Here is a 120774-nt window from a genome sequence, read left to right on the forward strand (position 1 = left end):
ATCTCACTGTCTAAAAAATCAACATGCATATGTATGACTTTAGTCAATGTCCATGTACCAACTTTGAATAAAATCAGTTGAGACTTGCCAGAGTTATGGCTCTCGACATGAAAAAAAACATAACAAAGTGGCCACCATGTGGCCACATTAGATCATATTGTGAAACAAATTGACGTACATATGTATATCATAAGTTAATGTCCTTGTACCAACTTTGAATAAATTCGCTTGATACCTGTCTGAGTTATGGTTCCGGACATGAAAAAATCGTAACAAAATGGTCACCATGCAGCCATATTCAATCTTATCGTAAAACAAATAAATGTGCATATGCATGACATAGGTCAATGTCCTTGTACCAACTTTGAATAAATTAATTGAGACGTGCCTGAGTTATGGCTCGGACATGAAAAAATTGTAACAAAATGGCCGCCAGGCGGCAATATTAAATCATATCGTGAAACACATTGACGTGCATATGTATGACATAGGTCAATGTCCTTTTATCAACTTTGAATAAAATCGGTTGAAACATGTCTGAATTAAGGCTCCATACATGAAAAAATTGTAACAAAATGGCCGCAGGGCGGCCATATTGGATCATATCACAAAACAAATCAATGTGCATGTACGACATAGGTCAATGTCCTTATACCAAGTTTGAATAAAATCAGTCAAGACGTGCCTGAGGTTTGGCTAAGGACATGAAAAAATTGTAACAAAATGGCTGCCATGCAGCCATATTGGGTCATATCATGAAATAAATTGACATGCATGTGTATAACATAGGTTAATGTCCTTGTACCAACTTTGAATAAAATCGGTTGAGATATGCCTGAGTTATGGCTCCGTACATGAAAAAATTGTAACAAAATGGCCACACGGCAGCCATATTGGATCGTATCACAAAACAAATTGACGTGCATATGTATGATATAGGTTAATGTCCTTGTACCAACTTTGAATAAAATCGGTTGAAACATGTCTGAGTTATGGCTCTCGACATGAAATATCGTAATAAAATGGCCGCATGGCGGCCATATTAGATTGTATCAAAAAACAAATCGACGTTCATATGTATGACATAGGTTAGTGTCCTTGTACCAACTTTGAATAAAATCGGTTGAGATATGAGTTATGACTCCGTACATGAAAAATCGTAACAAAATGGCAACACGGCAGCTATATTGGATCGTATCACAAATTGACGTGCATATGTACGACATAGGTCAACGTCCTTGACCCAACTTTGAATAAAATCGGTAGAAACATGTCTGAGTTATGCTCTCGACATGAAAAAATCGTAACAAAATGGCCACATGGCGGCCATATTGGATCGTATCACAAAACAAATCGAAATGCATATGTATGACATATGAAGTAATCCTTGTACCAAGTTTGAATTAAATCGCTCCAGGCATCTCTGAGACATCTGCGTGAACGAACGGACGGACGCACGCACACACGGACGGACGGACGCACGCCCGCATGGACATGACCAAACCTATAAGTCCCCACGGACACCTAAAAAACAAAGGTCACGCAAGGGACGCTTGAGTATAAAACTGTGCCAATCTTAAAACGCGGGAAACTTCCAGCAACATATCATAGATAATTGTTTTCCGTTCCGTTACATCAAGATTTTTCCTCGGCCGTTTCAACAAATTCTGTACTTAATGAATGTCTATGACGATATATGGGTAATAGAAGAATTGTTCTCTTCTCGCTTTTCGTTATCTGTATACGCGATGCAATTATAAAATATATGCGTGATAAAACCTTGCAGTGCGGCACTTCACTGAATAATTGAGTCAGTATTGTACATATGTCATTTTATGTATGCAACGTCGACTTATCGAAGTTTGAATAATTTAAATTTTCGTGAAAGTGCATCAATCAGTAATGTCTTTTTTCCACTAGCCTTGTTTTACACAGGGTTACCATCGACACTGCCATTGTCCTTCGCTAATATACTTCCTTACAGGGTCTGACAAATGGCAGAAGGGTAGTACCGGTAGCGGTAATCTCTCTTCGTTTCAATTCTTTCAGACAGGTTTGTTGTCTATACTGTTGTCGTGAGTTTGCTAAATCCTGATTCTTTGGTCATAAATTATCCAAGAGACTCAAAGACAGAATATAAAGAAATATGAAATATTTTACCTTCAGGTCGAAAACAACTTTGTTTCTTTGCTTTATTAATCTTTGTTGTCCATTATATTGCAAACTCCCAAAGATTGCATGGGATGGCTGACAAACGTGTGATGACGCGTGACGTTTGGCTGCCTGCGAATGGTGTGGATGAAAATACGTATGGTTCGTAGGGCTTCATCGTTGAGGGCGCCCCACACACCACGATAGCTTGTTCTTCTCAAGCGTCCAGCTTCTTCAGCGCGCATATCTACTGTGATTGGTGTGATTTTTCACGCAGTTCTTCAACTTGCGTATTTTTTCAATTTTAGTAATAATCACTTCAACTTTTTCTGCTTAGAGTATTACTCAATCCTGCGATTTCAATCAAATAATAATAATTGGCGTGAGAAAAAGGGAATATGTATTAGCAGAGAGATGGATGGATATGAAAAAAATCAAGATGATGGTTTGCACTGAAAGCTTAGAATGACCGGGCAGTTTGTTATTTGATGTCCTTGATTCTGATGGTTTGGATAACAAGTCAATGATTTCCTCTATAACCTCCATCATTCATTCCGTCTGATCATCAGTCTTGTTATTTTTTCCCCCAACAGCTGATCGCCAGATGGACCCCCAATTCAAAGTCACAACATTACAACTTGACCTTACTAACTTTACATGGTGAATTTCATTTTCAAATAAACAAACGTGAAGTTGTCGACAAGAAACAACCGAAGTCTTGACTGGCTGGCTGATGTCTAAGGAACGAGGCAAAACAACGCTGTACGATAACTCCTTTTATTGAGTCCGAGTGAAAATGTACAGTCATGTAGAGAATGGCAAAATCAAACTATCAGCATTGTTCACACTTACTGAGAACAAACAACATAGATAATAATTATATATACATATGTGGAAAAAATAAACTATTATTAAAAGTATCAGTGAGACATCTACTGTTAAAAATTACACTCTGATAGTAATCAGGAAGCACATGAGTACAGAGTCAAAACAGAATGACTTCATTCATTCATTTATAAGAGACTGAAAAAAGTGAATTAAAAGAAGATTTGTCATATCAAGACAGGGAAATAAAGGGTTGAATGATGATATAACAATCATTCTGTTCGCATATATGTATGTTCTTCATGTTGTGTGTGTATTTGTATGTATGTATGTACGTATGAATGTATGTATGTATGTATTTATGTATGTACATGTATGTATGTATGTATGTATGTATGTATGTATGTATGTATGTGTGCCAGCCAGTAGGACTTGTGCTACATAACTGATTTACACACAGCTTTAGGCATTGAAATATTGCAACATTGATACAAAGAAACACGAAATTGGTCAAACACTTCAGTGAATAAAATTGGATTTTGGCAGCAGTTTGTGGTAGCAATGATGAGATATATTTAAACTGGCAAATTTTACTCATGACTGCCAGGCACCTATGCTAAATTACATAAAAACTAAGCACAGGAAATTAGTCATAAAGCATAAGAAAGCATCAATGCATTTTCCATACCAGATCACTTGCAATTACAAAAATTGTAAACTTCATTTTGCTAGAATTGAAGATCGTATAGTTTGGGAATTTGTGAAATTACTGCTACTTGTCCTTAAAAATGATTGTTTTTACACCCAAACTGGTCAAAGTCTGTTAAACCCGTGTATACGTACTTGCTCACTGCCCTGAACAAATACACTGAAATTGATGAAGAGTAGTCCACAGTAAACTTGGATGTACAAATGCGAACAAAAATCCACTACAGAAAAAAAACACAGGATAAACATGCTGACTACCATCAGTGACTATCTTTGCTATGCGATTCTTTTTTCCAGAAGTCACCTGGTGGCAGTATTCATGAATTCGAACAAAAGAGTTGATTTCTCAAACATCGAAAATTCACACCACAAAACGAAAGCTGAGTATATCACTGTGAATGTATTAACATTGTTGACATCTTCTTTGAAGTGTTTTGTGATGTGAACCAGAAAAGAACACTGACTGAGGTCAAAAAATGTCAAGGTACTGTACATTGAAAGCACAGAATATCTACGATGACTTTTTTACAAGTACACTTTCCTAGACTCGCTTCTTCTATAAAATTACCACAAAATCAATATTTTCAAAGAACAGATACCCATTCGATATTATTGATATTGTCAAGTTCAAAGTGAGGATACCACAGCTGTTCAAGTCAGTTTACATAACTTTACAATGCCTGGGTTAAAACCAAAATGAGGATGAAACCACAAGCACATACAATATGAAAATTTACTCTGGATTAAAAATATAATCGTTCTGATTTCCTGCACGCTGATAAAGAGAATCACCCAGCAGTTAAATCTGAATTGTTGTACGAAATCACTCTGAACTATTGTCATATGAGTGTGACTGTATACACTTAAAGCCAACTCTGAAAGATATCAATTTGGAAATTCCCTCTCATTTTATTGTGGGTGATGTTGTCAGCATAGGAAAATAACATTATTGTGGAACCCTGTCAGTTACTGATTTTTTATTGTAGGAAAGAGGTATTGTGTAAGAACACCAGTAAAATTATGAATTTCTATTGAGTGATTTATGATAATGTAATTTTACTGATATTTGACAGATGTGATGAATTTTCAGTCTGAACAATCACATGTACTGTCTTCTAAGAATGTCCATGAGATGTCAGGTGACAAAACTGAGCTATGCATCTGTCTATGTCATCATAAATCACCGTCATTTTAGATTACTGTTCAAGACGACACAGAATCTACATGATGTGATACAACAGTTGGCGACAAACCAAATCTTTACAACGATTAATCGGTAAGTTTTAATATTTTGGATCTCAGTCTAGGTTCTATGTCTTCACTGACTATGCATATACAGGGCCTCTCAAGTCTAGGACCTGGCGCAAGATCAAGTGGTGCATGAAGGGCGCCACCAAGCAGCACTGTGCCACATACTCTTCTGATAGTCTACGTCTATCAGCCAATGAAAATCAAGAAAAAATATACAGTGCCAAGCTTTGCATTTATTTCCATAACTATTTTCATACTCAGAAACTATCCCGCATAAACAAGAAAGATGTGTGAACTTTGACCTCACAGATCACATGATCCCTTGAGGTGATGCTCAGCTGTCATATAGCATAACTTTTCTCTCTGCCAGGGTGATAATTAGGGAAACTAAATACCCACAAAAGTTCATTACATTAGAAAGACAAATCTCACAGTTTGTTCCTTTAATAAACTTTTTTAAATTTCAAAAAATATACACTTTCAAAGTTTACAGATGGTTTTCTGTGAGCACAAAAAATTGAAAACAGAATAAAAAGTATAGAGGCTGGAAGGGACCTGGAGTGACGTGAATCAGGAGGGAGACTTTCAACTTTCTCCAAAGACAAAACAAAAGGTCATCTCTTTTAATAATGAGAGTCTCTGAGATTATCAGATGATAAACTGCTGAATATATTTGAACTTGTCGCTTCTCTTACATGTTAAAAATATGTGTTACAAACAGCTGTTCAGTCAGTGGATGTTACAGCAAGCATGTATAATGTATATGCTGAATGTATATCCACATATTGTCCTGTATTACTTGTAATATGTGCGCAAACCAAACTATAATATGGTCTAGAGTCTTTTCTAATGTTGGATTAGCACACTCAAAGAGCAATCTTTTTTTCAGCCATTTCTTCTTTTGGGTAGCTTTGTCTCCATGCATTGGAAAGGTGGGTGTTACAGAATGTGTAAAAGATCTATGTGACTGATGGAACTTCTCACTGGCATGACTCCGTATTGAGATCTACTGCATTAAACTTAACTACAAAGTGGAAAGCTGTAGAGTAAATTTGGATTGAAAATTACATCAGACTCTTTTAAAATTGTCAGTACTGAAAAATTATAATGAAAAAAAATTTATTAGAGCGGGGCATTGTAATCCACGACTTTTAACGTTGAGTCTATGTAAGGCATGGCATGGCACTCTGAATAGTATACAATACTAAAACACCAGTACTTCACGCTTGACTGTAAATATCGCCCTCTAGAGACCAACACGCACTCACTACCTTAAAACTGCCTATGGGAATATAAATGAACATGCTGAAAGGTTAATTTTGCAACAAAGAAAAATTTTAATTGGCAGAAACATTCTTTCATTACAGCTTTTCTATATATATATATATAAACTGCATCACTGTCTATAAGGAATACAGGTATCTGGTTCTATAGAGCGGAGATAGCATTTTCACAATCATCGTCACTACCACTTCAGTGGTGGTACAGGTACGTTTCAGATTATTCAAATAAATACTTTGAAGTATCAACTCTACAAAATATGTGATAAATTTGCTATACATAATTATTTACAGCTACATGTCAAGTCCACATTATGTCAGCCAGACATGCAGAACACACAAGAAATGAATTTCACTACTAGTCTACTGTCTTAGGCCTGGGTATAAATGTAGATAAATAAATAGGTTTTTTAATTTCAAGCTTCTTGAAACTTTAATAGCAAAATCTTTTCAATATTTGGTAAGCACAGGACAAAATATAGAAAGCAATTACTAATGAAACAACTTAATCAAATATAATTATCTTCTTTCAGCCTACGGCTCTAAAAAAAATCTTAAGAAAGACAGGTATTACAGTAACTAGGCACTCATATTCATACTAAGCTGTGTGGTTGATTCAAAAGGTTGTTTAAATCAAAGAATATTTGAACTGGTTTATTTATGTGGTATTGCGGAGATAATGGGTAAAACATTATTTAGGAAGAGTATTGCAAATACTAAAAGTAAACACAATATGTGCTTTCACATTTCTGATACAAAGTATAACGGTGTAGGTACTATGTGTGTGTGTGTGTGTGTGTGTGTTAAAATATAAATAAAACAAGACAATTATAAAACAAAACTAGCTCAGAGAGTCCTCTTTCTACAATACCTACAATAAAGTACATGTACATCGTCAAGGAAGGAATTAAACCAAAGGCTTCATCAATAAGAGTCAAAACAAAGTCAAATGACAATGTAAACTTTGACGCAAACTTCGTCAATAGTGCTAAGACCATCGCGAGTACAGCATCTACTGGAACTCATTACTTATTACCCACTTTCATGATAACCTGACGACGAAACATACTACCTCAATTTCTGTTCTACGTTCATCAAATGGAATGCTGACAATTAACAAGCTGTTCTTATAAAGTCTTGTATAGAAACAATGAATCGTGATATATTATAACATAATGACTTACATCTATTAAAAAATGTTATAGGCCAATTGTAATAAATACTTGCAAACTTCCATTGACTCTTACATTCACCACGAGCGATCAAAATTTTCTTTTTGAAATCATGTATACCACAGAGAGGTTGATTAAATATCTCAAGCAGTTTAAGAACTTATCTTTTTAGGCAATGGAGCCTAAAAGAGGGTGCATACAGACATGTATCAATGGGTTTGTGCATCTTGAGTCACCTCACTATGCAGTCCCTCCCCATTCCAATGCACATGGATTCATCCCAACAAAGAATAGCAATATGGAAAGACCAAACCACAGGTAAGTATGGGGGGTTAAAGTTAAAGCTGAAAAGACCCAGTATATGAACTCCCTGCATAGTCAATTGCAAAACATTTTCACACGAATCTTCTTCCTCTCTTTAAACTCAGCTCTAATCCCATCAGTACCACAAACAGACAGCAGAAACGGACAATCATCTGACCTTTGTTCGCTACATCAACATGAAAAGAACACAGTCACATATGCCATGTGCTGTAACTGGGGGTCTACCTCATTTTGCTTAAGGTTCCCCTTGATAATCCAGAGTTCTAATCGTAGGTACATGTAGAGAGTAAAATGTTACAGTATTTTTCTGATCTGTGTACACTGTATTGTTGTCTGCCTAATTTTAGCAAAACCACAGTAAAGACACTGTTATCCCTCTTATCAAATTTCAACTCAAGGTAGGCAAAAAACTCCACAAAGTCATCCCTAAAGAGACAATCTCAATTAACTGCTACAGCCAGAATGTCTTCTCTGGCAACAAACATCCTTATGTACATGTGAGTGCAATAAAGTATGACAGCTTTGTTCTTTTTTATAAACTGTTCCGTACAAAATATAAAACTCGGGAATAAAAGTCGGACGCTATCTGGGATACAATACAGAATTACTCGAATGGGAAATTCCACTTGCAGGAATCACTCATGATTTTGATCAAGTCCATGTTCATGCAGTGTATTCAGTCAGTTAAAATGTCAGCTACACACTTCAAAGTGAAGTGTCAATGCCATTTTCCCAAGGTTAAGATAAGATGACAATAAGAATACTGCCCATATATATGACTGAGTTTGATGACAGTGAGTTTGATGACAGTGAGTTTGATGACTGTGTATAACCTGACATCCGCAGCCAGATATTATCAATTTATGGGAGAGTTGGTGAAGAAATGATGAATTTAATGCAGAGTAGTTCTAGGTCTACCAAAAGTCATTTCAATGTTCTGTGAATTTTGCCACCACATTGCCAATTATATAGCCTACATTGTCAATAAACAGTCCAAAATGTGTGAAATGTCTTTTCATCAAAACATTAGGGATTCCTTTCTGGTGCAACTACAGCACATTCTGACACAGTTTGCATGTCTATCTGATTTATTTATGATTCTGTGAGTGTTGGAGATGGCTTACTTTCTTCTTGATGGCTTTCACACTCCGACTCCTCCTGCTTCACATGTAAGGTCAGCTCTCCATTGGTGCTCTCAGCGGGAATCCTTCCTTCAGCCTTCACATGGTTCTCCGAGTCTTCAATTTCAACCTTGGGCTTGGCACTTTCCTCCTTGCACGGCGATGCCGGCTGTGCTGCCGTCACCGATGACGGTGGCGGCGGCGGCACATCGCTGTCCGTCGTCACTGCCATTTCCTCCTCCGATGTCAACTCCTCCTGCTTGTATTCCGGATAGTACTGTTTCAACCTGATGTGCCAGGCCACACTGGTGCAGGCAGACGTCGTCTGGAACTGATGAATGATGTTCCTCGGGATGAAGTAGACGTCATTGTCTCTGAGTTTGATCTTTGCATATTTGACACCTTCTCGTCGAAGCTGGTTTAATTTGGCAGTTTCTACCCACTGAACACACTGTAATAGATACAAATAACAGGAAAATTAACGACAGTCCTCAACTTTTTGTGGATTCTCTCTTTTTAAGGTTGTTTTGACAAAAACTGTCTTATTCCGCAAAAAGTGAAGTCATTCAGCTGATGAATAAAACTGATTGTACACATGATAATTAGACCAATTATTTTTACCATCCTGTGACAATACACTCATATGAATATGTAATCAGGGAGTAGAAAGTTGTATGTTAATTTCCAAAAAAGGCATTTGCAACAAAAGAGCTTTACTAATAAAGAGTTTTCTTAGTAAAGTATCACAGTTACTTTAATTATTTTTGTCTCTTCTCAATGGATATTCTGCTACGGAACAGTTGGGTAATTTTTTCATAAAGAATTTGGTACTTATTTGGATTTGAATAAAATACTTGAACACTTCAGAATAAAGCACGCTGCCAAACATTTTAAAGTACAGACTGCAACTGCACTGAGCTTGAAATTTTGCTGGAGTGTTTGTTCATTACTTATTATTGGGTCACTGCTATTAGATTTCTCTCCTTCCTGCAATTCATTACAGCTGAAAAGTTGATGGCGCCCTCACAGGTGACTTTAAAATAACGCAAAATATGCATTCAATGACCAAAAGGAAACTGTATTATCAGTTCCTCATAAAGCACAATAATTGACATGTAAATCACTGTGCAACAAACATACTGGGTTAGACAGTGTTCCGTATTTGTGTATGATTGTTAGCAGTTTGAGGGGGATGAGTATTTTAGAAAGAGGAGTTTTGAATACAGTACCTGTGATACTGGTGGCTCGTGTAGATCAAGCTGTAACTCCTCTGTGACGGTATGAAAATTGGCAGCATCAAAGCATATCACATCTTTCACAACTCTGTCTGTGGTGTATCTGCAATTGACAGAAATGGACAATACATGTACATATCTGAATTACTGCAGGAATACCCAATCACATCAAAGGAGGTGATGATATGCCGACATGGACAATAAATGGAATTACAGCAGCAAAATCAATTTCAACATATAGGAAGCCATAGTAATCAGACATAGTTGAATACGCCTTCGCATCATCAATACTCAAGTCCGGGGTACTGAATTTCTGTTTGCTGAAAATCACTCAATAGAACTTATTCCAAATACATTTGCTCAGGGGCATACATTTTGATCTATCTGTAAGCTTTCACTCCTCGTTTGTACATTAAAGCTCCATAAGCTGTATCTTTTGGCTATTTTTTCAGAACTTTTGTTTGTGGTTTCCCTACACTTTCTGCATTGAATCCCTAAACTGTAATTTAATGCCAAGTATTTAGCATATCAACACAACCTTTATGAGTATATTCTCCATTGTTCCTGTTGAAAATTGTATTCAAGTCCGGACTAGAATTCATTTGTAAACAATAAACAATAAACACTACAAACATACAAGCTGCGTTGACAAAAAGAATACTCGAAATTTCAGCATGACAAACTGAATAGGTACCTGATGTGCACAGTAGTTGATATACAGAAGCAGAATACTGAAAAACTTGCCACAAGTTACAGCTTATGTCCCTTTAACTAACTCTTCAAAAGTTCCACGTTTAAACTTTTTGAAAAACATCCCTCAAGGCACAAAGAATGGAGATTCTCAAAAATATACAGAAATGGAATATAAATCCCTACTGAGGGCTGAAGCTACCGGGACCAAGTATTAAATCAGCGCAAAGAAATTTCTTTACCATTGTTTCTGACTTGCATACTTCAAGGAATTTAAAATCTCTTCTTGTCACTTTCAACTTATGGTAATTACAGACTTCTCACTGCTTTCGATTGCAGTATTCTAAAGCCCTAGCTCACGCACTTAAAGGAGCAGGTTCTCTTTGAACAAAATGACTAACTGTACACAACTTTCAAAGGAGAACAAAGGGACTAACTGTACACAACTTTCAAAGGAGAACAAAGGCTTATTAACATAAACAGTCAATGTCAATAAGCACTAATGCCAGAACCAGGGATTTAGGACTGCCCCTTAAAGTTTATTTACAAAAATATATGACAAAGCTAGTTTGCAGCATTACCGGTAGCAAACAAACCCATGTGTGCAAATGCGCATAGAGGTACGTGTATTTCCATACGTGTTTGTACACATGTGGGTTTGTTTGTACCACCATTAAATGATGTCTTGGGCAACTGAGTGTGTAGAACACATCAGATCCTTTTTATTCCAGAGTAGAACCGTTGACAATTTCTATACAACTGGCCACTTTAATGAACTTGTAACACAACAGACAGAATTAGTTACTCACTCTTGACCACAGTGTACTGCTTTGAGTACACCGACAGCTGCTGTCGTACGTCTGTCAAAACCTTGACCAACATGATCAGCGTGACACCTTGTGCGGTCTTCTGCAAGAATCTCTCTGGGTTCTGATGCCCTTGGTAAGTATTGCAGGTTCCTAAGTTCATTCACGCCAGTTCTGAAAAGACAGGAATGGTACACCTACTGGTTACGGGGTTCATAGAATAAAAGTAAACAAGGGTAGATGAAAGATTGTTGGACAGAGCTGGACAGGAGCGGACTGGTAACAGGCAGATTAGGAGACATGAAGGCTAAATGGGCATGTAAAACTCATCTCAACATACAGTGTTTCCCCTGGGTGCTACAATCTTCTCGCAAATTTGGCTAGAAGCCCTAGAAAATTATTCGCCAAGCTAACTATTCAATTAGCCAAACCGATAATATAACTGAACGGAATAGTGCTGATCGCAAATGACGTCTTTTCTCTCTTATAATATGCAAATATAAACTTTAGTCTGCATTTTCCGCAAGAATGAAAGAAACAAAACCTGCTGGTGCAACTAAGGATATAAAAAGTCACACTGACTGGCTCAGACTACAAGCTGCAACAACAGCCACGCATGAAGCATTTGCCGAATTTCAAGCAGTCATGTCGCGCCCATGTAGCTATACATATATTTAGTAACAAGCTCGAAATTACAATCAGCACTATAGATAACGCATGTTGGTGATTTAAATGCAGAAACCTGGTTCAGTGTGGTTTTCCAATCAAATCAGAAATCCAATCTCTTAGCAGTTCAACAGCACAACACTCTCAGACATGGGAAATACATGTATGTGCTTATTTAAGACTTTTGATTTTGAAGTTGAATATGGTTGACTTTTTTAAAACATACATTTGACACTTGAATTTAGCTGTGTATGTGAACACAAGCGGTGCTTAGGCAGCGTACCGATCGTGCTTGGGTCAGGGGTCATAGACCCAAGTGCGTATTTACGGACAGCTTGAATCATGCCATCACCAATCATAAATCCAAATGTTCACGTCAATTATGTAAAGAGAACCATAACATATCACATACACCCTTTTGATATAGAGAAACAACTTTATGTTTCACTGATGAACCAGTTAAATGCTCATAGCTCGAAATATCGTGACAAGGGTTGCATATTTGCATGATATGTAGGCGGAAGTACACCGACTCGATCAGATGAGCACCTTCTCTGTTGAGTCTGTTGATGATGTCACGTCTCAATAAACTGAAAGCTATCACAAATTTTACTGTAAGGAGGCCCAAGGTTCTCCCCACGCTGGACGGCGCTGGACAGTCCTGTCTGGCACTCAAATAAAACAGCCGGCAGAAACACTGTCTGTCCGGCTCCTATTGTTTTCATTTTTCTGACGTTCTACTTTGTTTGACACAAAGCAACCACCATTTTCCCATGATTGGTTCACTCATAAGTCTATTTTAAATGGATATAATAAGAAACATTGGGTGTGAAGTTTCGAAATGTGCGAAAAGCATAAGTAATGGGCCGAGTGGTGATCAAAGTGGGCGCCACATTTTATTCCAGCCCGCTACGGGAGCCATGCCTCCATGCGTTGTGTCTGTCGGCAATAGTAAGACAGAGGCCGCTATATGTGTCTATAAAGAGTGTAAAATGGGTGACGTTCTTGAATGGTCGAAAGAAGTTTTCTACCTCGAAAAGAAAGACTTGAAATTGTTATCACAGTATGGGGTGCGAATCTGATAAATAAAAACCTTTGATATAAAAACTCAAACATCCTACTGCTCAATACCATTTCTATCTCGAGATACACATAGTACACATCAAGTGAGAAAGCTCCGTAACCATGTCACTTGTGAAGTACATGACGTCTGGTAAACGTAAGCAGTCAGCCGATGCTGAAAATCAACCACCAGCAGAGAATGACGTTAAGAAAGCCAAGCTAGATGATGCAAAGTCCGTGCAGCCGATCAAGCAGTCAACAGTTTTCCGGTCCGAGTTGCTAAGAAGTCGAGAGACCTGGCTGTACTACTGTCAAGGCGAGGGTATGTTTTGATGCCTGAGCCAAAAATTCAACCTGCATCCCTACGACCGAAGTACATGGAATGACACTCCGTGTAAGCAACTCCAACTGAGCAGCGCAAAAGAACACGAACAGACTGTAGCCCACCGAGATGCTGTTCAACGCAAGTTGGCCTCCAAGTCCAGTCAAAACATCGCCGAAGTTATTCAACCCGATGTACATGTAAACTCCGATGCCATTATCTCTGCTTTCACCTTCCTCTATTTTCTCGCTAAGCGTCGAATACCACACACAAGGAACTTTGAGCCGACTCTCCATCTTCTAAGCCAGCTTGGCTTGTCGGTTAAGCAAGATTTAAACGTCAGCAAGAACGTCACCTACTGCAGCGAAAGATTGAGGCAAGAAATGTTGCACATCTTATCGTCCGTCATCGAAGACAAAACAATCAACGAACTGAAGAGCTCTGAGTTTTATTTGGTTATGCTGGATGAAACTACAGATGTTAGTGTTAGCGAACAACTGACTCTGAACTCAGGGCTCGACATAAGCGCTAGCCCACTAGCCCGAGGCTAGTAAATTTTCAAGAGGACTAGTAAAAATGTCTTCGGAGGTAGTCCTGCGGACTAGTGCAATTTTCAAGTTCCGTAGCTGTCCAGGAAAGTTTATCGCTACGGTAACTGGTCGTTTCGGCACCAAGTCGTTTCGGCCCAAGTCGTTTCGGCCTCGCAATTTCCGTCCCAAAGTCATTTCGGCACCGCAACCCAAGACGTTTCGGCATCCCTGTTTCGATTTGTTTTCAAACTATTTAGTAATTGACTGACCAGTCATATTCGTAAGCGTTACCTTTGCGTTCTGACCAGTACTTTTCTGTGCATTTGTGTGACATTTGCCGTGCTGTTTTGGCACCGCTTTCAAACATTTGCCGTGTCGGCGGCTATTGCTATCGATAAACTTGTGTCACAGATTTAAAAACGATATGAAGTTTTTTTCTTACGGTCTCTTACTATGTTCTCACGAAGTGAAGCATGATGTACATGTACATTGATGTTATTTGACACTTACTTTTTTAGTGCTTTTATTTGCAACATTACGCTCCAGCACTAGTTCCCTCAGATAGCCCTGAGCAGTGCCGAAACGTCTTGGGTCCTGAAATCGGGAGGCCGAAACGTCTTGGGCCGAAACGACTTGGTGCCGAAACGTCTAGAACCCATCGCTACAAAACTAATGGGACGCCGGGCCACTCATTCGATAAGAATGAACCAAGCCTCGATCATTTTATATAAAAATAAACTAACTTTTACCCAAACAAATTGGACAGTGAAACAGTGAAGCAAACTTTATTGATCACCAACTTAAAATGAAACAGTTTACCTGCTACGGAGAATCAAATTGTACTGTACATGCCAGTAACATGGCCCCGGGAAACATGGCTCAATGCAACGCTGAGCATCAAACGGAATTGTCTGCACGTCGTGTATTTTGGTTTGCTTGAAGCTCATCACTTCGCCTAAAAACATGAGCAACCCCACAATTTCGTTCAAACACTGTATCCTTGCCTTTCAAAGAAGATTTTTCTCAAGATTTCTTCAGGGGCATTCCCAAACAACACCTCCGATAGTTCGTAGCCAGCTTGACCCTGCTTTAGAATGCCTCCACATGCTGACCTCCATATATAGTCAAGACCCCCTAGCTTGATTGAAGCTGATCTTAAAAAGAGCCATCTAGCTTGCCAAAACAGTGCTATGGCAAGTTGCTACTGCTTGTACAGGTGAGGGAATTCCTCACAGATAATAACTTGGTGCTAGCAACTTATTGTTTTGCCATTTTAGTGGAAAAGTGTAAATTATTGGGGCAATAATAGTGAAGTGACCCTTAAAACAGTAGTGAATAAACAACGTATGAAATGGGTGTATCAAACTGTTGTATCCAATCACTTCTGGGAGTCATTGGTTATTTTTGTGCTAATCACATTTTGTTACCAGTAACTGGCAAAAACTCATAAAAGACACAAGCACATGAAATGGTAAAATGCAACATTTTTACTATTAAAAACAAAATTTTTCACAAACCATTATTACAAATGAGAGGTCCTCCCCACAAGCTGGTCAATTTTAAAATGTGATATATGTCAAAAATATGAAGGCACTCCACAGGAACATTTGTGAATGGCTGTCAGTTCTGGAGAAACAAATCTGTCCCCAGCATGAACAAACATGTTCTTTGCAAATTAATGGCGCACTACCTGAGCTATGAAGGATTTTCCAACAAATTCATCTCTACCTCTGATTTTATTCTTGATGGCAATAGGCTATTTTCATGACCTCTCCTCCTACACAGGACATTTCATTCAGGTTATTTTTGTGGTTTATATATGATTCAAAGTTAAACATTTTGCAGTAAGCAAATGTGCTAGTCTTGCATGAAAGTTAGTTATTGGGTTTAAAAACCTTTGCGACAAAAAATATGAGAATGGTCATATATACACCTCTTTACAACATGACAGCAACATTTGGCTTTGCTTGAGCAGGACTAGTAGATTTCATTTAGGACTACTAAAAATGAACTGCTACTAGTCCTTCGGGCTAGTGGATGATTTGACCTTACGTCGAGCCCTGAAAAAATCAGTAACATACATGAACAATGTACAGGAGTTGCGCTTACCTTCGCCTCTGTTTGTACGGTGACTTTGGGAGATCCGCGGTTGGTATGACCTGTTCTCCTGGCCTGACCCACAAGATTGGTCCGTCATTGCTTCGATTCCTGGGCATTTGCACGATGGAAAGTTCACTCCATGGCACTGTTCTCCGCAGGAATGGATTCTGTTCCATGCTGTCCAGGAATTCTGGGAAGTAGTCTCCCACTTCTTCACTGACTGTCCCTACTAAACTGACTTGCAACATAGGCCCTGAGCGGAAGGTGCCGTTGCTATAAGTCCTGTGAACTTCCCTCTGAAAATCCGCCATGTCCGTGGAGACAATGTCTGATTTCTTGCCGAGGATTTCAGTTTTTACTTTGGTGTGGGGATAGTGGTAAGCAAAGTGCTCCACTAGGTCGGGAAGATACGCCGCTGAGCCATGTATAATACTCATCACAAACCTTGACACGCTTTCAGAATGTTCGGCAAAGGACACCCTCACGTATTCATCTGCGAATTCCTCAAGCTCTGCTCCCTGTAAATGTGCAATTTCATCGGAGAATGCATGCAGGACCAGCGCACCTCCATTTGGGTCTTCTTCAATGTGCATATATTGGCCATACTTGGATTCTGATTTTAAGTCACTTAGTTTGATTGAACGATCAGTTGTACCACTCATGTGATTGTTCCTCTTAGCTTCCACTATTGTGACAGCAGAGCTCTTGACAGTTTGCGTCTCTTTGTGATTGGTGAGCACATCCTTCCGTTTGACTCGGGGCTTCTTTGCTTTTTCTTTGGGTATCCTAGATTTCTTGATGACCAGCTTGGGCACATGTAGACCGTTGTTATTCAGCATACCTTCATTCTCATGTGGATCTGCTTCACCTACAAGATACACAGAACATCAACTTACACTCTGATGCTTGGAATCATTTTGAAACCATGATGACCTACACATACATGGATCACCATGAAACAATTTTCATAAATCATCATAAATCAAGTGTATGGGAATGATAGAACAATAATAAGCTGATATCTACATATGAGGTGTTTCCGCGTTTAACATACAGCTTTTATGAGAATACATGTATGCTGATTTTTCAATGCTATTCAATATTGTACAATAATTGAAAACTATACACATGTGCAGCATGTAAATACAGGTGTATCAGTCAGTGACATGTTTGCATTTAGAAACTGGCTAATAAGAGATAAACCTTTTGCTGCCAAGTCCATATTTCACCACCAGGTCAAGATGGTTAAAATTAATTAAACACAACATATTCAATATGATGTATTGTAACATAATACTGTACATTTGAAGGCTGTTGAAAACATAATACTGTAAAGTTGATTTTTTGGGACAAAAGATGCTATAATATACCAAGCCAAGTGGGTGAAAATATGTCATGTTTTGGCTCATTACCGCTTTTTACTGACTTGGCTGATGGGGAAGTGATACAGTTATTACTGTCTGGCAGGAAAAGGGTTAAATGTTTTTAAGTTATTGTGTATTCCAGGAAAAATTCAGATGAGACTATTTGAAAATAGCTTTCAACAGCCTGTGGACTTTAAAATCTTATCAACCTAGAAATTTTTGACAACCTTAGTATAGCAATAAAATACAGAATGGCACACAGACGTCATTTTGTGAAGGGTAGACCCCTGGTAAATTTTACCATGGTTTCAAAGCTATGTTATGGGGGTTCCTCTGAGTATATAAAAGGCACACGCTCTGTATTTATTGTGGATTTTTTGTTCCAAAATACCTTCCCATTTTCCTCCAACATTATTTTTATTTCTTCCATTAAGTCAGTTTATATGTAAATGGTCATATATGATTGTCATTCTATGACAGAATTTCAGTCAAGTTAAAGTTTTTCCATCTTGAGCAGTCAATTCCGCTATGTTTGAATGCAACCTTACACAGCAGAACAGCATCACTACTTATGCAGATGACAACACTAAGCGCAGTCCAACACCAGCAACTACATACAGCAAAACCTATCTAAACAAAACTGTTCAGGGACTGAGAAATCATTCAGTTTGGAGAGGTGTTTGGTTTATAGAGGTTCTTTTAACATAGAGTTCTATTGGAATGGCATTGGGAAGAGGATTCGGTTTAGAGAGGTTTCAAGTTTAGACAGGGTTTGGTTTAGACCGGTTTCACTGGATTTCCCAATTAAGGGCATCTCCATCAAGAAAACTGTCGAAAATTTTGATTGCATGTAGTGTCTGTATATCTTTGTCTAAGTGATGAAAAGTATAAAGCCTAACATACATGTAGCAAAGGAGGGGTAACTTGCAGTTCTCGTCCCAGAGTACCAGGACTCGAGTATTTCAATGCAGAACAGCATGCTGTAAGTGGGAAGTTATGAAAAACTTGTAGCCAATACTAATTTTGCCTTTAACACTTTTGTGAGATATGAAAACAGTTATCACTTCGATTTTTGCTTGTTTTAACCCTTTTCCTGCCAAGTCGGTGAAAATCCGCTTGAAATTCGGTGTAGCTAGAAGCTGAGCAGCCACGGCCGTTATCCTCCTAAGGCGGTGGAAATCAGGCTCCTTTTTGGTACCCCCTTTCCTGCCTAGTCGACGGAACTACGTGTAGCAAACCCTTGCTCACGCTAGGGGTCGTTCGAGGACAGGTTTTGGGCGAGGAACGGTGTTTGCTCTCGAAATGGGTTCACAGGGAGTCCAAGGACAGGGAAAGGTGCAGAAACCTGTCCGCCAGTCCCCCACACCCGAGGGGGGCTGGGTTTTTTTTACCGCTTTTTAGCGGACTTGGCAGGATAGCATGGTGACGTTTTCTGGCGGAGTTGGACGTACTTGGCTGCCTGGCACTATAGAGATTGCTGCCGAACTTGACCAACTCGGCAATGCTAATCTAGAAGGCTACCTCTTGCAAACGACTTGGCAGATATGCCGATGGTGCGAGACGAAAGTCACTTATTCAGTTGTGCGTGACTGAAAATGAGAACGTATTTTTGACGGGACGGCTCGACTTGTTCCTCCCATGGAACGGATATGAACGACTCCCATTACAAACTGGTGTCCGACGTACTAAGCTGGGCTTCAGCTCTGCAAGTTCAAGCCAGGCAACGTCCTTCACTGCCTTGGCCGTGCCATTCAATGGACGTAGCTTTGGATTTTTTATTTATTCCACCGTCCGAAGTACTGGCTCTGGTTTGCAGGCAAACGTATCCTCTTGCCGACGCATTGGTAACTACGTACGCTGTTTGCGTACAGAGAATTCAAAAGGGCACATGAGGTCAATATGCTACATGTACGGGGATACCGCCTGCATTTAGCAGGGACTGCTTTTGTTATGCAAACCAGCTAGCAGTACAATATGGCTGCCAGCATGTGGACACGTCGATGGCTAGAACAATGGAAGCATATTGCGTTGCACCCGTGCATCGCAAAAGTGAACTGAAGACTTGGGGTAGTGACTGGTTATCACTGGTTAGCTGCAGCCCAAGCCATGTCGGTACAAACCCGTACCTGACTGAGGACCACTCGATTAAGTCAGTAATGAACGGTAACACTCGTAAGCCAACTCCCAACTGAGCTGGCAAAACTACGTAAAGCTGTGCTTCAATGGCTCAGCCATGTCGTTAATACAACGGCAAAAACGTAGTTTTTGTGCTACACTGCCAAGTCGTTGGAGGTACGTATTCAATTGACCCTACCCTGGGGAAACAGGACAGGTTTGACGGTGCTGCTGCACCCCTAGCACGACCCTCAGGGTCTCTGACTAACAGACGAGTGAGGTGATGTTTGTGCCTAGCGGACGTACGTAATACTGAAGGAGTTTATTTCCGAAAAAATAAACATGAAACGGCAATAAAATGACGCACTCCCAGGGGCAAACAAAGCCGGTGACCTCAATTTTTTTCTGCAGCAACCCTTGAGCTCCTTCCCCTGTCTACGGGCATGTAGAAATTATCGAAGTCTAACACGTATAAGTACGGCTAAAACTACCCTGAAAATGGGCGATTTCTGCCAAAATGCCTGGCAGGATAACATGCAGGAGAGCCAATCTTTTGCAGGCACATATTATGGGGCGGTTTTCTACTGACTTGGGAGAATAACGGACAAGGGCGCTCGGCAGGAAAAGGGTTAAAGGCTACAATGATTACGTTACTGGACAGCCATAGCATTACAACGTAGAGAAAGTTCTTCATGTGGTCTTTGGTTATGGGCATATCAGGCATTACTATTGTGTAAGAAACAGTAAATCTGTGTAATTTCATATCAAAAAATTTTTAAAAACTAAGAGCTTGTCCCTTTAATTAACCCTTTTCCTGCCAAGTCCATATTTCACCCCCAGGTCAAGATGGTTAAAATTAATGAAACACAATGTATTCCATATGATGTATTTTAACATAATACTGGAGATTTGAAGGCTGTTGAAAAGATAATAATGTAAACTTGATTTTTTTCGTACAAAAGATGCTATAACATACCAAGCCAAGTGGGTGAAAATACGTCATGTTTTGGCTCAATACCGCTTTTTACTGACTCGGCTGATGGGGAAGTGATACAGTTATTACTGTCTGGCAGGAAAAGGGTTAAAAGAGAAATGGTACTGTTATTCCAAATCCGTGTGTACCAACATTTTGTTCCCAAATCTTCACAAACACTCTATTTGAAGGTTTTTGGTTGAAATTACCTAAAGACCTACGATTTGTGTTATCCTTCATAAATCTGTAGCTGCATGCCTTACAATATGGTTTGTTCTGAAAATGCTTATAAAAGCCATACAGGGTTTTTTTGTTTGAAAGATATTAGCAAAATGCTACATACCACTACCGTGTAATACAATATGGTATTTGATTGGGTTTTCAGGTTATAATAATTACAGAAATTTATTTTGAAAAAAGGCAGCAAAATACATGTTGAACTTGGGCACCTGGTGCTAATGGATAGCAATTAACTGTTTCAGTAATTATATGTCAGGAGAAAAAAAGAAGAAAAACAAGCCATCTCTTGGAGCAGTTTCATCATGCTCTAATTATGAATGTGGGAACCACTTTCTGGTGTTAGTAAAAACAGAATATAACGATATTTTGAAAAAAAATTGAGTTTGAAAGCTGTAAAATACACATACAATATTGTCGCAATATCAGTTTATATCCTCTTTATCCCTTCCCATTTCTCAGTATTGCCACTGACCTACATTTCACTCCAAATTTTTATTTTTATACATTATTGTTACATTTGTGAACGAAGAGTACGATTTCCACACATTACAGGTGCTCAGACAAAATGGCCAGGGTTAATTAACGAAGCTGCATTTTGTAGAACAGGTATCTGAGGCAACTGAAATAACCAGAATATGAATTTTGTTTAATTTTACCAGCCTACGTGCAAAACCACACGTGTAACAACAACAAAAGCTGTATTTCATAAACGACCATGCGTGCGTACGTGTGTTGTTGTGGGTAGAAGTTGTTTTTGCAAAGCATGGCCTGGTCGTCGACTCCTGCAGTGAACAAGTGAGACTTTATTATAATTCTAGCAAGACGTACCTTCCTCTACATAATCAGGCTTTTCGGGATCCCTGAGAATTGTGCGCCTAGATTTTGACTTAGGTGGCGAGGGTGACAACTCGGACTCGCTGGCGGTACTGGAGAACCGTCGTCGCCTGTCGGCGTAAACTTCGTCAAGGTACCCAGAGCTCGATAGTCGCTTGTAATCGTGCTGAATGCGCTTCCTTTTGCCCGTATCCGGGCTAAACGATAAGTTTTCATTTGAAAGCTCGCAGCTTTGAAAAACTTCCCCGGGACCTTGCAGTTCTGGCCCAGGAATCGAGCTTTCATGTAATACGACAGCTTCTCCGCTTACCTCATCGGCGGTCGCCATTTTGATTTTGACAGATACATTCTCGAAATACCCGGATGAATTGTTCCAGGAGAAAAATTTGAAGACATATTGTCCTTAGCGTTGTGTGCACGAAATTCATCTATACGTTTACGTAATAATTTATACCGCTTGTTATAACAAATTGGAACAGGAAATGGAAGCATTGCTGAGCCTTAAGGTGGATTAAGTGTTTGTTATTTTGTATACCGCGTACGAGGACACCGATGTTTACTTTTTATACATTTAATCGTCAGGTCGGTAAACACGGCGTAGTACAGGTAGTATGCGTTTTGAGGGACTAGGAGGAGGATCTCTGCTCGAGCAAAAAACACCCTTGGCTAGCGAAGTTGCATTTATCCTATAGCGTCATTTTTTATGATATCACAAGATGCTTTGCAGAATCCTGCTGAATGAAATAGTTCCCGATTATGTGGCAGCATAGACAGTTGCAGCAGTGTTTGTGTAGGAGATAAGGGACGATTCAGAATTTACTTCCGGGGGGGTGGAGGATTTTCTATTTTCTGGGTGATTTTTTTCCATGGCCCCCCCTAGTAAATTATAGAAAAAATCTATGGCCCCCCCTCATCTTTGCTGTTTTTTTTCCATGCCCCCCCCCCCTAATATATACATGCATGCTCATACACTATAGACATATCCAGTCTAACAAGTTGCAGGAACTGTAGTGAACATTTAATCGATGATATAACAAATCATGTCAGGGTATGTGACTATAAAAAGAATGATTTGCAGGGACTGCAAGTTGCACACTTTTGGAAAGGGTAGCAATAAACATATCTGGTTGTAAATTTCTGAAGAAAAGTTAATTACTAAATATGAATACTTTTTTCGTTATGTCTCACTGATACATATGATGCACACAAAGACAAGCAAAGATGTCAGTTAGAAATGGTGAACAGAAAATCAGAGGAGCAGATAATTGCAAAGTGATATATATCTTGAAGTTTAATGATACATCATTTGCAGATATCCAGATATTTCTGGAAAGTGAGATGTACATGCACAAGTTCAGCATACATTTTCATTTGATGATGCTGAATATTTGCAGACTCACGGTGAAAGTTTTAAACATTAGGAATTAAAATTGGTGAAAGCCAACTTGTTTTTACTTTTCTCTTTTTTTCTAATTTAGTTGTCATAAAACCAAGTAGCTGCCACTGAAAGCAACAATGCTGAGGAATATTTTAGAACATTTCTTGAACAAAACACCTTATCAAAAACATGAATTCACATGTTATTCTGCTCATTCCATTAACAATCCAATGTTCATATTAAAATGCAGATAACCCTGTGTAAGTCAAAGTTCACATTTTGTCAGCAGTATTTTTCAAAATTGACAGAGCATTCATATTTCAAATTTTTTTAACAAACTTTAATTTTAAAATAGTCATGATGCGCATGTTTTCAGATGACACGAAACAATACATGCTAATTTGTTTTTTTGCCTTTTCTGCCAGCCGCCACTGAGAAATATTTAATTATACATATCAGAATGAATGGGACACAAAAGTATTAGCATCTATACACAATGTGTAAGCCTATCCACATTTCTCCTAGCCTCATACACACTGAGATCACTTCTTGGACTACAGCAAATTTCTTGTGTACACAATATTTCAACAATCCGACACCATAGCATTGATGCAGTGCCACATGATCTTCTGGATGCACATACAGGATTATTGGAATATCAACCCTTTTGTAAATTTTTCACCATATATTTTTGACAGTAATACATAATATTTTTAAGGAAAGGGAACAAGTTCCATCTGTTTTGGGCAACGAAAGGATATTTGTTTTTATGAATGACCATGACAAAGACAATTTACATGATAGACAGATGGTATGTTTTGACCATCTCAGTTGCTGATGGCTTTGATTTGAAGTGTAGAATTTGTAGAACTTCTTCAACTGTTGAAAATTTTTCAATACACAGAACACCATTGTAAAAACATGGTTGAAACTTCTGACACCATAATATTAAAGTCCCAATAGCTGCAAATGTTTAATAAACCGATCTCAAAATATCCTTAGTTTTCCAAGAGTTTTCTTTGAATAAGACCCATTAGAGACTGAAAAAGTGTATAACGCTGCCATGAGTGTCGAGAGTGGCGTGTGAATTCAAAAGTTTTAACGTCATTTTAGATTTCACGCCATTTTCAAAAACTAATCATATGACAAAGAAAATCAAGATTACAACAACAAAATGATAGCCATCGTGTGTTGTGCATTCAAGTAAATGGCATCATGCTTGTTTCTGTTATGATCACGATGTATATGTGCAGAAAATACTGTTTTTTCTATTTTCCCACGGGGGCGCCATTTTATGGGTGCAGCACCCGTTTATTATTAAACCTGTTAAAAACGTGTAGGTATGGTCCAAATCAGCGAGCAGTGATACTTCAATACACATCCTTCAGTAAGTACATTTAAATGAACCAACTCTGGTGTAAAAATAAAATCATGAAAATAATGCATAAAATTAGCAGCTATTGCGGCTTTAATGTATGCTACTTTCTGAATGCTCACAGATTTTTCAAAGCTATATTTCTCATCAAAGATGACAAGGAAACCCCCTCATACCATATATTTTCAAAAAGTAGAGAATCTAAAGTTTAGTATGGTAGCAGTAGTGTACTCAAAGGATGAAGTGGGCGTATATTTAGGGTAAAAAACCTCAATTTTGGTATTAATGATAAAAATTAAGTCATAAACTAGACAGTTTTCTGAAATGTAATATTTCACTTGAAAGGAGAGTATATGTAGAAAAAAAACAACTATTTTATTTGGCATTATCCATCCTCATTTTAAAATTGTAGGGTTTAAAGACTGACACTCTAATAATTGATTTAAATCATGATCAGCAAAATTAAAATGCCTCTTATTAAAATGTAAGAGCTTTATTGCCGAACAAACCAATTGATAGTTGTTTTGTTACATAGCATTTAAAAAACATAATGTGAAAATTTCAGTAAATTTGACCCAGCCGGAGTGGAGTTAAATTCTTTGGAAATTTTCAAATTGGGAGGCAAAAGAAGCCAAGAAATCGGGTGATTTGCAACATTTGCATAATTAACACTTCTTTATCACACAACTTTCAACTGCTTTACAAGCTACAAGGTAAACCCAACCTTAAAAAGACATTTGCTGTAATTTTTAGCATTTGTTCAATGTTCATCTCTGTGTATCAGCATTTGTTTGTTATTCTATCACTACATAGAACACCAAATGCTGTATTTAGCAACATACCAATGTGAACATAAATGACCATTGTTATTGTTGACAAATGAATTCTAGTCTGGACTTGATCCAAGATCTCTTTTCGTCAAAAACAACCCTGACTGTTCACTGTATGGTTTGTGTCGACATGCTATTAAAATACTGGACATTTCATGACGGTTCAGGGAGGAGAACAAGATAGTACAGTAGATGCATAAAACAAACCACTGTGAATATTACCGAATTTAGCAGCTAAAGGAGTCAAACTAAACATGTTGAGTTTATCTGTCACCCAGGTAGCGTCTATGGTTCTCTTTTGTAGAGATCAGAAATTCTGGGCAAATATTGAATTGATGTTTTTTTTCCTTGCCCCCCCCCTAAAAGATTGTGGTATTTTTGTCTGGCCCCCCCTAAATTTTCTTGGGAAAAATGGGTGCCCCCCCCCCCGAAAATCCTCCACCCCCCCCTGGAAGTAAATTCTGAATCGTCCCTAACCTTGAAGTGCATGATATGATCATGGAGGCAGGAAGAACTAGGCCTACCTCCGTGATATGATACTTGTACAGTCGGGAATATTCACATCTGACCGTCAGTGAGGCAGCGTCATACACTCAGAATCCATACCTGCCCTGCTGTGACGAAGCAAAGGGAGTATATGCCAATTTTACACGCACTCGCAAGTGGTTATCTCGCCTGCAATATAGGCCCTACAGCAAGTTGACTACAAAGTTGCAAGTTCCCAAAAGATCAATTAGGGTAAACTGGTTTACAGAATTAGTTTGGAGACCATGCCATGATTAAGCCCTCAATTGTTTTTACAGTTAGGCTATCTGTTTTTGATGTGCACAAAGAGTTTTGGATTTTAGAATTACCACTCAATCCCTTCCACGGTGATCTTTAATTATTTGTCCGAAAATGAAGGAGAGTCGTGAAAAATGATCAAATAAATCAAATTCTGATTCCCGGTATCTTGTGTCTAATGTATCTCGTCGGTCATTGGTGGAGCTCAGATAACTCTTGGCTAAAAGGGTTAGATGTAGGTGGGTGAGATTCTTGAATCTCCAGGTGAATATATGATGTTGTAGCTGAGGGACAAAGTTTGAAATAGGGTGCTTTATAGATCTAGGGCTTTCTGATTTTCACCTTGGTTATATTATTCCAAACTCGAGCCCGTAACCATAATGTGGTATATTCACAGCTACACGAAATCATACTAAACTGTCACCTTGACTTTCATTCATTCATCATTCATTCTGCATCAGTTTTGTGAAAAGCATACCAGGCAATAAATAATGTTTTTTTTCCAATATTTATTCCTAGGCCCCCAAAAAATTCAAGTAGATGCCAAACTTATTTCATACTATATTTGTATCTCTCTCTCTCTCTCTCTCTCTCTCTCTCTCTCTCTCTCTCTCTCTCTCTCTCTCTCTCTCTCTCTCTCTCTCTCTCTCTCAAACACGGACACACGCAAACAACAAACAATACAAGTTCAATTTTTAAATACTGGGATCTAGAGTAGGCCTACTATGCATGTCAGAATTACTATTATTAATTGATAGTAATTTATCGCTTATTGTCATTATTTTATATGATTCACAAAAGGATAAAAACCTGCTCAGGCTGCATTTTATCTTGAAAATTCGTTACCTAAAATATATCAAAATCAAACGGCCGCGAATGTAGCCGATCAGTCCTTCTTGCAAATACAACTGGAGGTACAGGCTTTCGACAACATTGATTTACATGTTGTCATGGCATGCAGTGAAAATAGCCACGTGCCAGTCTCCAATACATGCAGCCGTAGAAGAGTGATGGTCTCACTTTTGTGAAATGTGAGACCTCGACCGTGGAGTCTTTGGCGCCGCTTTAGCCAATGGCGCCTGGAAGTCAACATTCTTCGATGGATCGTTTGAGTTCATTTGACTGGGCCTGGACGATTTCGGGGGAAAGTTAAGTCTTAATTTCCTCTCGCATATGCCTTTTGTACCACTTTTAATTTTTTGGAAATCATTTCCCATCGTTCAAGCCAGTCGTTTCTAACGTCATCCAAGATATCTTACTCTGTGGCCATTTTCATAAATGACGACACTTCCTTCCGTCTTTATTTGTCCCACAAAATTTCACTTCAAGAACATCGTGTTTGATGTTAGTAAGGTCTCTTTTAAGTTCAGTGACTTCCAGTTATTCAACATATCCCAATACATCATTTGGATTCGGTTGTTGCTGATTATTAACTTAAGATAAAGATAGTGATAATCAATATTCAGTTTATTGTCACAATTCGCGATGAAATACGTTGATAAGCTGGTCCATTTAGGGGTCTCCTTATTTGGATTTTCCATGAACTATAAATTTATTCCTCCCCCCCCCCCAAAAAAAAAAATTGACTAAATTTTCTATTAAACTGCAACTACGATGTTAAACCTATGTCTTTCAAAATACCAAAATTTCATTCCGACATTCTAAAATATTTTGCAGAGCTTAAGAATTTAGATATCTACACAGCTCAAGATGTAGCCTAACAAATACTAGGGAATAATAAATTCATAACTGTTGGTGGAAGTATTTAAGATGGTTTCAACATGGAGTCAAGTATGTTAGTGAATTTTTTTATGGCAATGGAACCTCACTTTCTTGGCATGTCCTTCAAGAAAAGTTAGTTTCTAGAGGGAAAAAATCTTGCTCATCGAATTTTTGGACCAAGGTTCAGGAGCGGCGAGCGAAATTTTTTTACATTTATTTTGCCGGGATGCAGACAAAGCCAAATAATCTTTTCCGCTATTAGGCTAACCAGAAATATTCTGAGTATTTCAACATAGTGAATTTAAACATGCTGTACTGAACTTGACAAACGGAGAAATTTCAGCCAAAAATTGACCCAATTTGTGTCGTGATTTACAAAATCCAGACGTCGCAACAACGTGTTGACAGAGCTCAGTGCAGACACGTCGGAAGTCTCGTTCAATTCAGAATCCAACATGCCTGCGAAAAACCCGACGAAAGTGTAGGGCGCCGCCAGCGGCAGCACTAAAGTATTTGCAATGAAATAATGAGTGACAGTATACCAAATTTTGACTCACAAAAGTAATTTGGTGAATTCACCAATTAACAATGGATTTGTCGCTTTGGGTCAATCTTGACGGGTGCGGCTAGCTGGCAGGGTACGCTTACCCATTCCGGACACCTGGTACCACCACTATTTTGTGGTTCAAGATGACCCCATTGCCTTTGTCATTTTCAATATTTTCCTTGGACCTGGTAACTTTCTTAGTTACCTTGAATGATAACGATTATTGGACCTGATTTGATGTCTATTGCAATGCAGAAGTATGAGTTTAGCGACATCAAAAAAAAATCCAAAGCGAGCAAAGTAGAAGCGGCGATTCCGATGAACAATTTATTTTTTTTCTTTCTGGCCTAAAGGTTAATTATCTGACTTACAACAGTATTTTAATGTCAATAGCTATAGGGATTGGAAAAGACTACTTGAAGGTCAAAATTCTACACATGCATCTGACAAAAATATACAAGATTGTATTCAGAAAATTCCGCTAAGAACAGGCACTACAAAAGAAATGTATCAATTATTTAATACTCGTACATTTATTCCACCAACATCAGAAAATACTTACTCAAAACTAGAATATGCTCAGAACACTGACCGGACGAAATCATGGAAACTAATCCACAAACGAAATGAAACTTGGAATATTTCAGTCCAAAAGCATGCACCGTATACTTGCAACAAATGTTTTTTAATGAACAACAAAATTGAAGAAAATTGTTTATGTCAACACTATAATTTAAAAGAAACAAGAGAACGCCTCATTGTTCATAAAACGTTCATCACGATGGAAGATGTATCCGAACCTTTGGGTGGAAAAAATTTTAACCACCTCAACCTTGATGCGCATGACCAATGTTATGGCCAAGCTAATAAAAATTTTGGCCTCATGTTTTATTTGCAAAGCTTTTCCCAAAAGAACTGCAACTCTTCCATGATATGAAGAGAGGTCAAGCACTTGCGAGTACCGGGCCAGTTGAAGATAACAAAGAAACGCAAAAGTAGAATTGCACAGATTTTCAAGTCGGATCTAGACTTGGTTTCAAGTCGGTGAATTTAAAAAAAAATAAAATCATTTATAATAGTTTCTCTTGTCTCTCCTATTTCGTACCAACCTATCCGGACTTTGGCAGCCCAGGCCAGGTTTTCCCAGCGATTGAATGTGTCACCTTTGTGATTCCGGGTGAAACTCTCCTGTATAGCGTTCACTATACTCATGCGTTTCACATTAAAGCAAAATACAAATCATCGCGTTCACTCCACTCAAACATTCACAAATCACAGACTTGAACCAAGTGTAAGTCAGATCGTGTACGAGTTACTAAAAGGGGCTCCTTTTTCATTTACATCTCCATCTTCGCAATGTTAACAAACCCATAAAATCCCAGATAAGTCCACGGATTAGCATAATTGTTTGTGTTAACTAATCAATTACAAGATGTGTATATGAGAGATAAATATCCTTGTAATGGGGTGTAAAATTACATATAGAGTCAAGAAGCTACGTAGGTTATAGAATCATTTATTTTATTTACTCCGATCAGTCAGAACACGAAGAAAAGGAGAGGAACAGATAGAGAAAACAGTGAGAAAAACTTAATACGTCTTGGCCGCCTGTGTTGCATTGTGTCTGTTTATTCTTGGAGATGGTCTCCAGCTCAACTACCGAATGCCACGACTGTATGATCATAAAGTTTCACCTTTGACTGTATTACGCTTAGACTGCAAGATCCGTCGCTCGAGGGCGCTCTCGTACGAGGAGGGGAGCGTAGGGAGCGTCCTCGAGCGACGGATCTTTCAGGCTATATTACGCTATGACAGTGCGGAACCAAATTGAAATTTTAAACGAACAAATACACATACACATTCGAAGACATACACAAAGAGACGTACATCGGCATATGAAGTTAATGACCTTGGATGAACCATAGGGCCTATGGATGAACACGTTTGCTTGATATGCAATAAGCGGCCTTGCCCCTAAAAGTTCAGAGATATCGCCATACAAATGTTTACAGTGTACTGATTCCTGTGACGCAACGGAAAGCAGACAGCATGAAGTGACCTACTGGACAAAGGTTTAGCTGCACACTTGCGGTACAGACAGAGAGAAAGAAACTTAAGAAACAAACAAACATATTACTTTAATCATTAGCCAACGTGCGAAGAATTGTGTGAAAGACTGGTAAATGTGCCTCATATTCTGTATCAGGAATACCGAATGCTTCAGAGTGATTATCGTATCACAAACTAAAGATGCAGTGGCAGGTGTTAGCAACAACGACATATGCTGAAAGTAGAAACAGGTGCCGCCAACTGGTAAATTTCATGAATTTCTCAAAATCGTCACAAAACCTGTTTTGAAGGCTGATATACCGATTTTTCTTATTTTTGACCCTGACCTAAAATTTGGAGGGGAAAGTGAGAGCTGTTCGTAACTGCCCTCCCACTGGTATACGCTGAAAATGTGCCCTCCCACTGAATTTTGTTGCCCACTGCCCTCCGGTATCTACAGTCTGCCCGCTCCCCACTTCCCACAACCATTCAAGCTCCCCACTGCCCTCTCCCCACTACTGAAATTCCCCATTGCCAACTAGATGCCCAATAGGCAACCCAGATCAACACAAAACCATGCAAGCAGTTAGCAGTATACCTTGGAACATTGCTCCCCCTCCCCCTACGTATTTTCCGGTGCCCACTGTCAAAAATTTTCTCCCCGCCCGCTGAAAGTAATGAAATTTCTTCCCCGCCCACAGTAAATATCGATATTTTTTCCCCGCCCGCTGATTAGTTTTGAAATCTGCCCGCCCGCTGAAAAACTTCGCACGAACACCTTTTTGTACGAACAGCTTCGTTGGCGGCACCTGTAGAAAGGTCTCAACGTAAACGAAGATGAACACGCAATGAACAGGATTCCTTCACATTCAACTATGCTTGGGAAAGTTGTATTTTATTTTGGCTGTACAAACTTAATTGTTGACATTGAAAGCCAGTGCATCGTCTTCGGTAGGATCCAAATAGCCTCCGATCCTCACTGTGTAGAAACGCCACTGGAAAATATTACCAGTCTGTGCGATAGTCGGAAACCTCGTTGAGAAATAAAGCTATGATTATTTATGGTAGCTGTTCAAGCTTACACACAGTTAGTATCGTGTGGCAAATGCGAGCTTCGCAAAGGATCAAGTATGGCACTCCGAATTTGTTTCGCTGACATCCATATGGCGCCACCCTACGTTGAAAATTTACAATTTATATATTTGAGCCCACTGTAAAACTTGTGCTGATGACCTGATATTTTCAGGGCTCGGTACATGTGAGATGTCGTGCCTCCCGCTCTTCTATAACAGAAAGCTGATACGGGCCACCACTGAGCAACAATCAAAACTTGAAGACACTGAGTTGAAAGTTGCCGAAAAACCTGATCGCCATGGCAACTTCGATAGGACTCAAAGAATCTGATTCAGAGAAAGGTGGGTCTCAGTTCAAGTTTTGTGTCGATAGTAGTGGACAGTTGATCCACAGAGTGTTTTCCACTGTTGCTTTCAGTACTTTGGCACAGCGTTGAAATGGAACCTAGGGAGACATTCACAATTATTCTGAGTTTTCGTTGCTTTCAGCGAGTGAGTTGTCTACGGGTGACTGAACTATTTCTCCACTCTAAAGATAACCGACACAATTTGTTCTATAGCTCTCCCTTGTTAAAGAAGAGGATTAGGGGAGAGAAGATGTTGCACGAGTTTCCAAACCTTATCAAAAACTTAGAGGCTTCTTGTAGATCCAAAAGGCCCCTGTGTGACCTTAAAGGCCATCGCTAGCGAGTTCGGAAACGCAAAACAATGGGCCGGTAAATCGAAATCAGATAACAGGCGTTATGTTTTTGTTGACATACATTTGTGACATATTTTCTTTGAAAAGGCTAACCTCGGAATCTATTAAGGTCATAACATTTTTAGAAAACGTTTCTTCGCTGGATGGTCGTGGTCATAGTGCAGTTCTAGGTGCACACCCCTATCCTCCCGCTGAACAAATCGACTTGCGCTGGGTCACTTACACCTTGTAATTCCCTTCTGTTGTTTTACATTAGAGCCATATGTATACAATTTAGTGAAACCTGTATATATTAACGCGTTCATAAATTACTTCAAGGGGTCACTTGTACCAGACGTTCGACTATGATCATTTTGCTGACATCCCCAGATTTCTCCGATACATGCTCTCACTTTTGGCGCGCTATTTCTATTCAACAGTCTCGTCAACTGCAAGACGCACAATTCTCCGTAGAGAGCATCATTCACCGAAACAGTGTAGAATATTTTGTGTCGATTGCAAAATGTGCATCAGTCCTGTTCACAGGAAAGTTAATAGGTAAAGCTTGTACTCCATAAAGTCGCCCCACTATCATGTTGAGAATGGTTACTGCTCTCACCATCATGTTATCAGAGAAATCATGATATACATGGTATTGTACGGCAAAAACACTTTCAAAGATTGAATTTGAATCGATTGGGCATTTCAAAAGCTTGTTCAATATCAAGACATACATGTACTTTACCTGTGCAACTGTCAAAGTTTTAATCTTTCATGCACCTTTTTGCAATGATTTATGAGGTAGCATGGCTATACGTCTCTTTTGAATCAAGATTTATGACAGATAGCAATAAATATCAAGATATTTACATCAGCGTTTGCTTGAAGCTTATTGAATTATTTTATTAAATACCCTAGGTCACTGCATATCTCAGGTAAAGGGAAAGCAAACAACCATCACCTAAAACTACCAAGTACATTAAGTTTCCTATGAAATAATGTATCCCCTCGAAAGTTCGAACTTCCAGATTGACAAAAATAAACTTTGGCTTCAAACTGCTTCAGATAGCTCCATTATTAGGTCTTTTTTTTCAAATTTACAAGCCCAACCAAACGCTTTTTTCTCCGGGAATGTTGTCTGGCATTTGGCAAGTTTTCAGAACAAATTTTACAGTACACGTCACATGCATTGCAATCACTAACAAGATTAGATGTTCCATTATCATAATGCACTTGAATCTTCATCATCATCATCGTCATCATATTCATCATTATCATCATCATCATCATCATCATCATCATCATCATCGTTGTCGTCGTCGTCATCATCATCATCATCATCATCATCATCGTTGTCGTCGTCGTCGTCGTCATCACATCATCATCATCATCATCATCATCATCATCATCATCGTTGTCGTCGTCATCATCATCATCATCGTCGATGTCTTCCCCATCAACAACAACATCGTCGTCGTCATCATCATCATCATCATCATTATCATTATCATCATCATCATCATCATCACCACCACCACCACCACCATGTATACCACTGACATAAGTGTTCATAATTACTGTCATTCACGGTTTGACTGTAACTCTTTTCCATTTTGGTACCAGTTCCGTTTTGGACGTCCTCAAGGTTTGGACTCGCTATACTTGCATTCTTTGGGTTTGTATCTATGTACGCACTGCGTGTCAATTTGAGCGTTGCCATGGTTTGCATGGTCAACAACACAGCCTTGAATGATCCTGACAACAGCAGTGACGTAATAGATGACGTGTGCCTCCCTGATTCCGGCTCGAACTCTACTGGCGATGACGTTGTAAGTAGACTTTAATATTGTATTTATTTTCATTGTGAATTTTGGTGACTTTCTATTCAACATTATGATTTGGTTAAGCGCATTTATATATGTATGTATGTATGTATGTATGTATGTATGTATGTATGTATGTATGTATGTATGTATGTATGTATGTGTGTATCTATCTATCTATCTATCTATCTATCTATCTATCTATCTATCTGTCTATCTATCTATCTATCTATCTATCTATCTATCTATCTATTATCTATGTGTGTGTCTCTCTATAAAAACCAATATTCATTTTGATCTCTTCCCCAGGAAGGGAGTTTTATATGGGACAAGCAAACACAGGGTTTGTTACTCTCGTCCTTCTTCTACGGTTACATCGTCACCCAAATTCCTGGTGGCTGGTTTGCTGAGCGCTATGGCGGAAAGGGTGTCTTTGGATGGAGTATGTTTGTCACGGCCGTTTGTACGTTGTTGACTCCATTCTTTGCAACGATCCACTGGGGGCTTGTCTTCGCCCTCAGGTTCGTCGAGGGATTGGGAGAGGTAGGTTTGTCTGCATATTTTCGGGCGTGTTGGTCAGAGAGAGAATATATAGCGTATTACCTTTTATCGGATTTTGTTTTTGTTTGAATACCCAAAACCCCTTAAATACTCGCAAAACATCTACAGTCAAAACATCGTAGTTTCCTAATTTAAGGCTAAAGTAAGTTTAAACTTGCGTTCACTCAAAATACAAGATAGCCGGGTAAGCGGTTAAAAACATTCCATACAATTATATTTTTATTTTGCAGTTTCCTCTTTAAAAATTCAGTCCTGTATAAGCCTCTCGAGGATGCCGTTATGCGTATAACCACATGTTCAATTGTTGTGATATGGCTACAGCAAATAAGTATTGTGTCGCAATCAATGTAAAAGTGGTAGTTTGATTTTTGGCGACTGAGATTCGGACGGAAAATTCTGTAATTAAATTTTATATGTTTTCTGCAAAAATGTTAGTGCACGCTCGGACGCAAAACAAACTATTTAATTTGGTAGGCCACAGAACCAAGAGGTATACTTAGAAGATGATGACGGAATTTTATCATAAGATGTAAGATGCGGTGAGAAAACACTTTTGTTACGGATAGACATTCGCCGAATTGAATTCCGACTCGGAAACTTAGAAATTACGATAACGCCTATAATCAAGATATCGTTTTGAAAACGATTCCATCGCATGTTCATATGAATTATCAATAATTGTGTAACTCATATAACTAGTAAATGAAACCATGGACAGTTTTCGCCTATGATAATGATAAAATTGTGAAGGAAGGATAGTTTTTGACAAGCTCTGAGGCCGTGAGGACACATGTCCTGCGTACAAGTATAAATCGAGGTTACGTTCAGCGGGTCACGAACGGAAAAGGCATACTCTGGAGCCCCGGGAAATTGAGATATGACCTGAGATTGGCCTTTTGTCGTCTGACCTTCTCAAAATGGCCTTTCTACTGAGTTCTTCGATAGGAATCACGTACTCAGCGAACCCATCGTTCCACTAGCAAATGTGTAGTCATACATTCCAATGAAAGATACGTTCAACTTGATGTGATGTCATGGGTCCAGTGTAGCATAGTCTGTGAATAAAAATCCCATTTGTGTCTGTTTCTCTTTTCGCCCCCAAAGTTTCCAATACTTTATTGGACACATGTCGTTGCGCCATCACTCATGAGACGTTGTAAAAATCTGTGTTACCAATGAAATATTCACAAATAGACATTCCGATACTCCAATATTTCGCTTGAATTAGATTGAGAGATGCGTCTTCGAGATCAGAAGTGAAAATACCATGACGTGCGACTTAAGAGTCAGGAAACAAAACTAATATTACTGTTCATAGTTATACTAAAAGGAATTCTACATAACAACTGGTAATTCAGACGCGTCAAAACAACTATTACCCTGTACACTCTCGGTGGAAGCAGATTGGCGTTCACCGATATTTAAGTATTGGTATCTAGTATCAAAGACAACGAACTTTCGCCCTAGTTTCTGCCGACAGCTGCGTTGCATGGACGACAAAGATAAACTTCGAAAACACAGTTACACAATGGCATGGGTATCGGAACGGAATTGACTTATGAAGGACGAGGGAAGTGCCTGGAAAATAATAATACGATGTACACTTGGCGATTCCCCTCATGTGCATTTATACGTGATTCTAAAACAATTAGAGGACATGAAAACAGGAAAGTTGGAAGAGTTCTGAATGTCACAGATACGAGGGCAATGCACGGTTGACACGGAGTCAGCATTGCCGGCCATTTAGCCCACCAATTCAGGAATCATACAGCTACCCTTATCAACTCCTGCCACTGCAAGCTCACTGATGGTGTACTGTGCTTGTCAACAAGCATGGCGTGTACAGCAATCGAAGTCATTTATTGATTTTATGAATATAATGCCCTTTGCCTTCCTCTCATATGATTTCACGCAGAGAATTGATGACACCTGTGTAGTTATGATGGTGCGACACACATTTGATTGTCAATTTCTAATCACGGGGACTCGAAAATACCCTACACCTGTACAATTTCTCTGTAAACTTTGACGTTTGTAACGGGAACATAATGTGACTTCGTCCCCTGTCTCAAACAAAACAGCATATTCATATTGTCACTGACTCGACGGAAAGTGATGATTTACATTAAAAAAAATATGGTATTAAAAATGATATTGGAACAATTTTCATAGTTCGTTTGACCCCCAGAACACTTGTACATGGACAATCCACTGCTTCTGTAGTAAATGTAGACCTATATAAATTTGGTTGTTTTTGAAAAATGTTTTTCATTGTTTTTTAATCTAAATTGTTGTATATTTTACGTCAGCTTTTTCTTTAGCTCGTTGGGTAGTGTGTTATGGGAGACTGACTTTGTATAGGTGTTTTGTACCTGTTTTGGTCACACAATGCTATGTAGACCCTTTTTTAGTTTACGTTGGATAAATCTTAATGAATAAATAAACAAATAAATAAATAAGTTTTAATTGCTCACATAAGATTCCGACAATCTCGCGATTAGTTGTATGATGTTGATGTCACAAAGATTTATAATTGTGTTTCTTAATCTACATAGGATGTTTCTAACATATCATTTCTCAATTTTTCTACTCCAATATTTCACCCTATACTGTTTTTTCAGGGTACCGTATTTCCAGCAGTACATGCAATGTGGGCCTTGTGGTTACCTCCTCTCGAGAGAAGTCAACTTGCAGCCATTGCTTGGGCAGGTAAAACACCATGGATTATGTTCTGTTTCATCCTTATAGCTGATGAATATATAGTAGTCTGTGTTTATCATGTCATGGCGACGAGCAAAATAGGCACAGTAACGTCCGTTTCCAGTCCTATGCAACAGGTTGCGACAAAAGACTGGATTTAAACAAAACTTTTTTCCATATGAACAGGTTATACGTGCAAGATTTTGTGTGGCATAACGATTATAGCCAAAAGGTTGCAGAAATGGTGTGGGTTTTTTTTGTTGTTTTGTTGTTGTTGTTGTTGTTGTTGTTGTTGTTTTTTGGTTTTGGGATGGAGGTTTGGCCAAATTTAGATACGTTCAGAACACAATGCTCACTAAAAGAAATTAAACTTTGCAGGTACAGATAATAAGTATAGTAGTATTGTCATGGAATTTCAATATAGGTAGTATAGTATCGACAGCGGACGAGTTTGATATGTGCGCCTATATCGCGCTGTATGGGTCTTAGCACCTTTTCTCAAGTGTCGTTTTATGGCAGGCAAACTGTACGTATACACCAACAGAGATAAAATCTGCATGTGGTTTATCACATTCTCGTAAATTTTGTAATAAAGGTGTCGGTACATGTATAGAGTGCCCTCTTTGAGGTGACAAAAGGGCATAGCCCTTTGTTTTCAATTTCTCACTTCTTCGAGAAGAAAATGTCAATACCCACCACATGGGTATCACAAATATGAGCGAAATAATGACCAACATGGGATTGTACAACACCATACTGAAGTTGTACTTAGTGGTCTTGGCAGACTTCGCAAGTCATTTGCGAGGTATACGTGCAAAATAAAGCAGCGTCACTCAGTGGAAAAATATCGACGTAAATTAAAGATAAACTTGTCACGCAACTTTATCAATCATGTGATCACAGTAGTGTTCCCAGTAAGAACAAATTTGCAGTTGATATTACCAATACCTGGGGCTGATCACGAGGCAAAATGAGAATCTGAAAAAAACGAAAACCAAAAGAGAAAAAAATCGATGGAAGCCGACATCCCTTTCGACTCACGTAGTGAACAGTGGACCAAAGGGGAATTTTTCAACTAAATGTTGGTCATTAAGTCTCGTTTCAATTTATACACATGCGCAGGCATACTTTAGCAAGCATGTTGATATAGGCATATACCAATTTGATATCAAACTTTAAAGTGCGAAAGTTGCTTAACAATTTACGATCTAACTAACTATCAAGAAATCTCCTCATAACATAAGCCGGTCTTTACTTGCTTTTCTGAATCTTGTTATTGTCATATTGACTGAGAACATTTCCCGGTATGATTATTTCGCCCGCTTTCGTTGCTTCTCGACATTTTGTGCTGATATAAAGTATAAATTGCGGCATTGTCCCTTATTTACAGGAACCCAAATTGGTAATGTTATAACTCTACCAGTGTCAGGTTTACTCTGTGCCTACGGATTTGCAGGGGGTTGGCCATCAATCTTCTATGTTCTGGGTAAGAGTTAATTGTCTAGTTAACAATTGAAATTATATGTATGTATGTATGTATGTATGTATGTATGTATGTATGTATGTATGTATGTATGTATTATGTATGTATCTGTCTATCTATCTATCTATGCATGTATCTATGTATGTATCAATGCATCTACGTATGTATTTATATATCTAGCTACATATCTATCTATGTAAAAGAGTGTCGAATCCAACGGCAGTCGGTGCAGATTTTTTCGTTTTTACGTGACTGTTTGGTTTTTTTGCAAGTGTGCAATAATAGACTGAGAGAGTTGTGAATCATGGTTTGTTACATTGGTCCGTAGGTGTAGCAACAATTGTATGGTTTGCCCTGTGGATGCTAATCGTGGCTGATTCGCCAGCAAAGCACAAGAGGATTTCAGCGGTCGAAAGGAACTATATTGAAAGAACCCTGGCGGAAGAACACGCATCACGTAGGGAGGAGAAGGTTAACTTTGGTTTAATGAAACATATATAAGTAATCCAGTTAAGTTACTAAGGTGGAAACTGTGCTCGGAACACGGTCAGAAGCTTACAAGGACATGCATACGGACATCTATCTATCTATCTATCTATCTATCTATCTATCTATCTATCTATCTATCTATCTATCTATCTATCTATCTATCTATCTATCTATCTATCTATCTATCTATGCGTGTATATCATAAACGTGTAGAATCACAATCACTCGTGTGTGGAGGGACTGTTGGAGAATAAGGAATAGATAGATGGACAGATAGATTGACAGAGCGCAACACACAGACATACAGAGACAGGCTAGCTTCAGTTACACATCCATCCATCCATCCATCCATCCATCCATCCCTACCTACCTACCTACCTACCTACCTACCTACCTACCTACCTACCTACCTACCTACCTACCTACCTACCTACCTACAGACAGACAGACAGACAGACAGACAGACAGACAGACAGACGGACAGACAGACAGACAGACAGACACACAGACATACAGATTGACAGGCAGATGATCGGACGCCGTCTACTGTCAGTTGCTTTCAATGATTGTTCTACACAAATTAAAGGGAGGCTGTCGTCGTAACTGCGCGAGTATGACGTTCTTGTTTACAAACACTGTATTTCATCCATAATATCTAGGTGCATTACGTAAACATAGCCGTAAGATTTAAATTGTACGATATTCATTGTTAACAACATGTTTTAACTTTCATCAATCGCCAACGTACGTACTACCCTAGATACAGTGTTTACATCGGTCGTAGGGGTCCCTAGCAACCTTTGAGCAGAGTTTCGACCACAGCCTCCCTTTAATAGTGTAAAAATACATGATGAAGTACAAATTTGTAAAATACATTCCACATTTAGAATCAAAGGCTAGACAGATAGTATTTCCCATATAAACTACACTACAGACATTATTAAATCATTTTCCGTCCATAGGACCACCGAGTACCGTGGAAGAAGATTTTAACATCACTACCATTTTGGGCAATCTTGATGACCCATATGTGTTGCAACTGGGGTACATATTCGCTGCTGACTTTCCTGCCAACTTACATGAGAGAAATCCTGAAATTCGACATCAAGCAGGTAAGGGAAAACGAAACGCTCACACTTTATTTTCTTCATTCTTCTGTTTAAAAGTACACTGATTCGTGAGTGTTTTGATACGTTATCGTGATGTGTAATTTTTTTCCAGAACGGCCTATACTCTGCACTGCCATACATCGGATTCTTTCTCTTCATAAACATCGGAGGATTTATTGCAGACTTAATAAGGTCTAAGAAACTACTAACCACTGCAGCAACGAGGAAAGTCATGAATACTTTAGGTGAGGAACTTTAACCCCATCTTCCCATATTTACCAACAACCTTAGTGATGGTCTGTGTATCGAAATTGTAATGTAACAACAAGCTGGTTGACAGATCCAACATCATTGCGAATTCAAAAATAAAACATAGGGCCAAAGTCCCTGAAGCTACTATAGACATGGATACAAAATTAAGTATTTCCTGACTGTATGAAATTATCTCACTAAGGTCATCCTAGGGACATGTAAACCAAATATTGAAGCTGTCTGACCAGCGGTTTTGAAAAAACAAGCGACTCAACAGTTGACAGAGCTCTGCTGTGTTATGTAGAGAATAACCTTTTGTGACACATGTATTGATGAAGAAGGTGGATATCTTTGATAGCTCATTTCAGGATGGCCTGACCAAAAATGGAAAAAAATTCGTAAAAATACAGATTTGCATATTTCATCAGACTATATTAGTGTATAATAGCAAATAAACGAGAGTTAATTACATTCTAATCAAAGTAAACAAGACTTGCTTAAATCAAGATTTACGTCATAAAAAAACAGCATATCTGTCAGGTTATAAAGAATCTTGAGCTGGTTATCTTTGGTAATATCAGTATTTTCATCCTATTAACCAAGCACATATTATTTAACTTTCAAGTTAACATTGTAAGTAAGTTCTGTTGAATAAGTTTAGACTGTACTACTCAGAGAAAGCACACTGAAGAGACAAATGTTTCAAACTTAAGAAGTTCAAGGTCATCAAAAGCATTATAAGGAATCATGTTACACTTTCATTGCACTGTTTACACAGATTGCATAATTGCTATAAATAGCACATGAGGAATCTTACAGCCCAGCTTTACCATAAAAACCCTATCACTTTGACCACTCTTTTAATTGACCACTCTATTTTTTTCCTCAAAAAGTAATCTTATTTTATCCTTACCAAGTCAACCATAAATGGCAATTAGAACTTTCTCTATCTCTATTTATTTGACCACCCTATCATGACAAACTATTTCTTTTAGATAACATAAATGGTGGTTCAGAATATATCAAAGTTGGGATTTAGGAAAGTTGCCTTTACATGTTTTAATCCTCAATTCACTATGAACTGTCAAAAAAAGTTGAACTTTCTGATAATTCCACACTAAAATTATTTTGGCTTTGATGATTTCCTAATTAATTCAATTATTTAAAATCATATTAATTATTTTTTTCTGGGTGAATTGATAGGGTTTATACAGTACAAGAATTACATACAATGTAAGTCAAACTTTGACCAAAAATGACAAAAAAATTCCTTAAAAATACACATTTGCATATTTCATCACAATTTGAACAAATCTAAGTTGGGTTATCCCTAGGGACCTGTATACCAAATAACAAAGCTGTCTGACCAGCGGTTATGAAGAAGAGAGATTTTTTACCAAAACACCTTTTTGGCATTAATTTGCCTATTTTCAACAATATCAAAAAATTAAAAAAAATAGTTTCTCAAAATCATATTTTTCATCTACACAACAAATATCAAATCAGTAAGTACTGTGGTTCTCAAGATATTTGAGTGGACGGACGCCTCACAAACGGACATACATACATACATACATACATACATACATACATACATACATACATACAGACTGACGACGGACGCCGGACGGATACCCATCCCAATAGCTTCTATAGACTATAGTCTATAGTAGCTAAAAACAACTTTCACGGTACTGAATTTGCATTGTGAACTGTACTTTTATAGGGTCTGTAGTACCCGCCGCTTTCTTGGTTGCTACGGGATACATGGACTGTACACAATCGACGCTCGCTGTGGTTCTGCTGACCATCGGAGTTTCATTTTCTGGTTTCCAATATGGCGGCGGTTTTCTGGTCAACCATGTTGACATAGCTCCAAAGTATGCCGGTGTGTTACTCGGCATAACCAACACTACGGCCACTTTGTCGGGTATCATCGCCCCCTATGTTATCGGCAGCATTACCACAAACGTAAGCACACTGTTTGTTTTGCCATTGTATTTTTGTCTGTAACTTCATAGTTACACGTTTAAATTTTTCAAGGGGTACAATCTTCGCAAATGTTTTTGAACAAATCGAAATTACATAACAAGTTTTGAAGAATCGAAAAGTATTAAACAGGTAGACATTTCAGCAGGGGAAAAATACTCTGTGCTCTTTGCCCTTTTGCTTCTGTCCTTTCGTAATTCTTTGGTGAGTGTTCGACGTTGAACTTATTTCCGTGTAAAGTTGCAAGACTTTACAATAATGGATATAGCGCATTCAGTGTGTTTGATAGTATATGGCTTTAAAAATATATTCATGTTTTTCATTTAGTCACTGCCGTGGATTATTTATTATTTATTTATTTATTTATTTATTTATTTATTTATTTATTTATTTATTTATTTACAACACGTCTGAGCCTTAACCTCTGCAGGATATTGGCTCGTAACAATACTACTTTCCCTCGTTTTTTTTTTTTTTAATTCACAGCAAACACAGCAGGAGTGGCAGGTCGTTTTCTACATAGCGGCTGCAATATACACCTTCGGTGCCATCTTCTTCATAATATTTGGCGCCGGTGAAGTGCAAGATTGGGCGAGAGATGACGACGACGAGGTGAATGGCGCGGCGAACCTAGCTTTCGAAAAACAACCTCCGCCGTATGAGGCAAGCCATCCCGAAAATCAGTCTGTCAATGCCGATGATTCCGAAACTCGTTTCTAAAGAGGCGGATTAAGTGTTAGTAAACATGAAAACTGGCGTTGCTCATTCATTCCAACAATTTTCGCACGTATCCGGTTCCACAGTGACATAGCTTTATGGAACTCTGAGTTGTCCATTCCTCGTTATATACTCGACGATCGACTAAACTCAAAAATTGCGCCTCTTCAAGTTTTGATATGTAGCTGTCTTGCCTGTATATAATATAGTAGTCTTATGTTACCCCAGAAAATATTTTATTCATCCTTTGTCTAATTACCGTATTGTACAACTGAGGGGCAGCCAACGAAGTTGTTCGTGCAAATAGCTGTTCGAAAGCGATTTTTTACATGGCAGCAACTTTCTGTGGGCGGGTAAGGGGTGGATGGGCATTTTTTTGTGTTTAGCAGGGTGGTTTGTTTTTCCATTCGTAAGGGATTCTTTTTACTGCTTAGCGGGCAACTTGAAGAGGGTCCTTTGGATAGGCGGAGAATAAGAATGTAGAATTGTCCGTTTGAACCTTTGTAAGTGGGATAGAGAGCAAAGTGGAGAGGGGATGGACGAGAGATTTCCTGGCAGATATTCCACGGTTGAGAGGGGAAAACTTATGGACCGGAGGGAGGGGCATTTTTTCATATCATGGCGGGGACAGTTACAAACAGGAATTATTTTTACCTCCAAATTTTAATTTTGTTCAAAATACTGTATAATTACATTTATAAATTTCTCAAAATCAGCTAGTTGGCTGCCCCTGACTGAAAAGAATGGATGGGAAATGTGTGTAGCATACACCTATATAAACCGTTATATGTTGTTGTTTTTTTTTGGACGAGCAGAAAATTTTCGACAGATAATAAAACGAAGAAAATGCTGATGAATTGCAAATACCAAGACTTTCAAATTTATTTGTGAAAATTGATCTTGAATACGGTTCTCTTTATGATTGCACTGCCCACACTGAGCATACTGAGTTTAAGACATGACAAACTCAGAAGGAATACATGATTGTGCCACTGGCCCATCAAGATAAAAATACCCTAAACGATAACTTTTCATGATCATCAAGAATGTAATAGCCAATCGAAGAAGCAAGATCTGTCGAATTATAAATGATTTGCCAGGCAAAAATTGTACGCCCAGATGGTGAATTTCTTTAAGTGCAGCTTCCTTGTTAAATTTTAAGATCAAGACCTGAACACCATATCTGCTTTAAGGTTTGTAATCTGATTGATTGTTTCTCCGTATGCTAGATATTCATCAAAATAATGCATGCATCGTTCCTTCTTATTTGTGCAAATTTCGACTCCTTGTGCATAGGGACATTTTTGTATAACCTTACCAGTGTTTCAACCATTCATTATAAAAAGAAACCCAAACCAAAAATTATGAATATACTCAGTAGGTTTATTTTGGTCCTTAGGAAGGCTTTCGTTTTACGGAAAAAATAGCAGTATATAAAAAGAAGGAAACTGGTACCTGAAATTCGCATGATTTTACATTTAGCAATCAATTTAAAGACGATTGGAATTAATTTGGGATGATTCTTAGATTCTTAGATTGTTTAATCTGCAAATTAAGCTCGTCTGCTTTTCTTTTTAAGTTATATACTTGTTTTTTTATGAGTAATTTGTAATATTGCAACATTCAGCTGCAGTGCATCTAACACTAATAGAAATTTGAACAATATGAAGATCGAATTCTCCTAAATTAGTTATAATTGTGTTTTTATTACTCAAATGCAGGTAGGAACGCAGCGTGTTCGCGGCCATTTACCAAATTACTTTGTATCGAGGGCTGTTTTGAATTCATTTTTTTTATGTTGAGTACACGACGTAGAAATCAATATACGATACACTTTCTTTTTTTATTTTTTTGTTTGTGAAAATTGCATGACTTAAGAAAGCATACTACATTGTAAGTGTTTATGAGGTCCAAAGCTCCCTATATGGCCACGCCGATTTGGATACGCGCTATATACGTGAAAAGTTACCAGCACGATTTTGCAACAATCACAAGCAGTTCTTGTGTCCGCACAGACACTTTGTCGGTGCCATCAGCATCCTCAGCGAAAAATCAACAATATGGAATTAATTTTCTTAAGTGTTTCTTTTGTATAATGTATTCTACCGTTCTATGACTTTTGCTTTAAATACCTGTGCTATTCAAATTTGTTTGTGAAAAAAAAATCATGGAGAGATATTCAAAAGAGTAAAAGTTTGATAAAGTATTAAATACAAAAATGTTACCCATATTTATGCCTTTTTGAATTTTTAGATTTCCAACCACGTAATATAAGCTTACTACAGAATAACTGATACTGTGCACAAATACGTATTTATATGCACAGGTGTTCTGTATAACAAACGTGCATTCCACCTTCATTTGCACTATTATTTGCGAAAAACGGACAGTAAGCTTAACATAACATAATATAATAAGTATTTCCGAATGTGTTTAAAATACTAGCAACCTATTTCAATAACTGTTTGTAGAAAAGTTCAGATCAAAATGCCGTCATCGAGTTTGTTTAACTTTCACGGGGAAGAGGTTGAGATCAAACGCAGTGACAGACAGGACTGACTGCAGAGCGCGAGACAGGAGCGGGCGAGTTTTTTTAAAAAACAGCGCCATCTACGGAAGACTAGTAATAAAAAAATATCACGTGATTTACAGCTTGTCCAATCAGGTTAGGCCAGCTGTACAACTGTTTAGTGGAAACTTCAGTGATTACATACACGTTGACATTCGTCTTCGACACGTTTCTACAGTGAAATTATCTATCAGATATCCCAAATGCAATCCGACCGAACTCTTGTCTAGTCAAACGGAAGAGAGACCTCAAGAACAATTTCCTATTTTTACCAAGAACTTCTTTTTATAACGAAACTATGACGTATAATATACAGAATCTCACGATATGGTTTACCCTCGTAGTTTTTGCTTGGTGTGTCCTGGGTATTTCGAGAACAGAAGCAAAATTGAAGGAAGGCGACTGTGAAGGTAAGCAAGCAGCGTTTGACGGCATCTATAATGTCAAATTGTTAACAAGGTCTGTTTTTTAATATACAAAGATTGTACTTGATCTTTTCTATGTACTCACGCGCGATGAATGTGATATACCGGCTTTTCACTTCCGGTTTTGCTGTTGAATGAAAACGTTCTTACACTCCGCCAGAAAATTCCAATTCCACTCTCAGTGTATCAGTGTGGTAACCGTTATTCAACCCAGTACCCGGTGAGAGTCTTAGTCGTAGAAGCTATAAATATGTAATGCTGTATATGGAACCATAAACGAAAACGTCCGTTTTGAGTGCCAGTCGTAATGTGTACCGGGTTGGACCACGGAGACAGGTTGGTAGTTCCATGGATGTAAAAAATAGCCATGGTAGTTCATTGTCAATGTCTGGTTGGATTCGCGTTGCTTGTTAGGAACTATGCAAGAAGCCCAACCCGCGTACCGGGTTTATAACACACAGACCTCCATAGTAAACCAACAGCAGTAAGTTAGCAAATACCGACTCACAACATTACTCACCAGACACATGACTGAAGCGCCATAGCTAATGGTGCTTGTTGTTTGGCACTGTGAATCGTTATTGCATACTGACATCACCTTAATTAATGAATGGAGCCATCACTGATACCGTTGGTGTATAGCAACTATAAATATAGTTGATCTTTCGAATTCATACCACCACGCCTACGGGTTGTGATTAATTAGGTTTAATGCATTATGCATTTAGTTATTTGCTTTTGTCTTTTTTTCCCTACAGTTTGTATCAAAGTTTTGAAAGACTTTGGAAACTCATTATCAGACGAAGATCGCAAGAGCAAGGACAAGATTGAAAATCAGTTTAAAAAATTCTGCAAAACAGCAAAAAATAAAGAAAATAGATTTGTAAGTATTTAACCACTGTTCAGACAATTTTCTAATTACAGATGCTCAACCAACCCCTTGCCCCCTTACCAATTGTAGTTGTGAAAGTATTCAGTCACGACTCCAGATCAGGTTGTTCCAGATTGGTCACAGTTTGCATGGTTCCAAGTACCCTACTGTTGTGTTGCAGGAGAAGCTGATGAGATGTACGATGTGTGTAATTTAGGAATTCAAAATGGCAGATGTCCACAAGTACACTATTCATGATATATGCAAACGTGTAGTATTGCTCCCTTTGTGTAAGGGAAGTTGAAACCCTGCCTACGCCAAGAGTACATAAATTATGGTAGCATCATAAATTCTATGTTCACTAAATATAATATGCAGTGTATTACACTAATACCACCAGATAAAGCAGAGTTTGTAAGCAGAATTTTTATTTGCTACTTCTGTTGTATTAATATTTGACACACATGGCTCTTCCATTTGATGTAATTACCCTTTTTTAAATGTAACCAATGGCAGAACACTGTGATAGGGTAAAACTAGCTCAAAGCTCATTTGTTTCCCTTCATTTGTTTTTAAGCTAAAGCAAGTAGAGGGAAAGCCAGACATATGCTTTGGAAAAGATGCATATTGTGAACTTTTGAAACTGAGCATTTGTTGTTATACAGTAATGTGTTGATGTGACATCTGGTTCCTTTGTGTACACACACTAATGCATTCATCTACCGTAATTCATTCCAAAGAGAATGGCAGTGGAGAATTACAAGCAAACTGAGCATCATTAATTTAGATTCAAATATCAAATTTTCATCCTTTTATGTCTCAAATTTAAAACTGTCTGTCTGAGATAAGAGTCTTGTTGGGAAAGCAAAGACAGCTTTGGCACATGTGTGAGAAAATTCTGCAAGTAAATTTGATCAAATTGTCACTTTAAAATTTGCATATCTTTTACCCGACCAAGATACCTGACCTGAATTTTTTTCTTCAATTCTGACCCATATTAAAAATATTCAACCCCTTCCTATGTGTCTGTCAATCAACCAACACCAAAAGGTAGGAACAAGTAAACAGACTACTGTATATAAAATGTAATGACATATTTTGATGCGTCTGTGTACAGAAGCCGTAATGGTATAGATGATGATGGCACCATTCATCTGTTTGCATATATTTTGCAGTGTTATTACCTCGGAGGAACCAGTGATGCTGCGACAGGCATCTTAGGGGAAATGAGTAAACCCATGACGAACCATCTGCCGCCAGAAAAGATCTGTGAAAGACTAAAGAAGAAAGATGCACAAATCTGTGAGCTCAAATATGGTAAGTCACCCAATGTATGAAGGATGATGTTTCACATGTCTAATCTTCTAATCTAAATGATGAGAATTTACAGTTATTGCAAGACAACTTCGCTCTTCCTCTGAGTCCCGCCTTCTCAGGATGCCATGGGTAAGCAAAAAATCTTTCGGTGAATGCTCTTTGTCCTACTCAGGCCCTTCTTCATGGAACAGTCTCTACTTTAACCCTTTCACCACCATGGTTTGTCCCAAATCCATTGTTTTCTATGGTAAAGTTGGACCTGTATACAGGGAACTGGGGGTGAAAGGGTTAATCTCCAATACTGTCAATCATTAACATATTTTTGTAATGCTCTGAAGATTTACCTGTTCAGATGCAAGCTTAATTCTGGAGAGCTCATGGATAAAGTGCATATTGAACCTCCCTTATTGTTATTATTGCCAATCCTAGACTTTGTACAAAATCATCTGTGAAACATTACACGGCTATTTTTATTATTTGCTTTTTTTTTTCAGAAAAACAAATTGACTTGAATACAGTAGATCTCAAGAAGCTCAGAGTAAAAGAATTGAAGAAAATTTTAAATGATTGGGATGAAACATGCAGAGGTTGTGCTGAGAAATCAGACTTCGTCAGAAGAATTGAAGAGCTTAAGCCTAAGCATATGCGCACAGAACTCTAAAGAAATATATTTGTTGAACGAAACTTATGTTTTTTAAGTCTGCTTGGGGCCTGTTGTCACCAAACAAAACTGTCCACCTGCAAATGAAGCTTGACTTCAAATGAAGCTTGACTTCATTTCTCCTTCTTTCTCTCTCTCACAATATGAGGAACCAAGTGACCACTGTAATTGTTACTCTGTTAGAGTAGACAGTGTAAATTTACTGTTTACATCAGATTGGGTCCATCGGCAATGTGATTCTGTGTGTTTGTGCTACATTCTGTAGTTTGGAAGCCACCACAGGGCGACACACAATATCACTCCAAGTAGCAATTCAATGTATGTAAACAATAAAAAGATAATATCTGCAGCATACTGCTGTACCTCGTGTAATATCTATGTTGTCTACATAAAATTTCATTGGTTACTGTAACAGGTGTTACTTCAACACAAGGTTTTTATCATTTCCTGCAGGCTGATTGCCATCTTTAATGAATCACTTTTACAGTATGAGAGGGAGTAATATTATTACAGCCACTGCAATAACCTAGAATTGGGTGTTTTTTTAGCTTTATGTATTTTTTATGTCTTTCCCCTCCTTGCCTTAATCCCACTCTGTATCACGGTCAACTTATTTGTCATAGAAAGATAGCTTCTTTCTTTGCAGTACATGTATGTTTACTATTTATAAAGCATGGTACATTTCACCCTGCTTTTTGTATCTTTTGTTACTTTCTGCAGAACATAGGAATTTTTCATGGTATGTTTTAGGGACAGGACAAGTAAAATACAATTGCCACCTCCAGTATTTGTAATCTAAATTAAATCCTAGATGAACAACTTGAACACAATCTTGCATTTGTACAGTTTGTAGTTCTAAAGTTTCTTGAAATACTTACAAACAGTTCAAAAACAGTAAATATGATGCTTTTTAGTACTTTGTCTGATAAAAAAGGTGTTGAGTTTGAAAGAATGGTAGATTTAACAGTAAATTACACCTAGTTTTTGTTAAACAGGTCCCTGTGTGAAAGACTATAGATATCAAAGTTAAACCTCAGCTGATTACAAACTTTTCATCTGAAGTACATGAGAAAAGACTGCTTCAGTACCGCTATGTATGATTGTCATCATTTATAAATGGTGCCATATGGTACAACTTTTCCATGGATAAATCTCCAAAAACAAAAATCAATCCTGCAACAACAGGTTTTGCCAAATGTTTGAAAAAGAATTTGACTGAAAGAAGACCAAAATATGCAGCGCACAGATTTGATAAACATTTTCTTAGTACCTCTGATATTTTCTATTCTACACTTGCAGTGACCTGTGAATCCACTTTCTGTACTCGGGTAGTCAATGAGAACATTTCTGATGATAAACTGAATAAAATTTTATAGTGAAAGTTCATTGTGGCTGGCATATGATTTTGAATCTGTGAAGTATTATGAGAGGAGTTACTCCAGTCAGTGGAGGAAAGTGCTTTTGTCAAAGCGTATACATGTAACTGTTATGTTAGTCATCAATTTGTGATAATTTGACAAATTATTAAAATGATACAGATATGGTCTTGAATGACATAATTTAACAGGAAAGGAGCGGATCCTAAATGAGTGGCATCTCCGTTTGGATGTACTTTTCATGGACATTGCATGTAAACTTAAATGATGTAGCACAAATGATGAATCAATCCAAGGAATTTTACATTGTTTTCCACTGGATTCTCTGTAGAGAAGTCCACACTCTCCATTGATAACAGTGGGTTTGAGCCAAACCATTGTGGTGATGGGGTTAAATGTACCGGTGGCTAAAGTTCTGGTGGCTTCCTCCAACATTCAATTCTTTCACCATCAGTCCATGTTTTAGTACCCCCCCGCCACTGTATTTACAGTATTTCCATGGGCAGACCTTGTCTAGAACCTCTCTTCAGTTTCAAAACCTACAGTTGAAGCATAGTATATCATAACCACAGACTAGGAGTCTTGTCCGTGTCGTAACTGAGGAGAGGTCCTAGACCAGGGCAGGGAAGTTGGTGTGAAAGAGTGATGAGAAACTGAACATACATGTAAGTATCATTTAAAAATTTGTGATTTGTACATGTTTGATTCCCTATGACTGTATGCAGAACTATGCTGAGGTGAAGAAGTAGTAGTATATGAAACTGCAATGGATGCATTCAGGCATCAAACGTCCTACATCGGAATGTGAAACTAAATTCCTTGCATTGACCACATTCAATCATGAAAGAACTAAGACTAGTAGTGGAAACAGCAACTGACACACTCTTTTCACATCATGTACAAATTCTTTAATTTCTTAAAAAAAAATTTACTAGAAAATTTTATGGAAAGCGAGAAAATAGCTTATGATTTAAGCCATTCAGATCATGGACGTAACAAAGGGACTTTTTTACATCATGTTCAGACTGTGATAGTTGACTGTTGATTTTCTCTTCCAAATTGAGCGAAATGGTTGGCGGTTGATAGGCAGAGTCCTTGCAAGTCAGACTTTTCTCATTCAGAGAGAGACAGTCGGTAAACATACGGTCGATTGACTGTACTGACTAAGTGTTAGGAATTTACTGTTTGCAACCTTCTGTTTGACAGAATCAATCCAAGTAATTATGCGTTTTTCGAATGCTGGACTAAGACTTTCTGGAACACTGAAAGAGTAAATTTCTGTCGGGCTTATCACACGAGACTGCACTTGATGATCGTCAGCGTTTGTGCGAATTTCAGTACAGATTTTGTGAACTATCAATGGGGTCATCCCAAGACAATTCGCGGGTCCATCAATTTTTCCATTATCCCAGTAAACAGCCGGATAGCCAAGTAGAACACCAAACATGGTCGGTATACACCACTGTTCGTAATCAAGAGGAGGTATAACCAGAGGTTTGTCACTATCGCAAGTATCTGTCCCAACTTCATGTAGCGACGTCTGTAGTTGGCCTATGTGACGTTTAACAAGCCTTTGACGTTCCCCCTGAACAACCCGTGGATGCCGCAGCTCCCCAGAGACGTCGACGAGGAAATGCTCCTCTTCACTAAATTCTAAACAATTTAAATGTGTTCTCAGTGTGGTCGGATTGTACACGAAGACATCATCGAGCAGCAGAAGGCATTTCAATCCTTGTGTGACATCTTGGCGATCGAGGAACATCTGCAGGTCCTCTGCGTCAGCTATCGCATAATCGAACAGAAAACTTGGTTTAACTCCTTCTGCAACAGCTATGATATTGTTCATTATATCACTCTTCCTCTTCCGACATGATTTGGGCAAGTATTTTTGAATATTCCGATCCCATTCAGAAACGTCAAGCTCGGAGGGCGCCGCCATACTTACCCCATAATGCAATATTGTAGTCCCCCTCTGACGTTCATAATATTTTCAAAACAATCCACAGATAGTGGTTTTTGCTCTAGAAATGCCCAAAAAAATGATGTCAAAGGTTAAAGATTAAGATTCTGAACTACAAAAATGATCAGATGTACCTTATAAGTAAAAACTTTTATTCACTGTATCATAGAATCATAACAATATATACGCTAAAGGCGGTCTCAACACTTTTTTAAGAGAGCTAGAGCGGTCCATGGTTACGTTTACGTCATATGTAAGCTACCTGGGATCTAAGGACCCAGGTAAACGACCTTCTCGGTCTCGGCACGTTCAATCTGTGTGACGGGAAAAAGGAGATTCGTTGTAATTTTGGTAGTACTATCAGGGGTAAGTTAGATATTTTTCAAATCGTCTTAGGGCGATTGAGGCGCTGCAATGTCAGTGTTATTCCTTTTTCAAAGGTGTGTTTTGAAGAAACCGGATCTCTTGAGATTGATCGTGTTATTTTTAGAAACGTCATGTTGACAGTACCCTCAGTGTGACAAGACATTCGAAAGCAAAACACCCATCTTGGACTGAGGGCTGCACGTATATCAGGTTTTAATTTTCGAAGAGAGATATAAATCTGTATAGTGAGTTTGGGAGAAACCCCCCAACAATGTAACTTGGCTCTGATCTTTTTCAAACTCCAAAGTTTATAATTTATGGACCGTGGTTTATGAATGTATTTCTTCACCCAGTAACATACGAACACTGGAACAGTGAGAACTGAATTAGTTATAATTGATATGTAGGTCTGTATATTTTTCTTTTGCGATATATATTGACACACCGGTTTCCTCCAAGTATGAGAACAGTATTTATTCAAAGTATATTTGGTCTCTAACAGCAAGAACCAGGGCATTCATGCATCATGGTCAATTATTGATAGAGCATGGAGTTACTTTCATGCAAGCGATGTAATCTTTGTCGATCAGGAAAGTTACACACAATAAATGCTGCTAAATCTACGCTGTTAAACAAATGCTCTGACTTGATTTCAAAGTGTCACCATAAAAAAATATGTTATTCATCAAATTTTAAGACCACCTATAGTGGTACATCCCAACCATATAAATGAAAGTGAGTCCTAAAGCATGCATATATATATATATATATATATATATATATATATATATATATATATATATATATATATATATATATATATATAATATATATATATATATATATATATATAATATATATATACACACCAAAACTTGTTTGTATCTTCTCAGAGGGGTAAAGTGCTCGATGCAGGGATGCAGAGCAATATTACGATAAATATGAGACACATCAAGTATGTTTGGTACCTATTACTCGAGTTTCACGCATACACGCGATCGTCAGATAGGTAGATTTTATTTATCAATAAAATCTGCCTATCTGACGATCGCGTGTATGCGTGAAAACTCGAGTAATAGGTACCAAACATACTTGATGTGTTCTCATATTTATCGTATATATATATATATATATATATGTATGTATGTATGTATGTATGTTTGTATGTATGTATGTATACACTCACACATACACCAGTGTGTGTATATATATATATATATATATATATATATATATATATATATATATATATATATAAAGTATTATATTATATATTGTATTGTATTATATATTATATAATGTATATGTGTGTGTGTGCGTGTGTGTGTGTGTTTCTTTACCCAGTGACATGCCAACTGTAAGGACCAAACCAGTTATAATTGATATGTAGGTCTGCATATTTTTCTTTTGTGATAGATATTGACACAACAGTTTGAATCCGTCCAGTGCCTCCAATCATGGTTTTGACAGTGGGAGAGAGTAACCTCCCATTGGAGGAGGCAGAACTTGACGCAATTTACACCATCTTGGATCCAATGTTCCAAGGTTACATTACCGTCCAACAACTAAAAGACTTCCATGAGGCAATTTACTTTTCGTCCATCGACAAAGACCAAGTATCTGCCGCTGTCGAACAGGTTTGCGGAGAAGATGCAGATGAGAAGTGTACCAGAGAGCATTTCATGCCTGTCCTACTTGAGATGGAGAGACGGAAAAGTCTAGAACAGAAGTTGCTGTGGGATTTCAAAGCACTGGACACCACTGGAACCAGCACCATTTCTGTGAAAGACGCTCTGTTGCTCTTCAGAGCTACCCACGAGGAGAAGTTTTCCATATCGACCTGGAGAAAATTTATGAAGTCTCGCGACTTTTCCAGTGATCCTGTGTCTTTCCATGAAATCCGGATGTGGCTGTGCAGCATTCCAACAGGAGATCCGATGACTGAATCAGAATTTCAAGAAGAGAAAGAGAAACTTGAGTCAGAGCTACGCAGACGTGAAAGTAAAAGATATGAACAGGCAAAACAACTCCTTCAGGTGTGCAAACGGTTATATATAAAACAGAAAATTTAGTAAGAGCAATGAGCAATTGCCTGTGTCATTCTAACCCCAGTACATTTTTGTACATGCACTCACCATTGTTAGTTTTTGTTGGTTGCACACCAAGATCTATCCTAGTCCCATCTAAAATAGTCACCGAACAAACCACAGTATATATAGTATATTCTCCTTGTTTATATACATGTATGTTACTGCCCTGTGTGCTGACCTTGCAAAGAATATCTATGCAACAACACCATTGCAGAGAATACAATTGTGATTCAAAACAAAGAGAAATGGCCGCTGATGTGAAAGAATAGTGTGAAATGTGTACAATGTGCAACAAGATTCTCAAACTACTATTGGTGCAACGAACAGTTTTATGCTTTTCTGCATACTGTGTCATTTGTCTGGCCTATCCATTATATACACACGGGTAAGTAAGTGATCTGTTAGTGGTTGTTCAAAATCATTCGACTCCAAGAGCATGGTTTACAGACATTTTTCATTTGCTCTTTAGGAAGATGACCAGAGCATTGCAAAGACAACGTTACAAAATGAAGCGTATCAGGATAAATTCCAAAGGAGTGCCAAGAGAAAGTTAAACAGGTAGGTCTAATCTTTGATACATGTACCCTAGTATGTTTCCTATGCGGTTATTTGTCCCATTGAAGATGAGATATCACAAACATGTTTTATGAAATAGAGATATACTTATCTAATAATTGAAATGAAATAATGATTATAGTGAAATAATGATAATCTCACAATTTCATTTTGTGAATTTGAATGAACGACAGCACCACATTCTCTATTGTTATCCTCAATTTAAATGATATATATATAAAATTATCAATTTAATTTTGCCAAGTCCTTTATCATTTATTTGCAAACTTAAGGGGGCAATAGCTGTAAATTTTTATAACATTTTCATTATTTTTGTTCTGTGAAAAACTTGCATTTTCCTATCTTTTTTTCCTTAAATAGATGTTAAAATACAAAGTATGGGCCTTGTTAATGTAATACAAAATATATATGGTAAACAATGTTATTGTTTACCACTGAACTCCTGTCTAGACTAAATTTAATTTTCAGCATTACATGACACAATACACAGGCATACCTGTAGTATTGATAAAGTTCAATTCAACATTTCATATGTTGACATGATTTTAAAAGAAGCACTAGAAACCGAACAAAAATACTAGAAAATACATTGAATGTTCCAGCTTGTGTCTGGAGCCTTAAGATTGAGTTAACTTTACTTGGGATAAAGAACTACAGGAACTTGAAGTTTTTGAAATGTGGAGAATTGTGAAAGGCCTTCTTTTAAAAGTGATGTGGATGTATAGTGTTTACATGCATTACAAATATGAACCATTGCAACTTGAGCAAGATTTAGTACATGTATGTCTAATATCCTTATGCCATTGTAACATTCCTCTTCCTCCAAGGTGGGAACAGCAAGGCATAGAGGCACTGATCTTTGACGATGGGGAAGATGTTGACGTACACAAACCACGGGACAGGGTAGGGGTCAATGACCTTTTGGATGCTCTTGAGAACAAATATGACATCTTAAGGGAGAAGTTATTCTGGGAACTCATCCAGAAAAATGTTGGTAGGTATTTGTACATGTGTAAGCTTGTTTCACTTGCTTAATGAAGAACAAATTTGGGTTGCAGCAATGGCTTTGATAGGTAGGGTCATTGTATAGTTTGCAGTGGGTTAGATTAGGTCATGTGTAGGTTGCAGTGGGTTAGATTAGGTCATGTATAGTTTGCAGTGGGTTAGATTAGGTCATGTATAGGTTCTAGTGGGTTAGATTAGGTTATGTATATGTTGCAGTGGGTTAAATTAGGTCATATGTAGGTTGCAGTGGGTTAGATTAGGTCATGTATATGTTGCAGTGGGTTAAATTAGGTCATGTGTAGGTTGCAGTGGGTTAGATTAGGTCATGTATAGATTACAGGGGTTAGATTAGGTCATGTGCAGGCTGCAGTTGCCTAGATTATGTCATGACTGTATAGGTTGCAGTGGGTTAATTAGGTCATGCATAGAATGTAGTGGGTTAGATGAGGTCATGCATGGGTTGCAATGAATTCACATTGAACCCGTTTTAGGATCAAATAGTTGACTTTACACACATTGACTTGACAGGAGACACGGTGTGGTCCACACTGAGTGAGAGCGAGCAGCAGGAGTTGCTACTACAGTTGAAGGTCAAGGAGAAGAGATATCGCAGAGAAAACAAGGTTGACAAAGTCGGTGAGTTAGCTGAATCCCAGCAGCTCTATGAACGCCGATTGATTGCAACAATGGGTGAACTTCTTCACATCCATGAAAATCGTCGGATTGATGATGAAAGTAAAAGATCACAGTGGCTGTCTGATGGAAAAACTGATGATGATATCAATGAGACACTGAATCAAGAATACCAACAACTTATAAAGGGTGAGTGATTGTACTATTTATATGAAATAACCATAACCAATGCAATTTGTCTGTTTATTATTGTAGTTTACTTTGTGTTAGATATGTCAGCTTTTCTTTATTTACTTTTTACATTGGAATTTCAAAACATTGAGGATTTCAACATAGTTTCCAGTAATTGAAGAGAAAATTGATTTTTAGTCACATAATTCAGTTGTGAATTGAAATGTTATTGTGTATGTGTGCGTGTGAGAGAGAGAGAGAGAGAGAGAGAGATCAGACTGACAGAAGATTGGTAGACAGACAGACACATATACAACAGAGAAAAGGGTAGAAAGAATTTTTTTCATCTGTGTACAGTACAGGGTCTGTACGCTCCTGGAAAGTTCTTGAAAGTCCTGGATTATTAAAAGCCTCTTGGAAAGTCCTGGAAATTGATAATGCACCTTCAATTTTCAAAAATGAAGATGATAAGTTGTGATTCGTAAAATGATACAGTGTATTAAAATGATATGTTGTAAAAATTACATCTGGAAAATGGTATTGTAGATCTCAAAAAGTCCTTGAAAATTGCTGAAAAAGTCCTCGAAAATCAGATAACCTTTGTATAAATGTACTTGTTTAGTTATCACATTAATTTCTTTGCTACAAATCAATGCAGGTGAGAGTACAAGTGGTGAATTACTGATTGATCTCCACCAGCGTCACTCTGCGGAGAAAGAGAATCTTCTGGCCAGACTGAGTACAGGTAGCAGCCGGACACTGACCAAGGCTGAAATGATAACACAGTATGCACACATCCTATGCCATCTGAGATACGCCCAGCAGGAGGAGTCCTTTGAGTTTGCAAACACGGCTACAGGCTTGGCTGAAAGACCACAGTTGTATAAAAGTGCTAAGTAAGTCATGTCAAGTTGTTTGCACATTTTTATCACAAAAAACATCAAAGCTTCAATGTGTGTGGTAGCAAAATATAAGCATAGCAAACAAAATGATTCAACACTGAAATAAAACAGGGAGAAAATAGACCAATCAGAAAGTCAGTGAACAGAGTCACAAAGTAATTCCAATTCTGCCGTTTTTATCATGCTACATTTTCAAAGTAATATTTGTGTGTAACGTCTCTGACTGTATAAATCATGCCTATATAAAAAATCTGAAAACCACTGTGACAAGTTATATATTGTTACAAATATTTTGAATGTGTAAAGAAATATTTTTTGTTTTGAAACCATTGACAAAGATGACTTCAAAAACATTGAGTTTATGGTAATAGTGATATCACAATTATCCAATAATAAGAGAGAAAATCTTTCAAAAATGCTCTCTGAGATGGACAACACAAAGAGCAATATGTTGGTCTCATTCAGCTTTCGATGATCAGTGCCTAGGTTTGCAGTCCTGCACTGACTACTTGTCAACTTTTACTCTGCTGTACAATGTTCATGAATTGGTATTCTGTAAATAATCATATGAAAGCGGTATCAGAGTCTGTTTGTAACAGAGATTTCTTGAAGATCCAAGAGTCCAAATGTTTATAAGAGGATGAATGAGCCCCATAGAATGGAAAGCAGAATGCTAATTTTTCACTTGTTTATGAGGTTTTCATAGTTTTGATGTGTTATTACCGCGTTTCTTTCTGAGATTTACAGTCATCACAGATTTTAATTTTCAGTTCCAAACAGCAAAAGCAAGCCCTTCATCATACTTTGGACGTGTAGAGACATATATCAGACATCATACATGGTAATTTGCATTGATTTTTCCCAAGGTTTGACTATGATCGTAGCAGGCAAGAATCCCTGGCTCTGCACCGTTTACAAACATGGAAGTCAAAGAAATCCACAAAGTTTGAAGATGAAAGATTACATGACAATCTAAAGAAAGGTGTTGTGGATTTACATGAAGATATTGTGACGACTGCTGTGAAGAAACATGCCCATGAGAGCGAGGTGAGTGAAAAATTAGTTGTAAGATAAATCTTGATCATTATTTAGATAAAATTTGTGAGTCATAAGTTCTAATTTGTGACACTCTATGCTTTGACTGACTATTCAAATAATTTTTGACCATACTAAATTATGTGGCACTTTGAATAATTCTGTCCTCAGATCAACATGGGTAGTCAGGTCATTGCTCTGTCTTTGTACAGAGACTCTGTGACAGCACCGATAACATCCTGTATGCAATTGTGTGTCTTTACTGCAGAATGTTGTGTTGAGAAGAAAAAAAAGAGAGTTTCAACAATACTTCCGCATGTTATGCTAACGGACACATTAAACTTATCAAATAGTTTAACAAAACAATGAAGCAAAATCCTGATGTTTATCCACTGTTGTTTTCCTTTTCAAAGCACTTGAAAATTTTCCATTGAAAACTATAATGTTTTGTACTTTTAGAGAACAGCTGCATGGATTTTCTGCAGGCCAGCATGCTTCAAATGTATGTACATGTACAATGCAAAAGCTGTAACTTGCAACCATTCCATGCATGTTTCCGTAAATTTTCACCTGCACTCATGTATTTTTCCAGGTGATGATATATCTCTTGCAAGGCAAGGAAAGTGAGACAGCCAAATCAGCTGGAAGACGTCTCAGCAAGGACCAGAGAGACAAGAGACTGAAAGAACTACGAGCTCAGAGAACGAATTGGAGACAGTCTCCGTCTCAGTATTTGATGTCCAAACGCTCTTTGCATCGACGGTTATTACAGGAGGGTGTTGGACTCTACCATGAACAGAGGTACAGTAAATCAAAGATACAAACTTTAAACTGACATGGTACATTGTTTTGGGGGTTCACTTTATGTGCCAAGAAGATGACGCCAATGATACTCACACAGTCGTGTTATAAGGGACTCCATCCATCAAATTTGTTGAATGTTTAAGAGTTCTTCTGTATCAAACTGCAGATTCCTGGTCTATTCCATAATCATTCTATAAAAACCAGTGTCAAAGACTAGGCCAGGATACAGTACCAGTATCAACAAGTGTGGTTATTCATGAGTTTACATTGTTGCATACACCTACTGACATTATCACAGCTTGGCTTAGACATGTTTAACCCTTTGCACCCTGTGACCCCCTGGTACCCTATGACATGCGGACGCTTTTGTCCGAGCCGGGTTCAAAGGGTTAAACTTTACTTGAAATTGCTTAAAGTTTACTTGGAAGTGTTAGAATTATTGTGATCTCCGGGTTGGACAAGACTGGCAGCCACTGTGAAAACACCCTTCACTGCAGGGGCTTACATACACTGCACATCAATTGTACCTGGTTTTATGTGTAATGATACTTTCTGAATGTGTGTTCTATATGATACCTCTATTCTGCTGTGTAAGTGTATAGAGGCCCTGTCACACCTTGATAATTTAGCCAGCGTATGCCAACTTATGAAAAATTTGGCGAATATGCTGGGCACACTTCAAATACGTTATGGATAAGTTTTGTATAAGTTATGAGCACGCTGGAGCACGCTGGTATACGTCGTAGCACGGCGAGGTCGTCGAAAATTTTTTATGCATGCACAAAACTTTTCGACATGCCAGCGTATGACTCATACGTCCCGCACACGTGTGCCATAAGTTGTAGGTACATGTAGGTTATGCACACGTTACTTGTAAGTTACTCATAAGTCAAAATGTGTCAAGATAATTGTCTAGCATACCCAAAACGTATTTTTAAACTATGATTACGTTATTAATATGTATGTGCCCAAAATTGAAAACTTCATCGTAGTTCAGCGTAAGCCAGTATTTAAGAGAATTTTCGTACATCGGCATACACTGGCTAAATTGTCAAGGTGTGACAGGGCCCTTAGTGATATACATGGTATGCAAGGCCTGCTTTGTTGTACTTTTCAGTAAACTTTCAGCAATTTTCAGTAAATTTTAAAATGTCCCACACATCTAAATGGCTTAATTTTAGGAGTAATTCGCTATTCAACGATGACGTATTCTCATATAGACTGCATTGATAAACAGAATACTGGCAATGTCAGTATGTTGTACAGAGAGTGTGATAAGAAATAATGACACAAAGTACTCTGAGAAAACCAGGTGTGTCCATTCAACACAACAAAAGTCTCATTCAAATTGGATAGGTATTTTCTTACTTTCATCAAAATTATTAGTTCATGTGTTCATCTGTGTTGGGAACTCTGAACTGTCTCATATCCATTTGATCTTTAAAGTGGATGTTTAAATATTGTTATAACATACTGTCATAGCAGTGTTACACTGGATGGTGAAGATGGTGTACAAAGCTATGACTCCAACAAATTTTACTGAAATTCTACAGAAACAGTCTCTTACTTGTGGCTGGTCTCACAATTTCTTTTCTTTTATTCCAAAGACGTGAAGAGGTGAAATTTGGTCACAACTTGGTAGAAATAATGGTGTCTGCTAATGTGTTGGCTGACTTACAACAGAAACAAGACAGAGAAATGAACTTGCTCATTTCCAACATGCAAAACAAGGTGAGCAAATTTAACCCTGCAACGTTTTGGTTTGGTCCAAACCTATTGTTAGTGATGGTCATTTTGGACCTGTTTACTTGGATGTAGGGTGAAATGGTTGAATCAGACAAGTCTTTATAAGAGAAACGTGGATGATAAATAACATACTAATGTTTTTATCATAAATGATCAAAGAATCATCAATATTCATGGCTAGTGATGATTAGAAATGAGCGCTTATTGTAAAATTGAAATTTCTTGATCAATTAAACCACAATTTCATTTTCTGTGAATGTGTAGAGTCTGAAAGACCTGACAGAGATGAAGAAATTTGAAGAGAGAAGCCTAGTGGAGGAGTGGCTGGATAACATTTCAGCAGTGGTGTTGGGAACCTTTGAGTTGACCCATGAAGAACAACAGTTGATACAGTCTCTGGAGAGTAAATATGATATCATCAGGTGAGTTGTGTGATGTCATCAGGTGAATGGTGTGATTCATCAGGTGAGTGGTGTGATGTCATCAGATTAATTGTATGATGTCATCAGCTGAGTTGCATGATGACATGTCATTAGTAGTAGCTGTATGATGTCATCATGCCAGTGAAAGCACCCTGGTAGTATAGCAAATCTGACACTATTATATCCCTGTTTGGTAAAGAGTGAAATCTGGAACATGGTCAAAGTTATATGCCTGATAGAATTGTTCCACCACTAATTTAGGTGATCACAAAATGGTTACTTCGTACCTTTGCATCAGATAGATTGACATGATCCATAACACTAAAAGACATCACATGAATAACCATCCTCTTTAGAGGTATGCAGGGAGTGATAGCAGCCTTCCAATAACAGAATAAAGTAAAACAAATCTTGAGACACATGTCAATCAGAGAGGTCTTACATCGCTTAGAAAGTTAAAAAACAAAACAAAAGTTATATTAATTTCCCTTGTGCAAAGCATATTTCATCATAAACACATGGCACATAAAGTCACTGCCAGTGGAAAACAAGAATTAGTGGAGTGTTGTACATAAGTTAAAAAGTCAGCCAGTGGCCATTGTTTACATACTCACTTTTGTTTTCAATGTCAGGGAGAAACTGTTGTCAGATTCTCTGATACGACAGCATGGGGATGTTGCCTGGAAGAATATGTCTTCTGGTGAAAGAGAAAAACTATTGGAAAAGAAGATCTTAGAAGAGAGACGTCTCAGACAAGAAGGCAAACTTGATGAACTTGGAAGACTGCTTGGAGACTTTGCCAAGGTAAATCATGAATCTAGTTGAATAACTTCAAATTTAGATGATGAAAAGTCCCACTATCTGTGACTTTTATAGGTTAAAGCATGCATTATCTTAAGTGTTGATGGTAAAACTGTCCAATATCTTCAAACTTTGATAGTAAGACATTCTTATATCTTTCAAGTTTGATCACTAATATCTCATATCTTCAACTGTGCATGCTAAAACTATCCAGTGTGGCATAGAATTTAATTTTTAACAGTTTACAGCCCTTCATATAGTCTGGCAGAGACCCTGCGATTCGCGTTCTCCCTTGTTGGAACATGCGCCCTTCAGAGACGCGACGCGAATCCCAGGGTCTGGACGTTCTTGCAAGCGACCGGTCGGATTTCTGCCTGATCCGGGTACTTTATAGAACTCCACACGTCCGTTAATCAAATAAAAATGACAAGTACCATGGTCAAATAAACTTAAAAATGAAAATAAAAACATACCACGTATATAGGTCTACCGGCTACTAGTACATATTCTCTCCCGCCCAGTTAGATAGGTGTTTCTTTTGAGGTCACTACCTTATGAATATTCATACCCTTGCAAAACGGACAGTCGCTGTGTCTGGCAGCGCGTGCTCACAGCTGCACAGCGTAGTCTTCGAATGCAGGCCCGTCGTGGGCGCGCACAAAACAGGCACAGCGACTGTGGAGAGTCTACCCTTCAGAGTGTGCACTACTGTACCAGTACTTGTATGTGTATACGTACTGCAACTGCTACTGGTTTCAATCAGTGCACAGTCCTTCCATCATAGAGCAGAGCACAAAGCTGCACCAAGTCCACTTTTTTCAGCACCCACAAAAGAATTAAAGGTGGTGTGTTTTAAAAGTAAATTTGATCACGCCTTCTTCATCTTTTCTTTTCCAAGTTGCCTCTCGATCTTGAAGATGTAATGGGAAGAATTAAACTTGAATACGACAAGAAATTCCAGGAGAAGCAAGCCAGACTCAACCAAGATCCACAAATGGCTGACAGTGGTATGTTGCTTTTTATAGATACATACAATGAGATTTCTGTGTACACTAGAGTAAAGAGTGGTAGTGTCTTCAAATGTTACATGTAGTTGTATTAAAGGAAAACTGTCATTATCATTTAATCTTTTTAATTCTGACAACTATCGATCTGTAACATCCCTTTATGTACAAATGTAACATTATTTGTTCTCAAAGTTTACATCTCCTCATTTGTTAAATGTTCTATGAAATTTAAACAAAACATTTTGTGATCATGTGGCCTCGAAGTAGCCAAAAGATTACATTGATTTTTCATTTGATAATTGTTAAATGCGCTGGTAGAGCAGCATATTTGCAACACATACATTGTCATGAGTGCCATAGGCTGAAAAACATAATGTGTGTGATATACATGTATGAGTCCAGGTCAAGATACAACTTTCACAGGAAGATATCATAAGCATTAGATTTTGTACAAAGGGTTTAGCTATTTTCCAAGATTCCTACTATGATGACACTTTATATAAGCTATCAATGACTATGACAGTAGAATTGTCAACTTTACTGTACAAGGAGAAAAAATCAGAGCTAAAATACAATAACACAACAAAAGTAATCTTCATGAAGGCAACCAAAGATGCATACTGCTCTTATTCTTCACAACAGAAATTGGAGAACCTCCACCAGTCAGGAAGACTGGCAACTTGCTGGGTGATCTCCAACACCGATATGAAGAGGACATGGAGGACCTAATGAGCATGCTCAGAGGGGAAGGCGGGAAGATTCTCGGTGAACAAGAAAGAGGGCAGCTCCTAGGAAGACTGAAGAGAGAGACATTCAGAGCTGTCAGGGAAGAGAAGTTTGTGGGCACTGCTTTGATGGTGGGCATGGCTGAAAGATGTCCCATAAACATCAACATTAGGTAAGGGAGAGAGAAATTCTGAAAATGATGCAAAAATTGTTGAAACACTATATTTTAACAGAATAGTTTTGGTGTGACAAAAGCAGATGACAGACAAGAATTGACCTACTAGGGGGTCATGAAAACGTCCATGTTTATAAGACCCATTATTATATTTAAGCAATAAAGCACACCCAGTGATGGCATACCACAAGATTTTGACCAGTTCACGACATATATGCATGAATGATAGCGAGCGCATATATGAAGTGAAGTGGTCAAAATCTCGTGGTATACCGTCACTGGATGTGGTTTGCAAAAGAAGAGTTATATGGAAAATTCCATCTGTTTCAGGGAGTTCAGGCTTTCAAAGGGGGTTATCATTCCTCAGAAATTGTTGTATGGTTTCTTTTTCAGATAGAAACACACTCCAAATTCACGCCAATCACAACTTTTTTGTCGTTCCTTTCGTTTCACCAGAATCACAAAAGACAAATCCAGACAAAGGAGACTGGCTGCAGTCAGATACAACAACAGACAACACAGAAAGAAGCAGGGTTTGTTTGATGAACCTGAATTTGATGATCAAGCATTACCTCCAAAAGGTAACGGCATTTCCAGTTGTGTCCCATAACAACACCGACGTATTTGACATTCACACAGCTGTCAGTGCCAGGCATGCTCCTGATACAAATCCTTGCATGCCACTATCTGTAATACTAACTTAAGACAATTTTTGGAAGTTGTAGATTCTGGTGACTTTCATACCATTCAACCCATTTATGACATAGTTTGGCCCAAACCCATTGTTATCACTGATGAATGTAGAATTATTTACCGGGAATTGGGGATGAACAGGTTCAAATTATAAAATAGGGCATATTGAATAGTTATCCTGCTTTTACAAATCCTCAAATTTCAGGTGTGTCTAAATAGATGTAAAGTCACATGCATTTTCAAAACTTAATTGGTTTATTGCTAAACTCATATTTACATTCTATGACATTAGAGTCTTGTATAACAACCGAACTTTCTCTGCAAAATTGAAGTAGACAATTTCAAATTTCTTATTTGATGTATGACTATAAATTTACTGAATAGGTCTGTTCACAGTCATTGTCATTGTTCTCCCATTTCTCCCATTAACCCTTTGAGCCCCAACTCCCGTATAAAAGCGCGAGAACCTACGAGAGTGGTCATAATGGTGGGATATTCAAACGTACTCGGTACGCTCTGGACGCCGTCATAAAAACCGTTAATTAAGAAATCTAACGATTAATTTTTTTCTTGGAAATTGAGGGATATGTGTATAAGTATTTGGGGCACAATATACTTGGTTTCTGACGAAATTAAATTTGAAATGACGTCTGGAACCAGAAAAAGGATAAAATATTTGCCGGTAATATCGCCGGTATAACGTTCGATGTTCAGTTTGAATCTGCATGATTGACATGATATGCAAATTGCAAATGAGTCATTAGCGATACGTTGTTTACTTTTTCCGTACGTAGCGTTGATTGTTCAAGGCGGGGAAAAACACCAAATACTCGGAGCGTACCGAAAGATACAAACGCACACACACTGTGTATAACAAATACATGCAAACACATTTGATTCGGTAGTTCTCTTTTTGGAAAATTTGTTGGTCCTGAAAAGGACCGTTTTCATTTGTTGGCCTACCTGAGCCGTACATTTTACAGACAGGAAGGCCTATACTGTCATTCATGCCCGGCATAAAGTACGTCTGGTATGTTCGGGTTGAGACCACGGACAAGTACCAGCACAAATTCTGGCATGATCTTTCACTTTGTCTACACTGTCTGTATATCTTCTATCTTCTTTTCAAATGTCAAGTTTTACCCTCTAGTCAACATACTGTTGAAAGCGCAATCATCGCAATGCGATATGCGTAACTATCGCTTCTTTATAGCTGTTTCCAAAAGTGATATACATTTTTTTTCCCGATCTAAAGCCGTGCATGCCTATGCAACACAAAGCGAACAAAGTCAAAATTCAAAAAGACAAGTAGCCTCCAATGTGCTGACAAAACCGGGATTTTTTTGACGCCTGCAATCGCCTTCGGCATATTCGGTCGTCACTGTGCTGGGTCACTTATACTGATCTCAGTGATCACACGTCGAGTTGACAAACGTCGCCGGCGGCAGCTGAGGTCACCGTACTAATCAGTCCCATAAGTTGCACTCAAATGTCCGCGCTCGATCCCCATCACAGTTAGCTCCAATTCATTCCTGGCAAAGAAAATTCCCGTGGCTACCTCTAGTGCTCATCAGTGACCGCTATCTTCATAAAGCCAGCTGACATAGTGTGATTAGCAGTCTGACTCTGACTACCACGCGTTTGTAATGAATAGTATCGCGACTGCGTGGAGAGTGTAGAAGTGCAGTGCACTCGATTTTGGCGGGATCGTTCAAAGTAGCGAAATACTAGAACTCACCATTTTATAAGGAGGGATGAACATTGAAACGAATGCTCGGAGAATTTATGAAATCACTTTATTCTGATTTTATTTTTGGTGATTAAATATTAACAGGTTTGATTTCTAAAATAAGTATTTTCAGAAGCTTTTTGAAATAATCATAAGACAACAAATCGACACCACATTTCATTTCGGTCACCATAAAACTTGTAATCGAAGCCGGGGAATAGTCGTCGGTACCCTCCCATCCGACAGCGCCGAGTTCATGAGACAACGAAAGTTTTGAAAAGGAAACTACAACTACCATCCAAGAACTGTGGAAACTACGTTTTATAATGGAGACACAGCCCTGCCTCGCTGAACTAAGGTCGAACGAGGAAAGGATTGTTTGTAAGACAAAAGCTCTACAAAATTTGGTAGACGACTGGCCGTTGAGCATTGTGGTAAATGTCCGTCGTCCATTGAAATAACCACCTCGATAAATTTGGACATCTAGTAGGCGAATTTGCTGTTCTTTTCAGAACTGTTTTGATTTTTTCCCGTTCTTTCCTGAAATGCGGCATTTCTAGGACGGCGTTTGGACAAAACGGTGCTTCATTATTATCTTCAATCAAGACTCCCTGCAAGAGTGATGTACACTATATATACTATGACTGAGCCGAGGAAAACCCCGATAATAGATCCCGTGGCAGAAAACTACATTTTCTACGATTTCTGCATCGTTTACCCGTATACAAAGATGCGGATAGCTATTGCCACTGTCATGATATGCATTATGTTGAATCATTCAAAAAGGCGCTGAATACAATGACAAACGCTTCGTTTTCGGACGAGAAACGTATACCATGACGCATGAGAACTAAGGAGTGTCGATCGATCGCCTGGCAACGTCATCACGGTTTGTACAAATCCGAGGCGACGCCGCGCCGAACCTCTGCTCCAGTAAGACTTCGAAAAAGTCTATGTTCAAGAAAACCTATTGGGGAAATGAGTGGATGTAACGTATGGAAAGTAAACCGTAAAATTGGGTGAAAATAGTATACGTAAAGTCACCGTGCAGTCAATGTTTACAGTATGTGGCGTGCACGTTCTATTTTTGGAGGTGTTCAACCAGCTGTTTTAATTTGCTACTTTTTGTTCACAAAGAAACCATATTAGTTATGTTTTGCTCCGCCCATTTTCATCGATTTTTCTCGGTAGGGCCCTACCGAGAGTTACCGGTTTAACCCTTTGAGTGCCAAAGTCAATTTTTGCTGCCTTTATAAATGTAAGTCAGACAATTGTTTTCAGATTTTTTCCAAAATTTGATCAAAAACGGTAGCTGATGAAAAGTGATGCCCATTTGGTCCAAAATTGTCAAAAAAATCACAAAAAAATTGTGAAAATGTTTCAAATTTTGAACTAAAATTTTGGGCTAAACATTGAATAAGCTCTTATCCAATTGGGTAGCTGAATCTTACTGATATAATTAAAACAATACAAATAGACTCCCTAAGTCGCTGTGAATAGTGACAATGGACCGATCAGAGAAACAGCTTATTCAACGCTGCACATCAGCAGAACATTTTTACGGGAAAATTTACAGCACTCAAAGGGTTAATATGCTAAAAGGAAATAGTTGTCGGCATTTTTAAATCACATCTTTGAAAATTATGCATGCAACAATGACAAAATACCACTTAGTAGGTAACAATGAATACTTAGAACACACTAGCTGTAAAAATAGCCACAGATGCAATAGTGACAAAATTTGTCTGCATTTCAAACAGCAGTGTTTGATATTGCACATGTAGCTATATTTTGTAACAAATTTGTAAGTTACAGTGAGCAGCACTATTTATTTTATTTTTTTAAGTGAATTTTTTTTTTTTGGAGACACTCTATCATTTCTGTTGTTGTTTTGAAATTCCACAGGTGATTTAGATGCCTGGAAGCTATCAGTCATGAGGGAACTTGACAAGTACTACAAGACAGAGCGTGATTTAATGATGAGTATACTGACAGATGAAGGCAGCGAGGATTTGAGACAGGCCGCTGTGATGATGCCACCAGACGACCGACAAAAACGACTGATGGAATTGAAACAAAAGCGAGAATCCCTGGAGTACGAAAACAAAGGTAACATGCTTCTATTATTTATATGACTTCATTGAAATGGAATGTTAAGAAATTAAGACTGAAAAATTTAAGAGACTCAGTCTGTTGAATGAAGCAAAGCAAAGATGAAGGAGTTGAAAAACTAAACATTGAAAATTTTTGTTAGAAGCTATACATTGTATGTTCCAAACTCATCAACATTTGCACGATGCTTAAATATCCAGGAAGTTAAATATTCACTGAGCATGGGTTTGCTTGATTAGTTGCCACTTCAACATTTTTCCTCAAGACACATATCCTGAACCTAGTCCAAAATATGTCCCAGTAGTAAACCTCTAGGGGTCAGTGACCTCATAAAGTAGGAAGGGTTTGGGTTAGTTAATGCCATTCTAGTAAGTCACCTTTTTTAAATCTAAGTTATTAACACCCCCCCCCCCCCCTCAACATTTACCCTAAACCCAATACCTAACCCCTACTGGTAGGTCCATGGGAAATGTTCAGGAATGACAGCCTTGATACCTATTGGGGACAATTATTGAGAAATGTTCTGGAATAATAGCCTTGATACCCTGGGGGGGGGGGAAGGGGCAATGCCGAGTGCATATACTGTTCTTCTGTTTAAACACCACAGACAACATGTAACAAATGCATGTACTACATTTAAATTCATAAATGTGATTGATAACATGTCATCTTGTGAATGATGGCTACCTTGCTATCTCTCAATCATGAAGACTTTTGTAAAAAAGTGTACGTGTTGCTACAATTATTACCTTTTGGTTTCTTCAGATGACCAGGAGATTAACTTGGACATTCTGGAGGAATGTGGCGCCATCAAGAGTGTGGTGAGGAGACTTGTATTGGAAGAAAGATCAAAAGGTGGAGTTGTTGGCCATGAGGAGATTGTGATCTCATTGTTGTCTGAACTGCAGGATGAACAGGACAGAGAAGGCGAAATGCTCTTTGCAACCCTTGTTGACAAGGTAAATATGGAACGATAAATGCCAACAAAGTCCTGACAGTATTTCAGTGTCACGCTCAGATTTGTACCCATATGCCAATTGAAAAGTATACGAGCTCAATACAGAATCCTCCACAGAAGTTTTGTTTCTTATTTTATGGCAGACAAGAGAGTGCCCTCTGGTGTTCACGCATATGGTACAAGACCATCAATTAATTCCCCATTGACCACCACAGTAGCGTTTAGCTCAATTTTCCTATTTTTAAACATTCAGCGGCACAAATCCTCTTGACAAGTGGTAGGTCAATGTCAGCTGGACTACTGATGAATTTTTCATGTGGGCAAGTCCAAGGAAATTTTGAGATAGCAATGAAAATAGCGCCCTCAGTGGTGTTAGAAATTCATGCTCATTGCTATGATTTCCATGGGCCTTATAATTTTGTATATTACAACAGAATGCTATAACCGTTATTCACAAACGTCTGCATTTGGATTCAAGCAGGCAATTATCTTTACAAAAATACTTCACATTAAAGTTCAAACCAAACAAGCATCCATGCAGGTATCAAAACTTATAGGTCTGCACTATTTTTCACCTGAACTATCTTTGTGGGTATCGAACCTGGAAGTGAATTAGTGGTCTTGTGCCATGTGGCCCAGTCTCATGCCTTTATTTTATTGTAACGGTATTAATTTTCTAACTGAAATGTTTGTAGCCGTATTCATTTACCTTACCACTGATATTGGCAGACTTTCAAGGAGTGATGCTCAATAACATGATCACACTTTCAACTTATTCACCCCTAATTCCCAGTAAACATGCCCACAGTCACCATTGAAAACAATAGGGTTGGGCCAAACCATGGTGGTGAAAGGGCTAAAGCTGTGGTTTTCAATCCAATCCCACAGCTCTAAATATTAAGCAGCAGTTGTTTTTGACATTCTCACCAAGGTATCATAGCTTAATCATCAGATGTATATTCTATTTGTCTAGGAGGAAGATGATCTGTCAGCGATGAGACACAAACAGATAATGATGAGAAAGTCGCAATTCTGTGACAACATCTTGGAAGTCTTCACAAGGTATGAGGGTGCCGGCAGCGAAGATGAACTTCTCAAGGTAAATGCTCCTTTCCTTAAAATCCTTTTCCTTTTCAAATACAGTTATGTAACTACTAGTAGTAGTTTCCAGTAGCCTTGGTTTCCATGCTGTTTTGGCAATGTAATTATCATTATCAAGCCAACACAGTTCTGATGCTAATTCAATACCATCCACAGTTTCAAGTTTTCACCAGGTGGTAATTGGCATTATTATGCAAATTTGCTCATCAAGATGAAATTAGCATGTCAGCACAGGTATCGAGTATGCCATGGAAGAACCCTTCGTAACAGAACCCAAGAGCTGGTAGTGTTGTGGAAGACTAGTTAACATATACAGATCCATATTTCTGCAATCCTTGACTTTTTATACGCTCTGTAGTTGACATACACAGATCCGTGATTCTACAATCAGGATGATTTGTTAGTCAATGAAAAAAATGAATATTTTCAGCGCTTTGCCTGTTGTTTTGTATATCGTAGCTGACATCAATTCAAACCTTGTAGAATAAAAGGTGGTCATGTCTGTGAATGTGTGCTTTTGTACTCAGGCTTTGGATGACAAATATGATGCATTGAGAGACCAGCTGCTCTTGGAAGCATTGAAGAAACAAATGAGTGACGCAGAGTGGCAAAGACTCAGTGAAGCTGAACGCCAACAAAAACTGATGAAAATGAAGTTAGAAGCGGCAAGATTAAAACGAGAAGGTACATTGTAAGGACTTAGTTTGAAAACATTGAGAGCTGTCCACCATAAAGATACTTGTTATAGCTCACTATCATTATTTGGAAAAGTCGGCAATCATCAAGAGCTCATACATTACTTATGTAAATTGTTTTGTTCACTTGTCTTCATACTCACCTGAAATATTTTGTTGTAGGTAAACAAGATGAACTTGCCAGACTTCTCGGCGAAAACTTCAAGATTGAAGCAAATCTTAAGTCGTTGATGGGAGAGAACAGAGCCAAGTATGAACAGAAACTAAGAGATCGTCTTGAAAAAAGAAAACAGCAAGGAAAAGAAGGTATGCAGAGCTGTCTTAATACAGTCACTTATTGTTTGTATGTCGAGCTGAAAAACATTCCTGGTGTATTTGTTATATACAGTGGCACATGGAGATACAACAGTACAGACACCTTTATACTGTTTTCTCCATCACAGAGTGTCAGAGGTTTGTTGTTATTAACCCAGTGACAGAATCTGGTAAATTTTCATGACACACTCAATGTCACTCATTCTGTGACTGTTCCATGGATATCTAATGAGGTCGTGCTACACTGACATACCGGTAGATGGAAAGATGTGTTTACCGTTTCTGTCCAATTTAAAATGTACCGGTACTCAACTTTTGCAGTTGCACACATTGATTAATGATTTGACCATCACGAAATCTTGGATAGGAAATTTCTGTCAGAACACTGTAAACTCCAAGCCAAGGAACCATGGAAGCTATATGTTGTGCAACCCAAAGTCAAAATAACAACAACAATTACAGATTATTTCTTGTTTGCCAATTTTCTACCACAAAGAAAACACTGCATATATACTTCGTAACACTGACCAGTCATTGAATATCACAATCTGTTGATGATGTTCAACAGGGTATGACTCAGAGGATGAAGATGGCATTCCAGAAGACGAGGAAGATGACGAAACTTCTAAGAATCCGTTGGTTGATCTGGAAAGGAGGTACGAAGATGAGAGAGACGCACTGATGGCAAGGTTGAGAGACACAGAAGAGGCGATACTGAGTGAGAAAGAGAGACAGCAAGAATTGGCAAGATTGAAACGGGAGAGACGAAAAGCACAGAGAGAGGACAACTTTGAAAGTGCTGCACTTGTCCTTGGACTTGCAGAGCGCCACCAAGCAGCTGCTGCAGAGAGGTCAGTGATGAGAAACAGAATACTTGATGTGTTGTGCTTCGTTTCTTGTTAATTTTATGTAAATGTGCACTAGATCCATCTCTAAGCTGCATTTTTGTTCCTGTTTGTTTGATAACACTGCAGCTAAACAAAAATTGTTACCAGTATCATGTTTGTCAAGAAAAATTATAGTCTAACTTTTTTCTAGAAATTTAAATACAGCAGCTTCATCAGAATTGAATTCAACAAACAAAATTGTGCATCAAGGTTGGCAATGAAGGGCAAGTGATATTTTCACATCTCTTACCAGAAATGGCCTTACAAGACTCACACACCCCGTAAAGTTGCAATATGGGTCAGAATTGACCTATATTTCAGCAGTTTATTAAACTTTGGAGAAAAATCCATACCCATTTTATTTGCAATGCAGTAGGTAAATTTGCTTTAGTTTATGGAAAAAATCAATAATTTTGACTCATATTGCAACTTTAACCCTGAGGATTTAGAAGTAATATTATTTGATTCTCAATTGTTCACAGTTCACATGATTAAAGTTTTATGATCAAACTCAAGGCAGTACCATCACTTTCCGGTGAAATGCACAATGCACTGTTGAATTCAATAACATGATTGTCATCAGATTCAAATGTAAAAACCCAACTACAAACAAAACATTTGTTGTAGAAACACTTGCAAAACAAAGTAAGTACTTCTGAATATTATTTCCTTTTTTCCAATCATTGTACCCAACCATGAAAACTGAATAAAAAATCTTATATGAATGTATTCCAATAGATTGAAGAATGACAGAGCACGACAGGAAGAGCTTGCTAAGAAACGCCTAGATGCTCTACGTAAGAAACGTACCGCTGGAGAGAAGGCGGCCGAACCCAGTGATGAAATTGTCAATAATGGTAACAGGGCTGATATGCAGGTCAGTTGATATGATTTGCCTGAAGTTATAGTCCAAGAAGTGATCACCCAAATCAGTTGATGACAAGATAGAAGTCTTTATATATGTGTTCTCTCCACCAAAATTAATCGTATACAACACTGGCCACTCATTCTATGAGAAATGTGAGATGGTCCACAATGATCCCTTATTGAGATGAAGGGCAGTTTGACTAGTTTTCAGTATATCTCTCAAAGTTAAACGCTAAACATGCAGTATACTGGGGGGTCATCAGAGACACCTTTTGACCATTGATTTTCTTATCATATAATAATTATCCTGTAATATCATATCAAGACGTATCAAATCATATGTCATGTGTCATGTGCTGTTATATTAAGCATGATGCTATGCATATGTTCATTGATTTGCCCTATCATACCCTGGTCCTATTTACCAAAAGTGGATTAGCATATTAAAGAATCAAAATGAATTTTCACACTAGTTACTATATGTGTTGGTATCTGTAAGCATTTACCCGCCATGAGCGTTTGATTTTGTAATGACAAAAGGTGTAAGGTGTGAAATTTGATAATATAGTTTTTTTGCAATTTTACTGTTTAAACAGAATACAAGTGAAATTTTAATTTCTCTGTCTATCATTCTCTTCAGAAATGCAAAAATTTATTTTAAATGAACTAATGAATGCAAAATTTCAATGGTGAAACCTTTGGCCCAGACAAGGCTTGGATATTGTTTTTTGTGGACCTCAGTTGCATTGCTAAAGGGCCTTAGTTCAACCTGTGCAAGCAAAGCTGCATAATTCTTGATAGCAAATCTGTAATATATCTCATATTTCATACAGGATGCAGTCTTGAGAGCACTTGAAAACAAACACATCAAAGAAAGGGAAACCTTGCTGGAACTCTTACAAGATGAAAGTAATCAAGAACTACGTGATATTGCGTCTGTGATGACAGAAGAACAAATTGAAGACAAACTAGAAGAATTAGAAGCCGAGAGAAAGAGACTTCCAATGTGTAAGTTTGACAACTGTACTGCCAATATTTAAATGGCACATACATGTAGCTGTAAATTTTGATGTTTTTTTCCACCATTTTGTATTGTATCAATTGCTTATCTTGTTTTATTCCCCAAAGTATGTTGAAACACAAAGTATTTAGCTTGCCAAAGTAGCTTCTATACATGTAATGAAGTATTAATATTATCATTTACATTTGAGTTCTATTCTGGACCAGAATTCACTGGTCAACAATAACAATGCAGTTCATACATGTACAGGTTGAGCTGAAAAACTCAACACTAGTATTTCAAAATGCTTTGGTAATTAGAACAAGAAACCGTAGTTGACATTAACAAACAAAAATCATAAAAAAATCGGGATTAGTTATATCCACTGTCCATGTAATTTCCTGCAGACGTTAGTGTACTTTAACACAAATGTCCCTTTGAATGCTATGAAAGTTGTTTTCTTTGCCTGCAGCTGATTCAGACGGCAGGAGGAGGATTCTCCAGCACGGTGCATATCTGAAGCTGGTCAGTAGACTGAGCAAGTTGAAGAGATCTTCGGACAAAGATGTGAGCAAAGACGACGCGATTGTGAGTCTAATGGCTGATCTGCAAGAGCAACAAGACAAAGAAAGTGAAGAGCTCATCAAGCATTTATCAGATCAGGTATGAAGATGTTAGTTATCATATTGCAATACTCAGTCTTGTGCACAGTGCATTATGATTAAAGTGTTAGCCAGAATTAGTGAACATTACATGTATATTGTATTGAACTGTGATGTTATGGATAATATCTTTTGTAGGATATTGTGTGTATTGTCAAAGAATGAAATTATGGGTCATGATGCTTGATGACATTTTACTCTTTGAGTGCTGTTTTTTTTTGCATCAAAATTATTACTAGTTTTCCTTAATGTTTTAAATAAATTTGACCCAATTGACATTATTGATCATTGGCTACATTTTTTTAACAAAATTGTGGAAAAAATTTTTAAAAGTCTGGATCTGAAAAAAAATTGTCTGGGTCATATTTTATACTGTTGACAAAAATTGACTTCGGCACTCAAAGTGATAAAGCAGTTGCTGAAGTTAAGTTACATAAATGAGCTTTTATTGGTGGATTGTGATGATAGAATGCCATTTGCAAAGTGCCAGGACAATACAAAAACTTGATTACATGTGATCCTTCAATGATAAACATGTTCTAAGATTTAAATAATGAATGAATGGACTGTCTCCTATGATGTTGATCATTTGTACGTAAGCATGGTATTGATGTGATAAACACCAATGTCTAGAAGGACAGTTGCGTACCTTTGAACAAAATTAAGATGAAGTAACTAGGATGAAGAAAAACAGATGGTAGCATTAATTCCATATTAAATGTTCATATTCCAAACAGGATCTGGCTGACCTCGTCAAAGCCCAGGAACAGCAGATCAAAGAAAGGAAAGAAGAGAGAAATGAGAACATCGCCGTTGTTTTGTTGAGGAGGGAATCTGCCAAGAAAACGGGAGAGAATGAACTGGTGGAAGCAATAGAAGGCAAATACGATGCTTTGAAAGATAAACTGATTGCTGAAGCCCTCATGATGGAGGTGAGGACAGGGTTCAATTGAAAGGTCATTTGGGAAGCGGTCAGTGACCTTTACTGTATGAATGAATGATTTTCAAGTTTGTATGCCATACTGTACCAATGTATAACTTTGTATAAACAGTTACTTATTTAATATGCTTTTTCTCCATGATGGTTAAACAGTAGTTTTCATCAACCATTATTGAAGATGAACTTCAAATTTTCTAAGGATGATGTAAAATAAAAATCCAAACATGGTGATTCAGTCATACAGTATAGTTTCCATTTTCGTGAAGTTTTTGTAAATTTTGAAAACTGACAAGGAATCACATTACGGTGGAATTTCAAATGATTTAAAAAGAAATTGGTTCAAATTTATCCTTCGCAAAGTGTCAACATTTTGCAAGAAATCTTAATCGCTTACTCAGTTTATGTTCTTTTATGCCCAAGATGGGTGAGGCAGAGTGGAATAATCTCACAGAAAAAGAAAGACAGGCAAAGATTTTCAAGTTGAAGATTGAAGAGAGAAGACTTCGCGAAGAAGGAAAGTACGAAGAAGCCGCCAAACTGCTTGGTGATGTAATCAAAACACAAAGTGCCTTGGAGAGTTTGATGGGTGACAACAGAGCTGAGTATGAACAGAAACTGAAAGAGAGATTGGAGAAAAGGAAACAAAGATTAGCTGAAGGTGAGTTCATACGCAAATAATCTGTACTTGATGCAAAATTTTTGGATTTCAACAGATGTTTATTGTTGTCATTAAAGGGATGAATACTTTATGCATGATTTGTGTTGCCAAAATTTTTTCTTCATCCCTGCTTTGTTGAAAACAGGAATTTAGAGTTAAACTATTACTAACCCCGATACAGACTGCAGCAATAAAGCCCAGCCAGTAAACTGATTTAGTACCTAACACACAAGAGATAGATACTGCTTTGTCTTTAATATAAATTAAGAACATATAGATTTTTTAAAATAGAAAGTACTGCAACTTGACATGACAGTTTCAAATCTTTGGACAGGTAAGCTAATGAGTGAAAACTGTACCTTTGACTTTGACTTGTGCAGGTATGACGGAAGAAGAGGTCGATGAACTTGAGAAGAAGGAAGCCTTGGAAGAAGAGGAGGAAATGAAGAACAGACCAAGACCTCGGAACATTCTGGAAGATCTTGACAGGAGATGTCTGGCGGTAATTCTTTTGAATAGTAAACTGATATGTGTGGATGATCTGTCTATGAGATAGATATCAGAATCAAGAGTAACAAAAATGTTACCTTGAATCATCTCCGTGAAGTATTTCTATTTCTTTGTCTTCAAGATGAATGTTTGCAAACTGGGATAGGTCCAGTTCAATTGCAGTTTTGTTGGAAAGCAATTACCAAATGTATTAGATTTGGCATGTGATAAGTTTTCAATTTTTAATAATCATAACAATATAAGTGGAAATAATTTACCTGGGGAGTGAGGGGGTCTCAAAATGATCTCTAAAACGCTAGTATCTGCTCTATATCATTTTATTGTGCTAGGAGAAAGAGGCTTTGCTGGCACTTCTGAGGAACCAGGATGAGAGATTCAACAATGAAAGACTGCGCCAGGCAGAACTGATGAGATTGAAGAGAGAGCAGAGACAGGCAAGACTGGAGGATAAATTTGAAACCGCTGCTCGTCTCATGGGTCTGGCTGACCATCATGATGATGTGTAAGCCATTTGTTGTTTTTTTTTTAATCCAGTGAACTCACTATAATCTGATATCGCTTATTAATATAGCAACAATGCCCTCTTTGGCACAGGACACTGTATCATTACAAACCTACCAGCTTCAACTTGTTTGATGTTTCATATTTCACAAGTAAAACCAACCGTAGGAGGAGAAAATACATGAAGTAGTCAATGGGCATTGCAAATTCTAGAAAAGATATCACCTGAAATGTTTCTCAAGATGAAACTGAGGAAAAGTCAGTGTCATGTTCTCCACAACTTGGAATAACTGATGAACGGCCAATTTACACAACGATACTTAATATACATATCCTTTGATGTGAGAATATATTCTTCTATATGGGTTTTTAAAAAATGAATAGATTGTGCAAAAGAGAGAGGGATGGCCCACCCCTCAAAATGCCTTGTGTGAAGACCCATGGAACTGGGAAGTGTGATAATATTTGCACTTGAATGTCAACGTGACTGCAATATCTGCAAATCCTTCTCTGTGACAAAACAGTACAAGTACATACACTGTACGTTTATTGCCAATCCGTTTATGGGATATGAACAAACAGGATAGCCATGTCTGAAGGTGAATTAAAAACACTTACTTTTTTTATGTACAGTCTGGCAAGGGAGAGAGCACGGCAGCTAGAGCTGGCAAAACAGAGATTAGCAGAGAGGAAGAAAAGATTGACAGCTGCCAAGGAGAACCGGGAAGCTGCTGAAGAAGACATCATAGGTCTTCCTGAAGATGAGCATGACACGGCGGCTTTACAAGATGCTCTCCTTAAAGAGATGGAGCAGAAACACAGAGCAGAAAGAGAACTACTGATACAGGTAAAAATACAGTCTGGTTGCTACCATCAGAGATCCATAAAACAATGTCATTGCTATATGTGATCTCAGCACATCCCACCACTGCCACCAAATCATTGTTTTAGTCAAAGCAAAAACAGCATCATCATATAATAAGTAATAAACATTAGCTTGGACAATTTTATCCACCATATTGGAACCCAGTTAATCCCACTACTACCACCAAAGTCATCACACTCAAAGCATTGTCAAAGCAAAAAGAAGGCTTATATAAGATTAGATTTGTATTGCAAATCATAATCTTGCTGTATTTGATTTCAAGAGATCCCACTCCTACCACCATGGAATGTTATACAGACTCTGATTCGAATGGAAAAGTGAATTCTACATCTATCAAAACTCTGTAGCATGTTCCAAAGAGTACTCTGACAACAGAGTAATTGCAATATTTCTTATGGTAGTGAGAGAGTGCCAAATTTTACAAACGTCAACATTTGACACTTAAATTTGCATGGAGGAAATTTTATTCCAGCGCAGTAAGTTTCAAATCGCAAACACACAGTACACAACTTTTCACCATTCCACAGATGTTGCAGGAGCAAGAAAACAGCACAGAGAGAGAGGCAGCCAGACAGATGGATGAAGACCAGCGAAGTGAGAAGCTGAATGAACTGAGTGTATTCAGAGAACAGTGGAGAGAGACAGCATCAGATCCTCAGGAACAAATGGATATCTTCAGGGTAAACTACTGTCCATGATATTCAATTTTATATTATTTTATTATTATATTATTTATAATTACATTATATATTATATTATATTTATTTATAATATTATTTTATTTTATAAAAATGATTACTTAAGTTTATTCAGCACAAATGGTGAACATGTGTGGTTTGTAGCCTTATTGCACCAATGCGACAATGAGTGTGTTATTCTCTATATCTAACAACTTTGTGCTCAATATCTGTACTACTGTTTTCCGCAGTTGAAAATGTTGATTAAGTGATAAAGCAGTGATTCTATAGTGACATGGGCATTCTCCTCTCTAGACTCAGCCTTTTATCATCATTCTAAAGACAAACGTGTATCAGTTTACAGTTTATTGTATGTTCAATCTATACTCACATGATATACACTTGCTACACATAAATTCAGGAAAATACACAACATCATGATGTTAGGTATTTTATAACAAACTTGCAGGAAGCTTCAGCTTTGAGAGTGGAATCCCGCCTGTCAGAATTAATCAAGTCATCGGAAGATGGCAAAGCGACAGAAGAGGATGCACAGACGTCATTACTTGCTGATCTACAGCAGCAACAAGACCAAGAAACTCAGTATCTTATGACAGACATACACACCAAGGTAAGTATCCATCCTTATTTTCTTGATAAGATCATCAATCTTGCCATGTTCCTTTAAAGTTAGAATCAGTTTTCCAGTTTTTCTATCGCTATTTCCTTCTCATCTGGTTTATCAATTTTTTCAAATCTCAAAATCTCAAAGTCAGTTTTTACGTAATCCTTGTTTTTCAAGATGGACACAATATTACCCTGGTACAATTCTATGCAGCTTGTGACTCATTTATTTTTACAAGACAAATCATTGTTACCACATACAATTTGAGCAGCAATATGCGAGAAAAGACATTCAGATGTTGTAGAGTTTCATGATATGGAAACGTTTTTCCCTTCATACCCGTTACAGAGTGCAGCAACTCTGAAGCAACTGAAGTTGGTGCACAACACAGCCAGGACACAGAAGTGGTATGACAACGTAGCTACAACACTCCTTGGTGGAAAACAGAAGATGACAACTGAAGAAACACTCATGAAGGCTTTGGAAGATAAATATGATGCACTCCGTGATAAACTGCTCGCAGAGGTGATGCAAATGATCTGAATTTATCCACTCTCACATGTCATGATGGATCTGATTTGCTCAAAGTAGTCGGCAAGGAATGTTGTCCCAAGTCAAATACAGAAACCTGTAGTGACGCAAGATTACTTGGTCACTAAAGATTTGCTGATATTCATGTATGGTGAAGAGGCATTCTGAATCAGCTATTTTCACTCGTGTTTAAACTCAAGTAAACATTAACAAACATGGTAAAACTGTATATAATATATTATAAGTAAACATAAACAGAAAAGGTCAAACTGTAGTAAGTGCTACTCGTTCCCTGTGTGAAGCACCACCAGCACCATGTAATTTTAACAGCACACTGCTTTGCATTCCCCACAGTGAAAATTCATGATTGGCAAATACTAATACTGTAACAGTAACCAAATTCTCTTAGCCATTTCTCATTTCAGGTTCTCCACTATTTTGCTCACATTTTACAAAGATGAAATGTATTCATTGTTCTTGACAGAAAGCAGGCAATTCATGGACATGCACAACACTTTGTAAATCAGAGACCAACTCCGGTTTGGCTTTATGATAAGAACAATAAAACTTGTGTCTAAAGTTGTTTCTGATTGAAGTTCTGGCTGATTGTAAGGCTTTTTTGCTTGCTTGGTTGTGTGTTTGTCTGTCATGGATTTGTTATTTGTTGTGTACAGGCTCTGATGAAGCAACTTGGGGAAGCAGAGTGGGCCAATCTGACAGAGAAAGAGAGACAAGCTCAACTGATGAAGATGAAATTGGAAGAGAAGAGACTACGACAAGAAGGCAAATATGATGAAGCTGCAGCATTGCTGGGTGAGAGTCTTCAAAATGAACAAGGTTAGTGGACTGTCTTATCTACAGGGTACGTACACTCTTGGAAAGTCATTGAAAGTCCTTGGAAATGACATTGAGCTGCGGAAAGTCACGGAAAATCATGATTTTTCAAAAATTATATAATGATCAGTTGTAAAATCATAAAAATTCTGTGTAAAATAGCAGGGTTTTCTCTCGACTGCGCGATTGCGCAAATTGCGCATTTCGAGTCATTGTCTGCCCTGAAAAAGTCACTGACTGCGCGAAAATCGCGCACAGAACACAGCAAGCAAAGACTTCCACATATACTGACATATGAGGGTGACCAAAGCACAGAGTACAGCGAACTGTGTGTATCAATGATGGAAGTTGGGAAAATTCGAGCTTTAGCATTGTGTATAGGCACGTGTATAGCAATGCAACACCATCGTTTGATCGGCGCATGGGATCGGTGCATATTTTCAAGGATTTAAGCCCCCAAAATTCGGACCGAATCGTATCTGAGGGAACATATATGTCAAATTCTGAGTCGGGGAAACTTGTAGGTGACAATTAGACAGAAGATAGACAGCGGCCGAGCACATCAAAAGCTGACAAACGTCATCATGTCGATGTTTATGCATATGTGCTGCATACGACAAAGACGACACAACTGAAGTGGGTGACGATCGTAATGATAGCGAGGAAGCGCTTCATAGGAAGGCAAAATTCACATCAAAAGTTACTGCCCCTTTCAATGTCAAGTCTGCCCCGTAATTTTGATGAATGGGGCAGAAAGTGCCCCTTTCAATGAACATGCAGAGAAAACTCTGTGTAAAATAGTTGAATAAAAATGATATATCATATGAATGATGTAGGGAAAATGATATTTTGGTCCGCAAAAAGTCATAGAAAATTGCAGGAAAAGGTCATTGAATTTCCTTGAGATTTAAGTGGCTTTGAGTGTATGGACCCTGCATCTAATGTATCCTGTCAAAATGAGTTAAAGTCTTGAGCTGTTGGTGTCAGTGTCATTATGAAGTAACTTTTCAAGCATACTCACTTGTTTTGAATCAAGAAGCTATGCATGTTACCAAAGAAGACCAAATTATAATAAACTTAATAAAGACACTAACTTTAACCCTCTGAGCGCCAAAGTCAATTTTTGCCACCTTTATAAAATGTAACCCAGACAATTTTTTTCAGATTTTTTCCAAAATTTTGATCAAAAAATGAAACCAATGAAAAGTAATATCCATGTGGTCCAAAATTGTCAAAATATTACAAAAATTTCATAAAAACTGGTAAAATTTTGCACATAAATTTTGGTGGGAAAATTTACAGCACTCGAAGGGTTCATAAATATTAAAAGGGTAGTATATTTCAAAGAGAGTTCGTTATCTGTATGTGACAATAAATGAGGTCTTCAAAATTCCAGCGAAATTTATTTCTTTCTGTAATATTTTGCCAAATGCAGAACTCACACGTTTACTTGGAGACACCAAAAGCAGACAAGAAGAGAAACTGAAAGAGAGACTGAAAAGACAGAAAGAATTGAAAGCCCAGCGGGCAGCAGAGGGACTTCCAGCTGATGATGAAACACTGCGGGAAATTCTGGATGAAGAGGAAAGACAAGAAGAAGAGAAAGAAATGGCAAAGAGAAGGGTAAGTAAAAAAATATGCATTTTATTTCAATTGTAAAACACAACGCGACAGAGAAATGAAGGGACTTTGCGAAAAATAATCCGAACATTGCTATTACACTCAATGAAGATTACAGAATTTGTGTGTGAAAGTAACAGGAATTTTGAGTCATGGAATCCATGCGTACATTCTGTTGTCAGTGGAGAATTTCAGAATATGTGAAAGGGGAATTTGTCAAGAAATGTAGGCGACATACAAATGCACTGGTAGTACTAGCACTGAGTATTCTGAAAGAAAAAGGTCAGTGAAAAAAAATTTGTACCAGGAAATACAGCGGCACAAATATGGTATTTCAAGAGTTTTATCACACAGTAGTAGAGAATTGCTAACATTGAAATCAAGGAGATGGTAAAAAGAAATATCAGAGAGGAAAGAAGAAAACATACAGCCAGAGCTTTATCTGTGATCTGTACAATAGTCGTGTGTGTCTGTGTCTTCTGTGAAAACAGAATATCCTTGAAGAGCTGAACCATCACTATGAAGATGAAAAAGAGGCACTGATGGCAGCTCTGAGGGGCCAGGATCAGAGGTTTATGACAGAGAGAGAGAGACAGTTTGCTCTGGCCAAACTCAGACGAGAACAGCTGAGAATGAAACAAGAAGACAAATTTGACAGCGCTGCCATGCTGTTCAGTATAGCCCAGCAGAACGAAGCAACGAGACATGCCAGGTATGACACCTCCCCTCCATATTTAAATGTTGTTGTCTGCATCCCCTATATTAGAAATGGTATGACCCAGCCTGTGACGTTTTCAGTACATAGCTGTACACCCACACCCATTAAATATAAACAATGAGTAGGAGGGCACTTTTATCATGGGATGTACTGAGCATGTTTTTTTAATTTTTTTTTTTGAAAATTATTCATTGTTGCACAAATTTTTATGAATCTTTGAATAGACTGTCAAAGCAATGTTGAACATATTGTTTATGTGAAGTTAAGCAGTTACAAGTCATCTACAGTGAGGTCAATTACTTGACATTTGTCTATTGATAATGGTCATCACCAAGGCAATACTAGACAACAACCTGCTTTCAGTTTCCTGATATCAGGTGTCAGTGTGAGGAAAATAACTCAGGTGTGAAAAGTAAAGATAGAACATGCAATAGATAATGAGTATTCACCACCTGGAAGAAACACAGCAATGCTGTAGATGTGTCGATATTGATTATAGCTGCCAATAGAAAGATGGAAGAGTGTATGTTTTAATGATGACAATGGGCACAGATGGGCTATTTGAATAAAACAGCCTGGAGCAATTCCCCTCACTTTTTTCCGATAAATTGAAGATGTGATCATTCAGTGACTTCAGTAAATTGTTAGCTTTTAAAGATCACAGTAGGATGGCTACATGTATGTCCTCAAGTGTTGCAGTCACTCATTGTCGTCACAAAATAGCTTAGCCGCAATGTGTCACCTGCCAGTTAATCAACTGTTTTCGTATCTGTCAGCAGCAATTACACCAATTGTTTCCCCGGAGTAGCTGGGAATAGGTTATCAAAACAATGTGTCTTTTAACACATGATGTATTATTAAAACCTGCTGCCTATCTGAAAGCTAGTTTCTATTTCCATCATGATTTTTTGAAATGCCTGGTGACTTCAGCTATTTTTCATTCTAAATTGATGAGATGATCTACCTTGTCGTGAGTTGTTGCTCATTTACTTAAATACTTTTATCAATATTTTCAGAGATCTAAATTGTCCCATAATTGTCGTGGTCGCATTTAAAAAATCTGTTAACTGATTCTATTTATAATTGTTGCAGACGCACAACAAACACCACAACAATGTAAATTACAGCATAACAACTCTATTAATTACATCTGAATAAAATTATGTAAATGTAAAAGAAACTGCAACACATGATAAATGTTCATTTTGTTTCAGACTTTGTTAGGTAAACACTGATGTATATATCGTGCTGATGTATATATCGTTAATTAAATTTCTGTCCCTCACTACAAGTATTAACCTTCTATTTGTTCAAACATCTGTGGAATAAATGTTGTGGCCAAAGATGCCCAAAGATGCACACAAGTCGATAATGTTGGAAGCAGAGACAGACAGCATTAGCCCAGTGTGTAATACATTTCTGAGCATGTGAGATGTTTTTTTGGTTAAACCTGTAAATGCCAAAACAAGCCTTGGTTGTATAGGCAGGTGAGTTTTTTGCTGGAAAATATGTCTGTCTGTATAAATAGCAGAGTTGAATTATGTTGTTTTTACCAGCTAACACAGAGAGTGTGTTCTTATGCCATGCTAGTCCAAATAGATATGGCGGCGTCATTTACTGTTTTGGGTTAGAAACACGAACAGAAATCAATAATGACTTAAACAATGTGTAACTTCCGCTGTGAGTGCCTTGCTGGCATTGTCCCGCTAAGCCTAATGATAAATATATACGTCTGCTGAGGTCAATGAATTCTTTTGTCTTCAAGTAGCTATTTCTGAAATGCTAGAAATAAGATGCTAATATAGACATGATTTGAATATCACATGACTTTTATGTAATGGTAATTTTGGAGTGAGATTTATGCATCAATGATTGGTCTTTTTTTACAATTTTCATTTTTTTAATCCGTAGACATTTGCTCAGTATTATATTACATTGCGTCATTGCCCAGAAACTATGTATGGCCATATAGTATCCAACACGCTACAACCAGACAGTTCATAATCACATGCCTGCTCATTAGGCAGTATATTTTTCATTTTTTCTCTCCCGTTCCTTCAATGTTTTGTACTGTTTGGGTACATAGCAATATAGTGCCAAGAATTGAGAATAATTTATGTGTGATAGTTTGCTGGGCAGTAAGCTCATTAGCTGGCTCTATCACTAAAGGGAAACATAAGCTGTATTTTAAGGTATTGTGGGTGGGTTATTATTATACATGTAAATTTATATATCAATTACTTTGGTCAGAATGTCGAAACAAGCAGAAAGAGAAGTCAACCACAAACTTAATGGTAATTCTTCTCTCAAAACAGATGACCAGATGATGACAGAATTTTAGGCTCCTGCCAAAAAGGTGATTCTTAGTGAGCTAATATCAGCTCTGAACAATGGCAAACTGTAGTGCCCGGTACAGTAATATTGTATTTCACTCTCATATCGTGTCCGATCAACAACATTTTTTTGAGGTTATGATATATTGAAAATAACGTTTCATGAAGGGGAACACTATGAATAATGGCGCTGTTCCCTCTAGTAGGCATAGCTCAATCAGAGGCAAGAGGTCATGCAATTTTGGTATACCCAGAAATAGGTATACCACATACCTTTTACATCTAATTCATCCTTTTCACCCACAGTGGGTATTCCAACTACGGGTGAAAATGATTCAAATGGTTGCAGAGGTAGTATAAGTGTAAGGGATGAGGTACGCCTACCCTAATGTGAGAGGTTTGCTAAGGGTGTGATTCTCTCTGTAAGGAATGAAAGGGTAGCCAAGGTAGTGACGTGGTGTACCCACTTTAGGGTGAAAGGATTCATAGGTACACAAAGGTGGTGTACCTACTGTAGGATGAAAGGCCTGCATAGGCAGCAAAGATGGTGTACCAACTGTAGGGTGATTGGATGCGTACTGTAGGTTGCAAAGGTGGTGTACCCACTCTAGGTTGAACAGATTCATACAATGTAGGTAGCAAAGATGCTTTACCCACTTTGGTGAAAAAAGATTCATAGGTACACAAAGGTGGTGTACCCACTGTAGGGTGATTGGATGCGTACTGTAGGTTGCAAAGGTGGTGTACCCACTTTAGGTTGAACGGATTCATACAATGTAGGTAGCAAAGGTGCTTCAAATTGCCACTTTATGGTGAAAAAAGATTCATAGGTACACAAAGGTGGTGTACCCAATGTAGGGTGAAAGGCCTGCATTGGCATCAAAGGATGTGTACCCTCTGTAGGTGAAAGGCCTGCATAAGCAGCAAAGGTGGTGTACCCACTGTAGGGTGATTGGATGCATACTGTAGGTTGCAAAGGTGGTGTACCCACGTTAGGTTGAACAGATTCATACAATGTAGGTAGCAAAGGTGCTTTACCCACTTTGGTGAAAAAAGATCCATAGGTACACAAAGGTGGTGTACCCAATATAGGGTGAAAGGCCTACATTGGCATACAAAGGATGTGTACCCACTGTATGGTAAAAAGATGCATGGGTAGCAAAGGTGATGTACCCACTTTATGTTGAAAGGGTGCATAGTTAGCAAGGTTGTGTACTGATGTTGGTTGATAGGATGCATAGTTAGCAAAGGTGATGTACTCACTTTACGGTGAAAGACAGTGTGGTTTGGTAAATGGTTCAGATAAAGTTTCCTGATAAATTTCACTATAACTTTCTTTGCAATCATACATCAGCAAATCTAAACAAGTCTTTCAATTTGTACATTTCACAATACTCAGTTGGCATACAAAATGTAACCCGGCCTAAAAGTTTTCAGATGAAAGTACTGACGCCCTTTGAACCCTTCACTTCAATGCATGCTTACTTAATTTTCATGATATACACCTAAAGTCTCAGTTGTGAAAGAACAAATATTATCATAACACTACATATGTTATTCAAATAAGTGTCTTTTTTTTGCACAACACATTTTAATTTGTCTGCCACCTTAACCAATATTTGTAGGAACTATAATTATGTTTGCAAATCAAAGAAAAAATTCATCAGCTATATCGTGAGTGTTTGCAAATTTTATAACATTTCATTCTTCACAAGAACTGAGATGAAATTACCTTTTCTGAAGAACCTCGGGACACCGTGTGTCCCGGCTCTGGTTTTCACAGCTGAGTGCAGCCACCAATAATTAATCAGCTGAATAATTAATGAATCACATTGTTTGCAGACAAGTAGGGATAATCAATAGGTCTTATAGGCGGCGTACAATGATCGCCATGGCAACAGGGCCACGTGACCATAAATAGTGACATCAGAGGACATTACCTCATTGATTTGCGGTCGATATCAGTGAGATGCATCTGGCGAGGGACGAGTTTTTGTCGAACACTGTCTTGAAGTGACCAGTTTTGACGTAAGAATTTGCCGGCGTACGAACCATTTGTCATGTAACTTCACTATGGACTTTCTGCTGTCACTGGGATAATGTGATCACTAGACTAGTAATTTCCAGCAGATACAACTCAGGTTGTGACCTGTTTTTTTTTTTCGGATCCCCTTCCTTTTTCATATTTTCTTCGCTTTTTTGGGAACAAGTTACACAGATATGTAAAATTTCAAAGGTAAGCATACTGTTTTTGGTTGCCTGTTTTATGACCATTCAGCCTTATACATGATATCACGCTGTCTGTTTTGAGTAACAGTTCTCTGATCTAGCTTTCTTTGCCGTACATTTCAATATAACTGTCATGATGTACAAGAGTGTCATTGGCAATTTTTACAGGACTCGTACCTGACATCATTCAGTGAAAAGAATGCATGTATTAAGCATGCGTAATTGAGTGTATTGTTTTTTTCAAGCAGTTGGTACAACTGACATGTCTGTCTTCAAGATATCCTCAGCATTGCCATTTAATAACTTTCCAGTGTTTTTCTAGACAAGTTTCATTACAGAAATTTCCATCAGGTTTATTTCAAATCTACATGTTCGTAGAGTAGTTTTTTCCTTAGATGACATAGACGTTGTTTGACCACATAGACAGAGATGCAACAGGTGTCTGTTTATGATGCACTGGTATTTCAGCACATGTAATTACACTATTACTTGGCTACATGGTTGGGTGTACAACATTTCGTCATATTGGTGGCACATTTTGATTGATGGCAAGCTAGGAAAGAGAAGGGGGATTCACAAAACCTATAGCCTCCTCTATAGATGAGAGAATTCAGTTTTGAGGGGGAAAACAGCGTAGCTGCTGAAATCAGTACATAGAATGTCAATTTTTCCAGTGTCCAGCAGATAAAGAACACGCTAACATACAACCAATTACATATGTTTTGCTTCTGCCCATAGTGATATTAATACCATAAATAATTTATATGTTTTTAATTTACACGGTCATCATAGTTAATGGACGTGAAATCGTGAAAGCAAGACATTGCAAGGAACATCCGTCTTTGCCACCACAATTTCAAGTTAGAAAACGTTGGCTATCATACCCTAGTATTTAATAGCTTTCGCTATTCTTTTTTACCCCTTGACTAAGTTGAACCCTAACGATTTATGGCACCATAATGAATTTCTCAAACATGGAAAAATTCCGATCACATCATGTACATGTTCACAGTGTGCTCGGTACAGCATTTTTACAACATTGTCACAGGTGTTAATAAATGAAAGTTGCAAACCTTGGGGTGATTATGGCATTCAGTATATTTTATGTAGACCCTTGAAAGGACTTCTAGTGATGTGATAAAAATAACTTCATTGTGGTCACCAAGCATTATCTGAAATAATTGCTTATATTGGAAATGTCATTTTTATCGTCCCATTTTAGTACTCAGCAAAGGCACCTCTATCAGTAGATACCCCAAGATGGACTGCATTTTGAGAATCGGTTTTTTAGACACTCAGACTTTTACAACACTGCGATGGCCTGCTGCATGCTTGTTTGGACTTGTTTCGAACCCTATGATGTATACAAATATCCCACTGTCTTGTTTTTGTGAAGATCTAAAACTATAAATTTTTTACCATAGTGTTTAACACAGGGTGTAGCTGGTCATTTTGAATTTCAAAAATTGTCATGAACTTCAGATAATTTGTTTGTCTAGTCCCGAACTTTGCACCATGGTGTCCCTGATTTTTAGTTGCCCAAAGGGATTAACAAATTCAGCTCAATCTGTCTGCCACCATTCCTCAGAGATGCCTTGACCGAGTTCATTTCAACTTAATAGTATAAGTACACATGCACGCCAATTTATTTTATGGTATGGCTGAGGGCAGTTGTTTTTTTATGATTGTTTAACACCCAGAGCCGTTACACAGACGTACCTGAGCCAATTTCATTCAAACTTGGTACATCCGTAGACAATGTGACATAAACATGCATGCCAGTTTGTGTCAGGATACAATCAACACTGGCTACAAGGCCATATTGCATAATATCTTTCAGCGTTAGCGAGTTACCATGTTGTACAGACATGCAAGAGTACATCGATTGTATACATTGTAGATGATGAAACCCACTGTGTCAAAAGTATTTGCAACCTTTTATTGAGTTAGTTCATTTTGTAAAGTGTTGAGAGTTAATGATGTCTTTCTTTAATTGCAATTACATTATACCCAGGACATTAAGTTTCTTAATATAGATTTTATGCAATAACAAAACAAAGCAAACACAAGCCATGATGAAAGACATGATTTATTGTATCATCATTTCTAAAGCAATGAGCTCCATCCACTGCCATGTATATACTTAGCTTCTTTTTCATCTGTATGCGTCTTCACATTAGAATTGTTTATCCAAAACAGTGTTAGGGTGGGTATTTTTTGTTTATGTTTAATAAAGAAATACCAAATTAACTCAAGATCACAAAATTTTCAACACGGCACAAGTTTTGTAATACGCAATATAAACCACAAGTGTATTACTTCATACTAGCCGTGGCAGTAAATTTTTTGCCTATTAATTGACTCAAATGTATCATCAGAAGTCTGCCACAGGACGAATTAAATTCTTGAAAAACCATCCACCAAATGACAGTATGGTGCTTACCTTTTTGGCTTTTAACAACTGTCCAAGGATTCAGGCAAAATAGCGTACACATTGGATACCACTACCTGTCAACACAAACTGACAACTGTGACATCTTGTCTTTGTAAGTTTTTATCGGAAAAATAACATTAGTTCAAAAGAAATAACTTTTCCTCAAAGAGGATTGCAAACAAGTATTTTCATCTTGACTGCAGTAATAAGTTCTTTCTCTCTTCTGTCACATGACAGAAAAGCTCTTCTGTCACAAAAGAGAAGATTTCTTGTCACAAAACAGAAGAACTCCCATCACACAACAAAAGACCAGTCCTGTCACACAACAATTCAGGATGTTCAGTATGCAGTATATTTCACGTGATATGCCATTATAGAGATGACCTGTTTACTTATTGCCATGAAAAACAAAGTAAGCGTTAAGAATAACATCATTAAGAAGAGTTAATGTTTTTGCTTTTTATATTCCTTTCAGTGTAAGCAAAGACAGGGAAAGACAGAAGCAATTAGCAAAGGAGAGACTTGAAGCTGCCAAAAAGAGACGAGCTTCAAAAGATGTGCCGGCAAAATCCAGCATTTTAGAGCGGCTCATCCAAGAGGAAGAAGACAATAAGAAGACGGATGCAATGTTCCTGTTTAAAAAGAATAGAGAAGGTACGGACAAATGATGTCGGCATAGATTCTGTAATGTGATGTTATTGTGACAGTGAATTATTGAAACAGACCTTAATGGCAGTTATACTTGTGTAGTTGATATGAAAACCACATACCTCTTCTTATTATCATATAATCCAATATTCTAAAGGAACGAAATGTGTATGACAAAGAAATTATGAGTTGAACTTTGAGCTATCCTGGCAGACAGGATAGAACGATAGATTTACTTCAAGTGATCGCAATTCCCACGCTGTGTCAGCCAAAATATGAAAAAAGTAAAACTTGAATGTGTGATATAAACCTAAAGTTACCAATAGATAAAAAACTTCCCCTAGGCATTGACTCTTGGTTGCAAATGACAGCGTGATGACCAGACTTACAGAAGGCCATCCCAAGACTAGATCAAGCGTTTGTTAACTTTTTGAAATTTAGTACCGCCAACTCCTTTGATTAAAACTGACATGCACAGGACATTTCCGTGAATGGTCGTGTTACAGCTTTCTCATCACTTCTACTGTTGTGCTATCCAAGCTAAATCATGATATATTCCATGAGAAATTTAGCCTGAAAATATTGCAGTTTAGAATTTTCTGCTTCTTGTTGCTTTGGGGGACTTTGACCTTTAAAGAGCACATGTGAATGATGTAGCGTGATATAAATATTTAATGACATTAATACAGCCTTGATTATCAAAATATAAATACAAGTGTTTCTTGGGTCGTAAATTACTAAAATTAGTCTTTGAAATGATACCTTTATTTGAAATATTTCTTCTCAGCACAATGTGAAACCATACTACACAATGATAAAGTGCCCATTAATGAGTTTCATTTCTGTGATGATACTGTAGCTTCAAGCCAAACACCAATCTAGTGATAATAGCTTCCAGCCCGACACCAATGTTTTCATATTGTAGTTGCAAGCCCGACACCAATGTTTTTATACTGTAGCTGCAAGCCAGACACCAGTGTAGCGATAATAGCTGCAAGCCAGACACCGATCTAGTGATACTGTAGCTTCAAGCCAAACACCAATGTTTTTTTACATCTCATGAATTCTTGACACTTTCTTTAATGATTTTCATTCTTCTTCAAGACTAGTGCAATATGCTTCTCTATTGATCCATCTCAGTATTGTTATGACTGCTTGGCAGTCAGAACTCATGACTCATGTCATCTACAGAGCTCTAATAAATCAACCAGACACATAATTGCACACACTTTTCCTTATGGGCTGTCCTCTTGTATATCAAAGCAAAAAACAAATATTCCGTTAGATTTTATGGATATCAGATAATATAATGAGTAAAAAACATAATAAGGCTGTCTTAATCAGAGACTGGCACCGAGACTCAAGAGTTAAATTTTGATTTCTAAATTTCCACGAATTCATGAAATTTTAACTTTTTAAGTAAATTCTTTTTTGAAATTAGGTAATTGCATTAGTTGAGTGTGAGATCAGTGTACCACATTAAGTGAAATGAGAGTACTAAGCTTTTCAGTATATTTTGACAGTATGGGTAGCCTCGGAGTAGTACTCCAAGCGTTGTACAAACTAGATCTGTTGTAATGAAGATTCAGATGTTGTAAATATAATTCTATGACTCAATAATTATTCTCATATTGATAACATACGCATTTGATATAAATCGTGAAAAATAGTTTTCAATACATATTACTAAATTTGGTGATAGGCTTGAGGAAAAATATTGGTTGATGTTTAGAGAATACATACACCATCTTGTAAGCAATTTTTCACAGTCAAGCGGAAAGACCTGTAGAACTCACAGAAGGCAAAGCCTTGCTTGACAGTGTCTATTTACAGGAATTTACATTTACTTGCGGATTACATATATATTTGGTGTTTGGTCTCTGATGTAATTGTGCTGATCTCGGTGTCGCCCCTTGAACTTTGAAGGCAAAACTGATGCAAACTCAAAGAAATGTTTGATGTTAAAATGTACACGCTTTACGAAAAAAACATTTAATCTCTTTATCGGACATAACTCACAGTGTTTGTTAAAATTAGTTATCAGTTTTATGTTCTCAGGTTGTTGTCATGTTGCTGTAAATATTTTAATACCACTCAGTGTTGAGACTCACATTTTGATATCTAGTTATCTGCGTGGGGACATCGATAAAAGAATAATTTACGCCCATCAAATTGCGTATGTACAGTCTGTTAACTGTGAATGGTTTCAATTCTATGAAACCAGTCTGAACAAAGATAAATAGCATGAACTTTGCAACGTGACTTTTAATAATAATAATGCTCATTCATGCAAAGCATATAACAAGTGTTGATAATGAGACGCCATGAATAATGAGTTTTCAGAAATTGTGCATCATGTATTGCAGACAGCACTGTTGTCATGGGTTACTTGAAAAAATGATGTGAAGACATGAAGTTCGCCCAAAGAGATACAAAAAGCATTCATTCTCCCTTCGCATTAGTCAGTTCACAGAAATTATTGCTTCAGTGTAAAAAAAGTGATGCAGAATAAAGAACTCTGCAAAGAAGTTGTGTGATTATTCATAAATGGAACTTTTGTGCTCTGTGAGAGTGGAATGATCACTAGCAGTCTTACCAGTGTACATATAGTTTTACAGCGTATTTCCACTCACATTCTATGTTGGCAGGGATTGTAGCCCTGCAGGAGGCTGTGCTGGTGGAGTTAGAGAAAAAACATCAGAAAGAAAGCGACATGCTGCTTCAGTTGATACAGACAGCAGAGAGAAATAAACCAGGCAAAGAACTCGCCAAGAAACTCTCTGATGAGGTAAGTCTGTCATTCATATCGCCAATTTTTATCCTTGCTCGTCCATTTTCTCCCTTTGTATGATTTTTAGCTCACATTTGGTATCAAAGAGAGCTTGTATGGTAGGTCAGCAGCTTCTGTATGTCTGTATATATGTATGTATGTATATATGTTAGTGTGTGCGGATGTATGTCTGCCCACATCAAAAACTCAAAAAAATTGCAGCACCTACCATCTTAGCATTCAGTGTACAGGTGCACCCAGGGGTTGAGATGTGAATTTGTTCAAATGAACGTGTAGGTGTCAACATTATGCAAATGAGGTGAAAAAAGGGTCATTGATACTATATTTTTATAATTTTTCCTCACATCAGGTAGAACTTTTGACTTAATTCAGACTTTCTTGCTTATCACAGCTGCCACCGCCAATGTTTTAGTCCTACTGTCAATTGCACGGACTTTATCAAAAACTATTAGTCCATCATCCATACGAAAAAACACTGACCAAGCTGCTTTCATGTATGGTCTGTAGGCCCCACAAGTGGTGAAATTTGAGTAATTTATAATATTGAATACATGTGTGAGCTCTAAAATATTTTTGTTTTATGTGTGAGTGGTCATATTCTTAGACATTTTTGGTCTCAAATTTTTCATATTTTGGTTTTCCGAGAGATAGAGATGACTGCCATTCAAATGTATCATGGTGAAGTTAGCCACACATTTTATGGCATGTTTTTGTTATTTTATGTCCAAGTTTTTCTGTAGTTTTGATTCTGCGTGGCTGATTGCTCTTTCTGCCTCTCCTGTCCCTTGGGATGAAGTCATTCATACCTGTTAAAAATTAACTTGTCAATCAAAGTGTCATTTTGCATTCATTTGTTTGTTTTGCACTAATTTTGGTGATATTGACTCTGTCTTTGCCATGCATAGTTACAAACCATTATTCAAATTACCTTTTGTTTTATTGAGTTTTTGAAATAACCCATACTTTCTACCCTGGGTTGATAGCTCTGCTGGTGGACAGAATTGTCCCCGAGGCTGTCTTTCGCCCAGTTTAAGCGATGTATTCATTGCTTCGCTTCAATATAGTTTGTGTGCGATGTGTGAAAGTGAGTGTACGAGCATGAGTGCTTCACAAACTCTGCAGCGTGTGGAGAGGTCGCAGTCAGAAAAATTGTAACAACTTAGCTCGGTTATTGAACCAATCTTTTTGAGATTGGGGATTTGGCAGAGCGGTTTTGTCTGTGGCTTCTGCACTAGGTGACTGGGTACCGTACATTGTGAGTTCAAACCCGATTGAAACCAGCGTATTTAGTGAGCATCGCAATTTCTTCCCTAGCTGCCATTTGTCTTGTCAATAATCTTTTGTTTGAACTGCGAATAATAGATCATTTGAATCTTACCAAACTTGTAATTAACCAATTGACCAATTTGAAAAAGATTGTTCTTCAAGCTCCAGTAGTCGTAACTATTGATGTATTCTCAAGTGTTTTCCTTATGTTTGTAAAATACAGTGTGTCTTATTCTGCTCCAAAAACCATATCAAAATATGTTCAACTTGTTCATTCAGCCTGTATGCGTATAATGTCCAGCGTTATTGTTTACAATTAAATTCATTTGTTCAACAATACGATTGCATATTGTACTCTCAGTGCACCATGTTGGCAAGACCACAGCTTTATTATTTTATCCTACTGTACTTCTCCGGAGAAGTATATGAAATTATTTTGTTTTGTGGAACAAAGGTGTTACTATAGTAATATGGAAATGTTATCGAAAGCTATAGCATCAGCCTCTAACAAAAAAAACGTTTTGAATTTTGGAAAAAATCTGAAAAAATACTGATTGGGGTATATTTATAAAGGGGACAAAAATTGACTTTGGTGCTCAAAGGGTTAACAAAAAAAGTTTTGAATTTCTAAATATGTTTATGGTCATCAGTTGGATTTTTGATGTTTAGTGCTTAGAAAATTGTACCGTGACACTGTGCATGGAAAAATACTTCAGAAAAATGGCACTGCTATACAGTTGCTGTAGAAATTACTTTTGAAAAACTTTTGTCATAAATAAAAACATCATCAGGACACGATTGGAACAATAGTTGTAACTTTTGATAATATTGTGATTATTTTGTCCTTGAAAACAAGTCAAATTTTACTTGCTCATCTCTTTAAAATATGTAGATATGCAAAGTATAAGCCTGGCAGACTCAAGGCATTGTTTTATATGTTTGTTGACAAGACATTACCCTACCCTACCCCGAACCCCTCCGTCACACTGTTTTGAGAAGAGAGAGAAAGACACCACACACACACACACACACTCTCTCTCTCTCTCTCTCTCTCTCTCTCTCTCTCTCTCTCTCTCTCTCTCTCTCTCTCTTCATTTTATTAACACTTGGCATTCCAATGTGACTTTGGTAGTAGAAGAAGACACTGTATTTTACAGAGAGAGTCAAAATAATTGAAAAAACATCAAAAGTTCACGGCACATTAAGATTTACTCAGTACTGGCTGAACTTCACCAGCCAAAAGTGTTTACTTTGGAAGGATCCCTCCCTCAAAACAATGTTGGTTAGGTAGATTACCCTACGCCGACATTACCAAGCCATGTGGACTAGATGGCGTCACTGGCCTTGACTCACACTGTATAAGAATTCACTGTTCAGCAAGTCCTTTCATTAATTTTTGAAATGGATGAAAAAATATGAATACAAGCAGCACGTATTCAATCAAGTTGACCATGAAAAATTAATTAACCACCCAATAGGTATTTGTATATACTGAATGGCATTCTACAATGGGAATATGAAATATATTAAAACTGTGAAAGTATTACGATATTTGAATTATTTATTTTTCAACAACGGTTCAGTCTAAGGTCGTATATAAAATTTCGCTCCATTTTCACATCTTATTTACAATCTACATCATTTTGGAGTGTGTGGAACAGGTGTCATTCATTTTGTTTCAAGAAACTTACTCACTGAACTCAAATTACATAGCTCTCCAAAAGTCACACATCATCAATACTTGAAGGTGATATTTGAGCTGCTGCAAACAATTTACAAGTTTTTGAATGAATCGATTAAGAATATTTCCGGCTGTTTTATTCAAACACATGTGTGAAACACCAAGCTATCCAAACAGAATCTTCAGCACACGCTGGAAGACGTAAAGCAATTTAAAATCATGTCACCTTTGCTGGCGAAGTTGATGTCTCCACTGTGATTAATCACATGACTTCCAAAATGAAATTTTGACAGAATTCGCTCAGTTTTGAAAATAAAAAAATGTTGATAAAAGGAAAACACATGGAACTCACATGTGTAGCTGTGAAAAGGAGCAATTTTTACTGCAGCATTGGTAACTACAAATTAAATTGTCAATGTTTTTGTACTCAAACCCAGTTTTCAAGTTGGTAAAATAATGTTGATTTGCATTAATAAAACAGGCAATCAATCATTAACAGTCAAATTGCGGAGTAATTCTGTCTTTGGTTTTAGAGCAAATTCTGTAATTCTTAATATCTTAGAAAAACAAGAAATTGCAGTGAATTCTTTTGACTGCATTTGGCACTTTCTGTGAGTTTTAACACACAACATGAAATTATTCATTCACGATGAGTGAATTTTCTGTGAAGCACTGTCTCCTAATTTGATGTCTAATGAAGCAAAAAGAAAACACGTATGTCAGTAGGGATAATTGATGGTCATATGGTCACATTAAGTTCAGCTGTTAATCACTGAGAAAAATATTATCATTACCTGTTGTGTTGATATTTAATTCATTTGTGTTTGCAACAACAAGTAAAAAAGACCATTCAGCTTCATGATAGAATTCAACGTTTTGACTAAGCACTCTTTTATTCTGTCAATGTGTCATGAAAATACGAGAGAGGGGGCCTGTCATTCAAGCAGCTGAGTAGAGGATCGTTGGTGACCTCAAACCAAAGTCAAGCAACTGTCCAGAGTGCGGATCCATTGAGTGAGAAACAAAAAATAAACCACTGATGTTTGCATCACATTATTCACATGTAAATTCTCCATCTTACCATAGAAACTGAGGGAAAAATTGCAGCATTTGGAAGAAAAGAGAAGAAGATGGCGGAAGAAGTCACAAAAAGATGCAGACGTCGCAGATTTCCACGATTTACCACCAGAGAAACTCGGAGAACATCTCACAAAACTGGCAGCAAATCAAGAGAGGCAATACGACATTATGGAAGAGTCTGTCTTGCACAAAGTTGAAGGTAAATTAGCAGAAAAGAGTCAGTGTGGTTATTAACCTTTTTGGGTGCTGTAATTTTTCCCACCAAAATTTTGGTGTAACATTTTACCAATTTTTGTGAAATTTTCTTTAATGTTATTGATAATTTTAGACCAAATGGAAATTACGTACCATTGGCTACAGTTTCTTATCAAAATTTTAGCAAAAATTCTGAAAAAAAGATTGACTGGGGTACATTTTTATAAAGGCTACAAAAATTGACTTTGGTGCTCAAAGGATTAATAATCTCTTTCCAAAATTTCAGTGTGAGGATCTTTGTTTTGTTTGCCTTTCATCTTTCACAGTGCATGAGGCAGTACAAGCAAAAGGAAAATTCATCATAGGGATGTTGTCGTATTCATCCTGATATAATAAAGAAAATTTGATTATGGAAAGTTTGAATAGGAGAAAAACAATAAGATGTAAAACTGACCTTTAAGCTTCACACCCCCATTTCCTTGTGTACAGGTCCAAACTCACCATTGAAAACAATGGAGTTGGGCCAAACCATTGTTGTTAGAGGGTTAAGGAGACAATAGTGATGACTCATTTTCACATGGTAGTTTTACAGTATCATGAGTTAGTCCATGCATGTATAAATGTGCAACAGGGTCTTCAAGAATAATTGTCTATGCTCTGGTTATTTCATGATTTTCCGACTGAACACATGTGTTTGCTCAATAATATTAAAATACGGCAGATCGTCCATGTAGCCGACACGAACACGAAGTGTCTGTGACCGGCTACCAAAAACTATGAAAATCGTAAAGAATGAACAACGAAATAACTGTCAGTTTGAAGTTGCAGGTAGAATAAGTCTGTGCCTTTGTATAAAATACTATAAAATAGTAGAAAGTGAGCAACCAGCTGAAAGTTAGTGGAGGAGACCTTAACCGCATATCATTTGCATCTCATTGTCGGTACATGGACTGTGTGCCTAAAATACCCTGCCATATACATGCAGTGTAGCCATTGTTTCATCAGTTTGCTGCTTGATAGCCGCAAGATCACTGTTCCATTGCTTTATGTAATTTTAGGTTGGCCAGTTCCATTTCAGAATTGCTTTGGTGTACATTATCATTCACTTACAATCCCATCACCTTCACTTCGGCAGCATCACTTCAGGATTGCTTCCATTGCATCATCAAGTTTTTTGTCGTTTTATAATTGTCTACTTCCATCATTGATGAATTCTGCCATTAAAAACTGTTATCTGAATGCGGTAATTTCACCTAAAAAGGATAACAAAAACAACTAGTCAGAGAAACTTCCCCATATATATTATTTCCCTTCACCCTCATCTGTATTTGTTGCTCATTCATTTTTTACACTCCCATAAATGCATATGTATATATGCAAATGGGAGGTATTCGTATAAGGTGGCAAAATGGCGTCTGTGTGTATGTATGTATGTCTGTTAGTCCGTCCACATCAAAAACTCCTAAATCATAGCACCTACTGTCTTAGTATTTGGTGTACAGGTGCACCTAGGGGTGGAGATGTGAATTTGTTCAAATGAACATGTCAGTGCCAAAATATGCAAATGAGGGGGAACAAGGAAAAATTCTGCAAATGGCTAAAACTCAGTAAGCGTTTGTCAGATTTGGTTGAAACTTGGTATGCAGATTCTTTAGGTATTTTAAATTATGTGTGCAAAAATTGGGATGAAATTTGCATGTTTGTATTTTTAGGGTATATTTTTCCGTTTTTAGTCAAAAAATCTGTTCTCTGAAATCGCTCGTCTGATTGCTATGAAACTTAATATTCATGTTCCTCAGAATGACCTCAGTCATGCTTGTATAAATTGTATTGATATTGTCATATTTGTAATTTTGGGGCAATTTTCCCAATTTTTGATAAAAAAATTTTTAATCCAAAACTGCTGATTTGATAGCTTTGATACATGTATTTGGTATACAGGTATCCAAGATTAATCTCAATATAATGTAATGAAGGTATGTTGAAACTGGCAATTTTTTTTTATTCTTGGGCAATTTTTGCCTCTTTTGGTCAAAAAATTTTTCTCCTAAAACTTCTGATCTGGTAGCTTTGATATCTAGTGTACAGGTTCCTAGGGTTTATGTTAATTAGATATATTTAAAATTAGGATGAAATCTGCAATTTTGTATTTTGGGGGGCAATTTTTAGCATATTTGGTCAAAAAATTTGTTTCTCAAAATTTACCAGTCTGATTGCTTTGATATTTAGTAAACAGGTCCTTAGGGTTTTTGTTAATAAGATATATTGAAATTAAGTTGAAATCCGGAATTTTGAATTTTCGGGGCAACTGCGCGAAACTTTCAGTTTTACTGGGATATCTTTCATTTTTTATTTTTAAGATTTTTTTGGGGTAATTTTATACCTACTGGAACTAAGAGTATATAATGTGGTGATTTAGTAAGCATTTGATATGGTAAACTGTATTTGGTGTTGAAATGCGGTTAAAAAAATCCTGGCAGATTTTGAAAAAATTCCAAACAAATGCCAATAAAAAATTTAGCCAGAGAAGGTTTGACAAAAAGAAAAGGTGGGAGAGTGGGGAAAAAAGAATGTACAATGGAATGGATAAAAAAGATAATGTACCTCATCGATCTTCCAGACACCATCCCTTATCAAATGGTCCACCCCGATGTATTTGTGCACAATTAACCATGCAGTGTATTTTAATTTAAGATGTCAAGTTAGGTAAGGATTTGAAAGGAATAGTCAAGTTCACCACAGTTTAACTTTATCTCTTGTGTCATCATCCTTGTGTAATGGTTAAGTTTGTAAGTTGTTCCAGATGTGGATGTACCAGCTGTTCTGGAAGAAAACAATGTTTACTTTTTCCTGTAGGGTTTCTGAGTTGATGATGAATGTTGAAATTTCTCCATGTATCTGGTGTATGGGCAAAGTGTAAACATTGGTCGCATGTTATGTATTTCAGTCTGTGTCAAATATTGTAAATGAAAAATCAAGAACAGTTTACTGTGTGCTTGTAAAAGATAACATATTTGTCAATACATAAACTGCCTTGCAGATTGATTGTCTTAAAGATTATCACAGAAGTAGAAAGGAAAAGAAACTAATCAAATTGCTGTAACATATTCACTCTCAGTGCCTGTATAGGCCTATACTTAACTATTTTATCATTATATTCAGCTGTTTGTTATATCTTTATCACTCTCCATGGGCCAAGGCACATTTGGGGTCAATGTCATCACTCTGTACCAGTCTGTGTATGTCAGTCTGTCTGTATATGTATGTCCATGTTTCATACAATTGTTGACTTGTTTTGATAACTATATGGGAGCGAACAGTGATGGTGTCACTATTTTTTGATTCTTGGTCAAGATTTCATGCAACTTTTAAGGGTGAAGTTGTTTCTTACACTCTTTTACCAAAGAATCACCCTTTCCAAGACCAGCTCATAATAGAGAGCCCCCAACGACCAAAACTAACACTTCTTTTCTTTTTCTTCTTGGTTCATGTTAGAAACTCGTCGTTCACTCACACGGCAGGCAAGTTTTACAGAGGAGGAATTATCCACTGAGACAGCGGTGTCGTTGATGTCTTCATTGCAAGAAAAGCAACAAACAGAGAGTACAGCTATGAGTAGCATTCTAGCCTCAGAAAAAGTGAGTCACAATCCAATCTTCTGTGTCTCTCCGGGTTATTAGAGAGAGTTCATCTTTTTAATCAACTCTTAGTGCCAAAGGAACCATGTGATTAAAAAAACAAACCATGTGATTAAAAAAACTAACTTCTACATTAAAATCTTTATAAACTGTAACACTTGCCCTGTTATATTTGGCTGCATCAGTGCAATGTTGTAATCAGCATTTTATTTGAAATCATCTTTTGTCCTCTGAAATTGACTTTAAGAATGTCCTTTTACATAGGGTAAGGTTAAAACAAATTGAATTTTTTTTCAAGACCATGACCAGCATCAGTATCTGTTTTGAATCAATATTACAATTGCTATCATAACACAAGTGTTTTTTTAGCTACTATAGACTATAGTCTATAGAAGCTATTGGGATGGGTATCCGTCCGGCGTCAGTCTGTATGTATGTATGTATGTATGTATGTATGTATGTATGTATGTATGTATGTATGTCCATTTGTGAGGCGTCCGTCCACTCAAATATCTTGAGAACCGCAGTACTTACTGATTTGATATTTGTTGTGTAGATGAAAAATATGATTTTGAGAAACTTTTTTTTTAATTTTTTGATATTGTTGAAAATAGGCAAATTAATGCCAAAAAAGGTGTTTTCGGTAAAAAATCTTCTTCTTCATAACCGCTGGTCAGACAGCTTTGTTATTTGGTATACAGGTCCCTAGGGATAACCCAACTTAGATTTGTTCAAATTGTGATGAAATATGCAAATGTGTATTTTTAAGGAATTTTTTTGTCATTTTTGGTCAAAATTTGACTTTATACATTGTATGTAATTCTTGTACTGTATAAACCCTATCAATTCACCCAGAAAAAAATATTTAATATGATTTTAAATAATTGAATTAATTAGGAAATCATCAAAGCCAAAATAATTTTAGTGTAGAATTATCAGAAAGATCAACTTTTTTTGACAGTTCATAGTGAAATGCTTACCATCTTGGAGGATTAAAACATGTAAAGGCAACTTTCCTGAATCCCAACTTTGACATATTCTGAACCGTCATTTATTGTGCCCTGTATGTTATCTAAAAGAAATTGCTCAAAATAGTCAATAGAGATAGAGATAGAGATAGAGAAAGTTCTAATTTCCATTTATGGTGGACTTGGTAAGGATAAAATAAAATTACTTTTTCAGGAAAAAAATAGAGTGGTCAATTAAAAGAGTGGTCAAAGTGATAGGGTTTTTATGGTAAAGCTGGCTGTAAGATTCCTCATGTGCTATTTATAGCAATTATGCAATCTGTGTAAACAGTGCAATGAAAGTTACATGATTTCTTTATGCTTTTGATGACCTTGAACTTCTTAAGTTTCAAACATTTTGCTCTTCAGTGTGCTTTCTCTGAGTACGTACAGTCTCAACTTATTCAACAGAACTCACTTACAATGTTAATCAAAGATATCCACCTTCTTCATCAATACATGTGTCACAAAAGGTTATTCTCTACATAACACAGCAGAGCTCTGTCAACTGTTGAGTTGCTTGTTCTTTCAAAAACGCTGGTCAGACAGCTTTAATATTTGGTTTACAAGTCCCTAGGATGACCTAAGTGAGATAATTTCATACAGTCAGAAAATACTTAATTTTGTATCCATATCTATAGTAGCTTCAGGGACTTTGGCCCTATGTTTAACACACCTGCCCAACACAGAAATTTGCAGGTGTTGGCTTAAAACACTGACAGGACGATTTGTGATATTCTTGAACATGTAAGAAAAGTCTTTATACCTAGGTTTGAAAATTGCCCCTTTAAAGTATGGTGGCTTGTAACATATGTAAGTAGTACAGTAAAATAGTTTGTACTACATCTAGAGACCAGTTTTTTTTTGTTTTTTTTTCTATGATCTTAAAAATAACCGTTTTGCTCGTACTTTAAATAATTATATTGAAGATCAGGTACCCCATAGCTATCATACCCGCTTTAAGATTAAGGAAAATCTCCCTATACCCAAAGTGAAGCTTACCATTAGTCAACATAATATCAAGTATGCTGCAGTAAAACATTGGAATTCCCTTCCACATACCATCAAAAACTTAACAAATCGGCATTCCTTCAAGACGCAACTCAAGAAATATCTACTAGACATGAATTGACAATACATAGTCTCACTTATTTTCGACTCTGTACTCCCTTTACCTTGACTTTTATTTCCATGCAATTTTTTTTTTTTCTCCCTGCCACTCGATGTATTTCTGTTGTGTGCTTGTTTCATTTGTTTATCTTAAATGCTTCGTCACTTTAAAGTCATGTTGTATTATTCCTCACTATCAGTATATTTGGGCCATGGACTTGACTAGTTTGTAAGAACTATTTCCATGGTCCTCACCAGGGATGTTAAAACATTTTGATGACAAACACTGTTGTAACTTGCTATTACCATTTTTTATTTATATTCTTTCACTGTATGATGTGTCTTGTAACCTTTCCCCTGGTGAAATAAAACAAATTCAAATCCAGTTAACCAGCAGGATATTTTGACCATGTATGTTATTTAACAAAATACGGTTGTGTACATATTAATGACCCCAAAAAATAATAAAAGATGATTATGTTTAGTGAAGAGGGTTTCCATGAATTTGGTTTAGCCAGTGTTACAATACAACCATGATGTTAACAAGACAAAATTGTTCCATCTGAGTCAATAATATGCAGTACTGTTCCACTCAAACCAAACAGCAAGCAGCTTTGTTTGAAAATTTAAAAGAAGACCAGCGAAGGTCAAGACGTGAGGGCTGGTTCGACAACTTGGCAATGACAGTGCTAGGAACCAGCCCGCTGCAGGTGATGCGTACTGAGAGTATGGTCAGCATTCGTAGCGCCGACATCAAAGAATTGGAATCTGAAATCAAGAATTTAGATTCGGAACACGAGAAACAGAAACAAGAAATCACAGGTTTGTACATTTTTTCTGACCTGTTGCTGTTCATGACCTTGGTAAATAAATTACAATGCAATCTAGATGTTTGTTTAGAAATATTTCCCAATGCCCATCATTCTGCAGAATCATTGTAAACAGTGGGCAGGGCTATTTGATAGCCATGAATGGCATTCCAAGCTAATCATAAAACCTGCCAGAGGACGATTTCTTCAGTGTCTTCAAAACTTTTATTCTTTCCATTTATCGCAATTGATGTCCATTTCTCATCTGTTGCATGAGTCTCTGTGTCCTTTATCTTGTCATTTGCCCTCTCAATGTCTTTGTCTTTCCTCCAGAAGAACCTGTAGTAGTGGCTCCCAGTAAGTCTTTTTACAGAAAAGCCTTCATATTGTGACCATTATGTGCATGTAGTGCGCCCTCAATAATACTAATTTTGAACCTTTGTTTTTCCCTTTGGTGTACACTGTGTGTGTTCCCTAGGATTTGACAGTGCCATTATCACATTGTGCATCATTGTTCTGGAAGTGTTCTTTACATTTTTGGCTTTTGGTCACACTAACCCTGTACACAACCATCCTTTGAACCCATAAAAGTTCATTTTCCCCCACAAAAATGTAGATGGAGACATGGAATTCAAATTCTAACAAGGGCACCTTGCATTACCTGCTGTAACTGTTGTCACAGGGTGATGTCATAAAACAATAACAGAAAAAAAAGGTAAAAAGCAAGCAAAGAGCTGATAGGAAAACTAACACAAGTTGCAGTTGTTGTTGATCCACAGGCAATATTTTTAATGCAACTTTCTAAAAGTAGATATGTATAATGTAGTAGGGAGTCCTTAGTGTTAAAAAAACTGCATGTTTGCAGGGACCCATCCAAAAGCTTCATAATTGACAAACTCAACCAGAGAACATCAATATTTGAGGAGGAACCATCAGTCATGACTGAATCATGTCTTTTTCTGATAAATCACAACATCTTATTTGCATGTTTTCTCCATGTGCTTCGTTGTTTTCTCTGTGCCTTGTAATCTTTCTCTCTCTTCTTCTCCTTCAAAAAATGTCTCTCTGCCCTTGCTTGCTATGGATTTCAGAAAAGAGTAAGTCATAAAATATCTGTCCATTTCTATTTTCCATTTTGTGTGTGTGTCTTTACAATGTCAATTCTCTGTATAAACCCTTGCAGTATTGAGTATGTTCCAAAGTTAATGTTTTACGCTATTATAATTGAGAATCAAAACCTCCAGAGTTACTTATGTTTTGAAAACTATGCCCCTCTTTCATTTTACTTGTACTTACGGTAGTATTTGCCTCGAAAGTGAAAGACTTAAACTTTTGCTCAAACTTTTCTCAAGGAATATTTTAACTATTGCCTTTCAAAATTGAGAATAAAAATTGGGGGGGGGGGCCACTATGCAAATTTGGTTCTAGATCAAAAATTACCCCAAGATTACCGGTATTTGAAATTCAAAATGGCCACCATAGCTCTGTTTTAATCTATGGGGAAAAATTAAATTTTTGATTTTCGAAAAACTAAGACGATGATACGATTTCTTAGACCAAGAGCTGTAAAATGAGCCCCCACTAGTGGTGGATAAGAAAAGAATTGTAATATCTTGAGAGTCCAAATATCTGTCCCTGAGGTGCATTCTACCTTAAAGGTACACTGTCACCTGTTCCAATTTTGCCACAGTTACCGTGGAAAGAGAAAATCTAACCCAATCACAAATTTTAAACGGATGGCCGCTTTTTAAAAACAGCGCCCTCACATGGGCATTTTGAATACCAAGGAACACCCCTTTGACCATATATGGGCATATTTAGATTACAGGTGACTGTATACCTTTAACTGAGGAGTGATTATTGTTAAAGGTTTTGCATAAGTGTAGTGACCTTACGAGGAGGTTCACAAATCAAATATTTCAGTTTTGCATTTTTTGATGTGTCCATGTACTCAGCTGTCACCAGGTTAGATCCATTCAAGTACAGTGCACATATTGTCATATACTGCCATCACTCATTACAAAATGTATCATTTCACAGAATGTTCACTCTACTATTGCCGCCACTGCATGAGAAGGACCTGTTGCCATTTTCTAAAGTACTTTTTACTTCAGCTGATCAGACAGTATCAGTGACACTTTGCCAAGACTTTTCAAATCTCTTAGCTCTTGCCTTGAGACTGAAGACTTAATACTTTTGCTCAAACCTGCCTCAATTGAACTTAAAACCATTCTTATTCAAAATCAAGAATAAAAACTGAGGGTCACTGTGAAAACTTTGATGTCCAGGAAACAAATTACTTATTAAAGATTTATTGATATTTGGAATTCAAAATGTCCCTCATCCATGTGTTCAAGCTGAAGAAAAAAATGAATTTTTTGATTTTCAGGGATATTTGATCGTGCAAACTTTTTTACTTCAAGAGATTCAAAATGATCCCAACAAACGGTTGATCAGTGAACCACTGCAGAAATCAGAAATCTTTCATCAATGCCCATTCGGCCTGAATTTTTAGGAAGAGAATGTAGTTAGTGGATAATTGGCTCCGATTTAGTTATGCTTTGAAATATGAAATATAGATGTACTATGTGCAATGCTTTCTCAGCATGAAAGTTGAACCCTATCTGTGTATGACATGTCTGATGCATACATCACTCTGTTTGATTCGCACTAATTAGTCTACATTTCCTTTTTCTGTGCAATGTCTCTCGCATGTCTGTCTCCCACATTGGAAAAAACCAGAACCCAGTAAGTCTGTGGTTTGCACAGTTTGAAGCTAACAGCGTGCCTGAAAGCTTAGTTTTTATAGCTTAGTAGTTGTTTTTCCATTTTGCAATTTTAAAGTTGTTTGTGTTCTTGGAATTTTAAAAATTTTTATATATATATATATATATATTATATATATATATATATATGATATATATATATATATATATATATATATATATATATATATATATATATATATATATATAGAGCGTAGTTTGCAGTGTGATATTTAACAAGTAGCTGTCATGTATTGTCTATGCTGTGCACTAGTATGACTTTGACTTTTATAGATATTATTGTAGTGTTTGTATTGCTTAACTAATGATTGATAATTGGATAATGATAGAGTGCTTTTGTAGCCACAAGATATCAAGGATTCATTACAACTACAGTTATTGCAATATTGAATAGGAGTTGTGTAAGGTCAGTACAAGCGGAGGTGAATTTATTTTTAAACTCGGTACTTATTTTATTTCTCAACCATCAGAGAGAGCGAGGCGAGATGGCAAGGCTATTGATGCCCAGGCTATGCTGGCCGAGTTGGAAAATCAACATGCAGCTAAAAAGAAGGTTAGACTTGACACCCCTTTCACCATTTAAGAGATTTGGTGCAATTCTATTGTATTCAAAGTAGAAAGCTAGACTTCATACTAGGGAAAGGGGTGATGGGGGTCCCTACATAATGCATCTGTTATGCACTGGTACATGGTGTGGTATATTATTTGCCATTTACACTAACGTCAAGCCATGGCACCCCTCACCACCTTCAATTCTATTATCGTATATCTTCATTGTATACCAAATATCTTTTAAAAAGTTTGTCTGTTTATTACCGTGATAAAAAATTCATAAATAAATAAATATGTGGGTCCTTCAGGTCTTTTCAGTATCTTTTTTTACAATCACAGATTTGCATATAACTCCTCGAAATTCACACGTATAGACTGTTATTTCAGAGAATATTTGTTCTGTCTGGTTATCTCCAGACCTGTGGCAAGATTACAATCAGTGACACTTTGATAATCATAAGATGAAGTTTATGCTCAATTTTTCTCTTCTTTCTCCCCACCCAACCCCTTCATTGTGTTTTGACATGGGTTCTCCAGGCCATGCAACAACAACTGGAGAAACAGAAACAGCAGATGAAAGAGAGACTAGAGCTAAAGAGAATGGCCAGAGACGAGAAACAGTTTGAGGAAGTGATGGCCATTGCGTTGTTGAAGAATGCCGAAAGAACTCAACAGTTGCAAGAAATGAAAGATACTGCTGAAAAAGACAGACAGGGGGATATGGTAAGTTGATGACTTTGAGAAAAGTTTGATTGATAAGCTCATTGCTGTAAATGAAAGTAAATGCATTCTTTAGCCATAATGTACCCTATGTGTTGTTTTTACACACCCTTAAAAGCATACTACACCTCAGGCTTGTGTACAAATGTGAAACTTTAATGATTTTCACCTTCAAAAAGCTTGTAAGTAAAATGGCTTATCAAGAAAATTGATGCTTGTGAAAGGTCAGTTCTGTTTGCATTCATTTCTTGAATGACTGTCTGCTTTGAATACCTTTTCTCAGACCAAAGGAATACGAGCAAGCCATGTAACCATTGATTTTATCATGTCAAGGTAAAAATAGAGCCATAGTTGGTGATTGAGTGAATATTGCAGAGAGCAGTTGTGTATCGTAAAAAATGATCTAAGCATTTGGTGTGAACAAAACTCCGTGCAGGCGTACATACCCACACTACTCAATATTAGAATGATCTGTTGCTTGAGGGCGCTCTGTATGAGGGGAGCTTTGAGAGCGCCCTCAAGCGACGGATCTTTCGGTTTTAAATCAGTATCTAATCCTGTCATCTGACACAATCGTGGTCTGTTAAAGCAAATAATGAAAATTGAAAATACAAGTGCATCTCATCTCCAACGGCTTTCAGAAATCACTGACAGTGTTTTCTATGTCTTTGCAAACAGATGAAAGAAAAGTTGGCGGCCAGGAGAGAACAACGGAAGAAAGTGCAGCAGGCCAAAGAAGACGTGCAGAGAAAGAAAGAGCAGGAGGATAAGGAGAAGAAACAGAGAGAAATGAATGAAGAAAGCAGACGAGTTGAAGAAGAGGCCAAGAAGAAAGCAACAACTGATGATGATCAGAGCAAGAGATCTGCCGCTTCATCTGAACTTGTAAGTTTTAAGATTCTCGTCTTTGCAAACATTTGAGATTGCAAAAAATGGAAATGCAGTAAAGCAATGTATCTGCAAACCAAAAGTTGTCAGATTTTATACATTCTGTAGTATCCTAAGGGATTGCATGAAAACTACATTTTACTTGCCATATTCCTATTCTGTAGAGGGATACCTGCTCTGTTTAATACATGAAGGGAGTCCATATCTCATGTAAAGATACAAATTGAAATTCAATGGTATGAAGACGTGCATAGATCATTCTTCAGGACAGATCGTCATCAATTGCAAATACTGTAACCAGCCGCACAGTTTAAATCTATGATGGAAATTATCATTTTCTTAGTTTGAAATTATTTGAAATCTGTGATAAGTATTCTCTATCATATATGTAAAGTTGTGAATTACAAAATTGAACAACCTTAGCATGATAAAAACAACCACTGGCACACAGCCATTCATGAGTAAGACTCATGAACTCTGAAAAGATACCCATGAACTCTGACCTATATCCATGAACTCTGACATACAGTCATGAACTCTGACATGCACTAATGAACTCTGACATACACTCATGAACTCTGGCATACACACATGAACTCTCAAATGACACTCATGAACTCTGACCTATACTCATGAACTCTGACCTACTCTCATGAACACTGACATACAGTCATGAACTCTGACATCACAACATTTACAACACATTTCATTGAATTCTTATGTGCTTATCTTCCAGCCGCCAATTAGACTGAAAAGGGAGAAGACGGTGTTGGATGTTGAAGTCTCTGAGGAGAAGAAGAAGCAAATCTTCTCTGCTTTAGTTAGAGAACAGACAAGTGCACAGTTGAAAATTGCTAAACAGCAACAGAAACAGGCTGATATGGTAATAAATGGTCCTTTTCTTTTTTTGCAGAATAAATTCTAAATTTTTCTTTCTCTAAACTTACAGCCAGATAAGGAGTGTTCATTATCAGCAGATTAACTAGCATCCAAATATGGACTTTCACCACTTTCTAGATTAGTATGAGCACCCTCAATGGTCAATTTGTGTCACATTCAAATTCATTCAACCATGTTGTGCTGCCCTCTGTAGTCAACTTTCTAGAATTATGCTTTTAAAGTCATCGATAGTGTGTGAGTTTCAAGCTGAGTTACAATTTTTTTTTGTTCCATATCAATGCTGTATTTAGCATTTTATGGTTGATTTTTTGTTTCATGTTCACTATCACAATTATATAGACAAAAAATAAACAAAAATTCAATATGATACTGCCCAGAATGTAATACATGTTTTTCTCAACAGTTGAAAGAAAAACTAGATCAACGCAAGACACGTCGCCATGATGAAGCCGCTGCCGTCGTTGGTTTAGGTGTCAAGCATAAAACAATGCTGGAGAGAACGCAAAAGGTAATGAGGTTGATTTTCACTTCCAAATATTTTGCTGTTCAAGGTCAGTCATATTTTACAGGTCCGTTCCTGAAATACTGAAGGTCAACAGACCAATTTATATAAGTTAGATTTGCCTTATGCTCGAATTTACATATCCCTTGACCATGTCATTGTTAAAATAAAAATGTAATGTAAAAAATTTAGTCATTGACCTCTATTGGGAGACAGACCCTTGCATATCATTATTCATTGTGAGGTCAAGGTTCACAGGGTACTGCATAGCATTTTAACAAAGAAAGTGAAGAGCTGTAGCAGTATCTGTCGTCTTTTGGGATGTCAATGAAACTTTTCCCCTCTTTCTTCCTGTGTAAAGGTGCAACCACCCCATTGAAAACAATTGGAATGTACCAGATTCTGCTGTCAAAAGGGTCAATCTCTGTGTCGGGATACTCTAAACTATACACTCCAATTCCCTGTGAACAGGTCCACACTCACCATTGATAACAAAGGGTTTGGGCCAAACTTGAGCAATATGCTTGCTTGTATGTGTTGATAGTAAAAAAGTTGATAAGTTAAATAGGAAAATTCCTCCCCATTCATCTGTACAGGAAGAACGTGAAAGGCAGATAAACACCGTCAAGGAACGTATAGCGCGAGTGCGATATGAGCGCACCATGACGATGAAGCAGAGGGCGGCTCAAAATACCAAGACATTCAACGAAATGTTGGAGCCCATCGAGTCAGAGGAGACTCAGGGGGACGAGAAAATGGCCAACCTTGCCGCACAGATGAATGAAAGATTTAAAAAGGATGAACTCGAAGTGAAGAAGGGAGTCAAAAGTGTAAGTGTTTGTCTTCCAAAACTTGATTCTAATGTGAATATTTATAAAATTGGATGAGGTTTGTGCAAAGATGTGTACACAGTCAACTTTATAGTATATGTAAACCTGCTTCTGTTGTAAACTAGCATGGCTAGTATCGCCATTGAAATATTTGCAAAGACACATTTTTTCAATGTTGTATGCTCCAAATTTTTTTCAATTTAGCACTTCAATTTGCATCGTATGAATTCAATCATTTAAGAACAAATCTTTCTTTACAAACGGTGCCTATATTATAAGTGGCTATCTGAATGCAAATGTTAACTTAATTTTGAATCCTGTTCACCATTTAACCAAGGTTTGATTTGTGATCAATATTGTCGATAGTCAAACGCCTGATTCTTGAGTAAATTTATCTTAGTAAGAGTAATCCAAAGCAAAGTGAATATATCTGCTTCCTTCGTAGTCGAGAGGAATGGTTTTCATACCTAATTTTGCATGTTCTTTGTATCTTCTTCCAACCGTAACTGTACCCACACCACTTCAACAGCAGCCCCATTGTTCTCAAACATGACACTTTCCATACATACTGATTTCTGAATAAATTATTCTATTCGATTTTCCCATTTCCTCTCATCTGATCTATTTTCCAGTAAAAAATACACAAATCTGACAACTGTACCACAGCTCAATACCATGTATCTAGATGATGATAACATGTCTTTCCATCTTGTTTTTCTCTCCATGACGTTGTAACCATGGTAATATTATCTTTCTCTTCAGAAAAAGCTTACCCTACCTCCTGTTGCAGAGTAAACTTGACTCTTGTCATTACATTTCTTTTCTGGAACAGTGGTATGAAATTTCTCTTGCAACTTTACATTTATTCTCGATTAAAGAACATCATTGAGCCATGGAGCAAGCGCATGAGACGTGTGTTGAATGCATGGCGTGTGGGCATGCTGTCAGATGTGGCATTGATATCGAATCATTCATAGATTGCATGGCTTTGCTTTGGCTGTTCCCTTAATTCCCTATAATGCATGCAAAACGGCCTGTTTGTTTGCTTGTCGTGTGTGCCTTGTTCATTGGGTGATACAGATTGATGTAGTGTATCACTTTATGCAAATTATATCACATGACACACATATTGACCAGCCAATCACTTCCGCCCGTTTCCCAAGGGAGTCATTCTAAAAACAGTCCATTTTCTCCTTTGCCCAGCATTTGCTTCTGGAAATAGACTGTTTTTTGGACGGCTCAGAGACCCTTAGAGGAAACTGCCATACCAACTGAGCCAGTCAATTTGTGTCTTGTAACATACCTCATCCATTAAAATGAATGAAAAATCTGATGTCACCATGCCTTTCTTTACTCAGTCTCAGAGGATGAAACTGACGAGTTTACAATACTTTTGTAAAGGGATGGACACTTCAGTTTACTCAGGTGCAAGGCCATCTCATTTCTGCATTGCAAACAAGAAGGAATTTTTTTCCAAAGCAGAAGTTGATTAAATTTTATGTGCTCTGCATCTGCTCGTGTGCAGATGACACATCTGGCTCGTTGAGGAGATTGTGACATTACAATATATTCATTGTGCTGTTGTTATATCCTAATGCATATTCATGACAATTTCCAGTAATCAGTAACTTTGAGAATTTTGTGTCACTGCTTTATCTTTTAAAGCCCAATGGCTGTATCTTTTTGCATTGCCTTACCAAAAGAATACCAGCCAATCTTTGGAGGGATGTTCGTAATGTCTTTGAAAATGTCACTATTTCGATCCTTGCTGATTGATTCAGTCGATGTTCACTGTTTCTGTGTACTTTCTCACAGTAGCCATATTCAACTCGCAAGTCAAAAATTATTAAGTTGTAGAAATCTAAGATGTACTTTCTTTGCTGTCGGTTCTGTGGTTACACTTCGGCAAATATTTCTACGTGTTGCTTTTGATTTCAAACATCTCATGCAAAAATGCAAAATGATACGGTAGATGGGGCTTTGATATAGTATTACACTATGCTTATGCATTCTCATGACAATTTCCTGTGATTAAGTCTGTTCCAAAAATTAAAACTGACCAAGTTGTTCTGGGTTCAAAAACCACTTTACCGGTATCACAAACTTAAGACATGATAGTAACCATTTATGGAAGGTTTTGTTTTGGTATGCTGAGACAGCATTCATGTATCTAAGATCATGTTCGATATCAAAACATCACAATCACATCAATGATCATTTACATACAATTAAATATTTGCATAAGTGAATTCGAGAGACAAAAAAAAATGACCTGCATAATTCATAGTTTAAATCACAAAGACCAAGTCAGTTTTGCATGATAAGTCTTCTTGAAATGAAAAGATGAGTTTTGCAGGATGGAAAAACATAAGTTTTTTAGTCTATTTATCAAAAACAGTTCAGTTGTATGCAGTGGAAACAACAAAAATGCAGATGCCTTTGTACAAAATAACAAGAAAGCAGTTCCATCGGATGTGATCATTGCTTACAAAAATACTATCAGACAAAAAAATGAACAGAATTGAACATGTTTAATGAACCAAGTAGTTAATGATATACTCTGATTCCTTGTGTTCTCATTTTCATCACAGCTAAGAGATTTTCTCCATGATGACTAGCAAACACTGAGTCAATGATACAGAGTTTCCATGGTAAAATTGGAGTGTTCAAAGTGAAATATTAATCGCATTGCACATTTTATTTAATGGTTGATGTTTCCTCCGAGCATTATACACATGCACAATCCAACCGCAAATGAGACAGAAGGCGCAATTTCACAACGCTATTCTCAGATCATAGTTTTGAGAATTTTGTTATGACATAACAGGCAGTTTTGCATTAAAGTATGGTATGTGCTCTGCAGTCATTATTGTTCATTAACACCTCATGTTTGAAGGTTCAGCTGGTTTTTTTCCCCTGAACAAAACGTGAAAAATGAGAAATGTGTATTCCCAAAAGAGAAGAGCCCTTCACTATAAAGGAGTGGATGGCTTCTTCACTAAGCTTCAAAGCATGCCAGAAAATGGCCATGTACATGTATCAGCTGTAGTATGTCAAATATGAGGATGGTTCTGACACAAAATGACTAACATGTCAAAGTAGCCAACATAGCCAATATGCTACAAATTAACCCATTTATCAGTATAGTATAGCCAATTACCCAGTTCACACAGACAAAGTTGCATGGCCACTGTACTACACCAAATGTAACTTTTACATCAGTGTTATAAAAGCAGTCTGAACACTGAGCATCAGCCTAGCATCAGACCAATTTTTCCATATTGATAGGGTGTCTAGTTATGACATAAAATCTCAATCGGCCCAGATTTCTGTGTGTGGACGCGTAACAAACTTGAGCCCTGGTCCCAGGTGATTGCCAAGTTCAATTGTCAAGTTTACACGACTAAAATTTTTGCAATCCAGTCCTCAGCATCACATGTAGTCAGAACGACATTTTTGGTCATATTAGCCCTTCTGATGCATAAAGCTCTTACAAAAAGCATGAACAGTACAAATATCGAAATGTCGAGTGTCAGAGGTCACGTAGAGCTAAATTTACGTTGGCGTATTTTTCCATTTTGATTGTGTCTGAATGGACACTAAGCTTAAACCTTGGTCTTGTGCTACGTAGGACCTATTTGACCCTTGCCAATTTGCCTGTGTGAACCAGGTTAAAATGCTACAAGCAAGCCCCTTTCATCAATGTAGCCAGTATCCCATGAATCAGCCCATAGCAATACAGCTACTATGCTACTAATTAGTCCATATATGCTACTAATTAGTCCATACATGCTACAAATTGGTCAATATTTAATTATGTAGATATTTGAACTGACATGTCACACATGTAGCTATCACAGCTGTGGCACATCACAGACGAAGGTATCTCACTTGTTTTGTCACCCATTCTAACACCAGGGTGTTGATATCATGGAAAGTGTGTCGTGGTGTTGGTGCATGCTGGGAATGGAGCTATTTGGAGTGAATTGTCTTTGCTTCTATTAAACTTACTTGAAGACATTTTCATTACCCATTTAGACCAAAAAATGTATCGTATCATAGTTATTTCCATCGTTAATTCAATGTATTTGTCTACCACAACATGATTTAGAGAGAATCATACAAAGCAATAGTGTGTTTATCAAGTTTTGAAAAGTTAAAAAAGTAACAGTTTTAAGGAACTTCTGTTCCTTGTACATTATCTTGTTGTGAGTTACTTTCAAAAAAGAGTTCTTGAAATTCAGAGTGATGTTTTCTGTCAAAACCTGCAAAAACTAATTTTAGTTTGCCTTGCTCAATGAATCAAAACAAAAAATGTGAAACACATAACTGGTTGAAAATTGTGTCGCCCTGCAGACAATGTGGCCACAATGTACGGGAAAGGCGTACGTTCCTTTCAGTATCATTCACTTTCTGATTGTTTTGATTTCATTTTCCCCCGTGTAGATGATAGATGAAGACGTTGGTGACGGCACCGAAGACGTCAGCCAGTCAGAAAAGAAAGTGAAATTCAGCGAGGGACCCAAACTTACCAAAAACATGTCAGACAAGGAGAGGGAAAAGATTCTCAAGGAACGGCACGCAAAGAAGAAACGTGTTACCAGAAGCGGTAGCATTGCTGCGGCACCTAACATGGAAGCTTTGTCTAAGAGACTTCAGGAACAAATACAGACACATTCTGAGGAAACGTAGTCGAATAATTTTTCCTTCAGAAAGTTAAAAATATTGTACTGAATAACGTAACTCAACGGTTATATATCAAATTATTAACCAAAAAAATCAATACTAAATGAGTTATATATGCTCACCTTCAATCAAATAGAGGAAAATTTTAAACTTTATTTTTAAAATTGTTGAATAGTCTGTTGTACATAATGTAAATTTATCACAAATTTCAGATTCATTTTAAAATTTTGAAAAAATGATATTCTCTCCATAAATATCTGTATTTTCTGTCAACTTTGTCAACATAGGGATACAGCAATCTAGGTGTAATATTTACATTTATAATGTTATGTATACCATTCCATGTGAGAAAAACATCTGCAATAATTTCAGTTCTTCTCAATAGAGTACATTTCTACTATTTCTATTATTCTGATGTTTCTCATACAACAAAGACATTTTCTTGAGACACATTTATGAAGTCTTTACAATCATGTGACTTTTCAAGTCTGCGCTTTGTTTCTGGGCACATTTCGACATTCAGTGTGTTACCATTCCAGAGGGGGTTTCTGCACCTGATTTGCATTTACAGCGGGTTCTTCTCAAGAAGTTCTTTTGTACCCTGTTTGCCGATGGCTGGCAGGCAAGGAATTCCAAAGCTGGAAAGAGTACATAATGCTGTTTGCCAACCACGTTACAACAGGATGTGTTGAAATGCCATGTTTGGATAGCTCTCAATGCCTGGACGATAATGCGCTTTCACGTTCAGCATGGTTGGATTTCAAAAGATTGCCAAGTGCTCGGGAAGTGAAAAAAAATTATCAAATAATGTATTGCTTGATGAGGTGACCTAGAAATCTTCATTAATAATAATTAAGAGGAACATGCTTTTTTTGTGAAATCTAACAAAAATCACCATGCAAGATGGATTAATTCACACACACACACACACACACACACACACACACACACACATATATATATATATATATATATATATATATATACAAAATGTATACAATGTGCCCTCCCGGTTATCACCATAATGGCTTTATGGCAACCTCTGAACTTGGGCACAGAGAGTATATATATATATATATATATATATATATATATATATATATATATATATATATATATATATATATACAAAACATGTATTTGTTCTGTAAGATAAATCTATCTTTTGAACAGACAGTAATGGTAAAAAGTTCATGTAACCAAGGAAACTCAAAGGACCGGTTGACTGCCAGTCCTTGAATACATTTCCCCTCAATTTCTTAATATTGCAGTGTTCATACACCTTTTTCAACAATTTCACATGTAATTTACAAGTTGACAGGTTGTCATTGCAAAATCCAATAAGGTCATCCTGTGCACTTATGACACAAAACAAATTCAGTGACATTCTCGGTTTTAAAATCCTCAAGATCAGGTACATTTTCAATTGATGATGAAGAATATATGAAAATAATACGTGGATGAGCAACATTAAAGAGACTTCTTGTACAGTAGTCAGTTGCCATGCCAACAGGCATTTAGATCTAGGAAAACACCGTCCTTTATTCTTGAATTAGTTATAATCCATCCACATTAGTTCATTCAAAACCAAGAGTTTTAATTATACAACAAAGTAATTATGTCTGCCTTGATACAATTTCAAGTGTCTTGATAATTATCAAAAAACTACGAATCTGAAGTGTTTGCTTCACCTTAAATTTCTCAAGCAGTCATGAATACCACTCTCTGAGACTAAAGACCAATTTTTTGTAAAAAAAAAAGGCTGATGGCTGTGGCAATAGTGAACAGTTGCTTATCAATCTTGTAGCAAATTTTTTTTCCAGTGTGCCGTATGCGTGACTATGGCACGTAAGTGCCTGAACAGTGAGATGTTTTCCATCCATCAAAACAGTTACCATTAAACCAAACTTCTAACCTTCAAAGTATATTTGTGTTTTTTCACTGGCAATATTGTAACTTTCTTGATTGCGAAAAAGAATTCAGTGTAATCAAGTTTTGAAATTTGAGACAAGTCTGCAGGTTCAGAGGCAAGGACAGTTTTATAAGGACTAGTCTGTTTTACATGGAGAAGTAACCAACAAGGGGAAGCTAAGGTACAGTACTGATGTCTGCTTGCGGGGGTGGGGGTGATAGTTGTGTTGAACATTTTTCAGGACATCAGGGTAATATTGTTCAAAGAAGCATACTCATGATTCGTAACATCCACAGTTACTGCATTAAAGTACATCCGGTAATGGCTAAACATAGCATTTTGACTGTCAATACCAATGGACAATAATTTAAGTCTCAGTGAATATGATGTGTCAATGTTAATATTTCCCCTACCCAAAGTTACACAGTGTACATGTATGTTTGGCCATCGTAACAATTTAAAGGTTTCTGTCTCTCCGTCAAGATCATTGCTAAGCGAATATTGCCAGGGGTTGCGAAAACAGTTGTGGTTGATGGGACAATGTTAATTCTGCTCGTTTGCAATGCGAGTATACATTTGGTCCTATTGCCCAGCTTTGCCATGTAGTGTGGTCACTGCAAGGTCAGAATAACCTTTGTTGTCCAAATACTATTCAGGGCTAGTTTTGTCCTAGTATGGTCATTGTTGTCCGTGCTCGGCTGGGCAGTCCTAGGCTAGGTCAATATTGGTTTAAACAAGGCTAAGTTCCGTCATGATAAGGTCAAACATTTGTGTTTTTCAAACAGTGACTTTCATTGTGAATCGAGACGGTTACAATACTAGTTCACAAAGTGGTGACCCGATAATGATAACTTTACAACACTACAGTTCATCCATAGATACAGCATAGCTTTACCAACACAAAAATATTTTCTTCTGATAGAACTAACAGCCCAGACCAGTGATTGTAAAGTTGAAAACAACTTACACTTCTTCAGCAGCTCTCACTTTAATAGACATGCCACAGTACAAATTGTCCGAGCCAGTTTTTCATTGTGTAAATTCTCAGTGATATTCTGTGTTTTCAAACATGATACAAATAAAAAATCTAACAGAAGTCTACGTGTTTATCAACAAGTTCTTCAGATGTTCCGAAGGTTCAGCCGCAATGTGACCTCGACAACTTTTGACCCACTTCAAACACTGGTGGTGCTCACCCCGTTGCTACGACAGTTATCTTGTTGCCATGAAACACTGTGACCAGTGCGCACTGCCCTGTAAAGGAGTCTTGTCCTGACCTTTTACACCTGGTT

At 37.4% G+C, this 120774-nt stretch overlaps 5 protein-coding genes across 7 annotated transcripts; 3 read left to right on the forward strand and 2 right to left on the reverse strand.

Moving 5' to 3' along the window:
* Positions 1 to 2914: 2914 nt before the first annotated feature.
* Positions 2915 to 22123, reverse strand: LOC139135572 (lysine-specific demethylase RSBN1L-like). Its single transcript, XM_070703034.1, has 5 exons — positions 21764 to 22123; positions 16253 to 17111; positions 11567 to 11737; positions 10062 to 10170; positions 2915 to 9283 (listed from the first exon to the last, which is right to left on the reverse strand). Exons 1-5 carry the CDS (start codon positions 22095 to 22097, stop codon positions 8804 to 8806), a joined length of 1953 nt encoding a protein of 650 aa, XP_070559135.1. The 5' UTR covers positions 22098 to 22123; the 3' UTR covers positions 2915 to 8803.
* A 9164-nt stretch (positions 22124 to 31287) lies between these two features.
* Positions 31288 to 44902, forward strand: LOC139135574 (sialin-like). The gene is made up of 10 exons (XM_070703038.1): positions 31288 to 31868; positions 33829 to 34034; positions 34338 to 34571; positions 37211 to 37298; positions 38680 to 38775; positions 39101 to 39243; positions 40224 to 40373; positions 40483 to 40615; positions 42349 to 42593; positions 43098 to 44902. The coding sequence occupies exons 1-10, from the start codon at positions 31826 to 31828 to the stop codon at positions 43329 to 43331; spliced, it is 1572 nt and encodes a 523-aa protein (XP_070559139.1). The 5' UTR covers positions 31288 to 31825; the 3' UTR covers positions 43332 to 44902.
* A 1222-nt stretch (positions 44903 to 46124) lies between these two features.
* On the forward strand, positions 46125 to 50557 carry LOC139135576 (mesencephalic astrocyte-derived neurotrophic factor homolog). The gene is made up of 4 exons (XM_070703040.1): positions 46125 to 46307; positions 47081 to 47205; positions 48369 to 48510; positions 49005 to 50557. The coding sequence occupies exons 1-4, from the start codon at positions 46196 to 46198 to the stop codon at positions 49169 to 49171; spliced, it is 546 nt and encodes a 181-aa protein (XP_070559141.1). The 5' UTR covers positions 46125 to 46195; the 3' UTR covers positions 49172 to 50557.
* A 503-nt stretch (positions 50558 to 51060) lies between these two features.
* On the reverse strand, positions 51061 to 52486 carry LOC139134457 (UPF0739 protein C1orf74 homolog). Its single transcript, XM_070701317.1, has 2 exons — positions 51730 to 52486; positions 51061 to 51086 (listed from the first exon to the last, which is right to left on the reverse strand). Exons 1-2 carry the CDS (start codon positions 52484 to 52486, stop codon positions 51061 to 51063), a joined length of 783 nt encoding a protein of 260 aa, XP_070557418.1.
* A 232-nt stretch (positions 52487 to 52718) lies between these two features.
* LOC139135573 (trichohyalin-like) lies at positions 52719 to 119492 on the forward strand. 3 transcript variants are annotated; one of them, XM_070703037.1, is made up of 47 exons: positions 52719 to 52873; positions 54290 to 54909; positions 55433 to 55521; positions 56367 to 56533; positions 57073 to 57366; positions 58007 to 58244; positions 59117 to 59297; positions 59878 to 60086; positions 61697 to 61820; positions 62100 to 62257; positions 62890 to 63061; positions 63957 to 64065; positions 64708 to 64963; positions 65423 to 65547; positions 69294 to 69497; positions 70266 to 70459; positions 71432 to 71557; positions 72087 to 72243; positions 72417 to 72560; positions 73138 to 73420; positions 74195 to 74333; positions 75157 to 75331; positions 75796 to 75986; positions 76723 to 76917; positions 77346 to 77583; positions 77964 to 78085; positions 78423 to 78595; positions 79228 to 79441; positions 80008 to 80160; positions 80627 to 80788; positions 81131 to 81307; positions 81988 to 82150; positions 83583 to 83770; positions 84259 to 84479; positions 91957 to 92135; positions 94778 to 94917; positions 98954 to 99146; positions 102638 to 102780; positions 105503 to 105719; positions 108963 to 109045; positions 109582 to 109767; positions 110443 to 110649; positions 111389 to 111535; positions 111956 to 112060; positions 112651 to 112884; positions 113647 to 113718; positions 117331 to 117469. In XM_070703037.1, exons 2-46 carry the CDS (start codon positions 54331 to 54333, stop codon positions 113677 to 113679), a joined length of 8187 nt encoding a protein of 2728 aa, XP_070559138.1. In that variant the 5' UTR covers positions 52719 to 52873; positions 54290 to 54330; the 3' UTR covers positions 113680 to 113718; positions 117331 to 117469. The 3 variants fall into 3 exon arrangements, with proteins under 3 accessions (XP_070559138.1, XP_070559136.1, XP_070559137.1); XM_070703035.1 differs by lacking the exon at positions 113647 to 113718 and having other exon boundaries at positions 117331 to 119492; XM_070703036.1 differs by lacking the exon at positions 113647 to 113718 and having other exon boundaries at positions 52757 to 52873; positions 54264 to 54909; positions 117331 to 119492.
* The last annotated feature ends 1282 nt before the right edge of the window (positions 119493 to 120774 follow it).

Source organism: Ptychodera flava, chromosome 6, assembly GCF_041260155.1.
Source record: "Ptychodera flava strain L36383 chromosome 6, AS_Pfla_20210202, whole genome shotgun sequence".
NCBI classification, from domain to species: Eukaryota; Metazoa; Hemichordata; class Enteropneusta; family Ptychoderidae; genus Ptychodera; species Ptychodera flava.

Coding starts and splice junctions, on each gene's coding strand:
- LOC139135572 (XM_070703034.1), bottom strand. CDS start 22,097: ATGGCGACCGCCGATGAGGTAAGCGGAGAAGCTGTCGTATTACATGAA. Junction 11,738..16,252: donor CCGTACAAACAGAGGCGAAG/GTAAGCGCAACT, acceptor CTGTCTTTTCAG/AACTGGCGTGAATGAACTTA. Junction 10,171..11,566: donor GCAGTACACTGTGGTCAAGA/GTGAGTAACTAA, acceptor TGTCAATTGCAG/ATACACCACAGACAGAGTTG.
- LOC139135574 (XM_070703038.1), top strand. CDS start 31,826: ATGGCAACTTCGATAGGACTCAAAGAATCTGATTCAGAGAAAG. Junction 34,035..34,337: donor ACTCTACTGGCGATGACGTT/GTAAGTAGACTT, acceptor TCTCTTCCCCAG/GAAGGGAGTTTTATATGGGA. Junction 40,616..42,348: donor GAAAGTCATGAATACTTTAG/GTGAGGAACTTT, acceptor GTACTTTTATAG/GGTCTGTAGTACCCGCCGCT.
- LOC139135576 (XM_070703040.1), top strand. CDS start 46,196: ATGACGTATAATATACAGAATCTCACGATATGGTTTACCCTCGTAGTT. Junction 47,206..48,368: donor AAAATAAAGAAAATAGATTT/GTAAGTATTTAA, acceptor TATATTTTGCAG/TGTTATTACCTCGGAGGAAC. Junction 48,511..49,004: donor AATCTGTGAGCTCAAATATG/GTAAGTCACCCA, acceptor TTTTTTTTTCAG/AAAAACAAATTGACTTGAAT.
- LOC139134457 (XM_070701317.1), bottom strand. CDS start 52,486: ATGGCGGCGCCCTCCGAGCTTGACGTTTCTGAATGGGATCGGAATATT. Junction 51,087..51,729: donor CAAACAGAAGGTTGCAAACA/GTAAATTCCTAA, acceptor CTTCAACTGTAG/GTTTTGAAACTGAAGAGAGG.
- LOC139135573 (XM_070703035.1), top strand. CDS start 54,331: ATGGTTTTGACAGTGGGAGAGAGTAACCTCCCATTGGAGGAGGCAGAA. Junction 56,534..57,072: donor ACTCATCCAGAAAAATGTTG/GTAGGTATTTGT, acceptor TTGACTTGACAG/GAGACACGGTGTGGTCCACA. Junction 72,561..73,137: donor AAAACAGCAAGGAAAAGAAG/GTATGCAGAGCT, acceptor GATGTTCAACAG/GGTATGACTCAGAGGATGAA.